The sequence below is a fragment of the Ochotona princeps genome, chromosome 20, assembly GCF_030435755.1.
Source record: "Ochotona princeps isolate mOchPri1 chromosome 20, mOchPri1.hap1, whole genome shotgun sequence".
NCBI lineage: Eukaryota > Metazoa > Chordata > Mammalia > Lagomorpha > Ochotonidae > Ochotona > Ochotona princeps.
In genome coordinates, this window is record NC_080851.1 from 1,035,851 (window position 1) to 1,180,029 (window position 144,179).

A 144,179-nucleotide genomic window follows, 5' to 3' on the forward strand; every position below is an offset into this window, starting at 1 on the left:
TTGTCTTTCTACACAGAAGTGGTGTGATCCTGTCCACTGCAGAGGGGAACGTCCAGTGGCGTTGGTGAGCAGCCTGCTTGATTTTCAGCTGTGGTTCACATTTGTGATCAGGTTACAATATCTGCCACTTACTAATCCAATCGCAGACAGCTTCCGTTACTGGCAGCCGGATGCCCTTTCTGCTGTTGCTGTCACCTTCCGTCACACACTGTCACTGTCCGTGTGGCCAGCTGAGCACGTGGACATGCCCTTTTCTTCCTACACAAGGGTTCATAATGACGTGGTGAAAGCAGTTTGCTCAATAAGCCCACCACCACGTTACCACTCATCTACACGTAGGATCAAAAGCAGAAGGCCTCTGGCAATTATTTTGGGATAAAAAGCATCATGCTAGATGATTCTGAAACAAATTCAGCATTATTTATTGAGAAAGCAGTAATGTGTTTTCAATCTTTTTAAAAAGGTGAAGCCTGCATTAGATCTTGATTTCTTTGTCTCAATAAACATCACATTTCCTTTTCTCATCAAAAGTTCTTTCACAGAGTTTTATCTGTGCTTTCATGAGCTGCATTTTCAGGGTGTATGGCAAATACTAAGGTTTAACAGAACCTCCACATTAAACCCTCATTCCTTTGGCTGCAATTGATTTCTAATAATAGTAGCCACCCAAATAAATGATAGCAAGGATTAAATGAGATATAACTCAAGCAAAGCACTGATCAGTCTTAAGGCATCCTAAGAACCTCACTGATCACGGATTTGTGTATAAAGAGTGTGATAAAACATGGACGCTACACTCGGTTTATGAGAATTCTATAGATTAACATCTTGTTGATGAATGTGTAAAACTCAATTTTTAAGACATCAATAGTTCAGATATCCAGTGTAGAGAATGCTTTTAGTGTGCCTTGAACATTAAAATAAATTTCTCAACTGTGTATTAGATTAACTTTGTTCCTACCTCAGTGGTTCCAGGTACATGAATTTATGATGGAGTTGAAATTGGTGTTGGTTATATTTTACTCATTATGTGATCCCAGAATTTATGATGCATCAAACGTACAAGAAACGTGATAATGGATTGCTTAAAGTGCTGGGCAATTCAGATAAAAATGTGATCGATTAGTTGGTAATTCCAGCTGCAATCATCATTTAGTATAAATCCTGTCAATCTCCACCTGACCTTGGAAAGTGGCTGTGCAGCCGAGAGCTTGGTGATCACTTGCTTTACTCAGTATGTCTTTGAATTTGTTAGTTCTTGCCTAGAAAGTTTTGATCATGGTACTCAGTTCCTTGTCTTTCTAGAAGCCCAGATGTTTTAATGTCTTAGCTGCTCCGATTTCCTGACTCACCACGACCAGGTCATTGCCTCACAATGCTCATCCACATGTTTTCTCCTGAAATCACGCCAGCCCTGCTTCCTCCAGGGCAAGCCCCCAGAGTCCACCTGCACTCACCCTGCGGACTCCGCTCCTCTTCCCTCCACAGAACACAGTGACCACATGGGAGCTGAGCACGACTGAGCCAGCAATGCACGGTCTGCCCCACACCTCCTGCCTTCCTCCCACATCCAGCCCAGGTCCAGCCTGCTGGGACGAGTCTGCCCCACACCTCCTGCCTTCCTCCCACATCCAGCCCAGGTCCAGCCTGCTGGGACGAGTCTGCCCCACACCTCCTGCCTTCCTCCCACATCCAACCCAGGTCCAGCCTGCTGGGACGAGTCTGCCCCACACCTCCTGCCTTCCTCCCACATCCAGCCCAGGTCCAGCATGCTGGGACGAGTCTGCCCCACACCTCCTGCCTTCCTCCCACATCCAACCCAGGTCCAGCATGCTGGGACGAGTCTGCCCTACACCTCCTGCCTTCCTCCCACATCCAGCCCAGGTCCAGCATGCTGGGACGAGTCTGCCCCACACCTCCTGCCTTCCTCCCACATCCAACCCAGGTCCAGCATGCTGGGACGAGTCTGCCCCACACCTCCTGCCTTCCTCCCACATCCAACCCAGGTCCAGCCTGCTGGGACGAGTCTGCCCCACACCTCCTGCCTTCCTCCCACATCCAGCCCAGGTCCAGCCTGCTGGGATGAGTCTGCCCCACACCTCCTGCCTTCCTCCCACATCCAACCCAGGTCCAGCCTGCTGGGACGAGTCTGCCCCACACCTCCTGCCTTCCTCCCACGTTAAGCCCAGGTCCAGCATGCTGGGAGACGCTTCCTCAGCTACTTCTACCTCTGATTCCTCCATTGCTTTTCTATGTTCAGAATTATTTCTTACAGAAACGACAGCAAAGCACAATGCTGACAGAACTGCAAGATCAAGACGGCTTAAACTGCTGTAGGTTCTAGGAATGTAAAACTTCTGCGGCATGTTTGTTGTCTTTCATGTATGAAAAAGAGGCTTCATTTTTGCATGACCAAAATTATTCAGACTGCAGGAAGTTTTCTGTGGATTTCAATGTTCTGTGTTTGGTAAATTGGTCGTGATTTCCCTGGTAGTCTAAGGAACGGCTGGGGATGATGTCTGCTTAATGGCGTCTCTGTGTCCTAGCTCCCCACAAGGAAAGGTGGTTCATCTGACAGCAGGGCAGGACTTCCCAGGGACCATCTCCAGCAGCAGGAGCAGCTTGAGCAAGCATCCTTATGCAAAACGCCTTCATGAGAGCTGAGATGACCACATGACACAATGCAATTCCTTCTAACAGAGAGAAAAGAAACTATAAAACCTGCAAAAAGGGCTGAAAGGAGATTTTGCATGAACCCAGGAAGTATGGCACGGGCACGGGCACGGGTGGGGGGCACTGCTCAGCCAGTGGAAGGAGAGGTGGAGGCCAGCTCCAGGCTGTGCCTCAGACCCAACACCTGCCTTCCCAGCAAGCCCAGTACCAGGAAGATCCCCGAGGTCCCTGTCTTCAGTCCTGTAGAGTAAACCCTGGCTCTGGTCTGTCCTACCACTGGATTGGCCTGAGTAGCCCAGGTTCTGAAATTCTCCCAGCACCCTCAGGTCAATCATGGTAGAACCAGGCCTTGGGCCCAACAGAGATCCAATCAAGACTCTACATTTTTTAAAATGTCTTGAGAGACAGGAAAAAGTGAAATATAATAAACCAAAACTGAAAAAGTGGTACTAACAGACAGTTTTGTAACAGTGAATGCTATGTCAAGCAAAATGATTCCAAGCTACCCAACATCATGCCTCAAGGAGCAGAGAAATGCTATACTATGCTCAAAGCTATTAGAACAATAAGGATTAGAGCAGAAATAAATAAAACAGAAACTACCAAAATAGCAAAAATGAACAAAGAACTGACGTTTTGAAGAGATTGACAAAATCGTCAATCCTTTATCAAGACCAGGAAAAAAAGAGAAAGCTCAAATAAACAAAATGAAAATTGAGAAAAAGACATTTCAGAAATAAAAAGAAGTATAGAAAGTGAAAGGGATTATTACTATATATTCTTTAAAATGGATAATTTAAAAGAAATAGATTACTTCCTAGACATATTCAATCTGCGAAGACTGAGTCATTAAGAAACAGAAAACCTAAATAATGGATAAGGGTATTGAATCCATAATAAAAACTCTATCATCAGCGAAAAGCCCAGGATCTGATGGTCTCCCTAATGACCTCCACATTTAAAGAACTGAATCTAATCCTACTCAAACTCTTCCAAACATTTTTGATGAGGAGGGCATATATGCATGACCCTAAGGCCAGGAATGATTTATAGCAAAAGTTTACACAAAGACTGCAGAAAAATTACAGAACTCTATTCCTGATGAACAAAGATGTAAGAATTCTGAACAAAATATGAGCAAACAGAATTCAATAGCCTAGGTACAAAGTCATTCACCAGGATCAATAATTAATCATGGGATTTATTGGAGAGATATGAGACTGTTACAGCACATGCAAATCTAAATAGATATGTCATGTTGACAGGCAAAGGCCACCTGAGCATCCCACATGCACAGGAAAAGAAACCGACGAGCTTCAGCCCTGTGTGACAACAGCAAGGCTCAACAAGCGAAGCATAGAAGGGATGAAACTGATGACGATAAAGATCTCAGACAGAAAACCCAGTGGAGAGAAGCAGTAAGCTTAGCCTCTAAGACAGGGATGCTACAATCATGGCTGATCATGACACGATCAATGTACTCAAACTTTCAAAATTAAGAGAAAACAGAACAAATGTGGGGTTTTTTTAAATATGATGTGTCACATTGTATTCTTTAAAAACTGTGCACAGGGCCCTGTGCAGTAGCCCAGAGGCTAAAGTCCTCATCTTAAATGCACCGAGATCCCATATGGGCTCCAGTTCTAATCCCAGCAGTCCTGCTTCCCATCCAGTTCCCTGCTTGTGGCCTGGGAAAGCAGTCCAGGATGGCCCAGCCTTGGGATCCTACACCCACGTGGGAGACCCGGAAGAAGCTCCAGGCTCCTAGCTTTGGATGAACTCAGCTCTGATTGTTGCGGTCACTTGGGTAGTGAATCATCGGACAGAAGATCTTCCTCTTTCTCTCCTCCTCTCTGAATATCTGACTTTCCAATAAAAACAAATAAATCTTTAAAAAAAAGCTGTGCACAGATTAAAATTTGAATTTTTTCTGAATACTCACCACACATGTGGAAAAGCCAATGGACCAGAAAATAATAACATTGATCTATAATTGCACCACCTACAGGTTGTTATTTTTTGGGTCAAAATCATTTACATAGTAAGCCAAACATAAGAAAATCGAAATGAAGAAGTCACAGGATGTGGTTAAGAACTTGCATTTTTTGTAACATATTGGTTACTCAATATTATGTCCACTAATTCCATAACATTATAAATTGTTGCTGATGTTATGTTGGGGCTTTTAATTGATCGGGATGACACTCTACCGGCTCTACCTTCAGACCAGAGATGGTCTCCCCAAGAAGCTGTTGAACTTATCTGGACAATAAGATGCTGGGCTTTATGCTTGGTATAGGCTTACAATGAAAGAATCTCAACTGAACTTGAACTGTGGCAATGCAGCAAGGTGGAGGAATCCACCATGGGGGGAGGGTTTGGGAAGGGGTGGGGGGAATCCCAGTACCTATAAAACTGTGTCACATAATGCAATGTATTAAAAAAAAAAGAAAAAAAAAGAAAAGCGAACAAAAAACCACAATGCTCTAGCCTTTTGTTCTCTCTTGTTCTCTGCTTTTTAACATGTGTGTCTTCTATTCCTGTTTCTACACTTAGAGTAACTGCTGAGGGATGCTCATTGTATCAACACATAAATTAGTCTGTGATTTACACACTTGGACCCCTCCACTCATGAAGACATAATTAGACTGCTGATGCGCTGCAGCCTTGTGTGGGAGACCTTGTGTGATTGTAGCTGTCCTCACTCAGTGCCTGACGCACCAGAGCGAACCTACATGCACTGTTGCTCTACAACCATGAAATTCTAAGTGATGACTTCATCCATCATAGTAATAGCTCAATTAAGAGCACACAGCATGCTGTGCTTCTGTGTGACCTGCCTCCTCCGGCAAACAGGTAGGCCATATATCTAGTTAGAATCCTGGTATTAAGACTATTGAGAAAACTTAAAGCTCGCCACTTCACTGTGAATAAATGCTAAATATCGTATTTGAAGTCACATGATCCTACAATTATCGTGGAGCTTCTTGTATAGGGAGTAAATCACCAAGAGGACTTCTCGGCCCATTCTCCATGCTAATTACAAACCATCCAGGAGGTGACATTTTCCAGTGTGCCCAGACCTTTAGAGAGCATTTTCATAACACCACTAGGTCATTTGATTAAAATACCACCGTTTATCTACAGGACTCTTTTTCGACATGAAGCATGTCACATTATCGGGCAGCAGGGTGGTCTTCACAAGGCCAAAGCTTAATTGTAGTAATGAGGAGAATTCATCAAAGTCCAGCAGCACCAGTCAGGCCTTGGAGACACGGCCCCTGAAAAGCTGGCTGATGAGTATCTCCAGGGGAGGGGAGGGCTTCGCTCTCAGTGCTAACAGGCTGTTCTTGGAGCCCACCGAAAGCAGGGGACCCTCCTGGAACAGCCACTGTGGTCACCCTTTGTGGTCACCTACGGTTCTCCAGCCACGTCCAGGAACTGAGCACATCTGCTTCCTGCACAAGTTCGGTGCCACTGGTGTTACGTTATAATGGAGCAAAGCCACTCTCCTGTGATCAGCAAGGAACAGAAAGGATGAAGCTACAACAAGCCCAGGACACCTTTGGCTAATGACAGCACAAGAGTGAGACATGACTGCAAGTGACCATGGCCAGACTGCAGCCTCCCTCCCACCAAGCTATTATCTTTTTTCATATTTCTGTGGTAGGTGGGACAATGGCCCCTAAAATCTATTCCCTAACTGGTTCTAGGAATCTGTGGCTGCATTACCTTACTGGGTGCATAAGATAATGATTTTAAGGTGGGAGAACAGACATGCAGGTCGGCCCAGAGGAGTCACAGCTGACCTTACAGAGGGACAAGCCTGCAAGGGGCTCCCCAGCTGACTGCCTGTGTGGCAGAAGACGCAGTGCTGCCAGAAACGTGTGCTTATCACCCAGCTGACTCTCTCACCACAATTTTAAAACCCCTCTGTCTTTTCTCAACATGCTTCCTTTATAATATTTAGAACATTGTTACCACTTCTCCTAGCTATCTTCCTGAAACGATGCTTTGGTTGACACTTGGGGCATCAGTATCTTCCTATTGCCAGAACCCAAAGTAATTTAAGAGTCCAAGGCTTATGGAAGAAGACAGATTCTTTCCTGTGGCAAGAACGGAGAGAGCTTTGTCTACAAAGGTGGTGCCTGTAATTCTCTCTGGTTGCCGCCTTTCTATTTCACTACAGACTTGGTGAGAAAAAAGCCAACACAAGGAAAAAATGCCTGTTTTGCACTCTTGGCCCTTGACAGTCCACAACCAGCTCAACAGGTCATGACATGTTACAAACTTACTGGAAACTTTCTCGAAAGTAGAAAACCATATAATCCGGTGAAGGGCTTTCCATCCAGCCCCTTTCTGTGAAACGGAGTCTATATCGGCATGAAGCTGTTGAACAGTCACAGAGCTCATTTCAAACTGTAGGGATGTGGAGAGTGCAGGAACCCTGAGTGCAACAATGCAGTCACCACCTCGAGCCCCCTCTTCTGACATCACCTGCACACAGTTGTGTGCCTCCTTCTCCAGTGAGCTGTGCACTGAACTGCACTGCCTCCCTGGGTGCCCCTGCACCACAGTGATGCTCTGGCAACTACCTCTGACTCACCAAGGGTGGGTATGAATTCAGTGAAGGATGACTTTCTCATAAAGATCAATGACCACTTTTCCACACCCTGGTGGAATTGATTAGCTATCAGGGATGGCCCTATTCAAGTCCTAATTAGATTCTTAATAACGAACTGGCCACCAATCCCACAGGAGCGCAAGGTCCTGGTCACCTTCAGTCATCACATCACCAACCCTCCACAGAAGGGGTCCCTTGTCCTTGCAACAGGGTCATTTTAGATCTTAGTAGAATCATTTTCCTAGAGTTTTACTTGAATGAAAGCTTTTTTTTCCAAAAGCTAAACTGGTCCTTCATGTCATTCTCCAAGCATTCCTTTCTGAGTTCATACTGGGATCTTGCTTCAGAAGTCCCTTGCAGTTCCACGTAGCCTTATAAGAAATGTGACCAAGATTTTGGAAACACCATCTTCAAGACAGTGCCTCTCGCATTAGGTGGGGTGGCCCTGTGAGCAGAGTCCTGGCCAACAAAAGGACACAATGTTTCAATAGCAACAAACCTGTGTTGTCTTGAATCTCTACAGTTTGGGAGTTCTTTGTCATCACAGTATATTCTGAGTCATCCTGACTCGCACAGACATTTTGCTATAGTCATTTGTTGAACAATGGCTCTTCAAGCATACAACAGTGGTCACATAATTGTAACAAACTGAAGAGTTCCACATCACAGCCATCATGGCACTGTGTAACACGTCACTTGCACGGTGGTGGCAGGACAGTGGATGTATATTTGATGATAATTACAATAAGTGTCAGTACACCATATTCACTGGTTGAGAAAGGGCACCACATATGTATTTACCACACTAGAAGTTCTGTCATTAAAGTGCCTTCTAGTTACAAAATCATTAACTGAAACGTCATGTGCTATGCTGTGCGGGCAGCAGCCTGACGTGTGTCAATGATTCCATCACTCTCTCTTGGGCTTGATTTCATAGAATGACGAGCTGCTTAATGTAGCCATGGGAGCAACATACTACAATACACAGGTGTGAGTACCTACTTACATTAAATATGAAACATACAAGGTGTATGCCGTGTACCCAGTGCACAGCAGGCTATGTCATCTGTGGTTACATATACAGCAGGGTGAAACCTCATAAAGCAGCATTTATCAGAGCATCCCTATCCTTATGAGTCACATGACTGTATTTCATGTCAATATGTACACAATGACAAAGGGAGAGTGAGGCCACACAGTTAATTATGGTCAAGGAATGGGCAGCCGGCAACTGCAAGAAAAAGCAGAGGTCTAGGCCTCACTTACCTCTGCCCTCTCCCCATGCGCTCTAGGCTGACCCTTCCCAGCCTCTTCATGTACAGAGACTTCAGCCTCAGAACACTCATTCTGGAAGACAATGCATGTAGAGTATTTCAGACCCAGCAGTCTGCCAGTGTTCCATGGCGCACCAGGAACAGCTACCTCACTGTGGTCAAAGAAAGCAGCTCAGAGCTCAGCTTGATCTGCCCGGGATTGGAAAGACTTCCTACCCCAGCTTCTGCCCTGGATGCCATTTCAGGCCAAAACCCGACATGTCTGACTCTCCACCTAACCGTAAGCATTTTGGCTACTCTCTAATTCTAAGTGGAATTGAGGATATTTCTGGAAAACAAAAAACAAACAAACAGAAACAAAAGCTAAGATTATTTTGGTGTGAAGGAAATTTGACATTCATGCAAAATGATTACCAATCATTGTCTATAAGCTTTTTAGAAGACATTTCACATTATGAATTCAAACAAATGTCTCTTTCATTTTGCATTTTCAGGTAGTTCTTTGGAAATACCCTAATCCTTCTACCAAGTCACCTGCTGATCAGTCCTTGGTTGCCAACACCAGGAGTGCAAGCGCGTCACTTCACTCGGCCCGCAGTTGGCGTCTTGCACAGGCGCTAACCCTGCAGCACAACAGGTATAGGGACTTCCTCGGGCACAACGTTCCATGTGGGCATCACCTAGAGTTCTGGCTGCTCCACTTTCTATCCAACTCCATGCTAATTCAGCTGGGAAAGCAGCAGAGGATGACTCAAGCTCTTGGACTCCCACAACTACATAGGAGACCCAAATGTAGTTCTCGGCTCTTGGCTTCAGCCTAGTACAGCCCCAGTCATCTGGGCAGGGCACCAGAGGATGGAAGCTCTCTTTCTCTGTGTGTCTGTAATTTTTCCTTTCAAACAGATCTTTTAAAAAAGAGAAGAAATGTCCTGTAGAGGCTCTCCTCAGTGACCTAAGCTAATGCGCCCACTCTGATATGATCTCATCAAATTCGGTCAATGCGTGCAAGGAGCTCCTGCTCACTGTCGGTCTTCGAGAGGAGAACCTCAGGCTCCCAACATGAGAAGCTGCAGGAGCCAAGCCCACCAGGCAGAGCTGCAGAAACAGGAGTGAGCCATTTGTCAATGTGAGCTTTGCCCATAGCAAGGGTCAGTGTGGTGATCTAAATGGCAGGGGTTTAATGCCATCACTCGTATTTCCTCAGCATGGCACACATACTGTGTTAAGTAAACAAACACCACATTTCTCAGGCTGCCAGGAAGAATGGCCAAGTCCAGACGCGTAGGACAATTGCTGTTAAGAGTACTGTAACAGCAAACAGTGCATGGTGGAGTGGGACACACAAACCACGGCTTGCTCTTTGCTTATTTGCATCTAGCTGAGAGGCTGTGTGCTCTTGTGTTAAAGTGGGAATAATAAACACCATGGGCATTTGTTGAAGTGCCAGGATCTTGGGCAGCTTGCTTATCTTCTGCAGGGTGTGTTAGCAGAGATGTGTCCCAGGATCTTGGGCAGCTTGCTTATCTTCTGCAGTGCGTGTTAGCAGAAACGTGTCCCAGGATCTTGGGCAGCTTGCTTATCTTCTGTGGTGTGTGTGTTAGCAGAGATGTGTCCCAGGATCTTGGGCAGCTTGCTTATCTTCTGCGGTGTGTGTTAGCAGAGATGTGTCCCAGGATCTTGGGCAGCTTGCTTATCTTCTGCGGTGTGTGTGTTAGCACAGATGTGCCCCCATGTGTCTTAGCAGTAGCTTCAAAAAGGGCGTTAGCTTTCTTCAGCTTTGAACCACACCCCAGATTTTACAAAGCTGAAGAAATTTCACATGACAAGTGCTGAATAGAAGTTTGCTATTTTGACATAATTTGAACTCAAAATTCAAAAAAATGTAAGCACTTGCCTGGTTTTAATTAGAATAGTCATTGAAAAGCATCATTAGGAAAACCAAATCCAGAATGTGAGAAAAGAGGCACTGTGCGCCGCAGGATTTCACCAATTAAACCACCATGCGATTTGAAGTGCTTTCTAGGGAAGGAAATAAAACTGAATGTCATCCGTGTTTTCCATGTGTTTGAGGTTTGCGAAATTGGTTTTCTTTCTGAAATCTTTTTGTACCTTGTAAGATTTTATATATTACTTTGACAAAGTAAATACTGAAAATACCCAAAGTGACATTTTGACTTACAATTTTTTGACTTTATGGTGATGCAAAATCAATACACATTTAACAGAACCCCTACATCGAATGTTGAATTTTGATCTTTGCCTGAGCTGGCTGGCAGCGGACGTTCCAACCGGTTCTTCCTGCCAACAGCAGGTGGCGACGGTGAGAGCAGGTCGCCAAGAAAGCAGCCAGCGCTTGGCAGAGCTGTGTTGCCAGGCCAGGAACAGGTGTGATGAGTCAGGTGGAACCCCGGCAGGACAGGCTCCGTACATTCCCAGTTCCATTCTTTTCCCAATGTTCAGAGTTTGTCAGGACTTGATGCCACTTTAAGAGTCACCTGTTTCCAGTAGCTTGAGCCAATGTACTTTTTCCTGACATTTACTGTGTGCGTGCTTTTCCAACAGTGACAGACATGACAGACAAAAATCCACCAGAAACGCACGCTGCTGTTGTTTTCCTTTATGGTCACACACGTTGAGCAAAATAAAAGTTGCAACACACTCTAACATTCTCAAACATCTCACAGTATTATAGGGTATTCATGCAAGTTCTCCACAGCATCACACTGCCTGTCACCATGTCACACTCACCCAAGCCCCAGTGTTTGGGCAGGTTGTTTAATTCCTCGATTTCTGTGTCTATTCAACATTGCCAAGGATTCCTGAATATGCCTCTTGCTTCCCAGCAACGAGGAAGAAGAAAGTCTCCCAGCAGGGCTGAGCTTCTGCGCACAGACAGTGAGACTGAAAGCTTTTTGGCGAAGGGACTTCTCTGAGAAGCAATGTGGTCCCGGGAGTCTGAGGTGGGGGGTGGCAGGACCTCTTCAGAGCATGTCCGCAGTGACTATGCCTTTCTGGGACCTCTCAGCTCCCTTACAACAGGGAAAGAAGAGTTGGGGGCAGGTCTTGGCCTGTCAGTGGGAAGGGGGACTTGGCAATCGATTCAAATACTCGGCTGACTTCCTACTGGTAAAAGGAGGTGCATGAGTCTCTCCCACGTCCAGAGAGAATCCTGAGAAGACCCAGAGAGAAGAAGCTGCATGTGCCCCGCACCCCCGTCAACAGTCTCAGAGGTGGTGAACACGGAGCGCAGGCACCAGCACCTCTCCACGTGGGAGTAGCAGGCCGGTGTCCAGAAGAGGAGGACCCCACCGGGGGCGTGGGCTATCAATGCAGCAGGTGCTACTGAGAATACTTGAGCTGCAATTCCTTTGTCCTGACACACTGGAGAGGCCTGGGAGTTTCTTGCTTCGCTGGAGACAGACACAGAAAGAGATGCAGCTACATAAAGCATTCATGATGATTTTGAATTTAAGAATTTGCTATTTAAGAAGTTGAGGCAAGCTCATCTCATGAAAAAAAAGAGCCAGGAATTAGGGTCTTAAATCCTGGCTATTTTCACAGTGAGTGCATTTCTCACTGAACTGTTATGATGACCAGGCATGACATGACGAGAAAGACAGTGCAAATCCTAATGTAACAAATGCCGCTGTGTGGTCTGATTTCCCACAATACTATCCAAATGGACTATTATTGGTTTAGTTTTAATTCCCTCATTTGAGATGGCAGAAAGACAGACCAAAGAACAGAGCCCTCCCATCTGTTGCTTCACTCACCAAATACATGTTTGCAATGGCGGGCTCGAACCAGGGACTGGCATGCAATCCGGAGCTCCCTCATGGGTGGAGAGGCCCAGTTCCTCCAGCCATCACTTGCATCTCCCGGAGTGTACACCAGTAGAGGGTGGGTCAGGAGTTGACCCAGGAGTCGACTCGGGGCACTCTGGCGGAGGCTGTGGGCACCTTCACCAGTGGGTCAATCCCACAGGGAAATACTGCTGTGAAGAGCAAGAAGCCTGAGGTTCAGCAAGAGGAGGCACTGCACTACTAAGACACATGGGAGTCGCTGAGGCCACAAGCCACTGTTTTCCCCTCTGCTGATCTCTTGAGATTCCTTGTTTACCACTGCATTCTGAACATTGCTTTGAGCTGCTCAGTCATCACGGTAGCAAAATCAAACTGCTCTTTCACTTCGTTTGAATACTTCGATATACAATGAGTTCATTTGTTGTTGTTCTTCTGCTCATTGGAATTGTACAGATGGCCTATTTTCATTCTAATACCACATTTTAATATTTACTTGTAACTTTTCACTTATTACTTTAAAGCTCTGAACTGTCCATTCAAAAACCAATTGTGTGCCGTTTTCCACAGCGTAATAAGCCCTTGCTTCCCCCTGTTGCTAGTACGTGCTTTGTCACATATCAAATCCATGCAGCGAGCAAAATTTTGGATGACTGCAACTTGAGCATCCTTCTGTTAATCCAGCCAGTCATCTTCAGCGTCCACATGGCTCCTACATCCCCTTAGATAAGGCACCTGCAGATGCTCAGGGCCTGACGTTGCAGCGTGTGTGTGGAATCCATGGATATCCTCCTGTGTCACATCTAGATTACACTTAATACCTAATGCAAGTGAGAAACCTCAAACCACACTGCAGAGGGGACAAGCAGAAAGCGGGTGTCTGCACACGTCCAGGGCAGATGGGAGTTCTTCTGAAAGCTCCTATCCGCATCTGATTGAATCTGAACATTCAAAACCTAACAAGGTGAAGGGTAGACTTCATTCCAGCATTATTGACCATGCTCATGTCAACTGAAGCTGTTATTATTTTATCCAGTTTTTAGATGTTTAAGTATTTATTCACTAACTTAAAAAGCAGAGTGACTAACAGACACAGGGAGAGATCTTCCATCTTAATAGACATTGTTTCACTTCCCAAAAGGCAGCAACAGCTGGAATTGCCAGGCTGAAGCCAGGAGCCACCAGCTCCATTGCGGTCTCCCACAGGGCTGATGATACTCTGTGTATGGCTGAACCAGTCTAACACACTGGACCCATCACCTGCTGCCTCTCCTGTGTGTTTGGAGGGAGTTGGAGCAGGAGTGAGGGGAAGGACAGCAGCCTAATCCACTCCAAAAAAAGGTCAGCCTCCAAAGCTTCTTATTTATTTATTTTTGAAGATATTCATTTATTCCTTTGAAAGGCTGAGTAACACAGACAGCTCTTTTATCTGCTGGTTCACAATCCAGATGGCCACCAAGGCGAGAATGGGCTGGCAGACCCGAGATCACCCAGCCAGGAGGAGAAACTGCCACGGTAAAAGTAGCTCATTTTGTCCCTGCTACTACAGCTTGAAATACTTGACATTTCAGCTTTCAGATTTCAAGTGAAAGTATGATCAGATTGTCACCAAATGCTAAAGAGTCATGACACTACAGTGTGTCAATCTGCACCAACCTACCCAAGACCATGGGGGCCACTGCAGACCATGCTGGGTTTGGGCACCCTTGCTGGAAGAAGGGGTACACATCACGGGGCGTGAATGCTGCAAGAACACAGGCACTGCACAGTATTGGGAGAGAATGAGCAGGTCAGGCAGCAGGGGCTCTTCCGCTCTGGGAGTGGGCATCTGGGAAAATCTCACCAAGGAGAAAGAAAGGTGACATTGAAGCAAGAGGGGTCCGCTGGCTCCCATTAACTGGGTAGATTCTCAGTCATTTCTTTTGATTTGGCTAATGTTTGTGCTTTGTGTTAGAAAGATTATGGCTACCCTCACTTTTGTAGTGATCTGTAGACGTCATTGAATGCCTAATGGCGATCTGTGATAGGTGTAAGAATGAATGGGCCCATGTTTCCCACACCATGGCCCAGCTGATGGTGCACTGTGTAAATGGGCCTGCCTGCTGTAAACTGTGGCCTTCCTGATGGTGCACTGTGTGACTGGGCCAGCCCATCACACCAGGGCCCGGCTGTCGGTGCACTGTGTGACTGGGCTAGCCTATCACACCATGGCCCAGCTGTTGGTGCACTGTGTGACTGGGCTAGCCTATCACAACATGGCCCAGCTGTTGGTGCACTGTGCAAATGGGCCAGCCCATCACACCATGGCCCAGCTGTTGGTGCACTGTGTGACTGGGCCAGCCTATCACACCATGGCCCAGCTTTCGGTGCACTGTGTGACTGGGCCAGCCCATCACACCATGGCCCGGCTGTCGGTGCACTGTGTGACTGGGCCAGCCTGTTGTAAACTGTCGCCTTCCTGACAGTGCCAGGACAGCTCCTGGATGTCAAACAACATTCTGTTTCTCAACTATTCCAAAATTCAGAGATGAAATTGGGAAGGTAATTCTATCTGTATTCGTTCATTCAAGGTCATTCAAGACCCCAAAAGATAACTATTAAATGTTTTAGCTGATTTGCAGTAGCTTATTACTGTGCTTGAGTTACAATCACATCTTTGGACTTGGTTACTGTTTATAGCCTTTGCCTTATTCCTGATGAACTGTGACATTTCTACTTTAAAAATAATTGAAGACAATATTAATAGCAGTCCTCATTTTGTTCATATTTTGCTATCTGAAGGGATTATATTATGCTAAGAGGACAGTATAAGGCAATGGAATATTACAACACAGAACTAATGAGTACAGAGAATATGAAACAAGGAAACCTTGCTATGACAAGTGACAACATGAAAGTCCAACAGAAAAAATTCTGGACTTGCATGCAATTAATTTTGTTGCAGGGATTTGTGGTTTGTGTTGCAAAGGACCGATGCATCCCATCTCTTTCCTGATGCTGCTGTTTCAGTTCAACAGCTAATGGGACACAGTCAGGTAGGAACTTCAGGTGCATGACAAAGCCAAAATTAACCCTTGGTACTTTCGGTGCAATCCCACATCCTGCAGATTGCACACATTGCTGTGCATGGAAAGATGCAAAGGACCAATTAAAAGCTGCTCATTATTTTCAGAAAATGTTAAACCCCTGAGGAAATGGAATCACACTTTTAAACTTTTATTACTAGCGTCGGACATTACCAACGCCTAGAACATTGCTTTCCAAATAACTAATACACTTACAGCAATGTCGTAAGGTATTAACAACTGCAAATGCCCCCAGACAATCTGTTGGCCTTCAGACAGTTTATTACCAATGATACAGTGACATTGCAACTTTAAAATCAATATTTTTAAGGCTCTGAATTGCTGTCAGAAACGTTAGCAAAGAAATTCAGTTATAGCTCTATCCCCTCAAGCAACTTTTGTTCTCATTAGAAGAGAAATGTCTTTCAGATGGAAGTCACCCCAGGAGAGATGCAGCCAGTCTAACCAGGATCATCTGCAACAGCCTGAGGGACACAGCCTGACCTTGGACCCAGGGACCCGGGGCCATGGTCCTTGGGAAGCCATAGACTGGGCAGCTTTCTCTATCACCCCTTGTCTGCATTGATTACAAATGTCCTGGAAGGACCCTGCTCTTTGAACCAGATTCTTATTATAACTTCGTGTTTTGTCCTTGCTTTTTCTCAAATGGGTTGTGGAGTTACAGGGTGATGTTTGTAAGCCCTAGCTTCACATTTGAAAATGTAAAAACGTACCATGAGCTTAATTCGTATCCAACAGTTATTGTGAATTTGATTATATTAATCCAGAAAATACTCAGCAAATGTGAGGGGTATTCAAAAAGTTCATGCAAATGCTTGTTTTGAGAAATACCATATAGAGACTTTAAATAGCTCACATTAAAAATCAACTCATATTAACTTGTTATTCAGTGTTTAGTCTGAAGCAATAATTTGGAAATAACCCTGATCAGATCTGTATGAGTTCTGCTAAAGGATCAACAACAGACCTTCAGTTGGTGGTGAAGTTTGGGTGACAGAGTGCTGCAATTGCTGATGTTTTACAGGAAATTAAAGAAGACAGAGCCCAGCTGAACAGTGTTGGAGAGGAAATTCACAAAGACAATCTACCTCAACTTGAGGAGAAAAATTAACCTTAATTGTGCCCTAACTGAAGAGGCCTGCCAGTCAGTGGCAAAACCACAGGTGATGTCATAGACATCATAACTAAATCAGCACAGAGAATTTCGAAATTGCAAAATGGTGGGCCCAGGGCAATGGCTCAATTGGCTAACCCTCCACCTCCACGTGCTGGGATCCCAAACGGGCACCAAGTCATATCCTGGCTGTTCTACTTCCCATCCAGCTGCCTGCTGACAGTCTGGGAAAGCAGTAGAAAGTGGCCCAAAGTTTAGGGACCCTGTACCCACATGGGAGACCAGGAGGAAGCTCTTGGCTCCTGGCTTTGGATTGACTTAGCTCTGGTCAGTGTAACCATTTGGGGAGTGAACCAGCAGATGGAGCATTCTTCTTTCTGTCTCTCCTTCTCTCTGTTAATCTATATTTCATTGAAAATAAATAAATCTTTTTAAAACCAAATTGCAAATGAGCAAATGTTTTGTTCATTGTGAGCAAAGCTGCTGCACCCAGACCCACTTTAGTCAGAGCAGACCTTGCTTTAAAATACCACACCCAGCAAGTGAATCTTGGATACTCACAAGATTCGCAGGATCTGGCTTTCCGCCATGACCACGCCCCCCCTCACACACACACTCCCTGATTGACTGTGAAGGCCCTTGATTGGTCTCTGTCTGTATTAGAAAGCATATTAGTTAGTGTTGCCCTGTGCCCAGAACATTCTAGTGGCCTTGTATCTCAAACATAGTGTAAGGACATTTTCACTTTATGAGAAAAATCCAACCAAAAAGTTCCCAGAGCCATCAACCCCTTGCCTCTTGGGCTTTCCCACATCTTGAGATCTTTCCCACCATCACACCCCTGAGCTCACTGTGCTGGTCTCTGCCCTCCATGGCCACACCAGGGAAATCTAACTCCATTACGGCTTTCATGGTTGGGGAACGGGATTGGCCTATGGCAGCAGCTGGCAAGAGCGAAGGGATGGGAGAACGAGAGAGGAAGACACTTCTATCTTGGCTCTTCATGACCCTGAGAGTCCTCCAGTGGCTCCAGTGACCTCAGCTCATGGTCAGCAGCTTGCCACGGTGTTGTCCTCTGGCACCTGGCATTGGCAGTGAGTCCACATCTTCTCACCTCCCCCTCTTGCAGGCACCTCCCAGGCTGCCTGCCCCCTCTCACTGCCCTCCCTTTGGGCTCCACCATGGCTCCCTGTGCTGTGTAAACAACTGTTTCAAGCTCCCTGGTTTTGCCAGTTCTGTGTCAGGCAACCCTAATACTTCAGGCGAATAGCAAAGCAATGCCCAGACTACCCCTTTGGGTGTACTGAGTTGGAAAACTCAGCAGTGAGATTAGATGAGAAAGTATGAGTCACTGTCAGCTCAGCTGTGTATCTGACACCAGTGCAACACTGGATTAGCAACAAATGGCCAACTTTTCTTTGAGATGTTCATGTTGTATAATTCTTCTTTTCTGCTAAGTGCAAGCCAACAAACTGTTTAAATTAAGACAAAAATCTTCCCTTGAGCAGACCTGTAAAAGTTATATCCCCTGAGTTCCTATATAAAGGATTTTGGAACCTGCTGGTAATATTTCCAGCTACTACACATTTCCAATTCCTCAAATGGATGTTTCTTACAAGAACATTCAATAAGAGCGGAGTTCAGAACATGGTTTTCTGGAGAAGGCCACCTCTCTGCATGTGAGAGTCAGTTTGGTCTGAAAGCATTGGATTCTGATGCTGACACAGAATACAGAAAGTCTTCCAGAAAAGCGAGTGAAGGGAAATGCCAAGCCCTCTTCATGCTGTTTCAGGAATCTTTTACAGACATAGGCACAGCAATGCAGTCAATTTGTCAGTAAAAGAACCACATATCAACTCGGCCAATTACCCATGAAAAAGCACCAATCTGGCCTCATTCTAAAAGTAGCAATGGCCACATGGGTCTTCCCAAGAGCAGAGATATAATTCTCATACAAGTCACAGATCATGAGAGAAGGAGTTTCCTTTCTTCCCCCAACTCTGCTTCTGCCTGGCCCAGCCCTCATGGGGCTCTGTAAGCATAGGGAGGTGGCCTTGCACCAGCTACTTGCCGGGGGCCCTACAGGAACCTTCCCACAACCCATTGCACTTCCCCAAGCCCCAGGATGGAAGAGAAAGTCCTCAGTTAAGATGAAGGTGGAGGGGGAACTTGCTTTTGCATTTTCTTTGGTGGAAAGCCCTATAGATCAGAAGTCTAAACCCAAGGTACGATGATGAACTGAGTGTCCTGGCCCTGAATTCCTAGTTGGAAATCCTAAGGCCCAGTGTTAGTAGGAGGTGGGGGTTTTTGAGGGTGAAGATTGGGCTATGGGGACTTACTGATGTCAGAACCAGAACCTCATCAAAGAGACTGCCCTCCACTGAGGACATGGCAGGCAGGGAGCCGACACCCCTCAGGCACCTCTGCCAGCAGCTGGACCCCACTGCCCCTGCCTCCCGTTAGCACAGGCTTGTCACTGTCACCATGACACACCTTCTTGTCCTAGCGAAGTGAGTGACGTGCCCCCGGCCCCATGAGCTGCCTTCCTACCCAGTGCACTGCAGATCTGCAGATCGTTTGATTAAGCATTCTGTGAGGAAGTGAGGTTGCAATGCTCATTATCTCTAACAATTAAAACCTACTTGCAAAGAACACTGCTTTGCAACGGAGGATTCTAAAACCTTGTGACGGTACAACACGGAAAAACAACAGCACCTGCTCTCAAAACAGCATCATCCATCCTCATAAACAGTTAGAATCTGAAAAGCCCTCCTGATGTGCCTCGGTCCCACACTGTCTCCTGGGCACAGTCCTCTCCTGTTCTCAATCCATCATATTCTTTCCCCGGCTCTTTTGTTTTTGTTAACACACAGTGTGATCTTTGAGGCCATAAAGAGACCATGGCTGAATACATACTATTGTTTATGCCAACAGGCTGCTTGACTGTGTGAGTCAACATATGTCTTGGCATTCTCCCCTGCCCCTAGACTCAATGCAATGCCATTGTTTCTTTTCACCTAACAGTAGGGTCGTTTATGAGGGTGGGGTGTTTCCTCACTCCTGAGGGCTGCTGTGTGCTGGTCTTGGAGCCTGCTTGGGCAGTATTCAGACACAGACTCCCCAGTTCCTGAGCTTGGCTCATGCAACGGCACAATTAGGGTAACAGATCCATTGGAAAAACAGTATAATGGCATGTGGCTGGCCAGATGCATTGTTCCAGTGCCAGTCAATTAGCACCAGCTGAAGGGCCAAAATCCATGGCATTATCCATCAAACAAGGGCCATGATCCAGTGGCTTCCAATAAGCTGTGTTGATACAGCAATTACACTCCTGCTCCAGGACTGTGCCACAAAGCCTGTGACATGGAGAAAAATAGCCATGTCTCCTACTTGGACATGCATTTCAATATCTGTCCTTTTACATTGAGCCTAATTAATAGTTCTAATTAAGAGCTCTAATAACCAGCTCAGATAAATCATGCTGAACAAGTCCATTTTTGCGGGGTTTTTTTAATTATTTTTTTGGTGTTTTGCCCCCAAATCATTGGTTACATATAAGCCATTTTATATCCTGGCTCTATAGACTGCTCCTCCACCAATCACTTCAAAGGTGACTGGCACTCTTAAATGGCAACCCTAGTGAGCGGGATTAGCCTCTCGAGGCCACCCGCAGCAGGCGGCTGTTCCCCTTGAGAGGAGTTGGAGATCACCTGGGCACAGCTTCATACTTCTTTAGAATCAATCTCTTAGGAGACATGGCTTGGGGCAACCCTAGTGAGCCTCCTGGACTTTCCCCATCCAGTGTTAACAACTAAGGGAAATCCCAAAATCCATTTTGGACAGAATCTCTCCTTGGAAACCCCCTGGCTTCCTACCAGCTACCCTGACAGCGCTGATCCGTCATTTCCACAGCAGTGACATCATGTGGTGGTGGTGATGTCACTCCCACAGTAATGATGTCACTCCTGCAGCTATGGCCCTTCCTGCACTGCTACCCTCCTAGCTCAAAGGAGAGCTCAATAGCACCACAGCTCCTTAAGGGCAGGCTACACTTACACAATGCTGCTCTCTCAGCAGCTCTACAGTTTGCAATTTCCTCAATAAAGATTTGCTGAAAATATATGAAAACACAACAATGTATAGTGAGAAAACACATTTCTTTGAAACGTGAGTAGTTAAAGTCCTTGCCTTGCATGCACCAGGATCCAATATGGGCACTGGTTCATCTCCCGGAGGCCCTGCCTCCCATCCAGCTCCCTGTTTGTGGCCTGGGAAAACAACAGAGAATGACCCAAAGCCTTGGGACCATGCATCCACATGAGAGACCTAGAAGAGACTCCATGCTCTTGGCTTCAGACTGGGACAGCTCCGGCCTTTGTAGTCACTTGGGGAGTGAATACACAGAAGATCTTTCTGTCTCTTCTCCTCTCTGTATATCTGACTTTGTAATAAACATAAATAAATCTTTTAATACAAGATTTGCAACAAGGGAATTTGTAAATACATTTTTGCATCCCATGGCTTAGTGTTCTTGTGTTCTCACCTTTTGCCTGCCTGAAAGATTAACTAGCAAATAAGAAAATGTGCATGAATGTCTTACTAAATTTTAGAGGGATTTTTGAAAATATATTCAAGACACTGTTTCATATCTATGTGGGCTCTTGGCTCAGCTGCTGAGTGTGCTGGTGTAGCTGCTCAGGCAATGTTGTGGTTTTCAAGGTTATGACGCTCGCAGGAGCCACAGGCAGCCCCGAGACTCTGACCTCAACAGCTCAGCTCCGGCAGGGTAGAGGAAATGCCCCTGAGCATCTTTGCCCCAGACCCTGGCACAGCCGTGCACACTCTGCTGCTAGCAGTTTCAGCTTCTGCAATGCTAAAAACCTTCCTTGTCTCAGAAATCACAGTGAGATCATCGGTTAATGACCAATTACCCATTTCAAAGAATGATGCACGGCTTGTTTAAGAGTGCAGCGCGGTTTTGGAGAACCCATCCTCCAATGCGAGCACCTTCAGTGCAGGCTTCCAATTTTGCCTTGGGACTTTATTAGCACTAACAAGTTCTGAGGCACAGAAGGTTTCATTTCTCAAGTAGGAACAGCATTAGGGTTTTCCATGAGTTGATTGTAATCACCTTTATTTTAAGCGTCGAGTATGTAATTTGAATGCAAGTGTTTTCAGCTGAAACCTTACAATTGCAGGTTACATAAATCCACAAACCTCAGCATTCCCCAGTGCTGTGGTGGATGGAGTCTGGACTCTGAGAATCTAACTTGCAATTCCTCCACAGGCAAAAGGAGTAAAATATTCATATCATTTCCATAATCCTTTTGAGGTGTAAGATTAAAGCAAGTCAAATAGACTCAAATAAAAATAAGAGTTGTTTGATATCAGTCAGCTTCCCATATTTCTAACTAAAATACTAGGAAGAGTTTTTTGAAAATATAAGATTTATTCCAGTTTACATTTTGAAAGCTCACAGCTCAGAGCTCAGACTGAAGAGGCCCCACTAGTCTGATGCCTGATGGAGGCTGACCGTTGAGGAGCAGGTACAGAGGGGCCATCACATGAGAGTCAAGTCCCAGAACCCTGCTGAGAACACACCCCCAAGGATCAAGATGTCCATGAGGCTGACAACCCAGATGTCATAACAGATCAAGTCTCCATCAGCCAGTAGCATCAAACTCAGCATTTGCGCATCCCCATGAATTCAGGGAAAAGAGTCCTGTTGGTGACAACATCGTGTAAGGAAGAAAACCACACTCACTCTCTCAGTTGCTGTGAGTCAGACACTCAAGCAAAGCCCAAGTACTCAGTATCACCCATGGTGGAAATCATGATTCCATCCTGGGACTGGGTCGTCCCCTGGAAGTGAAGAGCCAGGGCTTCTTGGAAGGCCATTCACACAAGGTTAGGCAAAGACACATCTGTGTACTTTCTTTGAAAGACCAAGGGAGAGACAGGGAGATGGGAAAGAGAGAGAGAAATCATCCATTCACTTCTTCATTCTCCAAGCACCTGAAGGATGCTGGACTAGACCAGGTCGAGGCCAGGTGTCAGGAGCCCCATCTGCCTGCTCCAAATGGTGGCAGGAACCCAAGCACTTGATCGTCCCACCTTCTGTCTTCCAGAACTGCAAGCAGCAGACTCAGAAACAGGCATCCCAGGCAGGGTGAGTGTCCCAAGCTCTACACTAACCTTTCCAGGCAAGAATATATTCTAGCTTTGCCCCTCAGGATGGCTGGCAAGGTACAGCTGACCTGTGAGTAGCAGTCCCGGAATGAGAGAAAGGAAAGGTGTCTGCAGTTAAGCCGTATCTTTCTGGCCCACCCAAACCACGGCCCCTGCTGGCAGCCTCAGTCACCGACATGTGGAGTTTCTGTTGGCTGCTTTTGCCCACCACCTCTGAATGCAAATCCAAGGCTACACTCCACAGGAGGGGGGTGGCCGTTCTCTCTCAGGAGGCCTGCAGTTAGACAGGAGCTTGTTCTCTGCAAGTACACAATGGGCTTGTGCAAGCACACGTACACACACGTGCACATCCACATGGCCGTGTCTTCCATCCTATTCATCAGAAAACATCATGTACTAAGGATGTTTTGATTACAACATGTTGTCTTCACTGTGAGGAAAAAACATACATATGCCCACAGTAAGAGAAGAAACAGAGCTTTAAGACAGCAGAGAGAGTACGTGAATCAGACTCTGTGAAGGTCTGTACTTCTCCCGAAAGGACAAACACAGAAAGGCATTGGGAGAGGAGTATGACAGGGAGAACAGAGAAACTGAAGCCAAAACCAAGCATGGAGAGTAGGAAACAGCCATGCCACAGAGCAAGGCCTCTACAGCCAGCCCTGGAGGAGGCCAGGGCCCCTTGGCTGTGACTACAGACACACCTGCCATGCCACAGAGCAAGGCCTGTGGAGTGAGCCCGGAGGAGGCCAGGGCCCCTTGGCTGTGACTACAGACACACCTGCCATGCCACAGAGCAAGGCCTGTGGAGTGAGCCCGGAGGAGGCCAGGGCCCCTTGGCTGTGACTACAGACACACCTGCCATGCCACAGAGCAAGGCCTGTGGAGTGAGCCCGGAGGAGGCCAGGGCCCCTTGGCTGTGACTACAGACACACCTGTCTTGGTGGAGCTGGGGACCCTCAGGGTTCCTGCCTTGCAGGATTGCCCCATCTTAACTCCTGGGATGGAGGACAGAGCAAACCCAGAGACGGGCTTTAGGAAAGCTAGTGTGGAGGTAACACATCCCTGATACAGCTCCTTGTAGGATGGCAACTGGGTAGGAGGACATTGGGGAACAAGCCTCACCAGTGTGAAACTGTAGACAGCTGTAACCCTTGAGGAAGCTCCAGGAACTCGGGGCCAAGGTGCTGAGGCAGGTGGAACAGAAACGCACAGGCTCAGGAACTCCCTAATCCTCAAGCTTTGATAACAGACCCGAGAGGTGCTTCTTCTGACATGTGCTTTAGTGACCTGCAAAAGAACACACTGTCCACTGACTGACGTCCCCCTTTCACGCCAGCACATAAACCACAGCCTGCCTCAGCCCCTTCTTCCTTAGGTCTACATGACCCTCAGTCTTTAAAAGTTGCCTTGGTTATTGACCATCCAGCAAAGCTGTGCAAACTCCTCCATGAAGTGATTTTGTCGTCAGCTCTCTGAGACTCCTTGCCAACAATCTTGTCCCATGCTCACGGCCCTGGGGATTTAGTAAGAATGAAATAAACATTTGCCAAGCAGTATGAGGAACCAGAGCGGTCTCATCATAGATGGATGCGGTATAGTGAGCTCCTCTGTTCCAACTCTACACTGACGGTCTCTTGGGCTGTCTGTGAGAGGAAAGGGAGTTGGGGACATGGGCAGAACAAGGGCTGCAGACCTGTAGCAAGAGCCTTTGTGTAACCAGGACAGAGGGACAGGTGAGGCTGCAGGACCACTCACCTTCTGCTGTCACTATGTGTGGTGACAACTTGGCAGGGCTGCTGCCCACATCCATGTAGAAGCTGTGTGGGGTTCGCTATGGCCCAGGCACTCAGCCCTCCCTGTACCCACAGGAAATAAGGACTAGTGACTAGTGTGGGCATCCAGAGAAAGAGCCCATAGGCATCAGAGATGCGGAAGGGAGGGAATGGGCCAAGGTGGGCAGAGGAGGAGCCAGGAAGATGTGCACTCAGCGGCAATTTGGGAGACCCACTGACCCCCGCAGGAGCAGCAGAGCAAGCACCAACTGCGGCAGAAGGACCTTTGGGGCACTCCAGGCCAGAGCACGCCCCCGTCGGTGAGCTGCGGGCTCTAAGCAGCTGCCCAATCCAGCTGCTGCTGGCCACACCCATTCTGCGTGCAGAGCTGAGCACTTCTTTCCAACACTGCAGCAGCAGCATGAGCTCCCTCTAATGGCTTCAGCCTTGCTTCCACTGAGAGCTGTGCTCCTCTGCAGCAGTTCTCCAAGGATGCTGGAGCACAGAACCTGAGATCGGACACCGGCAGTCCTTTCTCATCCTCAGTCAATCGCCACTGTAACACCTCCCAGGATGCACAAGACCTGCCAGCATGGAAACACTGAAGACATCAGCCTGCACAAGTCAGGGAGAAAAGGGCAAGCAGCACTCAAACCAGACACTGAGACCGAGAACAAAGCCACGGGAGTGACCAGTGCAAGTTGGAGAGAGCAGCATGGCCTGGTGAACGCAGGCTGCTTGAGGCGAAGGGCACGTCTCTGTGGCTGCATCCCTCCAGGCTCCTGCAAAGGGAGCTGCACAAGGAGGTCAGAGAAGCTTTTTCTCTTGAACCAGAAATGCTTGGACATATTAACCCTCGATTTTCACAAGTGGATTTTTGAGACGCATGCAACGGTTATGTTCACACAATAGTGTTTCTGGACAGGTGCTCTGTCCCCTTCTGAGACCTCTGGGAGTTTCTAAGTCCCATTTTGTGCTGTGGAATATTGTCACACAACTTAGAGATGATTTGTCAAAATCTGGACTCTCAAGCCCTTGCTTTTCATTTCACACCAGCCAGCCCAAGCAGAATTCTGAAGAACAGAAGTCCAATTTCATTACATTCATTGAATTCGAGTAAGTAGATTTTCACTGATTTTTACTCTTAGTTTTCAACAGGGAGCCAGACAACGAAGACCAGGTCCCCTGGCATCAGCTACCTTAGTCAATAACTAGGCACTCGTTTTTTGAATCTTCACTTTGAGTTTCTGATATAGATCTAACTTTCCCACTGAAGCTTTGCTAATCTGTCCTTGCTCAGAATCTAAAGTCACATGCAAACACACCTGTCCATGCCCAGGAGTCCCCTGGGCTCAGGTGGCACACGTTGGCCCCTCACCTCTTACAGACCCTGCACAGGTGTGAGCCGGGTTTGAGTGACATGGTGCTGGACACTGTGGTCATGACCAGAAACCACTAACCGCAGCAGCAAAACCTGCCTGGCAGATTCCCTTGTGTCCCAATTCTCAAAATCTTGGATCCTGGACAAGCCCACGTGCTTTATGACCAGGAACTGAGGCAAATCCATGGAGATAAATTACTGGTATGAATGGGGTTCCAAAAACGGAACCATTCAGGCGTGACTCAGGTGCACAAGTGTCCCTCTCTGAGAGTGATTCTCCAGTATCTGGGTACGCACACACAAGCTGGCAGGGTACAATCCAAGGTTACTGGCAAGGCTCCCAGCCCTCCATGCTCAGCCCCTGAGTCTTTATATCCCAGGGTTATTAGAACTCTGGAATTATCCCAAAGAGCTGTTTCCTGCCCCTGGCTCCTGGCAGCTGGATTTTTCGTCTTGAATCCCTTGCTAGACTTCCCCTCCACTCCCTATTCAGATCAGTCCCTATCAGCTGGTGCTCAAGCATTGCCTCTACTCAAACACATTCTTTGATTGGATCTGCTAGCAACACTCTGCATATGTCCTTGCAGGTTACCCAGGGTGCTTTTGTTTTGACATTTAGAGAGTGCCACTAACGCTGGAGGACAACGTCCCACCAAACCCTCGGCTATCCATGCAATGCCCTGCCCTCCCTGCCTCCCACTCCCTTTCCTGTTGCTTTTCCTACTGGCTTAAGTCCAGGTTGTTGGGTGGCTTACATTCTGTCTGTCACAAGCTTGTTTGGGGAGAGCAGTTAGTGACCATGGAAGCTGCTGACCTCCTTGCAGGGACACCTGCATGAATGGGCCTGTCTCCTGGGCCAGTTGCCTGTGCTCCCTGCTGGGTCTGACATGGGCTGCTGCTTCTCATAAAATCACTGCAGTCACTTCTGAGTCAGATCCCTCACCTTCGGGGAAGGGGGAAGGGTTGGGTTTTCTGTCTGCTTCCATCTCTATCTCCACTGAGGGAACAGCACTGCACGACTCATTCCTGACACCCTTGACCTTGAGATCTGAGTCTGCTTGGAGAGAAGTTTCTATGGGGGTGTTCAATGATCTACAAAGGGTAAACTGCCCCAGGAGGGGTCATGAGCTGCCACCCCCATGTCCAGAGACTATACTCCATAAATTCTTCAGCCAGACATGACAGTCTGGCTGGGAAAGTCATCCCAACACTCAAATCTGGAGAAAAATAATTTCATATTTAGTTTGCCTTCCCAATAATTCTATGAGAAAATATCTGACTCAACAGTCTTGAAGGGGTCCTTAACCCCAGTTTCTGGGTGAGAAATGGAGCTTTGGAGTGTGTCTGTGGAGGAGAATCACTTACTAAGAGCCTGCAGCCATTCACCTGTGGAAGTGGGTTTCTACCCAGTGTAGTAACAGCCAGGGCTCTGTCTACCCCTGTGTGAGCTGTCGGGAACACAGCAGCTCAGACCAGGGCTGCAGTCAATGAGTCTGACACCTCATTCTCAGAGGGCTCAGGGCTTGATCTGTAGCATGACATTTACGTGGCTACAAGGGTGAGGCTCAATCTCAGCATCCAGCCCCCTTCCTGGTCCTCTGACTTCTGGGCTATTGACAGATATTTTAACATACAGCTTCAGAGAGCTTTTCCTCCTTATGTTGGTCAAGTAAGACTGTGGCGTGCTGGTTTCCTGTACTCAATGGCAGTGTACTCTCTCAAAGGAAATCCACAAAACAAGACTGCACATGCAACAAATGACCAGATGTCCCTGTCAGACACTTGCAGGTGAGACATCCTCACGGCCCGGGGTGTGCAGGTGAGACGTCCTCACGGCCGAGCCCAGGGAGTGCCTGGCCTTTCCTGAATTGTCTTGCTCCCTGTACTTCTCTGGACAGTTCTTTTCCCACTGTACTTCTGCCTTCAAAACTAAATTTATAGGAAATAGTTTGCATAAGCAAATCTGATTTACCAAGAAAATCAGATCTCAAAACAGTTTCCTAAAAAAGAGGCTGCTGCAATTGCTCTATAGAATGCATGTGAATGCATGAAGACCCTCAATTCTCTCCCTGAGTCCTCGCAGGAGCAGTCAATTCTGGCAGGATCTTGGCCATAGACCACCCACCCCCCGATAATATGGTGTGGAGACAGCATTGTTAGTAGATATGCATCGGAGATAGATATGGTGACCTTGGTCCATTTATTAGCAACTAAAACAAGCTTATATAGGGAAGGACAAGTGAAAACACGCCTCAGGGTAGTAACAATATTCCTATTGGGTACAACCATCTATTACACATCCTAAGCCTAGCCAATCAGCATTATAATCACATACATTCCCTGGGTATAGCCCACCACAACTTACATAACTCACACACATCCTGGAGTTGTTTATCACAAGACTTACAAAATGGGAGTGAAAAGGGGTGTACAGGGTGAGGAGATGACCCAGTTATTGGAAAGTTCTCAAATTACCAGGAAAGGTAGAGGGGGCAGGAGATACCTGGAGGGCTCTGATCCCCTGCCAGCTGCATGGGTCCACAGGGGCCTCTAGATGCTGCTGAGACAGAAGGGTAGTTTTAGGTGCTGAGACCACGGGGGTCTCTGGGCATATGCCAAAACAAAGGCATCTCCCTCTAGGCATGCACTGAAGCTGAGGTCCCACTGCCCCTCACATAGCCTAGGTAGGCCGAGACCCATCCTGGCACTCACTTGCCCACAAGTTCTCATAGGACTGGGTGAGTCTTCACAACAGCTGGTGAATTATCACAGGAAAAGGTGAGCTATTGCAGAAGTAGATGAATTCTCACAGGAGTTGGTGAGATCTTACAGGAGTGAGTGGGGGTCTACCCAGGTGCATTATTTCTCATGGCAGTGGGTGAATTCCCACAGGAGCAGGTGAGTTCTCACAGGAGTGAGTGGGTTCTTGAAGGGATAGCTTGAAATGAATTAATTCTTACAGAAGTGTGTGAGGTCTCCCAGGAACAGGTTATTTCTCATAAGATGTTGATTTCCCAAAGAAGTGGGTAAGTTCTCACAGGTGTGAGTGAGTTTTCGCAGAACTGGGTGAGTTCTCACAGGAATGGGTAAGGTTTTGTGGGAGTGGATAAGGCCTCACAGGAGTGAGTGAATCTTCACAAGAGTGTGGGAGGGATCTCAGAGTGGATTAGTTTTCAGAGGAGTGAATGGGGGTCTCCCCAAGTGGGATTGTCTTCACATGAATGTGTGAGTTCTCATTCAAGTAGGTGAGTTCTCACAGCATTACCAGTTTCCCACAGATGTGGGAGGTTCTCATGGAGTGGGTGAGTTTTGAAAGGAGTTGGTGAGATCTCCTGGAGTCAGTTACTTCTCAAGGGAGTTGATTAGTTGATTGAGTCTCTTTGTGTGAGTTCTCACAGGCGTAAATGAGTTCTTACAAGAGTAAATGAGTTCTCTCAGGTATGGGTGAGTTCTCACTGGTTTAGGTGGATTCTGATAAGAGTGGTGAGGGGTCCCAAAGTTGGCTAGTTCTCACAGGAGCAGGTGAACTCACACCAGAGTAGGTCTGTTCTAATGCGTGTGGGTGAAGTCTCCCAGGAGTGGGTGAATTTCACATGTGTGAGTGAATTCTCACATGTGTGTAAGAATTTCACAGGTGTGGGTGAATTCTCACAGGCGTGGATGAGGTCTCCAAGAAGTGGGTGAGGCCTCACAGGTGTGGGTGAATTATCATGGGAGTGAGGTCTCCCAGGAGTGGGTAAATTCACAGGTGCGAGTGAATTCTCACAGGTGTGAGTGAAGTCTCCCAGAAGTGGGTGAATTTTCATGAGAGTGGATGAATTCTCCCTGGAGAAGGTGAGTTCCCACAATTGTGGGTGAATTCTGCTAGGAGTGGATGAATTCTCATATGTGTGAGTGAATTCTCACAGGCAAGAGTGAGGTCTCCCAGTAGTAGGTGAATTCTCACAGATGTGGGTGAAGCCTTACAGGAATATCAACTTTGATAAAGTCTCAAGTCTGCTTTCCATTCCCAAACTCACCCTCCTCTTCCATCTAGGAGAAAAGAAAGCATCACACACACTGTCTTCCATGCAGGATGAAGAAAGCCCTCACCAAGGATTGCCAGGTGCAAAGGCCACAATCTCTCGCTCAACTCTCCAAAGCTGTGAGTTAAGTGCACTCTTGGCTTTCTAAAGTATCTGATGTCAGACTTTTGCTAGAGAACCACAAAGCAGACAGGGACAGGTCCAAGGATTGGCATCATTAGGAGGAAATTCAAGCTCCAAGAACCCAGGACCAGTTCTGAGGCTCTCACTGTCACTCCTCATGGTGTGGCTCATGGGCAGGTAGCATCATTTCTTGGAAACAGTCACAAGCACACTGTTGCTGTCATTACTTACACATGCATGCACACACACACTACATCACAATATAATGGTTTTAGTAAAAACTCATTATTTTCATATGAAATTCTTGAGGGACTGAAAGGTTATAAACGTAAGATGGATACTGCATTGTATGTTGGCCAGTGTCTGATCATGTGTACACTGGCCAACACCTAGAAATAGGAGCAACTATTGACTGCCTCATCCAGTTGCATGCTCAATAATTTGTAGCAGCATTCACAGATTTATTTATCCTGTACCCTCGAACTCCTCCAGGGATCCTGGAGTAGGACATTCATTTGGATTTGTCATCTTGGGTTGAGCAGCTAAGAAAGCTTTAGCAGCACAGATCCTTCCTATCCTGATGACTTTTATGGCACAAGCCAAGAAAATTGCATGAGAATGATGAGCTCGGTAAGCCAACCACAATGGTCCTCTAGAAGGAAGTCCTGAAGCACTCAGGACTGTCAGTGTTTCAGAAGCCACTTCAACATCTCATTCCCATCAGTTCCTAGCAATCTGCAGACCACCATGGTAGCACGTGATGCTGTGACTGACAGCAACGTATATATTATTATTAGGGGCAACTTATAACACATACTGTAGAAGTTTGTACATTTTTCCTCAAGAAAATCACTCTCTGCCTTGATCAATGGACTTTGTGCCCAACAACTTACTTCAATTTGAAAACAGTTAAGTCTACAACTCTCTCAGCTCTTGCTCTCTCATTCTTTACCATTCCCCACTCAACAATTCTCCATTTTTATTCATTGCACAAAAGAAACAACATCCTGTTCAGCCAGTCCCTTGCCCTCAGCCTCAACCTTCACCACAGAGTGCCCCATTTCTGCTCCTTGATCACCATTTCTTTAATGCCTCCAACAGTTAAGCACAGCCAATTTGTGTCTGCCATTCCACTCTGCAGACCCACATCCCGGTATCCCATCTGAGCCTGAGATGGACTGTCCACTCTGAGCTGCTGTGGTCCTGAGCATGCCTTTCCCTCATTGTTTTGGGGGGAATTCCATCAGGGGACACTTGTCCTCGTGACTTGTCACTCTGCCATTGCATACCCTTGCATCACTCTGACTCCTCCTCCAGCCACCTGTGCAAATGCAATGGAGAGTATGCACCACATTTACTGCAGCCCCTTTTAGGACCATCCTGGAAGGGTCCAGAACATTTACTCCTGAGTCAACAAAGGGAATTCCCACAGTAGAAAATGTCCCCTCTCCAGTCAAAGTGTCTGGTAGCTCCTACCTCTGTCCACCCTGCCCCTAGTGTGTTCTCCAGCTGCCTCTCAGTCCTGCGCCTGTGTTGGGTCACTCTCTCCTGCTGCCTAGGCAGGAGTTCTTCCTTCCAAGAACAGGGTTTTCCTCCCTACTTACAAGCTGCCCAGAGGCATGCTCTAAACCTAAGCATCTCCTCCCATTGTAGGCGCCTCCCTCCTTGGCATCCCACAGGGTCTCCAAACAAGGAGCAGCTCTTCTCTGTAAGGTGTGACAGCTTCTTACTCATGAAGGCACAAGGGAACCTGCATGGCAGATCTCTGGTGGGCTTCCTGACATCCCCACACTGGGTTGCCATAGTGTCACAGCCGTGCTGTCACACGGGAGCTGTGCCTCTCTGGGAAGCCCAGTCTGCGCTAACAGTGAGACACTGTCTCCCTCTGAATCAATCCTGCATCTGGGTTTTAGCAGTCTCCTTCAGCTGCAGGAATGAGGCCTCCCTAAACCGAGAGGGAACTTCAGCTTTCAAAGCCCACTGGGGTGACAACTGACTGAGCCGGAACATCTCTCAAGAATCCGAAGAGCTGACAAACCCCAACAAGTCGAAGCATCCATGAGGTCACATCTTCATCCTCCCTAGAGGGATGTTCCCCTTCTGCCTGACCCATCACTGCTCAAATCCCTCACTTGCCTTCACAGGCAAATAGTTCAGACATGTGACAAGCTTGATGCTAGATGCCACAACCACCTAGTTACCACCCACTGGAATAGAAAACTATCTAGTTTATTGCTAGTTACAGAGGTAAAATGTCCCCTTGACTAAGAGTAACTTTAGCTTTTGTGATCTTGCTAGTTCATTCCCTGAAGGCCCATGACAACCATGGCAGAACCAGGAGTAACCCAGGAACCAGGATCTCCATCTAGGTCTCCCACATGGTTGGTAGGGACCCATGAACTTGAGCTGTCACCTGCTATCTTCCAGCAGGAAACACATTAAGAAAAGTAAAAAGTGGTTCTGAAACAGGAATGGGATTCAGTCTGGATAGTTCAATACAGGATGCAGGTATCCCAAGCAACACTGCAGGACAATACCAACCTAGAGATGATACCTTTTGTGTGGAATACTTATTTGGAGAGTATTGTGAAAGATCAGGGAATTCAGGAAGACGAAATGCTTTGACTGTGTGTTACCCAACTTCCCACAGTTCAGAGCAATTAGTACTCAGTATTGTGGGACTTTGAGAAGGGCTTCACGAGTTGCACCTGCTGGGAACAGCAGTCACACACTGTCCATCACCTGCTGGGTGTGTCAGAGTGGACCTTGGGCCAGGAACATGACTCAGGAGTAGCAGGGGCAAGTCCCAGCCTTTTCCTTGCTGGGGGCACATTATCAGGGGGCAGGATGTTGACTTTCTTGGTTTTGGCTTGATGGGCATTCCTTTCTGTTGCTGAAGCTCCTGTGTCATTTACCCTACACCACACCCCAACTCACATGCGCGCTCTCTCTCTCTCTCTCTCTCCTTGCTGAATGTAAACACCACACCATTTAAGCCTTAAGTTCATATGTCTCTTTTCCACCTTGAACTATGTGCTGGTTTCTCACATGGCTGGACTCTTCTACCTGTTAACCTTGACTAGGCTCATGAAATACTTTATCCTGTGGTCTTGCAGGGCCTCTCAGTGCACAATGAAGCAACACCTAACAGAGGATGATCCTATAACCCTACAGTTAAGGGGGCCCACAGAGGTTGAGTGCAGCTATGCATTCCCGAAGCAGCCCATACCCTTGCAACAAGGACTGCAAAGGGAGTAAAGGCTGGGGGCAAGGGCCCAGGTGCCTCTGTGCAAAACTGGTCTGAGTGTTCATGAACTTGACGTTGTAGCGACAGCAGAGGAAGTAGAGAATTGAAAGAACTCCACACCAAGCATGATTATTTGTGAAACAAAAATGAACGCCATGCTACGCACCATGGGGGGCAGGTTGTGATCTGCTCTTGGGGAGCTGAGGCACAATAGAAGACACCCTGCCAGGGGTGAAGCCGAGCTCTGGAGAGGGACATGGGCACTGTCCCTCAGGCTCAGCTTTGAGCCGGTGCAGGGGCTTCCACAAACTGAGCAGCATTAATAAAGAGAACAGTGTTCTCTCAGAGCACTGTAGTCAGTATTGTGAAATAGAGGCATTAGCGGGGCCAGGTCAATCCTTGCAGGCTCTGGGAAAGTCCCCTTCTCTTCCTCATAGCCGCTGTGACTGCAAGCAAGCCTTGGCATCCTGGGCTCAGGGCTGCACTGTGCCAACCCCTCTGCACAAGTTCCTGTGCCCTGTAACATCATCTGTGGGCCTTTCCATGATGGTGTGAGTTGTTGGATTTAGGGCCTGTTCATAACCACTTGCATCAGCACAGACACTTTCTTCTAGAGCTCGTGTTCTGAGGCTGCAGTGGGTGTGTGCCTGGTGGACACTGCCATGTCCAGAGCTCGTGTTCTGAGGCTGCAGTGGGTGTGTGCCTGGTGGACACTGCCATGTCCAGAGCTCACATTCTGAGGCTGCAGTGGGTGTGTGCCTGGTGGACACTGCCATGTTCTGAGGCTGCACTGGGCATGTGCCTGGTGGACACTGTCATATCCAGAGCTTGAGGCTGGTGTGGCAGGTGAGGAAGGAGGTGAGTCTTGGGATCAACAACATGTCTAAAAGAAATTGTTGTTTGTGGATTCTTCCCAGTTCTGGGGTGACTGACGTGGATGCACACTATTGAATGGCATTTAACAAGCAAAATCCCAGCTGAGTGTGTGTCCTTAGCATAAGACAATAGATGGCTTTTTCAAAGGATTTTTTTATTTGAATGGTTATAGAGAGAAGAGACAGACAGGTCTTCCATCTGCTAGTTCATTCCACAAATCGCCACAATGCCAGAGTTACACTGAACCAAGGCAAGGAACCAGAAGCTTCTTCAGGGCTTTCCACATGGGTGCAGGAGTCCAAGGACTTGGCCATCAGCAGGGGGATGGACGGGAGGAGGAGCAGCCGGAGCATGAACCAGCATCCCCATGGAATGTGGTGACCACAAGCATACTCAGACTATTATGCCATGGCACATTTTTGCAGCCCTAAATGAACACGGCACCTCCCTGCCCTCAATCCAACCTATGTTCATGCTGTTCGCATGGGGAAAAGTCACTGATGGCTTTCAAGTTATTTCACATTCCAATGATTTTAAAATAGGCTGTTTTACTTGCCATTCTCATACCTGGTATTGCCAAAGTTGAGAAAGCGAAATGCCACCATCTCCAGCCCAGAGTCAGGTGATACATCTGAATGTCGGTTCCCTGCAAGTTTGGAGCTGGTGCTTTGCACTTACCTTGCGTCTTGCAATTGCTCCGGATGTAGCACAGAGCTCTAACAGCTGAGAACCAGGTGTGGAGGAAACAAGACGAATGTCCCTACAGCCCCGTAGTTTTGCTTTGCTTGATGTGGAACAGACCACATTTTCTTTCTGCGTGACTTCCAAGCATTATTATAGTCTACAGCGAAACTCATTGTTGGAGAGGATGGGAGCTCTTTTACAGATGAGCTGGCTCCCCTGGCTGAGGGAGAAGCAGTTTTCCCCAGTCTACATTTGCATCCCCAAAAAATGACTAGAGAGGAAGGAACAAAGACATTTGTGCTTCTGGCTCCTCAGCTGCTCCGCCAAAGCCTTTGTCTGCTGCTGCTGACGCACTAAGAGTCTGCTGCTCTCCCAGCTGCATTTGCTCCAGGGAACAAAGCAGTGTAATCCTTGGACTGATTGATACGAGGATGATAATGACAATGATGACGATGGCAGCTGATAATTAAGTGAAGGTACAAGTTGTCGTGCTTGGCCCATGATGCCACATCTTCATTCAGCAATTCCAGTGTGCATATGGAATGTAGCAATAGCAGCATGCTGCAAAGGAGGAAGTATGAACAACGAAGCTCTGGGTTCTGGGAGCCGACACACTTCACCTCTGACTCCTGACATGCACGTTAGAGAACAGTATTCAGACAATGATTTTGTCAAAGATCAGAACCAGAATATCAACTAGTAATAAGACCTAAAATCATTTATTTAGGTGCTGGTATTATGGTGTAGTGACTAAATCCTCCTGCTTGCCAGACCAGCATCCCACATTGGCACAGCTTCTTGTGGGCTGCTCCACTCCAATCCAACTCCCTACCAATGTCCCTGAGAAAAGCAGTGGAAGATGGAGCAAATACATATAGGAGACCTGTGGAAAACTCCTAACTTCTGGCTTCAGCCTGGCCCCATACTGGCCACCCGGCCATTGCAGCCACCTGCGGAGTGGACGGTGGATGGGACCTCCTTCTCCCCATCTCCCCCTCTCTCCCTCCCTCTTCCCATGCCCCCTTCTTCCCCTCCCTCCCTCCTCCTCATCTCTGCCTCTCCCTCTTTCAAATAAACTGCTCCTTAGAAATTGTTGACCCTTCTTTTGGAGATCAGGAATTGGAAGCCTGAGCAGTAAAGCAGAAGTATCAGGAATAGAAGTAAAAAGTGAAGCAGAAGAATCAGCCAATCACAGCTAAGGGGCTACCCAGCACACTGCAGGTGGCTGCCCACAGCCTACAGTGACCCCATGCCCAGAGTAGATGTCTTTGCCAGGCATGCACAATCGCACAGCAATAATGCAGTATCAAAGTGTCTACTTCTAATTGAAGAACTTGAAATTCAGTCCAAAGAGCAGGTCACCACCGAGTTATCCTGATCCATTCTGGCTCCCACCACCTCGTTATTAGGAATTTTTGCCATTAACCCAAGATGCCAGACCCAGCAAGTCACACAGGAGGTCTTTATTTCAGCGGGAGTGGTGGCCACAGGAAAGGGCTTTATTCCATCAGGAGAGATAGTTGCAGGGATGGGAGAGAAAGAATAGAGAAGAATAGAGAGAGGTTTCATGCATTGTAACAGGAGGGGGCTCTGAGGGAGGCCAGTGGGAGGCCAGTGGGAGAGCAGAGGGCCAAGAGGTGAGAACCAGGAGTGGGGAGGGCCAAGGACCCAGAGAGGGGAGAGCTGAGGACCAGGGCATTTATTTCCATAGAGGGAGTGACACATGGAGAAGCAGGAGCAGAGAGCAGGAAGAGCAGAGAGCAGAGAACCAAGAAAGCAGATGGAGAAAGCAGAGGGCCAACAAATGGGGGGAAAAGGAGCATGCTTTTATAGCATAGGAGCATGTACTGGGAGTACAGGGTTGTGGGAACTGGAAAGTACAGCAGTAGGTGGGGGTCATGGATACAGGACCACAAGGAATTGATGGATAGGACTGTCAGGGAACAAAACTGGGCATGGAACTAGAACAGGAAACCAGAACCAGAGCATAAGGGAGTAAAAGCCAAAGGGAAACTGAAACCTGAAGAGACAACTATGCACAGTGGCGGTGGTCTAACACTGGGCGGAGGTGGTGTCCCCATCAATCCTGGGGCTGATGTTGGAGTCATGCCTCAACCCCGGTCCCAGCGAGCCCCCAGCTCTCCTGAGTGATGACTTTGAAGCGTGTCTTCCCTAGCCTGCTACACAGCCTGAAAGTCCAGGAAGCAAAGAATGTGCATAGTGGCACGATCCCAATAACAAGGGTGGTGCCAGTATGGAAGCTGAAGGTTAATTGGCAGAGCCCCGAGAAGCTGAAACGGCTCTTTATACACAAGATTTGATGAGCCCAAGGCAGAATTGAATAAAATAGTTTTGATGGCTTGAACATCCTCTGAAACCAGTTAGAATTCTATTCTAAAAATTTAGTTTATTTATTTGAAGCTGAGAGTTAGAAAGAAGGGAGGGAAAAAGACAGGTCTCCCACCCACAGGTTCATTCATCAAATGGCTACACAGCGGGCACTGGGCCAGGTCAAAGCCAAGTCTTGGAGCTCCATCCAGGCTTCCCACGTGGACACAGGTTACATGCCCTAATCCTCAAGTCAGATCACAATTCCCAGCACCCAACACCAGGAGCAGTGGTTGTTTTCAATTTTCTGTGCCTAGAACCCTTACCGTGTTAATCAGTGCTATGGAGTACCTGCTAATTGTAACACCAAAAGTCAGCACCTAGCTTACCTAGAATGCTGTCTATCCTACTCAATTTTTACTTTTTATGATTTAGAATCTTCCCATGGTAACCCTAAGAGTCATAATTTCCATTTTAACAGCTGTAGGAATATTAATGAAAGAAAAATCTAAAGTGAGGCTGAGGTCAGTTTTATATTACTGCATCCTGTATAGCCAAATGTACTGCATCATGCATACTGGACACATGTACACACAGACAACATATGTGTATTCCTTATTTTTTATTGACATTTCCTCATCTCATCACATTTCAAGAGAATACTACAAGGTCTAAAGCATTTGGTCAACCTGCAGTCACTGATTGATGCTTCAATGCTATTTTTGATTTAGCGTAACTGGTACAAGTGAACATTATCAGTTTTCAAAACAGAATGCCGACATTAGAGAAAGCCTTTTTTGCAGAGGGCTTTCAACGTACTGCATTTAAAATTACCAGACCTGTGATGCTGAAAAATGAAAGGAAGCTGCTGTGGTAGGCCCCAGCTTGCAGCAGAGGCTGGGCTGCCTCACACTGCACGCTTCCGTCACCCAGGACAGCAGCATCCACGTGATCTCCCACAACCACGGGAGTTCTGCTTCGGCAGGATGCTGAGGCCAGGCACGTCTGCAATTAGAGACCCGTGAAAGCACCAATTTCCCCATGTTAATTACTTGCTGCTTAAAACCTAGATTGAGGCGTGATTTGGCCCTTTGCAAATCTCCACTTTGTTTTTCCTTTCCTGATGATCACATGAATTGTAGCAGCTTTAAACACCCACCTATTAGAGATTAGGGAATGCTTCAAGTGGCTGATGTTTCAACTATTTGAAAACACAACATGAAATGACTGAAAAGAAATTTTAAAAATAGGTTTGTGAATTTGCCCAGGAGATTGGTTAAATTAAACACGGACGTGTTCCAGAAAGATTCACTCAAGGACAAAGGTGGACACAGACTGTTCTATGATTGGTGATTTCAAGACTTCCTCTCTGCAGAATATGGTCAGTTTCTTTTCTGACTCAAAGTCTCAGAAGGAATCTTTTATTATTATTATTAATTTTGACGTTTATTTCAAAGGCAGTTACAGAAGAGGAGAGACCCAGAAAGATCTTCTATCCAGCAGTTCACACCCAAATGCTGTCACCGGCTGGAGCAGTGCCAAGCTGGTGACAGCAGCCAGTTCATTCCAGTACTTGCACGTGGGTGCAGGCATTCTGCTGCTTTCCCAAGCCATAAGCAGGGAGCTGGATTACATGAGGAGCAGCCGGAATGCAAGCCAGTACCCAATGCGATGCTGGTGCCACAGGCAGAGGGCTAGCATGCCACGTCACAGTCCTAGACACAGGAACCGTTTTAAAGGAAGAGCTACAAGCAGAGGCCAATGGAAAAAAGCTATCTCTTTCCAGGGGACATGAAGGAAAATTGTGAAGAGCAAAGGAGATTTTTTTCTTAATTTTACTTTTTTATTATTTTTATCATTTTGTGATATAGTTCCATAGGTACTAGGATTTTCCTTACCCCATCCCCAAGTCCTCTGTCCCTCTCACTGAGTTCCCCTATTTTATTACTATAACATAGTTCTTCACACACAGTCACATATCTATCATTGTGGGCATGGACAATGATCCTATTGTCAAGATAAAGTGAACAGTTTCACTGACAGTCCATCTTTGTCTGGAAGTAGAGATGCATACTGCATTGTATCCTCACATCTGGATATGACAGTCTCCATCACACAGTTTCTATACATTCCCTTAAATGAAAAACCACAATACAAAATTAACAACAGGAAAAAATAGAAATTTACATCACCATGAAGTTAGGAGATTTTTAAACTTTTTTTTATGTAGACAGCTTGAGAAATGCTGAACCATTCTCTCTGCTTCTCTCTTTCTCTCTCTCACACACACACACACACACATTATCACATCACAAGATATCTGTCGCATTTTTGAAAGATTTATTACAAAATCAGATATATAGAGAGGAGGAGAGACAGAGAGGAAGATCTTCCGTCTGATGATTCACTCCCCAAGTGGCCGCAAAGGTCGGTGCTGTGCCGATCCGAAGCCAGGAGCCAGGAACCTTCTCCAGGTCTCCCACACGGATGCAGGATCCCAAAGCATTGGGCCATCCTCAACTGCTTTCCCAGGCCACAAGCAGGGAGCTGGATGGGAAGTGGAGCTGCCGGGATTAGAATTGGCGCCCATATGGGATCCTGGGGCATTCAAGGTGAGGATTTAGCCACTAGGCCACGCCACCAGGCCCATCTGTTGCATTTTTAGAAAACATGAACTTGATATCCATGTGTGACTGATGGGTGTTGCTTTGCCCTTTGTGGTACTAAGCCAGCTTAGCAGTTCTCACATGGACCATGCCCCTGAGAGCCTGTCTCACACCCCTTCACCACACAAGCTTCTTCACTGCCTCACATCTTACTGAGCATGTCCTAAAGATTCTTTCTCAGAGGAAAAACATGAGTGCTCACAGTTTCAAGTTTAAAGCAAACAAGAGTAGGCCTCGTTTGAGCTCAAGTAACCACGTAGTTGTTTGCTCCTTCAAGGACACCGACATGTCCTCTCAGGCATGGCCACTGCAAAGGCTGTTTCAGCTCAGTTGGCCAGAGCGACCCTATACTCTCCAGTTGAGCTATTCCTGTTTTCTCTTTGATACCATCCTGACTTTGCTCATTGTTGCTGAGCACATGGGACTACAGAGGTGGGGCACCTCCGCACTTCCAGGGCTTGCTCTGAGACGATCTGAAATGACAGTGATGCTCCGGAAAATTACACAAGTGTCACTCTCTTAGAGCTCCTCACAGATGACCAGGGACTGCTTCTGCTGGGCCAGTGGCAGAGCAGGAGAGATGCAAGTTCAAACAGTGACACAGTATTGAGTGATGTTTACTCATCATTCGGTCATTGGGAACACCATTGTTCTTGGTTCCTGCCCTGTTGGCACATAGGAGACACATAAAAGGAGCTTGTGAGCTGTCCACAGGAAGAGGCCATCAGTGTGGGGGACAGCAGCAGTGACAGCGAGGTTCCTGAGAGCAGTGGACACAACAGGCACCACAGGATTAGGAATGCCACTCATGGTAGACGTGTGTTAGAGCTGGGAACTCTGGGACAAGTCTCAAACTGAGACATCCAAGGTCACGGGTGGGAACACAGGGTCGTGTGGCACTTGGGAAAAGTGAATGACCGATGCAGAGTTTCAACAAGAAGGCCATCACGGTGGAACCTCAGAAATGAAGAGCACATGTCACCGGGGAGGAAACACCCAGTAACTCACTGTGAAAGCTGCCAAGGCAGGATAAGGGCAATGATGCCCAACCAATTCTGGTAAGAACCTCACAGAAGTGGCACCATGGTGGCAGACTCCACGTTATTGAGAGACAGTATGGGAAGGGCGGAAGAGTGTTACTAAGAGTTACTAAGGGCTCCTTAGTAACTACCCTCACTCACGGGAACTAACCAGATCCCATGGGAACCACCTTGGTTCCCCAAATGCAACATGCCAACATTTCTACCAGCTCCCACAGACCCCACCTCTCAACACAGCAGGGACCACATCTGTAACACAGGACCCCTTGGGAGACACGGGCATTGAGAACACATCAGCACCATAGCAGTTTCAAATGGTTTATCGCAAAATTATAAGAAGGTGCTGTGCTGGGTATGTTAATTATCTTAATTTAATATTCCACATTGGACACATATATCGTATTATCACACTGACTCTTGTAAATGTGTACAGCTGTAATCTGTTCCCTAAAAACAGTATCAAAATGTTTAAAGTGCAACACAGTTTCTCACTTTTAGGTAATATTCAATATCCACACATCCAGTATCCTGTTAGAGTAATTCTTCTATTTAAATTGTACATCTAAATGGTTGGAGATTTCCACCTAGCAAAATAGCCAAATGACTTTTTGAGAAGGGCTGCTTGGGAGAGTGTCTGATGACACTTTTTAAGAGGTTGCTGGGAGAGGTCTCATGTCACTTTTTGGGATGTGGCTTGGGAGAGGGTCTGATGTTGCTTCAAAAATCTTCTGCTTGTCTTGTCACCTGTCAGCCTGTATGAACATTGCCAAGACACCTGATTTTTCTGAGCTTCATGAGCTCACCTGATTGAGATGTCCTATAAGCATGGCAGGTCATGAAGGCAGAGTGCCTAGCATCTGCTGTGATTCATAAATCGACATAATTTAAATGTCTTTATCCTTGAGCATAAACTATTAGATTCAGCAGCATAATTAAACCCAATGATGCATGACCACACATGCATGCACTGGGACACCTCGGCCAACATAAAAGGCTCCTGTTGGCCCACCGAACGACTCTGAGGCCACAGTTCTATGGTCTCTTCTTAAACCTTCAGAACTCTAACTCACATGCATGCCTCCATGTGCTGTGGACGCCTGAATTCTGTGCTGCAGTTGCTCTCAGATGGGCACACAGAGTACAGGCAGCAGCTCACATGTGTCCCCACATGCCCACTAGCCAGTGGCACAGTCTGTTGACCATCTGTATCTATCTATCCATCCATTTATCTGTCCCTTTTATGTCTATCACCTGTGTGTCTATCATGCACCAGTTTTCTAGATCCATCATCTATGTTCTCTATTATCTACCTGTCTATCCATCATTGGTTATCTCTCTATATATCTGTCAGCTATTACTCCACTCCATCACCTATCTGTACATTTATCTATCTAGCCACCATGCATTTGCTTCCTCAATCATCTGTTCCCTCCATATGGATCCCCTTTCTTCCTCTTCATTGGCGTTTTGACTAATAGAAGTTCTTAGCTTTAATATGGTTTGATTTGTCACTTTATTTTGTAGTTAGAACTTTTGTTTGGTTTCAAAGCATCATTTCCTTTGACTCTCTTAAATATTTCTGCTGTCAGGGTGCCATCCCCAGAAAGCCAAATGAAAACCACTATCCTGTCTCCTAACAATCAGAAATTACTGTTGTCTGCCTTTATACTTGCCATATTGAGAGTTGCATAGCACATCATATGTTCTGTCTGAGTTTATTTGCTCAACATTCTGTTTGTGAGAGCCATCCAAAATTTACTCAACTTTAATTCTGGCTGCTGTACAGGATTCAGATGTGCATAGCAGACGACAGACTTCCCTGCTGATGCTCACATGCCTCCACTTTCAACATGAGGATGCAAGTCTTCTCGTGAACACAGGCTCCCGTGAGTACCTCTACAGGAGTGGGACTGAATGGGAGTATGCTTGACTGTAGTTAGTAAACACCCAGATTTGTCCAATAAGTCTGCAACAATTTACACCAGGAGAAAATCTGCGAAAGGGCTGCCTCTGTGTGTTCTGTTTTCTTACCAACATTGCATAGTTTTCACCTTCTTCCTAAAGGACATTCTGATGAGTATAAGTGATTTTTCTTTGTGGTTCCAACTTATATTTCCGGAACAAATAACAAAGTTGAATACCTTTCCAGACTTGTTTAATAGGATGACTAGTAAAGTCTGTGACCATCTGCCTCTTAAAGTCTTTTGGTTGTTTTGTTATTTTGATGTTTGTCTTTTTAAAATAGGTTTTACTAAATATGACACCTTTTCAGCTCTTTGGAGACATGTTCTTACACACCCACTACCTCTGTCCCCCTTACTGGAAGGTGGGGCATGGCTGTCTTGTGCAGATTCCCTAAATATTGTCCATGGTCCTGTCTTTTGATGAGTGACACCCTCCTCCAGAGACAGCAGGTCTGTTTCGTGGCTCCCAGGTCTACCTCCCAACAGAAATATTCTAAAATTGCATCTCTTTCTTCTTCAGTTTTCTTTAATTAGCAGACAACACAGGGCCTGGTTCATTCAGTGACTACAGAGTAATGGGAAATATGTGTAGAAGACAGGTTTAGAAAAAGGATGAGCTAACTTTGTTTTATTCATAGGCTAGATACAGAAAGTGCATATTTTGACAGGTCATTTTCTAAATTCCTGTTTTATACTAGTATCTGCTGAAAGGTGATATATACCTTTCCTTCAAGATTACCCATTTATTCAGAGTTTTCTAGAAAAATGAAACATGATCATCAGTTTCTACCCGATGCCATCATTCCCTTGGCTGTTTAGAGAGGATGCGACATGTTGATGTTAATTACTCCCTACCCACCTTCTGTTCCAGCTTAAGTGAGCCTTTAAATTACAACTTCCCACCAGGGCATTAATCCTTCAATTTCTGCCCAAGAAAGGAACAAAATTAGAATCTTACTCCCACGATGCTTATGAAATTTAGAAACACAAACTCTGCAGGCAGCGGGCTAGGAGCCAAAGGGGGCTTCAAAGCTGCAGGATAATTCAGTACACAGCAAGTTCTGCCACAGGCTTTGCAGGGAGGAGTAAGTTAGCCATGGTTGGCAACCCATTCAGATACCTCTTCTCCAGCTAAAACAATGTGCACTGTTCACATGCCCAATGGGATGAACCAGGACACTGCCAAGAATCAGAGCTGTGCAGCGGCTGACTCTGAAAAGCTTTCCCATGAGACGTTCTCACAGGAGTTAGAGGTATGAGTGAAAGCTCTAGGGAAGCAGTGATCCTGGTCCTTACGTGTCTCAGTGAGGCTGTCTCCTCCCCTGGGCTGCTCTGTGGGGGAGGGGAAGCTGGGTTCTCAAGGCTCTGATAAAGGCTGGACCCTGACAATGTTCTTGCCACTGAGGGTCTGGCCCTGCATCCGCGCGGTCTCAGGAGCATGCCAATGCTGCTGCTTTCACTCTGTGCCACAAAGAGAAAACTGACACTGAGAGAAATTTAAAATTTTGCAAAAGGTTCAAATGTTAATGTGCAGACAAAATTCAGATCGTTCATCTACTCCAAATGCTACAATTCTTCAGACTGCTTGAAGCCACAACTTAGATCTGTCTTCACCAATAGTGTCTGTCACTAGCAAGCTCCATGTCCATCCTGGCCTGACAAGGAGCCTCTGAGTTACTGGGAACACCAGCTGGAGTCCCACGGGTTCTTCATTAAGAGACACGGGATTATCATCCTCTCCCCCAGCAGGTCTGCTTCTAGGCAAGGCAGCAAGCGGCCCAAGGATGTGCACATTGTTCTGCTGGGGAAGCCAAGTAAACAGCTACTACTGACATTAAGGGCATCAAGTTTTGTTCTTTTACTTCCTTTTTGGGCCTTGCAATACCACTGAATAGCTTTACCCTTGAGAGCTTCTAGTCACCAGGCTGCGATGGGCAGGAAGACAGTGGAGATCTGGGAGATGGGATATGCTTAAAATAAGTGAATAAACTTTTCACACAGAAATCCATAAAACTTTAAGGGATGCTGAGAAGAGCAGAGGAGATGTTAACAGGTACAAGAAGGAACAGGAATGCAGAGCTTGCCTGTGAGCAAGATGGGGAAGACAGTCAAGCCAGGACCAGAGTGCACTACACAGTCTAGTGAGCATTAGTTAACATCTCTGAGACGTGGTAGGCCTTGGTCAGGCAGTCTGTATGGTCACATGCCAAATAACAACATTTTTAACTATGGACCTGAAAATCTCTGCAGTCTACTGACATCAAGACCTTCACAGCATCGTAGGACAAAGCACTGCTGATGTCTGTGGTCATGCAGTGTAACACTGCATCGCCAGCCATACGACAATACAACACATGTAGTCACAGGCAGTGACAGCTGCCTCCCACTCTGCACTTGTAGAGGTGTGCACTGTCATGCTACTCAGAGTTTACCCATTTTCCTAGTACAGATAAGCAGCCCTGTTAAATGACATGCCTGCAGCAGACGTAGACTCCCTAGTATCTCTTAATGGCATTGGGCAGCCAGGACCTGAGGCTGATGCACACCACCAAGGTCTGTGTGAGTGCCTTCTAGCATGCCTGAACAACTGTGAAATCATCCAACAAAGCACCTCTGAGTCTATCCATATGGTCAGACATCTCCTTTTACATCATCCTCCACCTCAAAGAGTGCACAGTCCAATATTGGCACTGACTTAAGCTTTCAGAAAAGAGTGAAAATGTCATCAAGTAGGTACAGATAAAATTCTATGGGGCTGCTTCCACACAGAAAAGCATGATATCCAAGATGGTGAGGGGGAGGGAGGTAACAGAGGCAGAACTACACCATGTGGGAAAACAAGGAATGGAATGTTCACCAACACGAGTCAGGGCAGAGCCGTACAAGCTCATCAGCATGGCCTGTCTTAATACTATCAACAGTTCCCTGATGGAGATGGAGGAGGCCATCCTGGACAACTGGACATCAGCACGCCCTGGGTGACCTGCAGTGCTCCAGTGCTGAGAATGGACAGCAGGTGGGTGAGTGACATAAAGAAGCACTGAGTACGCAGGCACTGGGATCAGGCTGCGCATTTGGAGTTCCTTAGATTGTTCATATATGTAAGTCCATTCTGGTGGAGGGGCTGGAAAGTGAAGCCACACTGCCAGGTGACGGCCTGTCCCCTGTCCCCTCCTGTGCCTACCCTGGTTGACTCACTGAATGAGTTTTTCCAAATCTTGGCCAATGTATTATACTTGTGCAAAAAGGCCACCATGATCGTGGTGCCCCTCCTCCAATTCTTAAGCATCACCCGGGGCCTGGCATGATAACCTAGTGGCAAAACTCCTCACCTTACATACACCAGCGTCCCATATGGGTGCCAATGTGTGTCCTCCCTGGCCAAACTCAGCTTCCTCACCTGTGAGATGGCACTGAGAGCAGGGCCTGCTGCTCATTACAAGGCTGCAGAAAACATGACATGAGCATGTCGGCGCATCTCAGACACACGTTAAAAAGCTGCAAATCTCAGTTTCAGACAAGCTGAAAACTTTTCAAACTGCCATGGAATGCCTTCAAGTGTACCAAGGCACAATCAGATCTGCACATCTGCACAAATCTCCTAAGGCCAATCCCTACACCAATTTCCCCTGTCCCCAGACTCCTACCACCAGCCCTAATGCTCCACCCCAGCGAAGAGTAAATCCCTCACCCGCCGACCTCTGCCTTCAGCTCCGCCTGTACCAGTCCAGCTGCTCCTCCGTCAAAGGTACCTCAACTGTAGTACCACTGCCTCTCAAGGCTGCTGCCTGCTTTGCGGGGTCTGTGTTGGGGCTTCCACGTCTTGTGCAGAAAGCCAGATCCCACTCAATGTTGTGATCTCCCGTGTGTGTTGACATCCCTTGGCTTTCTCCAGAACACCAGCAGGAACAGACTTTGCCCCGCCTCTGCATCTCCCGTGTCCCATGTCCACAATGGCCCAGGAACATGGTGGAGTTCTTGAGACACTGGCTTCCCTTCATGGCACCCAGGATCCCCCTCGGAGTCAGGGCCCATTTTCTGTGTGTCACACAGTGCAGCATCTTTAATCCAGACATTCAGAACTCTCTTGGTGCTAACACAGAGTCACCACAGAAAGTTCTATGCCATGAAGCTCTGGATCATCCAACAATACAGAGCATGAAGGAAAAATATCTTCAAGCTGTGAAGGACATAGATGAAATCCAAAAGAGTTCTGTGTTTAGACCTGGGTTTCTTCCTCCTAGTGCTCCCCATTTGTGTATGTAAACACTCAAGATTCTGAAATCCAAAACACTTCTGCGTTTGGCTGCTTCACATATCATCAGAGGTGATTTCCACGTTCTGGGGCCTTACTGGCCTTGGGAACCAAGACCCCTGCCCCTTTCAGCATCACCACCTGACATGGCAAGGATCTTGGTGGTGCCTTGTAGACCACAACCCCCTCAGGAGGATGGTCCTGCCCTATGACTTCCAATAAGCCCTGCACACTACTGCTTCCACTCACCAGCAAAACCTTCTCTCACAGCCATGCCTAGAAACAAGTAAGCCTGGGGAAATATGACCTTTCTTTGATACTGGAATAAAATTGGGCTGTGCCAAGGGAAGGGTGTGTGACATCTATGGGAGGTAGCCAGGTCAGTGAAGACTGGGAACCAAGTCTACCCCTTTATTCAGTTTTCTTGTCACCAGAAGCCAATGCAGCAGTTTGGATATTCAATTTGCTGAAGAAATGATTAAAAGGATGAATAAATAATGCAATCAACAAACAGATGTTTAAAATTAAAAGAAACACATCTTACAAATATACTACAGCACTCTCTAGTTGAGTGTTTTTCACTTATTAAGTCTAATCTCTATTAGCATTTAAATCTTAACAAATTGCTGAACAGGAGATCTGAGAGTATTCTGACATTTCAGGTAAGAGAGATCTTTCTCTTTGCAAACATTACAGAGCTATAAATTTTCATTAGCTAAGTTGGTCCATTCCCTAATGTGAGTGAGGTTTTCTTTTTTTTCGTTTTAAAGGTTAATTGTGTTTTTTTGAATGTCTGGTCTCTTTCTAATTCACATAGGTTAAATAGAGTGACGTCATCCTTTATCACATGTTACTAGCATTTATTCTAATTTTTCTTCTAAGAGATTTGGACATAATATTATACAAACATAACTTTATTACTTTCAAATCATAATGACATAAATTTGCTCTAAAATGCTAAAATTTTTTCAAGAAAATACTACATTGTTTTCTAATACAAATAGGTGCATTGTATTGTAATAGCTATAAATAAGATGTGAAGGCAGGCATAAATACCTCTGTCTTTAGATTAAAAAAAAATAGGCGTAAAGAGTGCCAAATTTCAAACGTATTTTGATTTGAAATTGATAGCTGATTTAGATTCCAAGGCTTTTGTCATCTGCTCATGCTTAATTAGCAATGCACTTGGAAATGTAACAAATTTGATGCATCATTAGCCACTTTAATAATTAATAGTTGATTATTTTCTGCTTCAAGATGGACCCATTTATAATTCTGATCCCGCAAAAAAAGATTGACCCTCAGGTTAAAACCAAGTTTCATTTCCATTTAGAAAATGGTCCATAATTTAGAAAGTGTAACAAATGCCACGGCCAGGCATCCTGTTACAAAGAGTGTGAATGTCTTGGCCACTGTTACACCCACATTAAACGAAGTATCATTGTTGCTATGATACAAGGTTGCAGGCTGGGCCTCGGGCACCTGACCCTTGACATTCTCTGCTGAGCCCCTGTTTTAACAGAAGACACAGGGCAGTTCTAGAGAAAGTGTACATCTCTGCACAGGGTGGAGGCAGCTGCTATGACAAAGCCAAGCCACAGAGAGGACCCTTCCACCCCATCAGCAGGAGTGCAAATGGCCTTGTTTTGTGTCTCCCTCATTTGAGAGTGGAATGGAGCCTGGTAAGCTTTGGGATTAGATTTTGCAGGAGAGGATGAGAGTCTGTGAGTGGTGAACACATGTCTCCAGGTAATGAAAAAATGCACAAGTTTGTATCCACCAGAGTCTTCAATAAAATGTCATCTAAGTGGGGTGAATATTTGGCTTAATGGTTATGATGCCAATTGGCACATCCACATTCCTTATTGTAGTACCTGTTTTGGGTTATGGCTCCACCTCTAATTCATTTTCTTACAGTGCACATTCTAGCATGCAGCAGGTGCTGACTTAAGCAACTGGGTCCATGACATTGGAGATGTAGCCTTAGTTCTGGGCTTCTGGCTTTAACCTGACCCAATCCCAGCAACTACAGAGTGAGTCACACAGATAAAAGATCCTCTACCTATCTATCCATCTATCTACCTACCTACCTACCTCTCTGCCTCTCTACCTTTCACATACTGTGAAAAAAAAATCACATCACAGAGAAAGAACAAAAAAGTAATAATTTCTAAAGCAAAACCATTATGTCAAGGAACACATTCAGCCAAGTAAGATTCCATGGAGCCCAAACCATAACACTTCTCCACAAGGTTGGTAAGATTCCATGGAGCCCAAACCATAACACTTCTCCACAAGGTTGACAGTAGCAGGGAAATGCTAACTTCATTTTAGGCTCTGTCATTTCTCCCAGTCACAAGCTCAGATGTCCAGATGTCCATCAGTATCAGCTAGGATGAAATGGTGCTCACCAGTCTGATACTGCTTATCCCTGCAGGAAATGTTCTCCAGGACTCTAATGACACCGGAAGGCATGGTGTGGGACATGTACCACTTCAGGGGAAGGGAAGCTGTCCAGGTGAATGATGACCCTGGGGCGCCCCACCGCTAGCACAGAATACACTGGCCTTCAACTGACAGCCTACATGGGCTTAGAGGAGATAAAATCTGACTTGCAAAGCTTAGGAACAATATTTTCTTAACACGGTGTCAATCTTCTTTTACTGCGAGTCATACAACAATCACTAATGAAGAAAACGTGGCCACAAAGACCTGACAAAAGGAACTGCATTTACAATAAGTTGAAGACAAAGGAAAGATGATACCCATTCCAAATTTAAAAACAACTGCATGCCTCAAAGACAATCAAATAGCACAATACCTTCGAGTGAACATGTGAGCATTCTGTCCATGACATTAACAGATTTCTTTTTTCGAAATTCAAGTAATAATTCATCCTGACCATGGTGCAATAATTTAAAATGGTTACTAATACCAGAACCTAATCATAAAATTTCTCAGAATAGTCATAAAAAGGAAGAAAAGGAACCTGATTGTTTTAAGCAATTTTGAGCAGTATGTCATAAAATTGCATTTCCATTACCAGAAAACATTGCTACTATACTAGCAAGGCATTTACAGAGCCTTAACAGGATAGAGAAAAATACCCTCTACAAACAGAAGGCATTGCAATCCACAGACCTTAGACAAGATGACCACCATCACCTAGCTCTGGACACTCATCTAGCTGGATGGCATTTGTACTGAAGAGTCAGCAGTCTCCCTTGATTGTAGACTAAGAGACGAAGTGCAAATCCTCTTAGGAATAACAGAATAGACATTAAGCCAAATGCAAAATAAATGCCACTGTAATTGTTCCTTATGATAGGAAAGAATTCTTTCCAAAAAGATTCCAGCAAAACTTACAATAAGAGCAGGCCATTAGCCAAGGTGTTAGATGTGCATTCATGTCTGAGTGCCTGAACCCGACTCCTGGTTCAGGCTGGAGACTCAAATGTCCTGCTTATGCAAACCCTAGAGGCCCTGACATGAGATCTTGCAATTGGGTCCATGTCACCCCAGTCACCGGGACCACACTCCTGCCTGCTGGATCAGCCCCAACCAAAAGCACCATTTGGAAAGTGAGCCAGCATTTGAAAGCTAGTTTGCTCTGGCCCTCTCTTTCTCTTCCCCCAGACTGTCCATATCTCTCTCTCAAAATAAACTTACACAGAAAATTCAACACAATATGTAAAATCTTATGGAATCATAATTATACAGCTTTAGTGTAACAGAAGTCGGCTGAGCGCATAGGCACTCCAGGTTTCTAGAAGGGACCATTTTTTGAAGAAATGATCTTATATCTCAGCTTAAAGTGCTATGATTATAATACAATTGAAGTCTGATCAGATCACAGCTTGAGGCATTTCTAGTTATCCAGAAGAAGGAATGGGATGGGCATGATGAGATGACTGTGTCTTAGACTGACTGGATCCAGGACAGGCACAGAAACAAAGCAGGGCAAAAAAAATTTGTTAGAGTGACAACAAAGAATGATTAAATCACATGGATCCCTTATTGGAGCTGAAAATTTATACAGATTAAACCCTGTGTATATTTGCAGTTTTATTTGTTGGGTAGCAAAATTCAGATAAAAAATTTTAAAGCACAACACATATTTCAAAAACACCCACATGTATAGGTCCACAATTGGGAGACATTGAAAATGAAGTAAAATTTTGTGTGTATGGAAAATGAGACCCTGGTATGGTTCCTGGCGTGCTTGCTGCACACACTGCCCCAGGAGAAGGCAGGGAAGGAGGCCACTTTTCTTCTCACATCAAAAAGGGCTCCCTATGCAGTTCCACAAGGAGGCAACTTGCAGAAAAGAAGCTGGGTTTCTAAAGTGCAGACACACACATCAACAGACTACAGCTCTATCAGGAAACGAGCAAATAAGTGTGAGACACAAATCACTTCTCCCTTTGGCAAAATTTCAACCAGAAAGCTACAAAATGAATTACCATTAGGCTTTGGAGCCATGTTTTATCATGAATAAGGAAGGAATTGAAATACACGCCAGCCACTAGATTAATCTTCCCATGGTGTTCTATCTTATTCCTCAACTCAAAAATCAATGAGTTCCTGCCACCTGACTAATACTATGTGAATCACTTGGGCAGATATTTAATGTCCTGATGCATTTCCTGTAACTTACTTCTCTGCTCCTGAAACTATCACATATTCTACCACAGTCATGTCCAAAAGAAATAAAATGAAGATCATACATGTTTTTTGAAACTTTCTAACATATTAAAAAAGAAACAAATGAAAAGTAATGACATTTTTTAAAGATTTATTTATTTTTATTGCAAAGTCAGATATACAGAGAGGAGGAGAGACAGAGAGGAAGATCTTCCGTCTGATGATTCACTCCCCAAGTGGCCGCAAAGGCCGGTGCTGTGCCAATCCAAAGCCGGGAACCTGGAACCTCTTCCAGGTCTCCCACACAGGTGCAGGGTCCCAAAGCTCTGAGCCGTCCTCAACTGCCTTCTCAGGCCACAAGCGGGGAACTGGATAGGAAGTGGAGCTGCCAGGACTAGAACCAGCGCCCATATGGGATCTTGGGGCATTCAAGGCGAGAACTTTAGCCACTAGGCCACGCCACCGGGCCCAAACTAATGACATTTTAAGTTATTGTAATATAAGAAATTTTCAAATCACAGGAATTGCAAAATCATGAAAAACTATGCATAAATTTTTAATTTTTGAATAAAATAATATACATAATTTAATTGCATACATTTATTTATGTGAAAGGTAGAGTGACTGAGAGAGGGAAACAGAGATCTTCTCTCTATTGGTTCACTCCCCAAGTGGCCACAATAGCCAGGGCTGAGTTAGGCGGAAGCCAAGAGCCTGGAACTGCAACTGTGTCACTCACATGAGGGACAAGAACTGCGGTCATCGGGTCATCACCCACCGGATCAGAAGCAGTCAGGTCTTGAATGAGTGATGTGAGATGCCTGTGGTGTGACTAGTAACTTAATCCACCGCTCCAGAATAGTAGCCCCCAAAACAGTCCACTCAATTTTCCCATAAACTTTCTGAAATTATTTTGTGTATCCAAAATATTAGTGCTTCAACATCTAATCACTGCAAAACACCAAGATCATATTTTTCATTGTTTCTACTGTTTCTGATGGCCAGAATATAATCTACAGTACAGCACATTTCCATTTAGACTAATCACATTTTCCCCTTTAGGAGCTGTGTGTGGGACCAGCTTGTGGCTCTTTGGGTAAAGTCACCATCTGCTTGTGTCAGCATCCCATATGGGTATCAGTCCTGGATGCTCCACTTTCCATTTAGCTCCCCACTAGAAACCAGGGAAAACCAGCTTGGGACCCTGCCACTCACATAGAGACCCAGATGAAGCTCGCGGCTGCTCACTTCAGTTCATCAGATGTGACCATCTGTGGGGAGTGAACCAGCAGATGGAAGACTTTTCTGTCTCTCCTATTCTCTGTAACTATGATGTTTAAATAAACAGCCTTTTAAGAAATAGGGACCTCTCTATCACACTGGCATAATTGGGACTGGTTACTTAAAACAAGAAAGATAGCAGCCACACACACATTGTGGTACTTATGTTGCAAGGCAACGTGGGAGCGTTCTCCCCTCACATCACCCTTGCTTTCTGCCTGGCATCCCATGTGTTCCTCAGAGCACCACCATCACTGCCATCATTGAATACATGTTTGCAAAGATTTGCCCTGTGTTGTGCAAGATGCAAATCTGGTCCAGGAGGACCTCGCCAATATTGCTGTTTGTGTTTTCTAATACACAACATGACAAGTGATGAAAGATGCAACCTACTCTGCTGGTCACTGTGCATCCGATATTACAGCAGGCATCCCACTCCAGGTCCTTGTTGGTCACTGCATGTCCCAGGATTACAGCAGGCATCCCACTCCAGGTCCTTGTTGGTCACTGCATGTCCCAGGATTACAGCAGGCATCCCACTCCAGGTCCTTGTTGGTCACTGCATGTCCCAGGATTACAGCAGGCATCCCACTCCAGGTCCTTGTTGGTCACTGCATGTCCCAGGATTACAGCAGGCATCCCACTCCAGGTCCTTGTTGGTCACTGCATGTCCCAGGATTGCAGCAGGCATCCCACTCCAGGTCCTTGTTGGTCACTGCATGTCCCAGGATTACAGCAGGCATCCCACTCCAGGTCCTTGTTGGTCACTGCATGTCCCAGGATTACAGCAGGTATCCCATTCCAGGTCCTTGTTGGTCACTGCATGTCCCAGGATTACAGCAGGCATCCCATTCCAGGTCCTTGTTGGTCACTGCATGTCCCAGGATTACAGCAGGCATCCCATTCCAGGTCCTTGTTGGTCACTGCATCCAGGATTGCAGCAGACATCCCTTTCCTTGAACAAACAGAACTACATATGTGTCATATTTGTCCTGATGGTCCCCATCTCACACTTGTTTTACATCTTCAGTAAACATTTCCCAGAAGAATATCATAATGAAAGTGAGCAGTTTCACCTCTCATGCTGTTGCAGGGCCAAGTTTGGACAGTTTTGTGAACAATGCACACATGGAATAGGCCATGAAATACTATACTCTGCAGCTGGCAGAGGCAGTGAAATTCCAGGCTGACAAAGAAAAATTCTGAGAAAAAGAAAGTCGCAGGGCTCAGTGAATGAGCAAAAACCTGGCCAACAATTTCCACTGCAAAGTGGAAAGATAATGGGAAGAAAATTTGCCCTATTTATGAATGACTCGCTCAGAGTTCTCATTTTCCAGGTGAGTAATGGAGGCAGAAATTGGCAGGCTGTTCTTTAAATTCACAGGGCCTTGGGTACCAAGTTAGCCTGAGAAAGCCAGCAAAATTGACACATAATCAGTCAGAATCATAAAAGTGCCATTCTATCGCCTGGAGATCGAACTGACAACCCAGATAGCTACACAAATGGTAGCTGCAATAGTTCAGAAGATGAGTTCTTGGTCAGGGTACCTGGCCATGGAGGAGCTTGCTGGGGTGAGGGGAGACGAGCCAGGAGGGAAAGGGAACAGACACAATGGAAGATGTTTCCCAAACACTCAGACACCACAGGACACCAGCTGCATGAAGGGTCAGAACACGGCCAGATTGACTTTCCAGCCAGCAGACCAGCAGATCTATGGCAGGCCAGGACCACCCAACTTTTCATAAGGCTGTGAGCCTGAGGGAGGCCCTGTGGTTCAATTAACCATCTAAGAATCATGTGTCATTAGATCAAGCCCAAATCTACACAAAGCACTCTAAAATGGTGCAGTCCAAAATGATGTAGGAAATTCTAGAAGAAACCCCAAATTAGGGAAATAAACAAATGCAAGTGTCAGAAGTGGTCCAGCATGGGCACTGGTGTGAAGCCATGGAAGCCTATGGCTGAGGCTCAGGTAGCAATGACACTGTGCACACAGGTTTCACCCCAGCTGGAGGCTATTGTGGATTTAGAACCCCATGGTTGATCTGGACACTACCTGAAGACGGCTACATGGACAAGCTGTGCCCACCTGCATGGATGCACAGCGAAAGAGGTCACATGCTAGTTTCTGACCATGCACGGACATGACTTTCTCATGCCACACTTTACCGCACATGAAGTTCAGCCTAAACAGTGACTTGAGCAGACAAGTTGAGTCCCGACTGTATCTGTAGCAAATACAGAGAATACATTATGTAGAAGCAAGTTTCATGTTAAAGTTACATGTACAGTTTCAGTTCCAATTCCATCATAATGGAAGACAGCAAAATAGATGATACAGCTCTAATTCAATTATCTTTTCAACTAATATAATTTTAAAAGCTATCCAAAATGAGCTAAGCTAATACCAGAAGATTTCAAAAGAACATGACCTCTTCTGTCATGAATACATATAGAGCCTGTTATTCAGAAATAATTGTTTTAAAAATTCAGCTACAACCATTTTTTTTGGCAAAACAAAAGGGGGACATCAAACCAAATAGGTAAGATTTAAATACATTTTGCATAGTAGTTAGTCATACAAATCTCCCCAGTACAAACCAAGATTATTTGACAAGCAGAAAACTAATAACCAAATTAAGATAAGTAAACTAAAAGTAGACAGATAAGAAGAACGTAAGAATAAAGCAGAGCAAACCATTTTTTGGTAAATCTGTTGTAATGAAGCTACAGGTTGGCATTGGGGAAAATATTGAAAAATGAGTCAACAGAACACAACAGAACACATAATTCCCGTGTGAAGAGACTGAACACACATATATAGGAATTGAATTCTAAAAAAGGTACAGCTCAATGCAATGGAGAGAAGTTTTCAAACAAAATTGTCTGGAGAACTGGACTTGTATGTATTAATCATTTCATTTGTAAAAACCAAATGTGAGCAGTCTTAAAACCCTGAGAGGTATGTGAATACACTACAGACTTGTCACCATCAGTAAAACTGACCCAACTATTGCTAATGCACAAAAGATGGAACGGTTCACAAAGGCACTCTGTTAAACAGAATAAGTGTTACATGGTTACATAATGTTTGATCCCATGTATTTACATTCTGGAAAAGACAAACATCCAAAGACATGGAACTGAACAATGGTTGCCTGGTGTTGGGAGCTGAGGAGAAATTATCACAAAATTCCTTAGGGAATATTTTGGATAAAGAGACTGTTCTTTATTTTATTTTGGGGTCCCATCCCTAAATCTACCCATACGTGAAAACACACAGACCTACACGCCAAAACCAAATGTCAATTTTATATATTGCAAGCATTATAAAAATCTTTGCCACAGAAGCCCCCCTGCCCTGACATGTAAGTGTATTAATTAGGTGTATAAGGTAATATCCACTCTTCCCCATGTGTAACAGGACAATATCAACAATGGGGCAGAGTGAGGCAAACTTGCTAAGGGCTCTGCAAACAGGCTTGTGATGCAAACTCAGAAATAGCACATTCCCATAGACCTGCACAGCTGTTCATGCCAGGAAAACTGTAACAGACCACCCAGAAAAGTGTCTTCCAGACCCAGTACTGCACACCAAGAGCTGGAGACTAGGTAGATTGGCCCAACAACAGATCTAGCAGAGTGGCTACAGTTGGAATCCCCGAATGAGAGCTAAACATAACACACAGGCACTCTGAGATGTGTATCTTCCTGATAAAGCTAAATGGGACACCTACGTAAAGGGATGAAAAAAGATGAACCGACAGTGCAACTTTTAAGGATTGATGTTGGCATAAATCTTTATAATTATACACAAGATGGCTCACTGTTTGCACTTCTAGTATGAATTGGAGATGACGTGTCACTGGCTTCCACCTGCTTCTTTCTACCATATCAGCATACATACTGTGGCTGAGGAAGCCAAGATTTGAGTCCAGGAGCCTCGGGTGGGGTCACAAAGTGCCTGCTTACACAAAGTGATATTGTCATTCTTCATTGGCAAGCACTATTCCTGCATACACTCTCCAGTTTCTGTATGAACTTGTGTCTTAATTACACCTGTTTCAGTATTCTCACACCAGTGTAAAAAGTGCTAGGTTTTTCTTTATTCTGAAGCCAATTGTTCATTCCCAACATGTAAGAAAGTAATTGACTTTTGTATATTAACTTCATTCCCTCAAGTCTCCCAATGATTGTAGAGGATTTTTGTCTATTTGTTAATTCTTTAGGATTCTTCCATTTAGAAAATCATGTCATCTGCAAACAAAGATGGTTCTTACTTTACCCTACTGTTTATTCTTCTTGTCTCATACTGCATTGTCCAGAACTTCAGGGGCAGAGTGAATGAGAACAGTCGATGAACAGGCAGAGTGGATGAGAACAGTCAGAGAACAGGCAGAGTGGATGAGAACAGTCAGAGAACAGGCAGAGTGGATGAGAACAGTCAGAGAACAGGCAGAGTGGATGAGAACAGTCGGTGAACAGGCAGAGTGAATGAGAACAGTCAGTGAACAGGCAGAGTGGATGACAACAGTCAGAGGACAGGCAGATGGATGACAGCAGTCAGAGAACAGGCAGAGTGGATGAGAACAGTGAGTCAATAGCCTTGCCTTACTCCTAATGGAATTGAGACAGCATCTGCCTGCTAGTTTCTGCTATGCATGGTGTTAGCTGAAGATGTTTTGTGGGTGTTCTGTGTTTGGGTTGGCAAAAAATCTCTTTTCATTCCTGATTATCTGTGATTCTTTCCTTACAAATGGATTTTAAATTTTTCAATGCTTTTCTTCATCTACTAAGGTGTTACTTCTTTAATCTGCTGGTGTGATGGATCACAAAAACTGGCCCCTGTACATTGAACCGGCCTCACATCCCATCCACAGCTGATCTGGTAACATTTCTTCTCTAGCACTGGAGCTGTGACCCTGGCAAGGAAGTTCGTATCTGGTCTGCAGTGCTCTTTCCCTGAGGATGGTCCTACATTTACAGAATGAGTCAGGGAATATTATCTCTCCTACTGCCTAGAAGATACTGTAGATACTTGGTACAATTTCTTCCTCAAACATTTGACAAATTTATTACAGAACTCATTTGGACAAGTGCCTCCTACTTTGGAGACCTGCAGTTGATCCGATTCCTTTAGCACACATAAGCCTGTTTCTCCACATCTGGCTTTCACTCAATTGTGTATTTCAAATAGGTGAATCATTTAATCTAAATTAGCAAACTTAATAATCACACAGTTTTTCATAATAGGCCTTTATTATCCTCATAAAATCAGTAGTAATAGCCTCTATACAATTCTGATGCTAGTGATTTTAATGTTCTTGTTTCTTACTTAACCTGGATAGAAATTTGTCAATTTTTGTGATTATTGCAAAGAACCAGTCTTTGTGTTCATTGGCTCTGTGCCTTGGTCTCCTATTTCTACAGTGAACCTGATTCCAGGTTTTATATTGTCTTTGTTTCTACTAGTTCGCATTTAAGTGCTCCTCTCCATAATCGTTTCTTCTTATCTATCTCCTGCTATACATTTCCTGCTAAGCACTTTTTTCTCTGCATTCCTCAAATTGTGGTAATTTTCACTGAGTGGCAAAATTTTTTTCAATTTTTCTTTGAGGATTTTTTTAAATCCACGTTAACTGGAAATTGGGTAGGAAGGCTGAAGCACGCTAAGGGTGCAAATCCCCTTTCTCCTGACTGGTTAGGCTCTCATAAAGTCCTAGTAGGTTAAGTACTGGTAAAATCATTCCTCAAATGGTCAGTCCTTTGTTATAAATCAAAATGTTCAGGGCATACTTCAAAAGAGCTACACGTCTCATGCATGCCGCAAGGAAGAGGGGACTCTCCTCTGATCTGCACCAGGAGAACCTATAGGGTTCCTAGAGGCAGAAGTCGCTGCAGGTTGGGAGTCCTCCTGAGAGAGGCCCCTCCGGCCTTAGCTTTGAACTTGTTCTCGGTGAGCCTGAAGCGACTCCTTACGCTGTGCTGGTTTCTGTGCAGCTCCTGGTTCACTGCTCCACAGAACTGACTTGGTTTTCTTTTCTTTTTTCAGATTTTGGGGTGGAAGCAGGTCCTGTGACCTCTGATCTCTGAGAGGTATAACAACAGCTAGTTTGCTGTTTGATTCTTGTTGGGTGGATTACAATGATGGCTTGCGAGTTTTTCACATATTGGGCCTGTAATTAGGAGTCTTGGTCCACTCCTTTGTATGCAAGAAAAAGACAAGAATGCATGAGGAATACAACTTCTGGGTAATACGTCAAGCCCAGTAAAATAGAATACATACGCATCTTAAAACATTTAAGCAAAATACTATTTATTTACAAATGTTGTGATAAACTATAAGCACATAGGATTTAAATATACTATCAGATGTCGTAACAACATAAATTCTCCAAAGTACCATTTTAAATAATGAAAATGTTCTCCACATCAGTTAAAGCAAATAAAAACCACACACCAAAGAATTAGGCTCAAACAGAAAGTACACAAAATTATTTACAAACTGTGCAGCTGACAAAAGATTAATATTCAGAATATTCCAGTAACTTAAGACATTCAACAACAAACCCAACAATCCAGTGTTAAACAGGTAAGAAAATGAACAGAAGAAATCCAAATGGCAAAGAAAAAAAATGACAGAATGTCTATGGTCCTGAAAACAGCTACAGACTACAGTGAGCGTCTGCCCTTGATTAGATGGCTACCAGCCAAAGTCAAAAAATGATGAATGCTAGAAACAAGGAAACTCTGATAGATTGCTGCTAAGAAGGAATATTAGTATAACCATTGGAACACGTTGTGGCACTCCCCAAGAGCTTAAACTGGACTAGCACAGGACCAAGCTGTCCCTCTTTGGGCAGTGTGGTCAGCACTCCTGTGTCCCCAGTGGCAGAGGCGTGAAGTCCATCTAGATGTCCATCGATGGATTATAGGACCACAATCCATGGCATGCATACGAAGTGGAATATGCCTCAGCTACAAAAAGAATGAATTCCTGATGTGTAATAAGCTTCAAAAGGAAAATAAATACCACATGTTTTCTCAAAAAAAGTGTGTGGATGTGACGCTATGCAATATCTACATCTTTTTTTTTTTTTTTTTTGCAAACTCAAAGGCAACCTAAACTTTATCTTTATTTTTTTTTTATTTTTTTTATTAATTTTATGTGACACAGTTACATAGATACTTGGGTTCTCCCCACCCCTCCCCAAACCCTCCCACCATGGTGGATTCCTCCACCTTGTTGAATAACCACAGCTCAAGTTCAGTTGAGATTCCCCCATTGCAAGCGTATACCAAACATAGAGTCCAGCATCTTATTGTCCAGTCAAGTTCAACGGCTTCTTAGGTATACCCTCTCTGGTCCGAAGACAGAGCCAGCAGAGTATCATCCCAGTCAATTGAAAGCTCCAACATACCATCAGCAAAAATTTGCATCATTATGGAATTAATTGACATAGTAATGAGTAACCAATGTTAAAAGTAAATGCGAGTTCCCAGCCACCTTCTGTGACCACCTCACCTATACTTCAATTTTAGTTTATACACAACATATAACATTCAAAACATAACATGTTATACATAACATCATATCATCTTAAATTAAGGCAAACATGTGGTATTTAACCTTTTGGGATTGGCTCATTTCCCTTAGCATTATGGTTTCCAGTTTGGCCCATTTGGCCACAAAGAACTGTATTTTGTTTTTTTTAATAGCTGAGTAGTATTCCGTGGAGTAGATGAACCATAGCTTTCTTATCCAATCCTCTGTTGATGGGCATTTTGGTTGCTTCCATGTTTTTGCAATTACTGATTGTGCTGCTATGAGCATAGGAGTGCATGTTGGTTTCTCATAAAACAAGTGTTCTGGATATATTCCTAGGAGTGCTATTGCTGGATCATACGGTATGTTGAATTTGAGTTGTTTGAATATTCTCCATACTGATTTCCATAGAGGCTGTACCAGCCTGCAGCCCCACCAGCAGTGGAGTAGGGATCCCTTTTCCCCGCAACCTCGCCAACAAGTGTTGTTGGTGCTTTTATTCATGTGGGCCAGTCTTACTGGCGTTAGGTGGTACCTCATTGATGTTTTAATTTGGATTTCCCTTATTGCCAGGGAACTTGAGCATTTTTTCATATGTTTATTTGCCATTTGGGTTTGTTCCTTTGTGAAGTGTTTGCCCAATTCCCGTGCCCATTTCTTGAGTGGCTTGTTTGTTTTGACATTTTGGTTGTTTTGTAGCTCTTTGTATATTCTGGAGATCAGCCCTCTATCACCTATGTCGTGTGCGAAGATCTTCTCCCATTCTGTGGGTTGCCTTTTTACTTTGTTGATTGTTTCTCTAGCTGTACAGAAGCTTCTTAGTTTGATGAGGTCCCAATTGTTTATTTTGGTCTTGATTTCTACTGCATTTGGAGTCTTTTTTAGGACGTGAGGGCCTACCCCAAGTGTTCCAGTGTGTTTCCAACATTTTCTTCCAAAAGTTTGAAGGTTTCTGGATGTAGGTTTAGATCTGTTATCCATTTAGATCTGATCTTAGTGTATGGTGAGAGATGTGGATCTACTTTTTTTGTTTCTGCAGGCTATTAACCAGTTGTCCTAAAGTCCACACAAGGAAGGGCAATTACACAGATATCAACACCCACAAAAACAAGTATGGCAGGGCAAAATCACAACCTCTCAATTTTAACTCTTAACACAAATGGCCTGAACTCACCAATCAAAAGGCATAGTTTAACAGAATGGATTATCAAACAGCACCCAACTATCTGTTGCCTACAAGAGACACATCTAACCAGAAGAGATTCGAAGAAGCTGAAAGTGAAAGGTTGGAAACAGATATTTCATGCCAATGGATGAGAAAAAAAGGCTGGGGTAGCTGTCTTAATTTCAGATGATGTGGACTTCAATCTGACACACATCAAAAAGGACAGGGAAGGACATTATATATTGGTGAAGGGACTGATCCATCAGGAAGTAATTACAATTGTGAACATATATGCACCAAATTCAAACGCACCTAGCTACGTGAAGCAATTACTCACAGACTTAAGGGGAGACATAGATATGCACACAATAATAGTGGGTGATCTTAACACCCCACTAACAACAATAGACAGATCAACAAAACAAAAACCCAACAAAAAAACAACAGAGCTCATACAAACAATAGAACAACTGGACTTGGTTGATATTTATAGAATTTTTTACCCTAAGGCCACAGATTATACATTTTTTTCAGCAGTGCATGGCACCTTCTCCAGGATCGACCACATGATAGGACACAAAGCAAACCTAAATAACTTCAAAAAGATAGGAATCATACCATGTACCCTCTCAGACCACCACGGAATGAAGCTGGAAATCAGCAATTCAAAATGCCCCAGGAAATACAGAAACTCTTGGAGGCTGAACAATATGCTATTAAACGAACAATGGATCAGAGAAGAAATTAAAGATGAGATCAAAAAATTTATGGAAACCAATGAAAACTCTGACACAACATTCCAAAATTTGTGGGACACTGCCAAAGCAGTGCTACGGGGTAAACTCATCGCAATTGGAGCTCATGTCAAGGCCCAAGAGAGGCGCCAAATACAGGAACTAAACACACACCTCCAGGAATTGGAAAAACAACAGCAGAAGAGCCCCACACACAATAGGAAACAAGAAATCATCAAAACAAGGGAGGAAATCAACCAGATAGAAATAAAAAAAACCATACACAAAATCAATGAATCAAAAAGCTGGTTTTTTGAGAAGATAAACAAGATAGACACCCCACTGGCCCGACTGACAAAGAAAAAACAAGAGAAGGCAAGAATTAACAGCATCAAAGATGAAAAAGGCAACATAACAACAGACACCGCATCCATTAAGGCCATAATTAGAAATTACTACAAAGCACTGTACTCCAACAAATCAGAAGATCACCAAGAAATGGAAAAGTTCTTAGACTTCTACCACCTGCCAAAACTTAGCCCAGAGGCAACAAACGACCTGAACAAACCCATAACTGAAGTAGAGATTGAATCAGTGATTAAAGACCTCCCAACAAAGAAAAGCCCAGGCCCAGACGGCTTCACTACAGAATTCTACAAAACATTCCGAACAGAACTGACCCCAATCCTCTACAAACTCTTCAAAACAATAGAAAAAGAGGCAACCCTTCCAAACTCATTCTATGAAGCCAACATTACCTTAATCCCAAAACCAGACAGAGAACTAACAGAGAAGGAAAACTACAGACCTATCTCTTTGATGAACATTGATGCTAAGATTCTCAACAAAATCCTAGCCAACAGAATTCAAAAACACATCAGACAGATCGTTCATCCAGATCAAGTAGGATTCATCCCTGGAATGCAGGGATGGTTCAACATTCGCAAATCCATAAATGTGATACACCACATCCAAAAACTGAAAAACAAGAATCACATGATAGTATCAATAGATGCAGAAAAAGCTTTCGACAAAATCCAACACCACTTCCTACTAAAAACCCTAACCAAGGTAGGCATAGATGGAAAAATCCACAACATAATTAAAGCCATATATGAAAAACCCAACGCCAGCATCATACTGAATGGAGAAAAGCTGGAACCCTTCACACTGAGATCTGGAATAAGACAGGGATGTCCACTTTCTCCACTACTATTCAACATAGTCCTAGAGGTACTCGCTGAGGCCATAAGACAAGAAAAAGAAATCAGAGGAATCCAAATGGGAAACGAAGAAGTCAAACTCTCACTATATGCAGATGATATGATTCTTTATGTAGAAGAGCCAAGAGACTCAATACAGAGACTGCTAGAACTTGTACGAGAGTTTGGTAGAGTGGCAGGGTACAAAATTAATGAACAAAAATCAACAGCCATAGTGTATGCGAACAGCCCCAAGATGGAAAAAGACTTAACCAGCAAGATACCATTCAAAATAACAGAGAAAAGTATGAAATATCTGGGAATAAATCTAACCAAAAATGTAGGAGACTTATCTGAAGAAAACTACAAACTACTTAAAAAAGAAATTGAACAAGACCTCAAAAGATGGAGTAACATCCCACGCTCCTGGATAGGTAAAATCAATATCATTAAAATGTCTATACTGCCAAAAGCAATATATACATTCAACGCAATCCCAATCAAATTGCCCAAAACATTCTTCATGGAACTGGAAACAATGATCCAAAGGTTCATCTGGAAGCACAAAAAACCACGGATAGCTAGAACCATCCTGAAGAACAGGAAGTTAGCAGGGGGAATCACAGTTCCAGACCTCTGGACATACTATAGGGCAGTGGTTATCAAAACAGCGTGGTACTGGCACAAAGATAGAGAGGAAGATCAATGGAGCAGAATAGAAACACCAGAAGGAAACCCACACAGATACAGCCAAATAATCTTTGACAAAAAGACAAACGACAATCCAGGCAAATGGGAAGGTCTGTTCAATAAATGCTGTTGGGACAATATCTACATCTTTAAATATTGTGTCTACTGAATTCCACCCCTTCATTTCTCCTCCTGGGGTGTTTGTCATGAACCTCATGTTATGTGATACTGTATCCTCCCCTGCTTTCAGAAAACATGCTACATTAATACAGAGGTGCATTGGTAGAAAGGAAGCAGACAAGGACAGCTGCTCACATTCAGAAATCTGCCTGTGTCTACTGAACTCTTCATTATACTTTCATATATTATTTGAAATGTTATAAGGAAGTGATCGAAAAATTTAAAAGAAAGCTTTCTACACTAAAAAGAAAATTCACAAAAATTAATTGTAGTACCAAAAAAGAAACTTTATTTATCTCTAACTTAATCTATAAACTTATAACTTAACAAAATTACATTTAAAACTCATATGGACTATTTTTCAATTAATTGATAAAATTACATAAACAAGATACCAGAAAGACTAAAGATCCACAGAAGACTAAATAAATCTTAAGACAACAGATGAGAAACTTGTCGCACAAGAATATTAAATACAATAAGTTGTAGTAATAATGTTAGAAGACAGAAATCTGCATGACCCTGTTGTAACAGTGAAAATAAAAACTCTTTTGGAACAGAATGGTAAGTTTAGAAGCAAAAATTCATACAATATGTGCACATTGGCAGGCAGCTGCCTGGGAAGCGGAGCTGGGAGTGGCAGAAGCTGTCCTCCTCTTGGGAAAGGGACTGCTGAGGACAGACGCATCCTGAGTCACTGGTCAGATTAAGTGATGTCACACCTTCCCCATGAACACTGCGCACCTGCAAAATGACCCTGTGAGGTTTCCAGCACATACCAACAAGACAGGTATTCAATCCCTGATACAATTTGTAACAGAGCCTTATCTAAAAATACTCAAAAACCGTCATATAAAATACAGTATTAGTGCCTTAAACTTTTTTCCAATTTTCTAGGTGTACAGTTGTCAAGTGGAAACAGCCCATAATATATCAGAGAAACTGGAAACCTTTCCAGTACAGTTGACTTATTTTCTCAATAAGAAAGGCCAGTGTCCTTGGAGTCTAACAACATCTGAAAGTACTCATCTAACTAGATCTTAAAATAATCCATGAGAACTCAAGGCCTCCACCAGTCGCCTGAATCCTGGCTGTGGAACTTTCAACACAGTTAAGGCTGCACAGCAAACAAGACAAAAACAAGGCCTAGTGTGAGATCCACTACTTAGAAATGACACCTGTGACTATTGCTAAGACCTATGCTATTATAATATGGGGAAAACAGTTGAGGTGGGAGAGGAATGGGAGAGTGGAAGAGGAAATCCCTGAGCCTATGGAACTGTATCATGAAAATAAGAAAGAAAAGAGAAAAGGAAATGAGCGAAAGCAGCGTGCAAGGTTCATCTGTCAGTCGCGTGAACTCAGCTCGTTGTGATCAGCAGGGTCCCTCAGTCCGGAGCCAGCACTTAAAACAAGCAAGGCAGCTTCACATATCAAGGCCCCAGCAGTTCAGGGCTTTACTTCAAGTGTTGCCCTTGCACACCTAGGCAGAGATGTGTGCCAACAGACCTCCTAGATAGGTCGGACAACCCAGGGAGGCAGGCGTTGCCAGGACACAGGGGATCTCTGCCTGCCCCCAGGCTGTGAGTGATGCCTAGAAGAGGAAGTTGGACCACATGTGCTCATCAATACAGAGAAAGGCCAGCAGGAACTGGACTCCCCAGCTGGCTCACTCCCCTGCGTCAGTGTGTGTGCACCTGTGTGAGAAGAGGTGGAGGCAAGTGGGCAGAACTGACTGCTCCCACTCTACTGTCCCTCCACAGGAGCCAGAAGGCAGCGGGTTCAGGTCCATGCTCTGCTCCTTCCCTGCAATGAGCATGGTAGAGTGAGAAGCTCTTCTTGCCTCTGCTTCCCCACCTAGACAAGGAATAGGTTAATAATGTGAAGCTCTGTGAAGCTTCTGGGGGAGCTGGATGAATTAAAGCGAAATTAGTCCAATTGTTCCTGACACATCAGGCTGCTAGATGAGACAAGTGTCATGGTAGGAAATCGAGCAGAGTTCGTAAGGGTGCAATGCAGCGGATGGGAGTGCAAGAGGCCACGTTGAGCCCAGCCTTGTAGGATGAGCTGAATGCCAGTCTGGAGGCCAGGTTTCATCAGGTTAGCAGAGGAGGGAGGGCTCAAAAGCAAAGAAACAAACAGCAGCGACCACAACAACAATAAAACACAGGAGATCTCAAAAATACTCAGTGTCTCCTAACATCATGTGGAATGTGTAAGCAAGCTCTGATCCAAGGGAATGCAGAGAGAGAATTAAGGCAGGCCAGCTCCAAGATGGCACAGATGTTAGCGTCATCAGCCAAAGGTTTACTAGCAGTCATCAAACATGTACTTAACAGGCAATAACTGATACACTTTGATATCTTTAAAATGATACCCAGAAAAGCCTCAGCAAAGAAACAAAAGTTGTAAGAAGTGAAGTATAAATTTCAGAAGTCAAAGGTGCAATAAAAAAAAGGTGTCAGGAGATAGCCTGCGCAGCAGACTAGAAGGGACAGAGGAAGGAATAACTACACTGGGAAGATGGGAGGAACAGACGAGCCCATCACTGCAGCTCAAGACCCAGCTCCTCTGCTCATAGTGAGAGCACAGCTGGACAGAAGCAAGAGAAAGGCCCAGGACCCTGCAGCTCAGCGGTCAGAGGTGGCCAGCACTCATTTGGAGACGCTCTGCCCAACACCACAGCATCGCTGGGAAAACACTTCCAAGTAGCAAGCCTGTGTGTGAGTTTGTTAGGTACTATAGCTAAATGCCCTCTACATTTTAAAATCCTCAGAATAAAAATCGAAAGAGAATAACAAATGGGAATTTCTCTGCATGACAGAACCTGTCAGGATTAATCACAGACAATGAGAAGATGCTTAACGGAGAAATGATTTCATTAATCTATACTGTGGCCAGCATCCACACTTTCAGGATGATGCACTTTGTCTAAGAAAATGTAACCTTTTATACCCAGAAACAACCCGGGTGTCACACAAAGCTCACATGAATCCCTGTCTTATGTGAAGCTAGTAACTCTATATGGAGAAGACATTGGCCCAGAGTCTTGGTATGCTTTGATCTGTTACTTGTAACTCACAGAAAACAAGAAACGATAGTGTTGAGGCCATGGACACACTTCTGTTCTTTGTAACCGGAGGGAAGCACAAAGGAGAGCGCTGGGGAGTGCGGTCTGCTGCTTGGTGATCCTGGCTTGCGAATGGCTCCCTAACCCACGGATGCACTCAGCCCCTTCAGGAACCTACACTCTGTGAACCTGGTCCATTGCTCTCAAGAACTCAAAAAAAAAAACAAAAAAAAAGACTCCTTCTTAGCTGTTCAATGTGGCAGCTTACAGGTTTTCAGGCTTTCCTTATTCCTCTTTCAAACAGCGAACCTTTATCGAGTGTCGCTTTGGACAAGGCAAATAAGATGGAGTTTTTTTCCTAAAGCAGCACATACTCAGACTGGAGAGAAAATACATGCCCAGGCATGTACAGTGCCCTGCAGCACTCGTTACACGGCCATAAAGGCTCCCACAGCACAGAACTGGCCCGGAGACGTGGAGTCAGCGGGAGGTGCGCACTGTGCTGTCTGGTCATGGCATGTGAACTAAACGTTGATGAATGTTGAGGCACGGAGTCCAATGAAAGAGAGTAGGCATTGTGCTAAGTGGTCCCCTTGGACAGACAGGCAGACAAAAGTGATTCAAAACCTGTGCTGTTGAGCAGGATAGGACTCACCGTTCAGGTTGTCTGAGACTTAGAAGTCTCTCGGCTTCCCCAGGAGGAGGAGCCTCCGCTCCACGTGCACACTGGCAGGGCCAGCTGTGTACTAGGGCATACCCAGCACAGCCATAGCAGGACAGGCCAGAGAGAATGCATCCAGTCCCGAATTCCAATGACTGCAGACATCAGCAGCCACCCCTGGAAGGCTTACAGACCTCTCTGGGTCCTGTCCCAGCCAGATGCTGCATCGAGGAGTCCTATAAGGCTGCTGCTGACTGCCAGGGAGGTCGGACCTGCACATACTCCTCTCCCATGCCTGGAACGTTTTGTGATTAGCCACAGCCCACCAGACCCCAGAGGATGAGCCTCCTGCTAATACAAACTGGAAAGTGATGCTTTACTCCTGGAAGTAATGGGAGACCACTGAACATCACAAAAGGCTATCAGAATCCAATGGTGGAATACTGCAACCATACCCGTGTAAAAGTTGGTTTGCAGTAGCTGAGACAGACGTAGTCATTGTGCTTTAAGTGATCCATGACAAAAGACTCCCCCGGTGGGTACAGGTCGCAAGAATGGCTCTGGCTGGGGTCTTGTTCTGCTTCCGATTCAACTTCCTGTCAGAGCTCACCATGTGGGAGACCCAGGTTTGCACGGTCCAGCCGCAGCTGTGGTTGGAGTGCAGGCTCCCGACAGCCTGCTCCAGCTGCAGCTGCGGTTGGGGTGCAGGCTCCCAGCGGCAGCCTGGTCCACCCACAGCTGTTGCAGGCATTTGAGGAATGAACCAGCAGATGGGAGACAGCTCTCTATCTGCCTTTCAAATATAACAAATGTAATAAAATGCAAGGCAAGCAGGCATTGCGGAAGAGCAGACAGGAACAGCAGCGCTGCAGAGAACACGTGCAGGCTCCTACAATGCACACGCACGTGACAGGAGCTGCCCAGCCCTGCTAGAGTCCAGGGTAGCCCAAGCCAAACCAGTACTAAGATGTAAAACCAACGATCTGCTGACACACTGAGAGAATTCCAGGCTGAGACATGCAACAAACCATCAGTGTGCAAAACCTAGGCTGGATTGCTGATATTCCAGAGTCTTGGGCCCCTGATGAGGGGCATGATGGGAGAAATGATGAGCCAGCTGATGACATCATAGTTCAGAGGTCAGGGCACTAAACAGTCTTCAGAGTGGACAGATATTAGAGGCACAGCAACACTGTGCAGTGTTACAGCAGCAACACCACAGAGCAGGGACATGGGAGAGCCTGGACAGGAATGCACAAGGTCTTTTCCAGGCAGCAGCCAGGACTACACTGTAAAGTGACAACCATAACCCCTGCACCGGGGACTTCCAGAAACAAAGTGCGGGTGCATCATGGCTCCCTGAAGGTGCCGCTAGGCTGGACTCCATCAGAGAACATGGCAGAAGGACCTCAAGCTGCCACGTCCGTGCTCCATGGAGCACCATGTGTTGTTACACCTCAGCATTTAACCAATTGCAACCCCAGTCACCTTCACCTTCCCAGGACTGTGGTGCGAGCTGTCAGTGCCTCCTGCAGGTTAGCTGGGATACAGGCTGTTGAGTCATCCCACCCAGCACTCTCCACTAAGGCACAGCTGTGAACAGAGGAGGCCAAGGCCCCAGGCCCCTCTCATTTGCACAACTCCATTCTTATCTGCTGTCTTCACGATTAGCAAACATCTTTTCAACATGAACACTAATGGTTATAAAATTGCAAGAAAATTATCAACACTTCCACAGATAGACGGACAATTATTATGAGTAGTACCATCACAAATTAGGAAATAGAAACAATAAAGAACAAGTGGAAAACATCCAAGCACATTTGTGATGAAAGCCTAGAAATCGAAGCCGTGATGATATTCAATTTCATACCTATTAAATTAACATAAATCTAAACGTACGTCAAAATTTAATCCAAAATGAAACAGAAACACACTAATTCCTTCCCAATACCATGACCAGCCAGAACATTGCAGGAGACATAACAGGAATACATTTCGGAGTTATGAGAAGCTTATTAAACTCTGACCATTTAATACAACTCCTAAATCTTTATTCCTAAGAAAAATTAAGTAGGAGAAACCTCCTGGTTCTTGTATAGTGTTTCACATTGTAACATTGATTCAGGTCTTGCTCTCCCAGCAGACAGCTCTCCCCAGCAGGTGGGGCAGCTCCTTCGCAGGGCAGACTGCAGGTGGGCTGGTTCCCTGGCTCTGGGACTCCAACAGAGCTGGTCTGAAATGCAGCTAAGCGGGAGGGTGTGACCCGGCCAGCACAGGCAGTCCTCGGTGATTCCTTCCTGGATGATTTAATTAATGGTCTCACCATAGAGAAATTATCTTCATTGTCAAACAGCACCCAAGGATGTAATCTGCAACGTAATTGCCCAAACCACCAAGTTTGAGAAATCAAGAAAAATGAGCTGAATAGAGTAGTTGGAAAGGCCAAGGTCACCCCATGCAGCTAAGCAAGGTAATCACAGAGGAAGGGTTTTCCTGTTCAAATGAAGACACATACACACAGGTACACTCGGCAGCCAAGACAGGAACCAAGAGATGTGAACCTACCTTTGGTTGCTTGGCAGGGTCTTGACCTAGAAAACCAGAAGCCACACCGCCCCGGCTTGCCCACGGTTCTGCTCCTGTGCCAGCACTCCTGCTCTTTGATCCAGAACCCACCAACCCAATCTCTGTAGCCTCCTCATATTCCACTTTCCAACTTGTGGTTCATTGCAGTCAAACTCTATCCTGCACTGGAAGCCGATTTTGTTCCCAAGGACCGTCAGCCACACTGTGAAGATGGCACTGCACCTCCCACAGTCTGGCAGTTTCCGTTTTCAGCATTGCATGGAACTTGGTTCCTTCTCTGAAGTGTATTCTGCACTATTCTCCTGAAAATATTCTTCCTTCCTGACATCTTCATTAGTGCATACACCTGCTGTAGCACTTACACCTGCTATAGCATCAACACGCTTGTTATATTGCCTGCCCAATAATTCTGCCTGTGTAAACGGTTCCTTCCAGAAGGCTGCCCATAGATTGATAAATTTCTGCCTAAATCACTCATTATTTCTTCCTTGCTTTAAAGATTTTTAAAATTTTTACACCACATCAACAAATTGAGAAATAAAAACCGTATGATCAACTCAATAGATGCAGAAAGGCATTTGATAAAATCCAACACCATTTCATGCCAAAAACCTTAAGCAAGACGGGCATGGGAGGAACATTCTATTACACAATCAAAGCACTATATGAAAAACCAAATGCCAGAATCATACTAAATTGGGAAAGATTGGAAGCTTTTCCACTAAGATTTGGAACTAGACAAGGATGTCCACTCTCAACATTAATCTTCAATATAGAATTGGAAGTCCTTGCTAGAACTATTAGGCAAGAAAAAGAAATTAAAGGAATTCAAATTGGAAACAAGGAAATGAAATTATCTCTATTTGCAGATGACGTGATTCTCTACTTAGGAGAACCAAAAGACTCGGTCAAGATGCTATTGTAACTCATTCGAGACTTTGCAGGGTAGCAGGATCCAAAATTAATGAACACAAATCGACGGTGCTAGTGTACATAAACAATTCCATGGCTGAGAAAGAAATTGTAAGAACAGTCCCTTCTAAAATAGCAGAGAAGAATCTTAACTACCTAGGAATTAAAGTATCTAAATATGTGGAAAACTTTTATGATGAAAACTATAAAACATTTTTTAAAAAGAAAAAGAAGATATTGAAAAAATGGAGAAACTTGCCAAGCTCCTGGTTTGGCAGGATCAACATCATCGAAATGACCATATTACTAAAAGTAATATACAGATCCAATGCAATCCCAACAAAATCCCAACAACATTCTTCTCAGAGATAGAAGATGATACAAAAGTTCATCTGGAAACACAAGAGACCACGAATAGCCAAAGCTATCCTGAAGAATAAAAATCAAGCTGGAGGAATCACAATTCCAGACCTCAAGACATACTACAAGGTGGTGGTCATCAAAACAGTCTGGTACTGGTACAGAAACAGAAGAAGATGATCAATGGAACAGAATAGAAACCCCACAACTGAGCCCACACATGGACAGCCAACTAATCTTTGACAAGAAAACTGAAAACAATCCAGGGAAAAATGCCTGTTTCTTCAATAAATGCTGTTGGGACAACTGGAAAGCAGCTTACAGAATAAATAAGCAAGACCCGCACCTGTCACATTATACAAAAATCAGCTCTAAATGGATCAAGGACCTAAATCTGCAGCCAAAAAACATCAAACTATTGGAGGAAAACGTACGAAGTACTCTCCACGATACAGGAATATGAAAAGATTTCTTGGAAAAAACACCAAAAACACAGGCAGTTAAAACCAAAATAAACAAATGGGACTACATCAAACTAAAAAGTTCTGTACAGCAAAGGAAATGATAAAGTGAACAAGCAACCTACAGAATGGGAGAAAAATCTTTACACACTATACAACCGATAGGGGACAAGTATTCAGGGTTTACAAAGAGCTTCAGAAATCCAGGGACAATATAAATAAATAAATAAATAAATAAATAAATAAATAAATAAACAAACAAACAAACAAACAGACAGACAGACAGACAGACAAACCCTGTGGAAAATGGGTGAAGGAAATGAACACACATTTTCAAAAGAACAGATTCAAATGGCTGACATATGAAAAGATGCTCAGGCTCCCTAGTCGACAGGGAGATACAAATGAAAACCACATTAAGGTTCCACCTAACTCCAATGAGGTTGGCCTACATTCATAATTCTACTAACAACACCTGCTGACATGGATGTGGGAAGAAAGGTACCCTCCTCCACTGCTGGTGGGAGTGTAGGCTAGTAGAGCCACTACGGAAATCAGTGTGGAGAGTGCTTAGAGAACTGCAAATAATCCTGCCATAAGACCCACTCCTAGGAATATGTCCAAAGGAAATGAAAACCAAATATGAGAAGGGGATCTGTAATCCTATATTTATCATAGCACAATCTGCAATAACGAAGACATGGAAATAACCCAGATGCCCGTCCAAAGAGGAGTGGTTAAAGGAACTGTGGTGCTTCTACTCTGTGGAATATTACTCCGCCATTAAAAAAATGAAGTTATATCATTTGCAACTAGATGGTCCCAACTAGAGACCATTATGCTCAGTGAAATAAGTCAATCCCAAAAGAACAAATACCACACGTTCTCTTTGATATAAGGCAGCCTACATGCAAATTGTAAGATCAATAACTTTTTCCATACTGTTTTTGCTGCATCCCATGTGTTCTGATGGTTTTGTTTTTATTTTCATTTCTTCCAAATAGCTTCTTTTCTCTTGTCAAATTCATCGCTGGCTCATGGATCACACAGTGACATCATTTTACCCAAGGCTTTTGTGTTTTCTCTTTCATTTCTTTATTCATGCATTAATTATTCAGTGACACATCTTTTCAACTCCATGGTGCCATAAACTTTTTGTTTTAACTTCAGACCTGTTCTTGACTTTGCTTCGTTCCTTCCCATTTAAGGGAATGTATAGTGACAGCGTAATAGAGACTATCACATCCTGATGTGAAGATACAATGTGGTATGCATCTCTACTTTCAAATCAAAGATGGACTCCTAATGAAAGTGTTGGATGTATCCAAACAATAGCATGCTAACATTTACTTTACCAGCAATGTCAGGACACAAACTGCTTATGAAGGACTATACTATTGTAATAATATGGGGAAAATCGGTTGGGGTGGGAATTTGGGGAGGGGTAAGTAAACCCCAGATGGTATGGAATTGTACCATAAAATTCAATATATAGAGATACTTGAAAAGCAGTGCTACAGAAGGAAAAGGACAATAAGGAAAAGTTCATCTATCTGCTGGTTCACCCCCAGATGGCCACCGTGGCCAGTGTTTTTGGGTGGCTGGGCCATCTTCTGATGCTTGCCCAGGTGCTCTGGCAAGGAGCTGGATCAGAAACAATTAGAACTTGAACCAGCACAGACAATGACCTGTCTCACTGTGCCACAGCACCAGCTCTCTTTTCTGCTTTAAATGAAGTTTTGGGATTTGTTCTCCATCTTCTGAAATGATCGTGACCACCAAGCCAGATGGCAGGTGCCACAATGTGTGCACAATGCAAACCAGAATCTGACGAGTCCATCGGTTCCCGGGTTAGGTCTTCCAGGAGGGGATTGGTTGATGAGTTGTTTCATAATATGCCAAAACAAAAAGACAAAACCCAAACCATTAATTCTGCTCCTGCCCTCAACTAATGCTGATTTTTTGACAGCTTTGAGACTGAAGCATAATTTTGAAATGCCATATTGAAACAAATTATGTTATTCAAGATCACAGTTGCTAAAATGAATGATTCACTGTCTAAAACTAGCTTGAGGTTATTGATATTTTGAATTTTCCCATGTAATTGTCCGCAAATCTCTGACTTCTCATCAACAATTCCTGTACTTCCTGACAGCCCCAGTTTTTCAGCTAACTCTTCTCCACTTCCTCACCACTCATTTGTCACCACCAGCAGGGCCCTGCTTCCAGGGCACGACAGCTTTGACAGATCCTGTGACACACCCAGAGGAGGTCCTGTCTTGGCCTGCTCCCCAGCTGCTGTCACCTAGCACCTGCACAGAAAGATCACTTCTCCTACCTAGTTCTGAGGGTGGCAGTGTCCGATGCAGCATGGAGCCAGCCCAGAAGAGCAGGGAGCAGCATGGAGCCAGCCAGCCCAGAAAGAACTGAGAGGAGCAGCATGGAGCCAGCCAGCCCAGAGAGAGCAGGGAACAGCATGGAGCCAGCCCAGAGAGAGCAGGGAGCAGCATGGAGCCAGCCAGCCCAGAGAGAGCAGGGAGCAGCATGGAGCCAGCCAGCCCAGAGAGAACTGAGAGGAACAGCATGGAGCCAGCCAGCCCAGAGAGAGCAGGGAACAGCATGGAGCCAGCCAGCCCAGAGAGAGCAGGGAACAGCATGGAGCCAGCCCAGAGACAGCAGGGAGCAGCATGGAGCCAGCCAGCCCAGAGAGAGCAGGGAGCAGCATGGAGCCAGCCAGCCCAGAGAGAACTGAGAGGAACAGCATGGAGCCAGCCAGCCCAGAGAGAGCAGGGAACAGCATGGAGCCAGCCAGCCCAAAGAGAGCAGGGAACAGCATGGAGCCAGCCAGCCCAGAGACAGCAGGGAGCAGCATGGAGCCAGCCAGCCCAGAGAGAGCAGGGAGCAGCATGGAGCCAGCCAGCCCAGAGAGAACAGGGAGAAATCAGGTCTTGTGGAATGCCAGGCAGGTGCACTAGCTGCACTGTAAGCACAACAGTAAGGGCAGGTCCACCCACCACAGACCTGGAGTAGGAAAGGAATGCTCCTGGTTCTGACCCTTACGGATCAAACGAGACATGGCAGGAACCCGACCTGGAGCTTCGCACGCTGATTGACCCTGATTCCACACCTAGGAGGATCCCTGCACCCCCACACCCTCGTCTGATAACCAGCATGCTGAGCAGAGCAGTTCTCTTGTGGGAAAGATGATGGAGTAGACGGGGAACAGAGGCAGTGTGCTATGCAGACAGAAGGAACAGCATTCTGGAGGCAAACTGGAGCATCCCTCACGTGACACACTCACCACCCCAGACACTCAAAGCATCAGCAAGTCCACACTCTGACCAGAGATGGAAAGTAAGCAGTGGGATACCCCAGAGCAGTCACACAAAGACCCCAACCAGAGGCTGTTAAAGGGGAAAGGAGGAAGCAGAGATGAAAAGCAGTCGAGGGTCTCATGTGACCCCACGTGATCCGTGGTTGCTGCTTGCTGCTCTTTCCATGTGTACTCAGCTGCATCCACAAACAGTTCCCAAAGATGTTTTAGAGACAACTTGGCTTGTTTAAATATTCATTTACTTATTTTTGAGAAATTTGAAAGCATGACAGAGATAGGCCTTCCATGCACTGGTCACTCTGCAAATGCCCACAGCGGGCAGCGATGGGCTGGGCTGAAGCCAGGACTCTGAAACTGTTTCAACTAGATGATCAATGCAGGATAGAAGCACAGGTGTGCGTCAGCGGTCAGTACCGGGTGGGGACACAGGTGTGAGCCAGTGGTCAGTGTGGGGTGGGGACACAGGTGTGAGCTTGTGGTCAGTACTGAGTGGGGACACAGGTGTGAGCCAGTGGTCAGTATGGGGTAGGGACACAGGTGTGGAGAAAAGAAGATTTCCTGTGTCCACATCAGCTGAGATACCCACGAGGAGAAACTGCATGTGTATGTAGTTCATCTGTGAGTCTATGAGAGCTGAGAGTTTTTAAGGTCCAGTGTTCAGGAAACTCGCAAGCCTGAGGAACCCCGTGGTAAACAATGTCAAGTTGGAGGTCCACTGGTTGTGTGCCTCCATATTCTTATGACCCAATTTGACCAAGAGTGTGCATCCAGGGCCCAGTGTATGGGGCGTGGAGACTGGGCCTGTGAAGTAGCAAGTCAAGAATCCAGAAATACAGGATTAAACCGGCAACTCTGTGATTGCACAAGGCATGGCGTGGAAATGCTAGAAAATTCAGGGGTGCTTGTTCTGATGCAGGAGTGAGTTTAATCAGTGGCTCCCCCAAAGGCAGAAAATGCCCGCACAGAGTCCTCAGCAAGCCAAGAGAGAACCCCCACAGCTCCAAGGAGAGGATTCTGGCTGTGCAGACTCTCCTGCATGCTCTGAAGTTTAAGGACCTGGAGCAAGGGTGAAGTTGCCCAAGGGGAAGGAGACAGGAAGAGAGTGTCCAGGCAGACTGGATTGAGCAGAGCCCCAGGGAAGTCTTGGAGAACCTCTACTTGTAGCAGCTGGGAAGGGGTCACCAAATACTAGCAGGCAAACATGGCTGTGGGTACAGCAGGCAGGATGTGCTAGGCAGGCGGGCATCAGAAATCCCCACATGGGTGTAGGGTCTAGCTGGCTGTGCCTGTGGAACCAAGCCCCTGCTGCTTGTCTTTGGAGAAGAGCTTTCACGGCTCAGACTCTGAGACCTAGACAGACAGGGAAGGTGTTAAAGGAGGCAGGAGCCTGGCACCCTGGCCTTGCCCATCTGCTTCAGTGGGGGCCTCATAAATGCTGGCAGATTCTTCCAGCCCAGGCAGTCACAACAGAGGCTAGACCACACATCATGGAACACAGAAGGCAGTGGCTGCAGGAAGCCGGGTGCTGGCTCTGCTTTGGATGGGGGCTCAGCCCTGGGTGTGAGGATAGAGTTCCCAGCTGCTGCTCTGTCTCTTCTGCTTTCTGCACTGACCCCAGGCCTGCACTGGGCCCAGGCCCTGCACTGACCCCAAATCTTGTACTGACCCAAGGCCCTGCACTGACCCTATGTTCTGCACTGACCCCAGGCCTTGTACTAACCCCAAAGCCTGCACGGACCCCAGGCCTGCACTGATCCTGGACCAACCCTCTATGCAGACTATCTGTGCTTCTCCAAAAATGTATGATCCACAGGGAGACCCTCCCTTCTTCCAGATACCTATGTTCCCTGCATGCTTATGGGCCACAGTTCTGCAGGAGAGAACCACCAAATATGGCTAGGACAAATGACAGCCCAGGCCCACTTGTGGCACAGATTCTCATGGCAACCTGGCCACACCTGTGGGCTCAGCATCCCCTATGTTTGACTATGTAATAGTGGCAGCAGTGCAAAGCTCAAGCCAGGCCACACAGCCTCAGAGCTGTAGGCGCCAGGTCCACAGCTGGTGGAAGAAGGCAGTGCACCTGAAGCCACCCAGCAAGTCACAGCTCTCCTGCAGTGCCATCCTGCAGACCTGAGCCTGGCCAAGGGCAGGCCAATGGGAGCTGGGTCCTGCTGTGAGGGGCTCAGCAGCATGACCCAGAGCCCCATCCCTTTAGGAGGAAGTGAGCAGCGCGCCCCCAGATGACAGTCAGTGAGGGGCTCAGCCAGTGTCAACCCTCACTTTCACTCCAGGAGGAACACACAACATCTTGCATGCTCAAGAAGCTGAACAAATTAAGAACTGATGGTGGGGCCAGCTCAATGGCTCAACTGGCTGACCCTCCTCCTGCAAGTGCCAGGATTCCACGTGCCAGTTCATGTCCCAGCTGGTCCACTTCCCACCCAGTTCCCCACTTATGGCCTAGAAAAGCAGCAGAGGATGGCCCACAAGGGCAGCGAGGTTTTCATGATGGCATTACCATAGTCTTTTGGCACAGCCATGGCTGCCATGGGCATCTGGGAAGTGGCCCATCACACAGAAGATAGAAGGTCTGCCTGTCTCTGTGTGTACTACAGAGAGGAAAGGGCACATAACTGCTTTCCATTATAACCAAAGAGAAGAAAGTTTTCATGTTTTTAAAAGGCTGAATTGTAACCTCATGTGTGTATGTGGTTCCCTGTATCTGTCTAATAAATACGTACAGAAAATGGACAAACTGAAATGGTTACTGTAAATAATGCCAGGGTGTAAAGCTTCAGGAAGATGCACAGCAAGACCTGACACTGAAAATCTGTCAGTTTTTTTACTGCCCTGAAACTCTAAATTATGGAGGGGGCTATGTGGTCACCTAGCAGCCATGGATACTGCCTCAGGATGGGCCTCAGGAGACCAACAGTGCCCAATGTCAAGCTCAGAAGTGCACACGTTTCCACAGGACAGGACAGGGAACTGGCCAGCTGTGCCCACTGGAAAGAAGCTGAAGGTCTGGCAACTCACAAATCACAACTATACAAGGGGCACCACTCAGATCCACCTTCCCCTGGAGGCGGGAATGGCAGGTGCCGGGCAGGCTATCCGTGTGTCCTGGTTAGCACGGTTCTCCTGTGGCCTCTGCCCCAACGAGAGCTGCTGTCTGCTTTGCATCAGCGTGGGGCTCAGCAGCCAGCTTGTCTGTAGGGGATGATGGTGCAGAAGTGCACAGCAGGAAACAGGCAGCCTTCCAGCGGCTCTGCACAATGCAATGGTGATGCTCTTTCCCAGGTGTCGAGGTTGGTCAGCAGATGTGTAACCTGAAATCTGCATGTGCCCGGTGCTGTCAGACCTGCAGTCTGACTTCACTGTGTCTGCTCCCGGCCAGGGGTGCAGGGCCGGGGTTGGGTGCGTTACCTGAGGTTGAGCAAGTAGCCCCTGACCAGGTGCACACTCCGGCGATATATGCTGAGTGAAAGTCAAAACACCACTCAGGATCGCAGACAATGGAGCCCTTTGAAAACCAGGCAGAGCTCATTGCTCTGGGAGCTACGCCTGGGCGAGACAGGATGCAGACTCTGGCTTGGCGACCCCCACACCAAGCTGGTCTTATCAGAGCTCCCCACGTGTGCTAGACACACTAGCTCGCATCTTCAGAGACAGAGTACTTGGCTCCTCCACCTTCAGAGCTCCCCTACTAAGCTTGCTATGAGCCTGTGCCAAGTCTTTCTATAGAGACTGGCCCTGAGATACACACACACAGGATCTGGCTCCATGGCCTCATCAACACCTTCAAGCTCCTGGCTGAGACAGCACTCCTATCCTGGAGGGCGGGTCCTGCAGAAAGGAGAAGCAGTGCCATTGGGAAGACCTGAAGTGGCTCCCTTGGCCCTATCTGTTCCCCTAGAGAAGGGGCCATGCCAGCAACAGCGTAAGGGCAGCCATTCTAGCTCTTGCCACAGTTCTCTTTCCTGCCTTACCTCATTTGTGCCTTGGCCACAGTCAGGCCTCCCACTGACCCTCATCTTGCAACTGACAGTCCTGGACACTCAACCCCTAGAGGTTCCACCCAAGCAGAGCCTGGAAGCTGCAAGTGTTTCCCTCCCTACCACCCCTCCTTCTGCCAATCTTCTTGCCAAAGAACCAGACTGTGGGTAGAGATGGAGTCTACGGGGAGCTTACCGCCTTCTTGTCTGTTTCCTTGGCTGTCTCCTGAGTAAAGGCAATCCCCATGCCTCCTGGAGATAATACGACTGAGGTTTCTATCCCCTGCTCAGAAAAAGCCTTCTTCTGAGGGGCAGGACATGGGCAGGAGAGGGGGGTTGGACAACACCACAGTGAGCAAGACCTGGGTCAGATCCACTGAGCAACACACGGGCACGGATGAGCAGAGGTGAGAGTGGGGAGTGTCTGACACCCCCACCCAGGGACCCCCACACCACAGATGTGCAGAGGTGAGGTTGGGGAGTGCCTGACACCCCCACCAGGGACCCCCACACCACAGATGTGCAGAGGTGAGGGCGGAGAGTGTCTGACACCCCCACCAGGGACCCCCACATCACAGATGTGCAGAGGTGAGGGTGGGGAGTGCCTGACACCCCCTCCCAGGGACCCCCACATCACATTTTCATCTAGCAAATGTCCTGGCTACCATTCCCAGGCTTTTGTGTGCAACCAAGACTTGTTTCAATTGCCACATGATACAATAAATGGGCATACAGAAAGTTGAAATAAACCTTTTTGGAACTTATAGCTGTACAAAGCCATTTTACAAGAAAAGTACAGAGAAAAACAATTGGAATCATTTCAGGCTTTGAAAACTTATAATTATAGGTGAGTGGCTATTATGTTATTGGAACAGCCATTATAACTGAAAGGTACAATTTGAGATAATATATGTGAGGACATTAATACACCATCGGATTTTTACAGAATGAGCATCACAATGCATCCAATTTCAAATTAAAGGTTACCTTTCTGGTTTTTCTCTCAATTCTCTGCCTCTAATTTTAAGTAGAGCATTCATGCAAAATAATGGAATCATTTCTCAAAAAAAAAAAAATCACAGTAATTTTTGGGTGTGCATTTTTCACTATCACTTAAAAGCCGCTCGGTCTTTAACATTGTGGGAGAACAACAAGAATAAGTCACCCAGCAGTGCGTTCTCCACAGGCTGCCAACCCCAGCTTCCTTGTGATAACTGGCCAGGGCTGTGTCAGGGCTCAGTCTAGAGGAAGCAAAGTCTGGAGATGGTCTGATGACACTTGAACCCTACATTGAAATGTGAGTGCATTCGACACCTTGTCTTTCTCCGAATTCTGGACTAAACATGCCAGCAAGAACTGCTCAAAGTGAGGAAATGAACAATGGCTGGAAGAGCCAAACTCTGTCCTCGACCCTCACCTTGTCGCCAGGTGGCATCCTAAACCTAATGCCTTTGCTTCACTGGATATTCATTGTCCATAGTATCTCCACAGTGCAGTGAGACAATGAGAATACTGTTGACTCAACACAAACCCTATCTTGGACACCTTCCTCAACTGAGTTCAGCAAGTGGTGGTAAAAGACCATGTCAAATTTTATAATTCAGTGCCACAAACAGTATGTCCCAGGTACATAGTCCATCTAGTACTGGCGTGGGGTATCAAAAGAGACTAGCAAGTACAAACACATCTAATCTTCACAGCACAATGTGATGCCCACACAGGAAACTCTGGAGAACAGGAGGAAACTCCAATCTGATCCTGCCAAATTGCAAAATGTCTTTCCTGAGGAAGAGACTTTTGCAGTACCAGCCTCAAGGAAGTCATATGACAAATGGAACAGATTAGGGAGCCCAGAAATAAACTCTCTCAAGGAGAATACCAAGATCATTAAATCAGGAAGCAACATTCGATGTCTTTTCCAAAAATGGTGCCAAGAAAACTGGATTTCCATATGCAAAAAAATGAAGTGTTGAATTCTACAAACTGCTACATAAAAATCAACTCAAGATGGACAAAATATCTAAATGTAAAGGCTAGCTAACTCTTCAAGAGTCTTTAAAGAAAACAAAGAACAGGATCTCCATGACCTTGATTTGGCGATGACTTCCCAGACTTCCACTAGACACAGACAATGAAAGCAAAAAGAAACCAAACTGGACTTAAATAAAAATTCAAAAATTGTGTACAGAGAAAGGACCTATTAATAGCAAAATGGTAGTAAACCATGCAATGGGGGAAATATTGGCAAATAATGTACTTGATGAGGAATTAGTATTTAAAATATTTAGAGAATTCCTGTGTCTCTCTCCTTTTCAAATAAACTTTTTAAAAATAAGATTTAAAAATTATCCGATGGGAGAATGGTTATGAAAGTAGGAGTGCCATAAAATGAATGTGTGTGTACATTCACAAATTAGAGGAATACGACGGTGTGAAAGAACAAAATGTTTGGAAGTGACAGATACGCCAATTGCCCTGATTCAGTCATTATCCCTTGTATATCTGTGTCAAAACATCACATTGTCTGTACACTTACTGTGTGAAATTTTTAATTTAAAAGCTAAAAATCATATCATGTAACTTCTCTGACAAGTATGGTATTAAAACTACAGGTAAATAGTAAAGGAACTGTCCAAATTATGGAAACACATGGAGAATGAACAGTTTACTCATGAACTAACAAGAAACCACTGAAGGAATCAAAAGTGAAGTGTAAAAGCTCCTTGAACCCTATTACAATGGAAATTCAACTTTCCCAAACCTGACAGATACACAGTCACACCACCAGGGGGAAGGTTCTATCAGTAAGCAACTATGTCAACCAAGCTGACTGCGTTGGAGGAACCCAGAAAATCACACACAAAGCAGATGCAGCAGAAGCAGGGGAAGAGCCAAGATCATCGCAGAAACAGCTGGAACAAAGCTAGAAAAGCAGCTGAAAGCACCAACAAAATGAAGAGTTCTTCTCTGAAAAGAGAAACAAAATCAATAAAGCTTCAGCTAGACAAAGGGAAAAAGAAGGCTCAAGTACGTGAATCAGAGATGAAAAGGGAATATTACAACTGATACTAAAGAGACATGAAGGATGATTAAGGGCTATTATCAATATCTATATATGAAGGCATCCGACAATCTAGACCTGGGTAAATTTCTGAATACATGTAACTTACCACACTTGAACCATGGTGACATAGCAGCCCCATGATGAGTAACAGGAAATCAGAAGGCTCCCAGCAAAGGAAATACAGCTAGTGGAATCCACAGACACATTCTACAGAACACTTAAGAAGTAACTAACACCAATTCTTCCCAAATTACTCTAAACAACTAAAGAAATACTTCCAAACCCATTCTACAATGCCATCTTTACCTTAATTCTAAAGCCACACAGCAGCACCACAAAACTAGAAAATTAGGGAACAGTGTCTCTGATGAATATGGCTGCAAAAAATTTCAACAGAATACCATCCAATCAAGTCCAACAGTACAAGATCATTCACTCTGTCCAAGAGAAATTTATCTCATGGATTCAGCAACGACTCAGCATCCACAAATCAATGAACATAATACAGCATATTAACAGAAGAAGAGTGAAAATCACATGGTTTTCTCAATAGAGGTAGAAAAGCATTTGATAAAATTAAACATCCATTCATAACAAAAACCTTGACCAGAGTAGGTAAAAAAGGAGCATGCTTCAACAGAATAAACACTTCACACTGAATGGAGCGAACCTGAAAGCATCTCCTTTGAGATCTGAAGCCAGGCAGTTTTCCAGTCTCACAGCTGTGTTCCAACTACTGCCAGAAGCTCCAGCCAGTGCAAATGGGCAAGAGAAGAACACAAAAGGCCACAAACAAGAGAAAGTCAAATTACTGTTGCTTGCAGATGACAATAATCTTAAAATGTTTTACTTATAAATGTTGAACATGCTTTATGTATTTCATATATGCAGACGTAGGAGCCTTGTAATCCCTCTTGGGGAGACTATAACTGGGAAATATCCTCAGAAAAGTTACAGGATGCAAAATCAATGCCACAATGTTTGAACCATTATTGTATACCAGATACGAATTTACTGAAATAGACATCATAATGACAAGACATCATAATGACATCATAATGACTGAAATAGACCATAATGACATTGCCCACAGGGAAAAAAATCTTCGAATAAATTTAATTAACAATTTGGCTATGCAAAATACCAATAAAAATTAAATATGATGCAAAATGTAAAAGCATTGGAAGAATTAATATTGTTAAATGTTCATTTTATACAATGTAGCTTACAAATTCAATGTAATCCACACCAAAATGCTAATGGAATTTTTCACAAAATTGGAAAAACACGCACATTAATGCACAAAACCTATGACTAGACAAAAAACTCTTAAATGAAACATCCAGGCATTACGATACCAGATTTCAAGACACACTACAGATCCACTGTAACCACAGCATGGTCCTGTCATAAAAAACAGGTATCCTACCAATGGAACTGAACAAAATCTCAGAAATGAATCCATGTGTCTACAACTAGCTGATTGCTGACCAAAGCACCAAAAACACACTGAAGACAATCCTTTCCATAAATGCTGCTTGAAAAACTGGGTGCCCACAGAAAGAAGACTTACCTGACCCTCCGCGCACCCTAGGCAAAGATCAGTTCAGATTCAACCAAAGATTCACTAAGACCTGAAATTCTGGTGCTGGTAGAAGCACAGAGGAGACTCTTCAAGATCTTGGCATAGTAACGACTTTTATGGCACCCAAAAAACACAAGCACAAAGGCAAAAACAGACAGATGGGTTGTATGAAGCTAAGAGGATTCCACAAGTGAAGATACTGGGGAAAACATTTGCAAACTATGTATCTGGCAAGGCACTAATATCCAGAATATGTAAGGAACTCAAAAAAGTTGACAACAAAACAACCCAGCTAAGTGGTGGACAAAGCACAAACATTTCTCAGCAGAAATGAAAACTGCCATAAAATATGCAAGGACATGGTCAGTATCACTAATCATGAGGAGGATGCAAATCTCAACACAAAACCTTACCTCCTCAGTTAACATGAATGACCACTATCAAAAGGGCAAATGGCAAAAATGCTGGCGAGGGTGTGGAGAGAATAAAACCGGTATGTATGGACCACTAGGATACCAATCAGTAAGGTCCTATGGAGAACAGTACAGGCGTATAGCATGTCTGGTGTGTAATGAGAAGGTGGCCAGGTGGTGTGCATGTTTCATGTGTGTGTGTGTGATGATAGGCCATGTGGCTCGCATGTCTCGTGTGTGAAATGAAGAGGCGGTGTGTGGTGTGCATTTCTTATGAGGGGAGAATGCAATAAAAAGTTAGCTGTCTAGAAGCCACAGCTGCACACCTGCCCACACCTCCACGTTGGACTTTCAGTCTCCAGAACTGTGAGAAGCAGGTGGTTGGTAGTCAGGTTGATATAACTGATGTAACAGTCCCAGCTGACCAGAGGTTTTCTCACGTAGAAACGTCTGCCTTGAGAGATGTGGGAATCAAGAGACTAAGACACTGAATCTGTGAATGTCAGAGACACGGTCTTGTGTGTATGTAATAAAAGGTGGCTGTGTGGCGTGCATGTCTCGTGTGTGTAATACGAAGGTGGCCATGTGACCACCCTCAAAGCCCTGCTGTCTCCTCCTCAGTCCACATTCCTCCATATCAACTGAGTTAGATATCCACCCTCATGATATGGTCATCATGTTCCCAGGAACTGTCATTTTAACCTGCAAGTCACAACAGGATGTACAAGCAAGCTTTGGAAAGGCCAATGCTGTAACCTCAATTTTACAAAGAAAATGTTCTATTAACCTCCACATTATTTAAAGTTTGGCAGTAGCTCACTAATCTCACAGTGTGTATTCACGGGAAGCACAGAGCTGGGTCCTTTTCCTGCCTGATCCCAAGCTTAACAGTTGTAACATTCATTTACTGGAGACACATAACTCTGTTAGAAGAATGGAACTGGTAGAATCTTCGCTTAGGCCCCTGGAGGCACAGTTACGACAGACTCTGTTTCCCATCCTAATGAAATGTTGGATTCCCTGATCTCAGAGCCTCGTCCAGCAGGAATGATCATGCAGTAAGCAGTCAGCAAATGCTGGTGGGTGATGTTGGTGCAGGGGATCCTATTGCTTAACGCAGCGGGGACGTGTAGGTGTTCTTGCCTGAGTAGGAGATGATGTTAGAGGAGCCATAAGAGAGTCTCTGAGTCAGTCTGCAGGAGGGAAGAAACCCAAACGGGGCATGCACACCACAGCAAGGTGAGCTCCAGCCGTCGCAGCTGACGGGAGACAATGGCCGCAGAGGAGGGCGTCCGCTCTGAGCCTCTGCATATGCCACTGGCAGGTCCTGGGGTGAGAGACTCACATCTCACACTGCCAGCCAGGTAGGGATGCTGCACAGCTCTCTGGCAGGACGTCCATAGCAGGCGTTTCCACAGGTGCCACTGAAAGGGAAAGGGGAGCACCCTCCATTGATCCGGAGGCAGAGGTCAGAGACCAAGCCCTCCCGTCAGGACTACTCAAGGTGCAGGTAAGCACCTCCACGTGGCCGAGGTCGCTGTTGACCGCTCACTCCTCACACCCTTGCCCACCACCATCTTCATATGCAGAGTGCATGAACAGGTGATTGTGCTCTGCTCTTAGATGTTCCGTTCAGAACTCCAACCAATACTTACTTAACATCGAGTCCATGTTTGCTGGAGCAGGGTGGAGATTTGGTGATTGCAATCAGTACAATTTTAAAGTCATAAATTTTGTTGTTTCGTTTTAAACCTCAAATCTCCTACACTCCTGAGAACGATAAAAGCACACTTTGAGAAATTTTTTTTTTTTATGATCCTGATGCCTAAACTCCAATTGCTGCTCAGCCTCTGACCTACATGACCTAAAGCACAGGCCACTTAGTATTCTAGTATTTTAAAGCTGACAGCTTTACAAGTAAGAAGCACTGTTCTACAGAGTAGGAGAGAACACAGTAACGGCCACAGGCCCCACTTGCCTGAAAGCACGTGCTTTAAACGAGCCAGCACAGCATCACACGTGGAGACTACGACCATGGGACTCCAGAGCATGAGAGGAGCATCCAAATAGGTGAACTAATTCAGATCCCACTGTATCACAACTCACTAAAGAATGACAAACTACACAAGATCTCAGCAAAAACATGAAAAATGTTTGGTCCATACTGGTTACTCAAAACTATGTCAATTCCATAATATTGCAAATTGCTGTTGATGTTATATTGGGACTCTTAATTGACTGTGATGATATTATACCAGCTCTGACTTCGGACCAGAAATGGTCTCCCCAAGAAACTGTTCAACCCATCTGGACAATAAGTAGCTGGACTCCATGCTTAATATATGTTTGCAAGGAAAGAATCTTGATTGAATTTGAACTGTAATGCTGCATCAAGGTGGAGGAATCCACCAGGGGGGAGGGGAGGGGGAGGGGGAGGGGGATTCCCAAAGCCTATGAAACTGTCACATAATGCTAAATATTAATTAAAAATAAATTAAAAAAAATAAACTGAAGATCCAGATTAAAAAAAAAAAAGAAAGAAAAATGTTTGGTCACTTTAACAAAGATTGGAACTTTTAGGTAACATAACGCAGCCTGGATGCATCCAGATGCAGGGTGTTTAGCCAGAAGCCATGAGCTGTCCTAGAATTTTACAAATTAGACTGAGTCTGGAAGCAAAAGTAAGTGACCCATGGTTGGCAGTTAGCAGCCCAGAAAAGGAGGCACCATTCCTGCAAGCTCCTGGTACACCACAAACCACAGGGCAGTGATGTGGGAGAACGCAGCCTCAACGTACAAGAGGAACCAAGGAGGGTGGTGGTGAGAGAGAACTCAGACTCAGAGTCCAAGAGGAACCAAGGAGGGTGGTGGTGGGAGAGAACTCAGGCCTCAGAGTCCAAGAGGAACCAAGGAGGGTGGTGGGTGGGGGGAGAACTCAGACTCAGAGTCCAAGAGCAGAACCAAGGAGGGTGGTGGGTGGGGGGAGAACTCAGGCTCAGAGTGCAAGAGGAGCCAAGGAGACACTGTTGATGGTCCCCCTCCAACAGGCCACAAGCCGGCAGCATGTGCAGATTCCAGGGAGACCCTGGAGGGGTGCAGAACCTAATAACAGAGAGACAGTGAGGAGGAAAGGCCAGAGCGCCAGCAATTGCATTCCTTGGGACAAAGTAAAATCAGCTCAAAATTAAGCACTTAGAATTCTATGCCAATTGGCCAAAAGTTTTCCAAGCACGTCGTTCTTTGGGTATCACTTTTTATATCTTTCAATTTGAATGTTTGGACTTACATACATTTATTGTGAATTTTAAAACTGCATTTCTGGTTCTAACACTACATGAGGTGTTTGGCTGTGAGGTCTTGTATGTTTCACTGCTCCTAGGTTTCAGAGAAGATGAATTTCAGGCACCAAGCTCCTGGAGGTTTCTAATTTCCAAGGGTTTTGCCCCAATGCCCAGCCTACTTTTTGAAGGATCATAAACTCCTACAGCTACATCTCTTTAAAACCAGTTTCACTTTGTGCCTTCAAGTAGTCATTTACTCAACAACACCTCTTCAGACTGGCCACTGAAGCAGGAGGCACACAGGCACTCTCTCACCTTCCCCAACACTTCAAGGAAGGAGGTGACTTTCTAAGCATGGAATCAAAACTGGAACATGACAGCATGACAAGCTCTATTATGTTAAAGACAATCACGTCCTCCAGGGGCTCACACAGAGAGGCAGAGTAGAACCAAGCATTCAGGAGTAACAGCTCGTTTGCCTGCTAGAAATAAGTCAACTCAGCAGAGGCCAGGAGGGCGACTCCTCCACCCCACCAGCAACTGCCAGGCCTTGGCCAATCCTGCTCTGAGTCCTGAGCTACCAGCACCGCTAAAAACCCAGGCCTAAGGCGAACATGAAGAGGGCTATGTGCTAGGAAGCCTGGCAATCTGTGAGTAAAAATGGTGCCCATTGGAAGTGTGTGGAGGGCGGCCTGAGAGATGCAGGCCTGCAGGAACATGAGCCAGGCAGGAAAGGGTCTGCACGAGTCAACAGACATGCCACGAAGGGGAGCAGTGAAGGGTACTTCTGAGCAGGCAGCTTCAAGGAAGGTCGGGGCACGTGCAAGCTGGAAATTATTTTAGAGATTTAGAGATTATGATCACGATGCAGGTTATTCACTGCAGTAATTGTGAAAATTTGTGATGACTGTGTTAACTGGGGTTCTCCAGAGAAGCAGAGACAATGGGCAGGAGGGTTGGGGACCTGCTCTAAGGAACTGGCTCAGAGGACATGGGGCCGACTCCTCCCCACATGTGCTGGACACGGCAGCAGCTGCAGGCTGGAGCCTGGGAAGGAGAGACATGCCTATGCCGCATGACCACATGGTGCAGGGCCCTGTGAGGAAGGACTCCCCTCCCATGCCGAGAGGGTCCACCTTTCTGTCCTATTCAGTCCTCAGTGGAGCCAGCTGCAGCTACCAAGGTAACCCTGATGTCACCCACAAACACCCCCACAGTACTCCAAGAGAGGCTCCACCTGCCAGCTGGCAACTTAACACAGATGTCAGCCAATAAGCAAAGGCAAACTTCCAAGGAAGATGGCTGCAAGAGGGTTGAGCCTGGCACTGTCCTGTGCCTTAGCAGTCTTCCTGTGGCTTCACAGGAGCTGAACGCCAGTACCTTCATCGTAAGTGAAGGCAGGGCCAATGCCCTTCCCCACCCACAGTCCCATGCGCTATGCAAAGAGTGTACCTAAGGCAGAGTCATCTAGGTGGGGAAGATGTTTTGTTTTTTAAAAGATTTATTTATTTTATCGGAAAGGCAGATGTACAGAGAGCAGGAGAGACAGAGAGGAAGATCTTCTGTCCGATGACTCACTCCCCAAGTGGCCGCAAAGGCCGGTGCTGCGCCAATCTGAAGCCAGGATCCAGGAACTTCTTTCCGGGTCTCCCACGCAGGTGCAGAATCCCAATGCATTGGGCCATCCTGGACTGCTTTTCCCAGGCCACAAGCAGGGAGCTGGATGGGAAGTGGAGCTGCCGGGATTAGAATTGGCGCCCATATGGGATCCCGGCGCATTCAAGGCGAGGACCTTAACAATTATGCTATCGCGCTGGGCCCTGGAAGATGTTTTCCATCATGACATCAGCCACATGAATTAATATCAAGCAACTGAGAATACCCTCAAACACTCCTGTGATGTTTCAGCAAAACGTGCTCAGGCTCTGTTGAGGAGGCTGGGTTTGGAAATGGGGGCTGGCTACACCGTTCCAACAGAGATCCAGAACATAGGATGAAAGTCCCAGCAGGTGGCTGCTCCTGTGTGATACACAAAGACCACTGCGGTGTCTGGCAATGAGGAAGCTGTAACACACCAGCCACGTGGCTTTGCCCACACTGCAGGCTTGGCAGACAGTACTCCCTCACAGACAGCTCTTGAGATGTGACCATGACCTGTCCAACTCCCACCCTTACAGACAGCTCCTTGGATGCCACCATGGTGTGGCCAATTCCCTCACAGCATTTCTGCCTCCATAAGAAGCCTCCCAACACATAAAACAGAAACCATCCAGTGTCACTTTCTTGAGGTCAAATATGCACTTATTCATAGGCCAAAAACAGTAAACAGTTATTTTCAAATTTATATTTGCATCACTTCTGTATCAAAACGCAATGAGAATAAAGATGTAAAAATACACATCTAAAGACCAGTCAAGTTCCTCTCTCTAGTAAATGAAGTTCCAGGTCGGGTGACCAACTTCAACACCATTGCTACAGTCAGGAAAAGTAACCACAGCAACATAATCATCAACTTACCTGGTTCCTCGCCCCTCCACTTTGATTCTGAAGAGGCAATTTTACAGAATTACTTATTTATGTAGTGTTTACAACCTGGCCTTCTATTTAGCCCAGATTCTTATTCAAGGCATAGACATTTTTCCCCAACTACATGTATTCCAAAGACAAATCTAAACGCTGTGTGCTTCCCGACTTGTCTCCGACAGCTCTGACATCTCTGAGAGCTCTGACATCTCTGACAGCTCTGACATCTCTACGACAGCTCTGACATCTCTCCGACAGCTCTGACATCTCCCTGACAGCTCTGACATCTCTCCGACAGCTCTGACATCTCTGACAGCTCTGACATCTCCCTGACAGCTCTGACATCTCTCCGACAGTTCTGACATCTCTCCGACAGTTCTGACATCTCTCCGACAGCTCTGACATCTCTGACAGCTCTGACATCTCTCCGACAGCTCTGACATCTCCCTGACAGCTCTGACATCTCTCCGACAGCTCTGACATCTCTCCGACAGCTCTGACATCTCCGACAGCTCTGACATCTCTCCGACAGTTCTGACATCTCTCCGACAGTTCTGACATCTCTCCGACAGTTCTGACATCTCTCCGACAGCTCTGACATCTCCGACAGCTCTGACATCTCCGACAGCTCTGACATCTCCGACAGTTCTGACATCTCTCCGACAGTTCTGACATCTCTCCGACAGCTCTGACATCTCTGACAGCTCTGACATCTCTGACAGCTCTGACATCTCTCCGACAGCTCTGACATCTCTGACAGCTCTGACATCTCTGACATCTCTGACATCTCTCTGACAGCTCTGACATCTCTGACATCTCTGACATCTCTGAGAGCTCTGACATCTCCCTGACAGCTCTGACATCTCCCTGACAGCTCTGACATCTCTCTGACAGCTCTGACATCTCCGACAGCTCTGACATCTCTCTGACAGCTCTGACATCTCCGACAGCTCTGACATCTCTCCGACAGTTCTGACATCTCTGACAGCTCTGACATCTCCGACAGCTCTGACATCTCTGACAGCTCTGACATCTCTGACAGCTCTGACATCTCCGACAGCTCTGACATCTCTGACAGCTCTGACATCTCTGACAGCTCTGACATCTCTCCAACAGCTCTGACATCTCTGACAGCTCTGACATCTCTCCGACAGCTCTGACTACCTGGCCTCAATGAAAAGTGCTGCCTCTCCACCTGTCAATGTGGGACAAGAGCACATCGATACAAAGTTTTGGGGAAATACTCTCACTTTGCTTTTCTTCAGGGTTTCCTATGGCCCTGACTCCTACCTAGCGGCTAGTCTTTGAGGAACCCTCCAGCTCAAGGCAAGGCACTACAGGATGAACAGTAACCAGTTAAATCAAAGAAGCCCATATGGACTGCAGTGTCTTTAAACAGCAGGCCATGCACAAGACACGGGAATACAGCCATGCAAAAAGAGGACAGCGATGTCAGCCCCGGGACACAGCCTCTGCTCAAAGACTGGTGGAGCTGGGATCAAGCTGTCATCCAAGTAACTGAAATTCCATCTGCAGTGCTCACAGACAGGGATTCAAAGTGTTCTGAGCGGGGCCAACATGGTGGCATATTAAGCTCATGCTCCCCCTGCAGTTCCAACATCCCATGTGAGCATCAGTCCAAGTCCAGCTGCTCCAAGCTCCTGGGTTCGGACCACCTCAGCCCCAGACATTGCAGCCACTTGGGGAGTGAACCTGCAGATGGAAGATCATTCTCCCTGTATCTCCTTTTCTGTAAGTCTGCCTTTCCAACAAAAATAAATCTAAAAAAGAAAATTAAATTCTTTTAAAAATTAGTTCCTTTGGACAGATTCCAAAATTCTGGCTTCCATGCTGGTACTGGTCTTCAGACTTCCCACTCTCCTAACAACAGTGGAGTCCCATCTCTAAAATGCACTGACCTTACCACTCTCTTCCTTGAAACTGCCAAGGGAAGATGCTGCATCCCTAGCCTGCTCCATTTCCTGCCACCTGTCCTTGCATGAAGCATTCACTGACACTAAAGTTCTCCCTTTGTAACCCATACAGAAGTGCCTGCTTTGATGGAGGCTTTTCTCCCCCAGGACCCTGCCTCTCCACCCCACCACAAAAGCCCGTTCTCTAACGGACAGCTCTCATCTGTGTCTTGGCAGCTCTCTCAAATACCGTCCCTGAGCCTGAGATTTAATGAAGCAGACCCCTTCCTCTGGGATGGATGGCAGGCAGCCTCTCTCCACCACTTTAGGACCAGGGCTGATAAGCTCCCAGCATGCTATGCTGTTACTGCTTCTCTATTTTACCTTAATGATCCCTTCACTACATTACAAGTTCAGTAGGCTGATGCCCCATGTTTCCTTAAACCAGCACAATGGCAGATGTACAACATGTTTGCAGACAAAATCATTTCTAAAATCAATTTTATTTAGATATATTAAATGAAACATTTTAAATGCTAGATTTTTTTGAATGAAGTAGATGAGGAGAGGCATCCTCAGTTGACTTCAGTCATACATATTTTTTAAGATTTATTTTATTTTTACTGGAAAGTCAGATATACAGAGAGGAGGAGAGATAGAGAGGAAGATCTTCTGTCTGATGGTTCGCTCCCCAAGTGGCCACAACAACCAGAGCTGTGTTACCCAAAGCCAGGAGCCCGGAGTCTCCCCTGGGTCTCCAATGCGGGTGCAGGGTCCCAAGGCTTTAGGCCATCCTGGACTGTTTTCCCAGGCCACAGGCAGGGAGCTGGATAGGAAGAGGGGCTGCCAGGATTAGAACCAGTGCACATATGGGATCCCAGTGCTTGCAAGGCAAGGACTTTAGCTGCTTGGCCACTGCACCGGGCCCAACTTAACTTACATATTTAGTAATCAAGGTATTATATACATTACCATGAATTCCTAATGTCACTTGAAGTGAGCTCCAGTGACAAAAGAATTGTGAATTCAATGTGCTCCATCAAAAACACAAATGAAGCTACTCCAATTGACCAGTTATTTCCCTACAGAAAAGCTTTCTTTTTGGCAGCACTGTTGACTTGTACAAAAGTGATGCCTCTTACGAGAATGAAGGAAATGAAAATTATATATTGTATTAGCAAACATAATTGGCACTGAAGATGCATATATTGCAACATTGTTTTGGCCTTGTTTTCCAGTGAGAGCCTTTTCTGCTTTGGGCGCGGTGGGTGTGCCGATTCTGGCCAGGATGTGTCAGGATTTTATTGCTATGACTTTCTAAGCACAACCAAGTTACCATTTTCCCAACCCATAACTTCCCACTGACTTCTCTGGAAATTCTCTTTGCACTGCAGTCCTTGTAAGTTCTATTATATAAAGACATGGTATGAGGAGGAGGGCATAAGAGGATTCAATGAAAGAATAACATTACTGTGTTTGTTTCAATCCAAATGCAAAGCTCTCACCCTGCCCCCACCATTCAATCATTCAGTAGCAGAAAAGATCTGGGAATGACAGATTGTGAAAGACATAGATGGAGAAAGGTGGATGGATGAATAGACAGAAGGTGACAGATGACAGATGGATGACTGACCGATGAATGACTCCCAGTGATGGATAACACTTTGAAATGGACATATGGATGCTTAGTCTGACACCAAACAGATCGTGATAAAGGACCTAACACAGAATTACAAACAAGTGATAAAATTCAAGAAGATAAAGAATCATTTCAACAAGCAGGTTGAAGTGGAAAGATTCTAAGATGTGTATTACATTCAGACTAACACTATTTCTGAATATTAGAAGTCCAATGGGCCAACAGTCAGTTAGGGTCTCTGGTCCCTGGTGAAATCACGTTTTGAAAATGGAAAACTCTGCTGCCCTCTGTTTTTGCCTTCCTTGGAAAGAGGAGTTCCTCCAGGCGTCTGGTCTGACCATAAGAACAGCAACTGGGCTGCTAGGAGAGCCCCCATTGGGATGGGAATTCCACCTCTGAGTTCCAGACTTCCCTGAAATCTAAGAAGGGTCGGAACCTCCATTGATCTTCTACCAGGTCAAGTGTCACCTTGCCTGTCTTTCAGTTTTTCTCCTGAAGAAGCAAAGAGATGGTGCCTGAGATTTCAGCTTATCCTGAGCACGCGCGGAGGGGCCAACCTGTCACACCTTCTGACCAGGAACCAGACTGCTCTGTGTGAGTCCCCCTTTCTCCCCTTGGACCCATTTGTCCCCGTCCCTGAGGCGGTGCATACAAGACAGCACTGCCACCATTTCCTCGGGTCTTTCCTCCCTTGGAGCCCCTCCGTCACTGTGGCAGGAGACCGCCCTCCTCTATCTGAAATAAACCTTGCTTTGCACACTGAAATTGTCCACATGGAAATTCTTCTGTGTGAGACAAGAAACGAGGCTGCTGTCATCTACAACAAAAATACTATTACCACAAATGAGGTAATCCTGAGTAGAAGTCTTGGTTCTGAAGATTTAGAATTCTCTTGCATTTTTAACTATTCGCAGAACAAATCTTTCTCAGGCCACAACCCTCTTTTAACTGCAGAATTACCAAAGATTTCATAACACATTTAAAGGAAAACCAAATGTCATTCTCTTTAACACTACAATGCAATTACCAGAAACAAGGAGAAAAAGGGAGGCTTTTTGTCAAGTTTTTCTGTACTTCATGTTCCAATAGTGGTATGCAAATTAAAACAGCATAAAAGAAACATGCCAAATCCCCAGGACCTGTGGAACACAGTTCTGAACCTCACAATTCCAGACACTCAGCATGGAACTCTGAGGTGGAGGTGGGTCTAGTTGGATGGACTCCCATCTGCCCAGCTCCGTCCCTAGAACAACCAGACTCTGGGACGATGCAACACACCTCAGGAAGATTCAAGAGAACTCAATCACAGTCGGAGGCCAAGGCCACCTCACTGGCTGGCTCATTCTTCACAAAAGCCTTTGAACAGCGCAAAGCAGGAAGCTGGACTGCTCTGAGAGCCAGCTGCCAAGATGTCTAGCAGAGGGATGACAAAGACAGGCAAAGCATCATTTGCAGAAAAAAAGCAGAAAGGCGGCCAGAGACTGTGGGGTTTCCTTGTTGGTGTTGTCCATTGGGTTCCAACTCCCATTCCTGAAGCCTTCAAGGAAACATTGATTAGAGCCATGTTCCCCTTGGGAAGCTCTGAAGACCAGAGGACTCCACTGATGTGTGCAAGTAAGAGATTTTCAAAAGTTCATGGAAAATGCTTATTATCAGAAACTTTGCCTTTGACCCCATTTTTTTGCAAACTTCTTGATGTACTCTTGCATGCACACACAGATTTACACACATTTTATTTATCACATTAAGATGTGACTATACCTTCAGATAAATATTTCCATTTAAAAATATCAAAATTGCTATAGTATAATGAGCATGGTGGCAGAAATAAAGGCAAAACTCTGTTCCAACCTCTAGGAAAATGAGAGGCATATCAGCACCTGCACCCCCTGGTTTTCTGAATAAATGAGTTGACGTGTCTGAAGTGCTTAGACCATCGCTTGGCCCATTGTACTTGTAAATCGGCATCAGTTGCTGCTGGTGCCATTACTGCTTTGATATGCTATGTAGAAATCAGGTTTTCTGCTTCATCTTCTCTTTTTTATTATTACTATTTGCTTGTTTATACTTAGTCTTCAATGAATTGCCAACAGAATTTTTAAGGTTTCTTTCTTGAAAGAAGGGAGAGAGCAAGTGGCAGAGGGAGGGGGTAAAAAGGAAATAGAATTATATTCATGGGATTACATTTTTAGGCCGTAATAACTAAATAAGACAAAAAACAAAAACAATATTCCATTTAAAAAGATTTCTCTTTTTCTTCCTCTCCAAGGCAAGGCAACAGGGGGAAGAAACCGAGGCAGAGCTTCCATCCTGTGGCTCAGTCTCTAAATGGCTGCATCGGCCAGTTTGGGACCAGGCTGAAGGATCCAGGAACTCCATCAGAGTCTCCCACTCTGGCATCAGGGACCAAATCCCCTGGGCCATCTCCCACGGGCCTCCCAGGAGCATTAGCAGGGAGCTGGATCTCACGCCTGAGCAGCTGGATTGCAATTAACCCCTAATATGGAGTACTTGCAGCTTAACCCACTGCACCACAAGGCTGGCTCTTATCCAAACAAATTTATCTGAAACAGTAAAAGATTAAACTCTATGCCAGTACAGGAATAGCTACAGTATCGTCTCTTCCCAGTTGGAATGCCTGGACAGTGAGGCGGGGTGGCCTGCCTGGGATGAATGTCCACTCAGCCAACAATCGGTGGGGCTGCAGGAGAAGGTGCTGTCCATGCTCCGTACATGCTGGCTATCTCAGCATACACGCTCAGGGTCCCAGCTGACCATGGCATCTGTGGACCATTGAACTGAGTGTGAACAATATAAACCTCTCATGTGTAGCTGCAGGATCCAACTCATAAGGCCATGCCAAACCTATTTTCTACTCTGTTAACTATTTACTATTTGCACCTTCCCAATAATTCGGTGCATTTCTGCAACCTAGTCAGGATATATTCCCACCTGAGCAAACATTTGGACCACACGCAATCTGAGAAGGATTTACTGAAAACTCACAATAAATCGATTCTGGCTTTTCCACCTGAAATAATAAACCTGGGTAGCCAGTATAAAACCTATATAAACAGAAGTTAAGTTCTGTGATTTTCAGAATGAAAACTGTCATTATACAAAGCTTCAGATCCAGCCATTGAGCAGAGGACCACAAAACTGACACTGTGACATAGGCAGCTCCCTAAGACACAGCAGGTGGTCCCTAAGGTCCAGCAGGTTCCACCACCCACGCCTGCAGGAAAGGAGACCCGGAATTCTCTACACAATACCACCTGAACAGGTGCTGGATGTTCACGCAGAAGTACAGCTAACACACACAGCCTGCACACATCAAGGCATGCACCTGCAAACACACACAGGAGGGAAAGACAGTGCAGCACGCCTTGCGTTCGCACAGTGACACCCCAGAATGGGCTCTTCATAGCTAGTGCATTGTTCCTCGAGGCTACCTCCTCATCCTGTTCCACCTTCCCCGTGGCACTTGTAGAAAAACTCTCAAAGGCAATTTTCCCATCTTTATTGGGAATCAACTTATTAGTGGGTTATCATATGAATTGTTATTTTTAGAACACATTTTGTGTTCCATATCATATTAGAGAGAGTGTAGTTCACAATTTATGTTTCTCAAGCATCTAGAAGAGAATTTAGAGTTTTCAATAAAAAGAAAGAATAATGGTTTAAGGCGATAGAAATGCTGTGTGCCCTTAAGTGGTCATTCCATCTTATATTTATGCATCAAACCATCATGGGCACTCCAACTCTGACACTGTGCACCACATCAGAGATTATCCAAAAGGAAACCAAATGTCTGGGAGAATCACAGACAACGTAAAACAGAGACCTGTTATAAACCAGTGTTATTTATTTTTTAATAAAACTATTTTTGTACCTAAAATGTTGAAAACAGCAATTTAACAAGTTCAGCTACTGCATGGGGTATTTCATTTACTCAGGTATAATTTGCATATAGTAAAATGCACAGTTCCTAAGCAGTTTGGTGAATTTAACATAAATTCTCTCTGTGCTGCTAGGACACAAACTAAGGAACTCAGCAAACACCTGCCCCTCCCACAACACCACCACTGTGGCAAGCAGACTATGTCTGTTCTAGAACTTCACACAAGTACAATCACATGGACATCTCCTGTATGTCTCCTTTCGCTCAGCACAGTGCCTGAGTCTCCCTGACATGGCCATGCGGGTCAGCAACCATTCCTGCACCATCCAAGCGACCGAATACTCCAGGCTGCGCACGCTGCTCTCTGGGGCAGGAGCACTGCTCAGTGTGAGGCTGTAACACGCTTCTGTGAATCTTTGTGCAGACACATGCAGTCCTTGTTCTGGGCATGGACTCCCAGTGAAACTGTTGGATGTGTTTTGACACTGGGATGCTGGACTCTCTGCCATTGTCCATGCCCGCAATGACTGTCTATGAGGAACTATGCAGTTGTAACGATATGGGAGAACTCAGTGCGGGAGGTGGGGCAGAATTAGGGGAGGAGGTAGGGGAAATCCCAGGGCCTATGGAAGTGTATCATAGAATGCTAATAATATGATAACAATAATTCTAAAAAGAAAGACAAAAGTCCATTTAAATAGACTGACATGACTTGTAGTAATTAGACAGTTCTGTGATTCTGGCTACGTGCGGGTCCTATGTTTATCTTTCTCTTCCGGTATGCATGTGCTGAAGCTGAGTTTGGTTTTCTTCATGTAGACACCACACTCACTGCTTCTCAGGCATCCTTTTAATGCTTTGAAATGTGCACGACAGTCTCCTCTAATGTCCAGTGCCTACATAGGTCTCACCCTATTTCACAAGGTAGTTTTTAGAAATAGTATCTCTTTGAAAGCTGTTTATAATAAGAAAACCAATAATGTGCAGTTTTAAAAGTTTATTTAATTTCATTTATTTGAAAAGCATACACACTCAGAAAGAATAATTGTTTTTTCTGTTTTATTCACTGGTTCACTCCCTAAATGGCCACCAGTGTTGGGCCAGGTCAGAGCTGCGAGCCAGCCAGGGACTGGCATCTCCATCTTGGCAGATGAATTGGAGGCCTCTTCACCTTTATGTAAATGACAGCTGGCCTTATATTGCTCCATCCTCTTAGATAGTCTGCACATGTCATTATGTTGAAACTGAGTTTCCTGTTGACAATATTTACTTAGGTATTATTTTCACCCACTATAATGATCTCTGATTTGAACTGGGGTTTTAGACCACTGGTGTATAAAATTATTGATGATATAATCAAATTAATAGCTCCCATATATGTAGCTTTCTTTACAATGCTTTTTTTTTCTATTTGTGTTACACTCATTTTCTGTTTTCTCTGTTGTTTTCCTGTGCATTCTGTATGATTCCATTTTATTTCCTGTTTTAGCCTAAAAATTACATAGCTTTTTGAACATTTCCTGGTGGCATCCTACAGCTTTCAATATATACTTGGGGCTAACACAAGTCCACTTTCAAATAAACCTACACACTGCCTCAAAGGCAAAGCAAGTACCTTGTAAGATATTTCAAAATCCCCCTTCCTGTGCCTGACCACATTTGGTAATTCATCCCGTTCGTCCATACAGTCACCAAAGGCATTGGTGTCATCATTGTGAACAAGGGAATGCTCAATTAAGAATAAGAAAAATTAAATATTTCCCTGTAGCCCCAAGGCTCTTCCTTTCTACACACATACTCATATATATTTCTGTATTTCCAGCCTGTATCACTTTATTGCTCTCTGAAGAATTTTAGCTTTTCTTGCAGGACAAGCTACTAGTGATGAACTTCCTCAAATTCTGTTGGCTGAACAAGTGTTTGTTAAAGAATAATTTTTTGGGTAGAGAATTTTCGGTGGCTTTACTATGTTTTGACCTCAAAATGTCAAGAAGGGGCAAGAAAAAATAATAAAAGATAATCTTAGTGGGTAGGCAACTTTGGATGGCCTTGGTCTGTTTTTACCTCTACATGTCCTGCTGTGTTTCCCTCCCCTCTCTGCCCATTCACACCATCTATGCAGGTGTACCTGCTGTGTTTCCCTCCCTGCCTGTTCACACCGTCTATGCAGGTGTACCTGCTGTGTTTCCCTCCCCTCTCTGCCCATTCACACCATCTATGCAGGTGTACCTGCTGTGTTTCCCTCCCCTCCCTGCCTGTTCACACCGTCTATGCAGGTGTACCTGCTGTGTTTCCCTCCCCTCCCTACCTGTTCACACTGTCTATGCAGGTGTACCTGCTGTGTTTCCCTCCCCTCCCTACCTGTTCACACTGTCTATGCAGGTGTACCTGCTGTGTTTCCCTCCCTGCCTGTTCACACCGTCTATGCAGGTGTACCTGCTGTGTTTCCCTCCCTGCCTGTTCACACCGTCTATGCAGGTGTACCTGCTGTGTTTCCCTCCCCTCCCTACCTGTTCACACCGTCTACGCAGGTGTACCTGCTGTGTTTCCCTCTCCTCCCTACCTGTTCACACCGTCTCTACAGAGGTGTTCAGCATAGTTTTTCCTCTGTGTTTTCAGAGCGTGACTTCTTCCCTTCAGCCTCCTTGGCAACCCCCTTGTCAGGCAACCTGCCATCTGAATGAGACACAGAAGGCCCAGACCTTCCTGGTGTTCTCTGCCCCTCCTGCACCTGGGGCTTAACTGTTCGCATTAAGGTTTTGAACATTTCTACTGACACACATCTATGCTCACCGACTCACCTCCTGTTTGTTCTCCACTCTTCCTGCTGGAATCCTTAGCTTATAATCAGTTGATGTTTTTGTTAGGAAATTCCGAACTATCAGCCTTATCTGAATTTGGGCTTGGTGTTTAGTTTGACATTTTTCTACACCTTTCTTTTGTTCTTTGAGCGAGTCTTTTATGATAGATTGATACATAGATAGCTATGTATGATGTGCTGGGTAATACGCATGTTGACGCTGATCTCAGCAGGGATTCAGCCATGTGTGCTGTTTGTCACAGCAGTGTTCTCACAGGCTAACGTTCCCTGCGCAGTATCTTCCCTGAGGAGCCAGACAGACTCCTTCAGTGGGCTCTGAGGCTAACGCTCCCTGCGCAGTATCTTCCCTGAGGAGCCAGACAGACTCCTTCAGTGGGCTCTGAGGCTAACGCTCCCTGCGCAGTATCTTCCCTGAGGAGCCAGACAGACTCCTTCAGTGGGCTCTGAGGCTAACACTCTCTGCGCAGTATCTTCCCTGAGGAGCCAGGCAGACTCCTTCGGTGGGCTCTGAGGCTTGTCCATCTTCACTTGCAGCACTGACTTGTATGTATGTATGAGTGCTCAGAAAGGAAGACGAGGATCCTGTGGTTCTGTTAGGTCTCAGCCATTCCAGTGAACCCCGATTTCCTGGCTCAGTGCACAACCTGTGACATTCCTCAGAGACCTGCTCATTCTAGGAGTTCCTGGGGAGCTCAGTGACCCAGGGGCCCACGTGTTAGCTCCAGGAGGATGTTTTGCTGGAAGAACTACAGTGCTTATGAATGACTGAGATGACACCATGATGGGGAAAAGAATGAACAGCAGGAACACATTTCCAGTCCACAAGGACAGTGTCATCCACACTGGGACAGGCAGGGCAAGGCACCGACGTGCTCCACGAGTGGGGAGGAGGGTTAGACAGGATGTCACACGTGGGGAGGAGGGTGAGCAGACAAGATCACCAGCATAGGATGTCTTCCAGGACTCAATCTACTATGCTTCAATGCTTCACCAGCATTCATGTGTATAACAGCAAAATCCTGGATGTTTCCATTTGCCTTAGATGTACAGTACATATCTAATCCACTGAATTATCACCAGTGAATCACTGTCATGAAACATCTGCACCACATTCACAAGTGGCCGTGTTGGCACTTTCACCCTAGCTGCTCAGGGCTGTGACAGGTGGGCAGGAATTTCAAAATGCGTTGCATTGAAACAAACTTTTCATTCCATTTCCCGTGGACAGTCAGTCTCCTCGCCCATAGTCCATGACCTGAGTGATTTCTCCCCTCTCCCTTCGCAACATTCACACTCTCCTCCACACTTTGTTGGGACAAGTAAAGGCCAGAGCTCTGACCCCTCGGCTAAGAACAGTCAGATACAGTGGACGCTAAATGCAGTTTTTGCGGTGCCAAGGGAGATGTATTTCAGCATCAGCTAGAGGTGGAACATCCCCGCACAGGGAAGGTCAGCAGCTTCCCTGGCCGAGGCAGCCAAACACCGGCTCACTAATTGGGCCATTTACCTCCCAGGACTGTGACAAGGGGTGGGTCGTGTGCTTCCCTGACCTTTAAATAGAAAAGCCTGTTAATTGGAGCTAATTGATTCCACCTAACAGGACCAAGTGTTTAACCAGGGACAGATGCCACCCTCTTGGGAAGTCAGGAGCGCTTGCAGACTCGACGGGTGGCATAAACGCCAGCATTAATTAGGGGGATAGTACAGAATTTCAGCCCTTGGGTTTTCTGTCTCTGTGACTCCCTGAACTTCACAGTCGCACGTCCCTTGGGACAGTTCCTTCACAGGCGACCCTGAGAGACTGACGTGCATGTTTGTGGAGGAGCAGGTTGACCCCGTGCAGAAGCTGCTGCCACCACAGCATTATTTCTCAGGCGCTGGTGCTTCCTGGGAGAGCAGACTGCCTTGCGTGTAACTTCCCTGGAACACATTTCGAGCACATTCCCAGCTTCTTCCTGTGCGCCGCCGGAGGCACGAGCAGCACACGCTGCTGTCTGTGCTCCGATTCTCACTCCCAGTAACAGCACCGTGGACCCTGACCCCCAAGTGCTTCACATGAAGGTGTGAACTTTGTGCATCGGGCAGGTGCAGTTCCCTGGAGTGAACAGGAATGCAGAGCATCATAGGCGACCGATGTGTGCAGGACAACCTAGAAAAATCATTAAAGAACAAAGTCCCTGTGCCTAGAGTCATTCAGCAGCTGGTAAACCTGGAAGCCATCCGGATCCAGCTCCTCCCGAGCAATGTGTGTTGACGCCACTGTCCTCGGTGCTGACCGTGGGACCTCGGGTGCAGGAGGGGCTGTGATTCAGGAGGTTGGAATCCCGCCTTCCTGGCAATCAGCGGAGTCCATGCCTGGCAGCATCCCAAGGCACCTTGGTGAGCTCTGGCTTGGGGCTTTGGATTGCTGTAACCAGGGGCCATTTTTACCAAGTTACAAGAAACAGCGCCTGCAAAGCATTTACAGGGCTGGTTCATGTCACATGGAATTCCACATCAACACATCAAGCTGCCTTCTTCTGACACCTGCCTCTGCTTCCTGATGCCAGCGTCCCATCAGCGAGCCGCCGGGAGGTGGCAGGAAATGGCTCCAGCTGCCACATCCCTGGCTCCTACACAGGAGTCTCAGACTAAGTCCCAACCACTAGCTTTGGTCTTGTCTAGCTCTGGTTGCTGCAAGCATTTAAGAAAAGAACCATTAGAAACTCCTGCCTCCCTCATTCTCTCTGTTCTTTACCATTCTGATAAAATGAATAAATAATAATAGTTTAAAGTGTTGTAGGAAGTATGAATGAATACTTCTCAAGCAAGGAAACTGACAGTAAAATTTACATAACTGTGTATAACCCATACATATATCATATGCACACATGTGTCTATCTGCTGACTTGATAAAGTCACTTTTGGGGAATTTTTTCCACAGAGATAATTGGACAAACAATTCCATTGTGCCTATCTTATAACTGCAAATAAGTGAGAACCACTTTCGACAATGGGGTAAATGATGGAAGTATGTAAATTCACGGCCTGTCTGTCTGCAGGACTGAGCTTCCTCTGTGCAGGATCGAGCAGAGAGGTAAGACAGGTGCTGTGCATGCTAGGAGACACAGTGCCAGGTAAGAGCCATGCTACAGCATCAGCCACCTGGTGGGGATTGCTATGACCCCTTCTCATATCTACCATTTTGAATTTCACTTATGCTCTTCAGTAAAACATTAAGCCTATTTTTGTCTTGAGGAGGTAAAGTCCACATAAAGAAGTTTCCACCACTAAAATTAGCAAATGAAAGGACACAGTGAATGTGATATGCTCCCTGTGCCTGGAGACTATATCCTCTCGCACAGGCAGAGCTGTGTCAGCCTTCACCAGGCACCAGCCTGCTCAAGGAAACAAGCCAATCTGTGGCCTCCGGTGCAGGTGGCATGCACCACAGAGAGAAGAACACAGGTGTCAGGGAAGACCATGAGCATCCCAGTCTGGGGGAGACAGAAGCTGGAGGGAAGGGGCAGGATGCGCGTGGCACACAAGACCCCTGCCTGGGCCACCTGTGAGGCCCCAGAGCAGTGGCAGCCACACTGTGCTCACGAGGCATTCAGAGACAAGACTTAGGAGAGGTTAGGGAACACGTATCCCCTAACTTTGTAGAAATCAACCCAAAGACCAGAGAATTCACAGAAATGGAGATTCCGCATTTAAAAATTAAAGTTTAGTAAATTTAGCCTTTTCTTTATTAATGGATAAATTAATGGATAGAAATTAATGGATAGAATCCATCTCTGTCCCTGTTTGGACAGCATCTCCCAGGGAAAAAAGAGAGAAAGAAACATTTAAAAAGCACTTGCTGTGAAATAAGGGAAACTTTGGGAAAATCAATTTGGAGATCTATATGGATTTTCTTTGATAGAGGTAGGAAGCAATGTGACCAATTCCCTGAACTATGTCGTCCCTGGTGTTCCGGTGCCCGCAGCACACGCAGATCAAAGAGACCACGATGATGAAGCAGCTGAGGTCACGCAGCAGGAACAAGATAAGTCTGAGCTGCTGAGCCTCAAGCTGCAGTGGAGCACAGAACTGGACCCTGGATGCTCACAGGCTGAACATGAAAGCATAGAGGAGCCCCAAAGGCATAACATACAAGTAAACCAATAAAATAGAGCCAAATTTCCCTCTGCTTTCGACAGAGACCCAAGGAGGAAAATCTCCAGAAGGACAGTGCAGCCCTCCTGCCCCAAGGCATCACAAGACTTCCTTTGCCACCTAGAGTGAAATCAAAGTCCACCTAGCCATTTGTAATGTGGCCACTGTCTCCCCTCCTCCAAGTGGCTGATGCCTGGGCCCAGCTGCCATGTACACTTCCTGGAGCTCTGAAAGCAGCCACCCTGCTCAGAGCCTTGCTGCACCTCCCAACAGGAGCCCTCCCTGCCCTCATTCTCTCCTGCCATGATTGGCTGCTCACATTTCCCTGTCATCAGGTGGCCCTGTCCTACCTGCAGTGCCACACCACAGTATCCTCCAGGGACACACAATGGATTCCTGCCCTTGCTGATTTTTATCTTTGCTCAATTTCCCCAAGAGAGCAGGCACATTTTTTGCTGTTCATTTCAACATAAAGGGCATCTCACGAGGCCAAAATTCTGTCCTTTAAGAATATTGAGCAATGTCTAGAAACATCTTGGGTTCAATTGGAGAACAGAGACAGTGCTACTGATGTCTGAAAGGCAGAGTGCCAGACCTTCTGAACATCTTCCAAGGTACAGGACAGACCCCTGTAACCATGGGAATTATCTACTCTAAAATGTTTGTGATGTTGAGGTTGACCAATCTTAACCTATGGCATCTCCAATCATCTAAATAAATGGGTGGCCGAGGGGTGACATGGTGGCATATCATGCTAAGACTTCACCTGTCATGTTGGCATCCCAGACAGATGCCCTTTCAAGTCCCAGCTGCACCACTTTTGATCCAGCTCTCTAATTATGGGCTGGGAAGACAGTGGAGGCTGGCCCAAGTCCTTGGGCCCCTGCAGCCATGTGGAAAACCAGAAGTTCCTGGTTTCTGGGTTCAGATCAACTCAGGTTTGACCACTGCACCTATTTAGAGGAAAAGCCAAAGGATGGAAGGTGTGTATGTGTGTGTGCGTCTCCTTCTCTCTCTTTAACTCCGCCTTTCCAATAAAAAGATGAATATTCAAAAATGATAAATTGGTCGATAAATGTATGTATGTATGCATGGTGGACAGATGGATAAATGGGTGGATGGCAGGATGGGTGGATGATATATACACGGATATATGAATGGATGAAGTGGATATATAGATGGATGCGGGAATACATGGATGGATGCACACATGAATGGATGGATGGATGGTTGGATGATGCATGCAGGGATGGATGGATGGGCGAATGGGTGGATGGTGCATGCAGGGATGGATGGATGGATGGATGCATGCATGAATGGGTGGATACATGAATGGATAGATGGATGCATTCATAGATAGCTAAGTGGGTGGATGGATGCAGTCAATGGACGGATGAATGATAGATATATAATGAAGAGGTGGAAGGCTGGATGAGTAGATGTGTGGACTAATGGATAAATTCATGAATAGAAGCGTAAATAAATTGCAGATAACTCCTGAGCTGAATGTAGCATATGAAGAATTAAAGAGAAAAGTGACAATTCATTGAATAAAGGAGAGCAAATACACTTCCAAGCTGTAAAAAGTCATAAACATGAAAGTAACAATAGCAACAAACAAGCAAATAAATGTAGGGAGTCTCGGTCTCCCCCAAAATTGACAGAGACAATCCATCGGCATCTGCAGTTGTGTAGGAAATAACAGGAAAGACACACTCGGCACCCAGTTAAATGTTGCCACGTACAGCCATATGGCAGTGATAAAATTTGTCAGCTTTCAGAAAGAGTAATTATTCAGATGTACTTCAGTTAAATGAGAAATAAATCAAATCGAGTAACTTGAGATTGAGAGGTATTGGCACAGTGGATTAGCCTGGAGCAGTGTCTGTTAAGATGGAGTTGTATAACTAAGAGTTATTAATATGTAAATGAAATTTAAGGCAAATGTACAAGGTAACCTTGAACAAAATCTAAAATAAAATTTGCATATTGGGAGCTTCAAAAGGCTCATTAAAAATCACATTACTTTATAATTGCACTTTTCCATGAACTTCTTATATTGTATGTGATCAGAGCGCAAACCCAAAAGTTAAATACAGAATAAAAGCAAAAGCAAAGAAGGAAGCATAGTCAATATTTAACTGACTTAAGGAAGGAAACAGCTTCCTTGGTGTCAATTCAAACAAAAAAAAAGAAAAAGTTACGAGCTCAACTAGCACATTTTTAGGACCAATATGAAAGTGAACCTTGTGAAAACAAGAAACAAATAACAAACTAAAACATGTAACAGTCACATAATGGGGTGTATGCATGTGTGCACAGATTCTATTAACTCTGAATGTATTGTGTGTATTTTTCTCCCTCAAGCTCTAGAAACGAAATTCTTAAATATAAGAAAGTAAAAGGTAAGGTAAGTGTCTCAGAAGAAACCTGAACAAAGGAGATAAACGACACACAAATCAAAATGACCAGTAAGGAGTCTTAAACTATTCACTAGCTACTAGAAATAATTACACTACTTCCTGTAGTGCACTATTTTTTCTCATAAGTAGAAACTTTTGCAACAATTGCAGTGACTGGTCTTCTTTCCAGAGTGCACAAAAACAGGCACTCCTGTATTTTTTTCTTTGGAAGTATAACTTAGCACAAACTGCCTGAAGGGCAATTAGGAAACAGGAAGAGAGAGCCTCAAAAAATAGCACACACTTTTGATGAAGGAGTTTTATTTCTAGCAATTTTTCCTAAGGAATCAATCACAGATGTTTAAAAAGATGCATGTGCATTGCAGCACAACTTATAATGTTGAAAAATTGGAAACAATCTAAACGGCTGCCAATAAGAAATTGGTTTTTAAAATATGGAACACATAAACTATGATGAAATTCAAGAGAGTGATTAGCAAACACGTGCAAGAATATCGATGAAATGGAGAGGATGATAAGTGAGAGAAATGGACTCAAAATAACAGAGAGGCACAGACATTGAGCTTAAGGGTGACGGCGCCTGCCTCTCACGTTGCAGTACTTGGGGTCGGTTCCAATCTGCTCCTTGATTCCATCTTCCTGCTTATCCAGACTCCAGGAAGCACCAGGCAAGTGCTCAATAGTTGGGTTCCTGGCATCCCCGTGGGAGACCCAGCCTGGGTTTCAAGTTCCTGGCTCCTAGTGGCCCAGCGCCAGTCACTGTGGATGAGAACTCTGTCTCACTTAACAATAATTTTAGGAAGTTTTTCTTCAGTGTACAGTGTGACATAAATTTGGATTAGATATGTAAAAAACATCATGCTACTTTTAATAAGGGTAAAATATATGCAAAAAGAGCTGAAATTCAATAAAAACTGTGGTTTTGGAGGCTCTCTAAGTCAACATAGCAAACCTAGTGCAAAGTGGAAGGACTCGCCCTGGCCAGAGGCAATACACTTTCCAAAGGCTCAGTAAGAGACACATGGTGGCATCTCAAGAGCCTCCAACAGCAGAGCTCAGACAGGGCACCGCACAGGCGGATATCACACGTGATAGCACACCTCCAGATTGAAGGGAGAAATGGTAGGTAGTTTGAGGAAACTGATTCATTAATCTCAGAAAAAAAAAACAGATGCCTATGCAACGCCATATATAAAACCAAATGCTGGCTAAATTAAATACTAAAAATACACCTTCAGAGTTAATAGAACATATTATAGAGGACAAGTTTCTGACAAAGAGGAAGAATACTCATTAAACAAAACTTCATAAGTTCACACAATAACCAAAATAATGATGGATTTGAACATATAAAATGCAATGAGGCCCTTCCACCTTTAACAATTTTGACATATAAAGAGCTACACCTGTCTAGCAGACGTGATTGGGTAGGGCTGGATATGTGCCAGGACCTGCAACAGTACCGCCACGTGAAGGCACAGACATGTCCAACACCTCTCCTTTTGTTTGCTTGTCTGTTTTTGTGGGTAAGGATGTTTACAAATGCTGAAACCTGCAATATTGTATTTTTCAGTGTCATACCACAGTCTCTAGAACTTATTCACATGTCAAAACCAAAGCTTCATAATCACTAGACCTGGTTTATAGAAAAATGGAGGAGAGTGTAATGCTCAAATGAAGGAGATTAACATCTGGAATAGACTGCAAGATATTGTGAACAATGACAAAACATAATTACTGCAAGTTAAAATTGGATAGAGGATATAAAGATGCTTCATAGACAAGGAAATCTGAAAGTCAAGTGAGGTACAAAAAGATGCTCCAATTGATTAGGTCAGCCCATCCTCCACTGATACTACCACCACAAGACGAAAAACATTCAGGAAAAAGATATCACTGCTGACCTAGTTGATTTTTTTCTCTTCAATATTCCCTGGACAACCCAATAAAATCACTATTTATGTGGCATTTCCATTATACCAGGTTTTATAGGCTCAACATGATTTAGAATAATTCATAACACATTGTTTCCATTTATACAAAAAAGAGAGGTCTTCAGAAAGTTCATGGAGACTTGTATTATCAAAACACTAAGCATGGATTTCAAAAAGCAAATTTTGGGCCAAAATAAATTTGTCTTCAATTTTATTTTCCCACAAATATTTTGAAGCATATATGTGGAGAAAGGATAATGACTTGTGTAATGAGTTGTGTGTGGGGGGGGTGTATATGTGTGTGCGTGTACACCTATATGTATGATGAAAGGCAAGATCTTTTAAGGTTGTCTTAAGAAGTATTATGTATTATTACTATTAATATAGAAAAGTAGAATAATTCACACATTTGAGTAATTTATTGCATCTCTCAGAAACAACTCAGATGATCAGAAATAATTACATAAACAATATCCTCATTTCACTATTATGGATTTGCTTTGAAAACTGGGAAAAAAACCCTTAAATAATCAATAATAAAAATGAATGGCTTATAAAGGAAGGTTGTTCACGGAATAGAAATTAAAATGAGTATTGTAAATACTATACCATTTGGGAAAAACTGGCCTCATAGGCAATATAAAAACCTGGCAATGCAGAAACGATTGACATGACTGGTACTGTGTTTAAAATTTTCTTTTTTAAAGATTGGGTGTTTTTTTTTTTTTTTTTCAGAAAAGCAGATTTACAGATGGAGAGAGAGAGATCCACTGGTTCACTCCCCAAGTGGCTACAACAGCTGAAGCTGAGCTGATCTGAAGCCAGGAGCTTCTTCCAGGTCTCCCACATGGGTGCAGGGTCCCAAGGCTTTGCGCCATCCTCGACTGCTTTCCCAAGCTAAAGGCAGGGAGCTAGATGGGAAGTGGAGCAGCCGGGATATGAGCCAGCACCCAAATGGGATCCTGGTACATGCAAGGGGAGGATTTAGACACCAGGCTATCATGCCAGGCCCCCCAAACAATCTTAAATGAGTTAGAATGAAATTGAAGGTGCGCAACTCCAATAAAGAAAGGATGCCTGCTAATGTGTTTCATGCTTTTCTTCCTTAATGTATCCAGTGATGTTTCTACAAGTGAGATAGAAACACATGGCTTTCAAAATGAAAAATAATTACTAGCTTAAAAAAAAACTAAAACCCACACTGTGCTTAAATGTTCTCATGTTCTCAGCGTGGTGTCTCATGATCCCCACGACAGCACAGAACATGGAAACCCTGTGCTCGTCAGGAAACAAAAAGACCAGGCAATGATTTTCAAGTTCTGCATGGTCAAGACCACACGCACGACACGCAAGCGTGGGTGTGGGAACTCCACAGCACTGGCAGTGAGCTGCCCCACGGCCTTCTCCCTTGCAGCCAGCTCTCTGGTTCCAACCCCAGTGGAAACCTGCTGTAAAACTGTCAGGATGTGTCTCCCCTCTATGAATCAAATTGACTTAGAAGACTAACTTTCTAGGTAAAGGAAGAGAGCTTATCGGTTTACTTACAGTAAAAACTCAAGACATAATGGAGCTCAGAATGCAAGGAGAGGATGAAACAGAAAGAAACAGAAGACAACAGTCAACCAACCCAACATTGCATCCATCATTCTTAAATCACCGGCAACCTCTGAAGTGGCCCTCGATTAACAGTGATTCCCCTGAACGTAAACAGCACCCGTAGAAAGTATGACATGAATTCAAGCACGTAGGTCTTGAAATCAGTACAGAGGAAAACAGCCAGATGATTCCTGCTCAACCTGCAGCTCCAGGTGCACTCTGATGTGTGGTGAGAATCACTGTATGAAATGCCAGTTTCAACACGGAACAGAAGCATGAGCCACTGGGTCCATGTCCTAGCAGTGGCTTCCCGGAACCAGCCTCTCCCATTTCCCCACGACAAAGACTAGGGCAACAAGTAAAACGCAAGTGTCTTCAAGGAGACTTGCATCCGATTTTTTTTTTTATTATTGAAGAAAACTAAACTTGTTCTAATGAGCACAGAACACCACTGTCTGGTACGTAGAGAACCCCAGAGCAGCAGCCAGTGATGGTCAGGGTATGGCTGCAGTGTCCTGCTAAGGACCACATCTTGAAAACGTGCTTCCCAGCTGGGGATGTGGAGAGTGTGGCCTGGGAAAGGTGGTCAGGGCATCAAGGCCACAGGCCTCAAAGGGACACATGCTGCTGTCACCCAGGGAGTAAGCTCTCAGGAAGATAGGCTGCTGTGGAAGCGTGAGCCTGGTTGCCTCCTCATGGGCTCCTTGCTCTCGCACAGCCCCTGCACGATACAACCAACACGCCTTCACCACAGGCTGAGCTCGGGCACTGCTCCAACCTGGGTTTTCTGCCTCCAGAGCTGGGAGCTCAGTACAACCTTCCTGTTTCCAAAATAGCCAACCCAGGTGTCTCCATGTTAACAGACAGTGAAATGCAACAGGATGGTATGTGATATTGGGGGTTGTTCCCGTGCCCACCTAACATAAACGGGAAGGAACTGCTTCTGGTCACCAAGAAGGACATACCTTAGCATCACCCAGGAACAAGGCCAGCGTCTCCGGGAGTCTTAAGAATAAATTTACTAGGGCCCAGCGGCATGGCCTAGCGGCTAAATTCCTTGCCTTGAACGCGCTGGGATGCACATGGGCGCCAATTCTAATCCCGGCAGCTCCACTTCCTATCCAGCTCCCTGCTTGTGGCCAGGGACAGCAGTCCAGGATGGCCCAATGCATTGGGACCCTGCACCCGTGTGGGAGACCTGGAAGAGGTTCCAGGTTCCCGGCTTCGGATCGGCGCGCACCAGCCGTTGCGGCTCACTTGGGGAGTGAATCATCAGAAGGAAGATCTTCCTCTCTGTCTCTCCTCCTCTCTGTATATCTGACTTTGTAATAAAACAAATAAACCTTTAAAAAAAAAGAATAAATTTACTAGTGGCAATAATAGCAGCAATAGTAGCACAGTGAGCACAGCGTTTATCTACGGGGAGGACACTACACAGCAGACATGGCTGCACAGGGGGACTCCAAATGGGTCATTGGAAAACAGCACTGAATATAAATTTTAATTTGGTGCAAAAATGAAATCCATGTATAGCTTTTTCATAACATTTTTTATGAAATTTTAAACAGCACTCATACTCCTAAATTTTGAGATTTAGGAGGAAAAAAAATTGTTAAAGACAGAGGGGAAGAAAGGGTTCATACCTCAAATTCCCACAATAGCTAAAGCTTGGCTGGCCAAAGCCAGGAGCTGGAAGGTCTACCCAGGTTTCCCATGTGAGTGGCAAGGATCAAGTACTTCAGTCACGACCTCCTGGCACCTTGTCTACAAACCGGTGATTCCCCAAGCATCTTGTCTACCAAGCCTTGAGTCTCCAACTACCTCATCTACCAAGTCCTGACTCCCCAGGCACCTTGTCTACCAAGCACTGAGTCTCTTATGGCTTTGCAGCCTTCTGGGTTCTATTTAAATTTATCTCTTCCTTCTACCTGTGACAATGTTTCTAGAGCGCAGGGTGTTGACAGAGACATAGACTCAGAATCAAAATCAAAGAAAACGCATATGTAAATGTTTCTATATCAGAGATGTCACCCGAGGAAGGAGGAAATTGTGCGCTGTGAAGATCTGGGTGGCAGGGTTAATCCAGCTGCCTGCAGGGAGACCTCTGAATGGGAGGTAGCTGCCCCTGACTTGGCTCATGAGGGCTCTGTGGATGCCAGATGCCATGCTGAGACCTGTGGACTTCAAGTCCTGGAGGGAAAAGCTGGCAACAGAACATTGGAAACCGTAGGAATGAGCATCCAAAGTGAGCTGATAAACTAAACTGTGTTAGGTCTAAAGCGAATCTTCCGTTCAATCTCACTCTCTTCCCCCTGGCATTTCAGCTTTGCTCCTTACATTTACCCATAAGTAGATATTTCTGCTGTGTCTTTCTAGAATCCAATTTTTCCACGGTTCCTTAGAGCTCCTAGCAAAAAACATGGTTCACAGTGGATTTCAAAGTGAACACTTCGTTTTGGCCTTCCCACATTCTGATCCGAGGCTCTGCCAGGTGATGTAGAAATGGCCCATGCAGTGTGGGCACATTGGAAGGCACGCCCAGTGCAGTGCCAGGTGGCACACCACCATTTCTTGTCCCACCACCCACCGACTGGTTCCATACAATTCGCAGGACTCCAGCCTTTGGCTTTGATGAATATAGTTGTGCTGAAAAAAAGTGCAGATCTTTCCTTAAGAGATTGGCCTTATTTTCTTTGATTGTATTCCCAGCAAAAGGATTGCCAGATCTTATTACAAAAAGGGTTATTCATCATTAAGTTTTTGAGGACACTCTCCACCACCTTCTACAATAGTTGGACTAGGTTCTGATTTCCCCAGCAGTGTAGAGGACTCCCTTTCTCCATACCTCACCAACACTGGTTAACTCTTGTCTCTGTGGTAACAGCCTTCCTGACAAACACCAGTGAAATTTCCTCATAGCATTGATTCGCATTGTTCTGGTTATAAGTAATGTCCAGTGCATTCCCATGTCCCCATTGTCTACTTGTATGTCTTCTTTGGTTTGTTTTCTAATCAGGTTCTGTTATCTGCGTGAGTTCTTGGTGCAATATGTCTCAGGCACATGTCCTCCCAATGCAAACATGGCCTTCCCACAGGCACACGGCTTGCACACATGTCCTCCCAATGTAAACAGGGCCTTCCCACTTGATTGTTGCCTTCACTTTGAAGTTTGCAGTCTCACCTCTTCCTTTTTGCTTTGTTACTTGAGTTTATGATGTCTTCAACATTTACAAACTTATTGCCAAGAATGTGATGAGAGCTGGCTGCCAGGATTTCCTCTAAGAGCTGTATTGTTTCTAATCTTACACGTAAGCCTCTAATCTATTCTCAGTTGATCCCTATCTATGTTGTAAGATAAAGGCCTGATTTCCTGCCTCCCCATGTGGATATTCAGTTTTCCCAACACAATAATGAAACAAACTACTCATTCTCCATTGCATATGCTTCGTACCCTTGTCAAAAATTAATACTGAGATTGGTTTTGGCACTCTGTTCTGGTCCATCGGTCTATGTGTCACCTGCACATGAGTGCCATAATGTTTATTTGATTGCTAGAGATATGTGATATATTTTGACATTGGTTAAGTGTAATATCTCCAATGGTATTCTTGATCTGTAAATTTATATTAATTTTATTTGAAAGTCAGAGAAGTATAAGATTTCCACATTCTTGTTTTTTTTTTTTTTTTTTTTTTTCCCAAATGCCTGCAACAGCTGTAACTGGGCCAGGCTGAAGCCAGGAGCCCAGGACTCACTTCAGGTCTCCCATGAGAATCCATGTATCAATAGGTCCCAAGAACTTGAACCATCATAGCAGTGAACTTGCTAGCGTGCACATTAGCAGGAAGCTGGAATCAGAAGTGGAGCTGGAACTCAAAGCCAGGCGCCATAATATCGGTTCCTGGCAACCCAAGCAGCAGTTCAAGAACTGCATCAATGCCCATCACCTGAACACTTTTTCTCAGAATCCCTCCAACTACTTAAGGTCTTGTATAGTTACATTCAAATTTTACAATTGTCTTTTCAGTTTCTGTGGAAAGTGTTTGAGATTTTGCCAGAGGTCGCATTGAAAAGGTTTACATCTGGAGGAAGTATGAACATATAAATGGCATAAATTCTCCAGTCCACAGACATGGGATACTCTTACATTTACTTGTATCGTCTTCAATTTCTTTCACCAATGCCCTGCCTTCTTCAAATGTACACATCTTTCACCTTCCTGGTTAAGTTTACTCCTATAAATCTTGTTTCATGTTATTATAAACAAAATTGGTTTTCTGCCTTCCCTTCAGCTGATCTGTGTATGTTGATGCTGTGTCCTGAAGCCATCGTGCATGGATTAGCACAGTTAATCTAGGGAACAGGTGTGGGCTTCCTCCACATGGGATCACGGCACCTGCAGACAGCTTCACTTCTCCAGCTGCAGTGTGCTTTTATTTCCTTTTCTGGTTTATTTTGTCATTAGTACTTTCAATATTATTCCTGAATGGAAATTATGGGAGTGGTGTTCAGGCGTTGCACAAGTCTTGGAGGAAACGCGTTAGTTTCGCCCCAGTGGCTGTGGTAGCAGGGAGTGGGTCTCTCAGCAACAGCAGTGATTGTGTGGATGACACTTCCTCCTATGTTGTTGAGGACTTTGATCATAAATGGATGTCGAGCTGGAACAGATTCTTCTACTGTTTTCCATCTTTAATTCAATTATATAATGTATCTCATTGATTGGCTTTCATGTTAAAGCCAGCCTTACATCTGAGGGATCAATTCCACTTGGTCCTGCCATACAATCTTTTTGATGTGTTGTTGAACTTTGCTAACATTTCATCAACGAATTTTGTACCTATGTTTGTCAGGATTATTGTCCTGGAATGGTGAAAATTTTCCTGTGTGGTTTCTTGCAGAAGTTTCATGGTTCCGGGCCCTTTCTGTTGACGTCTTGGTATGACTTCGATATCAGAACGATGCAAGTCTCACAAACGGAGCTTGAAAGCATTTCTCTAGAAGCGTTTAGAAAGAATTGCTATTAATTCCATGAATGTTTAGGGGAATTCAGCCTTGAAGCCATCTGGTCCTGGGCGTTTCTTTGCTGGGAAGTTTTTAATTACTACTTCTATTTCTATACTTGTTTTTAGTCTATTCAAAATCTCCATATCTTCTTGATTTGATCTTGGGATTCTAATCATTTATCTATTTTTCTATATTAACCATTTTTGCCGTATAACTACTACTCACAACAACCTGTGTTGACCATTTCTATTTCCAAATTATCTGGAAATATCTTCTTTCCTGGCTGAATTTATCTGATGCAACTCACATAATTTAAAGGGTTCTCCAGAAGTTCACAACAGCCAATGGGCTTCTCCTCAGTCCTAGCTGAGCGTTCCTGGCCCCCAAGCCCGACCTGACGCTGGGCACAAATGGTAGAGCTCAAGGACAGCTCTGGAATAAATCAAGTGGGTGAGTGACTGAATGGATGGGATTTCGGGATAAGACTTCTGTAGGAAGTTCTCAGGGACAAACAGCTCCATGGTAAACAGCTCCTTGCTGTGCTATTCAGGGATGATGCACACTTCTGGCTAACAAGGCTGGGGTGATTCAGGTCCGTATGAGTCCCATCAGTGAGCTGCCAGGCTGCAATGGGCAACAATGGCGGCTGGCGTGTTCACAAGGCGCCTGGGCGATCCCCAATGCTGCTGCTATAATACAAAAGGTGAGACTGACACCTTCCCTCCCCAGGAATGTCCTTCCCTCTCTAGAGCCCACAGAGATGCCACGTCACCTCTTGGTGGACCTGCCTGACCTCAACCCATGGACAGACAATCCATGGTCCATAACGGCTGTGCTCCCATCCTTGCCTTCAGCCCCCAAAGAGGCAGCTGGGACAAAAGCCACATGCACACTGGCAAGGCCTAGATATACTTTTTTCTCCTTCACAGAAATAAGCGATCCGTGTGCATGGTGCATGCATCACATGGAACAAGATGTTGTGCACACGTGTAGCACATACATGAATGTGTAATGTGCAGTACCTGTGCTGCCACACAAACACAACTCTTTCTTAACAAACAGGATCTTTGATTGGCTCTCTCACCAGTCCATGTCTGTGTCTAAGATCTGTCAGTCCTTCTGATGCCAGCAGGAGTCCTAATAGATGCTATTTTAAAAGAAGTTGAAAGCAGGAAAATCCGATTTTCTTACCCTATGATTTGAATCTTTCCAGACAAAGGTTCTATTGATTTTACCCTATGCAGTGAGATGATGATAGTGAATGAACTGAAGAAACGCACTGTGAACGTGCCAGAAACTGGTCCGCGTGCAGCACAGCCAGGTGGACAGTGAGCTAGCTCCCTTTCCCCCAGGAAACAGATTGGGCAAGCATGGCCTTTTAACTCAGCTTATGAATTAGAATATAAATTATTTTGATCCTCTCTGCTATAATCTGCAATTACGACCTAAATGTTATAGTACCAGCTATGTGAGCAGACAGCAATCAGGGCTGCGGGGAAAGCACAGGCAGAAGGGAGGAAGCCAAGGGTGGGAAACAGAGAGGAGAAGCTCCTGGCAAAAGGAAGTCGGATTTTCCATTTGACAAAAAGATAAATATTAAGTCTGAGCAAATAAAGACCAGGGTGAGCCAGTCAACACAAAACACTCCAAACAATATGATGTGTGGCTGTGTGCTGTGAGTTGTTTTTTGTTTGTTTGTTTTTGTTTTGCATGGTTTTATGCTTAAGCTGTGATTTCATTCTTTCAGTTAGCTGATCTGAATGGCAGTGGTGGATAACTAATGAGCTGAAGATGTGTCCACCTCCAAACCTGCCGGCGAGGAAGCACAGCTGATCCTTTCTTTTCTGGAAAAAGTAGCTGGTGCCCCGCTTTCTCCCAGCTCTCAGCTCTTCGTGAGATGCCTCTGGCCCCCTCTTCAGAGCAGGAGGCTGCAAGCAGCGCTGGGAGCAACAGGAGAGCAGTGCCAGCAGCAGGGTGATTAGCACCTACTCTGCCTGCAGCCTCCCCAGGGCTCAGGAACCCAGCACCCACCGCGCCAGTGTCCCAAGAAGGCACAGACACTTAGACACGCACACAGGCCCTACCGTTCTCAATGCTGAAACTTTTCTTGCAAGCTATAATGTATTCATTTCCAAGACAAAAACATAAGGTAGTTGGGAAGAAGCCATATCTGGTGTGAGCACTCTGGACAGTAGGCATGTCCTCACAGCTCCCTGAAGTGTGTCAGGAGAAAATGCAGGTTGCAGGGTAGAAGAGTGCACAGTGAAATCAGAGAAGGCTGATAAAACGAAGCGTTGTTACTAACCAGCCTTTAAGGTCAGAGGCCGAGCAGCCTGGATACCTGACTCCGAACTGCAAAGCTCTATTCCTGCAACCAAACACACACTCAGCAGCTGAGTGGCCTGCCAGTACACACGTAGAAAACTCAGGGGCTGGCATCCTGCACGGCGGTCACTCCTGGGGCAGGCTGGCGTCCTGCACGGCGGTCACTCCTGGGGCAGGCTGGCGTCCTGCACGGCGGTCACTCCTGGGGCAGGCTGGCGTGCTGCACGGCGGTCACTCCTGGGGCAGGCTGGCGTCCTGCACGGCGGTCACTCCTGGGGCAGGCTGGCGTCCGGCACGGCGGTCACTCCTGGGGCAGGCTGGCGTCCTGCACGGCGGTCACTCCTGGGGCAGGCTGGTGTGCTGCACGGCGGTCACTCCTGGGGCAGGCTGGCGTCCTGCACGGCGGTCACTCCTGGGGCAGGCTGGCGTCCTGCACGGCGGTCACTCCTGGGGCAGGCTGGCGTGCTGCACGGCGGTCACTCCTGGGCAGGCTGGCGTGCTGCACGGCGGTCACTCCTGGGGCAGGCTGGCGTCCTGCACGGCGGTCACTCCTGGGGCAGGCTGGCGTCCTGCACGGTGGTCACTCCTGGGGCAGGCTGGCGTCCTGCACGGCAGTCACTCCTGGGGCAGGCTGGCGTGCTGCACGGTGGTCACTCCTGGGGCAGGCTGGCGTCCTGCATGGCAGTCACTCCTGGGGCAGGCTGGCGTGCTGCACGGCGGTCACTCCTGGGGCAGCTGAGCTGAGATCTCGGTGTGCAATGTGATTGAGCTCTCTTAAAGAACACGGTGGGTCTCACCCCTAAGAAGCGTGGGTTTTGAGATAACAGGTAGGTTATTGTTCAAAGCAGAGAGGGGAATGGAAGCCTGGATTTTCTTTTCCCTACATGACACTAACAGCACAAGATTAAAACTGAAAGTCACACGTCCTGAAGTGATGCCTTGATGGTAGACCAAGGGACTTTTATAGGATCTCTAAAGCCATCCCACACTGATGCACCAGGCATGTGCAGGCAATAATGAAACCGCCTCCTGTCTCCAACAATCACAAGTCCAAGAGAGTCAATGCCTACACTATTTACACTTTTCAATAAAAGCTAATTAAAGCTACTTAAGTGGGTAGTGATGGATAGGAGGACGTAATTGAGCAGCTTCAGGCCCAGCTGGCCACTGGCGGAGTTCTGGATAAGGATCTGATGAGGAGTCAGTCGCTCTGGGTTTGCGCCCACTCCAGGCAGGGGAGCTCACGCCAGGAAAGGACGCTCATGCCAGGTAGGGGCACTCATGCCAGGCAAGGGCACTCACGCCAGGCAGGGGCACTCACGCCAGGCAAGGGCACTCACGCCAGGCAGGGGAGCTCACGCCAGGCAGGAGCAGGGCAGGGTCTGTCTTCTCTCTGTCTTCTAATCTCTCAAGCCCTAAAAACCCCTCCGCAAGTCTTGTCAGAGAGTCTGAGATGGCCCGTGATATTAGGCTTACTGTACACTTTTCAGCTGGGTCGTTATTTCTTGAGAATGTCAATGGTGGCAGAACACGCAGAAAGGGCAGAACTAGTGTCATGAAGCTTGGGTCACTTTTAGCTGCACCTTTTCTCTAAAGCTGCCTAGAAAATGCACCCTTTCGGGCCCGGCGGCGTGGCCTAGTGGCTGAAGTCCTTGCCTTGAACGCCCCGGGATCCCATATGGACGCCGGTTCTAATCTCAGCAGCCCCACTTCCCATCCAGCTCCCTGCTTGTGGCCTGGGAAAGCAGTCGAGGACAGCCCAAAGCTTCTGGACCCTGCACCCGTGCGGGAGACCCGGAAGAGGTTCCTGGTTCCTGGTTCCTGGTTCCTGGTTCCTGGTTCCTGGTTCCCAGCTTTGGATCGGCGCAGCACCGGCCGTTGCACTCACTTGGGGAGTGAATCATCGGACGGAAGATCTTCCTCTCTGTCTCTCCTCCTCTGTATATCTGACTTTGTAATAAAAATAAATAAATCTTAAAAAAAAAAAGAAAATGCACCCTTTCTATTTTAAAGACACCTCCACATTTGCAAAAGGTGGTGCCACACACTTGCTGATGCCTGCTGGGAAGGGAAGCTCGGATTCTGACAAATGCCTCCTTTTATCTGGTGCCAGAACAAAGGAGCTGTTCTGAAATTCTGATGGCATCTGGAGAAAAACGAGACCTACCCCCAAATTTAGAAAATAAATTTAGCCTATTGCCCGTGTTCTGCATGTTCAGACAAACACCCCCAGGGGCAGGCAGAGCTGTGCAATCAGCGCCACACTCCGGCGTGAAGATGAAGCGTGAGCGAGCATGTTGCCTCCCCAGCAAGCAGCTCCTGGGCTCAGGCAGCCTTGCTGGGACGCACCAGATGTCTCCAGCTCTCACCACCATGAACAATGGCAGGGCCTGCAGCTCCCAATCACATTCCACAGCTGCCCAGCAGTGAACTTCAACAACTTCACAGTGTAATTCAAAGATTGCCTTTGGTGCAAAAACAATTGAAATCAATGCTTTTTCTAAAATGCCTTTTCACATCTGCCATGACCTTCTTGAAGATTATCCAGATGGAAATGTTTTGCATCCATAACAACTTCTGTTTATCCCATTTACCATGGATTTCCGAAGCATCTTGTGTTACCTCTGAGAGTTGTTCCTTTACCTAACCCAGTTTCTCTACATGAAGTACGCACTTACGCTCAGGTCAGAATTAGCATTCCTCCTTGACTGTCCATGTCCAGAGGACCCATCTCTGCTCCGGCCTGTAAGCCATTCACTGTAAGTCGTTCACCTGGAGCAACGAGGGATGACCATGGTGCTGTCGACACAGCCTCTGCTGGTTGTCAATAGCTCTCCCCTACACACCTGTAAGTCCACACCTAAAGACCACCTGTCCCTGGATAGAAATATAACATCGCAGGGCACAACGCACAGCCAGTGTGCCGCCTTAGCCTGCTGCAGAGAAGGAAGGAGTACTGGCTCGATTTCTAGAGGAGAAAATCATGAAGTTAGGCTTTGCTTCTGTGATGAGGTCATGACACCCTCCAGATTGGTGGCACTATATACTGTTGTGTGCCTCATTCAATTCTGTACTATTTTGCAGTACTGTGTGTCCAGAAAGTGATTTTCTTTATCTGGTTAACTGAAATTACCTCTCCCAAGAGGTTCTGCGGGATGTTACACAATGGTTGCTCAAACACAGTGGTTTCTGGTGTATTAAATCTGCCAATCACCTGTGGACTTGCAGCAGGAAAGGCGGTGGAATCACAAACTTTCTCTTGGTCGAAACACTAAAGGCCCCGGTGGTTGCATCTCCATGGGGCTCTGTTTTCTTATTCAAGAAGGGCCCTCATCAGATCATCACAGCAAACGCTGAGAACAGCAGCAATGGGAGCTGGCGAGTTTGCTCTTCAGGGTCTGAGAAAGTCTAGGCTTCGTTCGTTTGTCTCAGACATCATAAACTGCAAAACGTACAAAGCCCAGTTTTCGGAGTGTGGCTGCCTGCAACCCTTCTCCATCTGAGATGCTGCACATTCACACTGCTCTTTATAAGGAATAAAAGCATTTGATTGTTGGAAAATGAAAAATATAGTTGCCGTGTCCTTTGGCCAGTGGTTTATGTCCCCCGGGCAAAGCATTGTGGGTGGTCTCATCCCAGGCAGAAAGCATCATGGAGGGAATTCTATTATTTCTTAATGCACTGGCATGGGCATTAGTTAATTTTGTCAGAAAATCATTGTGCAAAATGTCTCAGAAATGAGGCTGAGCTTTGCTTCCTAGCAGTACTTTCTTGTCATGCTAAGAAAGTCAGCAAATATTCTCACGTTCAAGGATAAACTCTAGCATGCGGACTCCTCATTGTTGAGTTCTGGGGTTTCACACGCTCACTGGCATCAGTGGTGTTTTCAAACTTTGACAGTCTCGGCTTCTGGTGGGAGGGGAAGTCAGTGCTGGGGAGAGGCGGCCAGAAGTCCTGGTGGTGGTCAGCACTTGGGGGAGGTGGCCGGAAGGCCCGGTGTCAACTCCCTGTGACATTTTTTGGTCTTCATGTAATTTAACTCCCAATGAACACAAGTATACTGGATCAATCTGTGTCTTTCCCTCAAAATTTCACATGATGAAATCTGACAACCCAAACCTGATAATGTTACTTTGTCTAGAAATAGAATGCCTACAGGTGTCTCTGTTAGGGGATGATCCTGGAGCAAGAAAGGCCTCCTGTTGCCCCTGCAGGGGCCCTGACAGGCAGCCTAGGTGACCACAGTCACTCCCCACTCCCTGAGTCCCGGCTGCCTGCTCCCGCCCACACTGCTGGCTAAGGGAGAGCCGCTGCTGAGCCATTGTGATTCCTTCTGTGTTGACTGTGGGGGGCTGCGAGCCGGCAAGGAGACCCCAAAGCCAAGGGCACCAGAGGCTGCAAATACAAGCACCGTGTTCCTCTTTTCCTCCCAAGACCCCGGGGAGGACACAGCAGCCCTGCGCGTGTGCAGTTGGAGAGACCCTTGCAGCCTCCGCCCTGTTCTTCTGGCCTTCCTTCAGGCCTTCACTTCCCTTATTTGCTGCACAGAATCAAGCCACAGCAGAGCATGGTGTTGGTGCAGACCCCACAGCAGGCACATGGCTGAACTGTCCCAGTGGGCAGGAGCCGCAGAGATGCCCCTCACTTGTCTGAGAAAAGTGACCCTATAAAATATCATCTTAGTTAGCATCAATGTAAATATGATTAATGTGATATGGCTGACGTGCCACTGACACAATGAAGCTGGAGTTCCCAGCTGAGCCACCCTCTGCTGATGGTTGACAGCGCAGCGTGTGGGCTGCCTGCCTCTCAGGACAAACCCAGCAGGAAAAGACAGCAGGACAATGAGAAAAAACAGCCCCCAGCATGTCACACCCTGGCATCTGCAGCAGACTTCCCAAAGCAAAGGCAGGGCTCCCAGCGAGCCCTGAGAGTGGGAGCCAGGACCACACGGGGCAGAGAAAACCCCAACTGCTTCACACCAATCCTACTGATGCGTGAGGACTGGGTCCGCGGGAAGAATCAGTAAAATACAAAAATCCTGAGGTTGCCTAGCTCAAGGGAGCGGGGAGGGTGGATCATGATCCAGGGAGAGACCAGAGATGATGATGAGCTGTGGAGCGAGCCCAGAGATGCAGTCAACACCCACATGACAGGCTTCGCACCTGTATCATGGAGGGGCCTGGCAAGCCGGTGAGGGAGATCTTGGGAACCATCTCTAGGCATCATTAGCAGGGTGCATGAGGGAAGGAGCCCTGTGGGACCATCAATGAGCACTGGTGAAAATACATGGTGTGTAGAGCTCACACTGACTCCTGCATTTTAGGCTTAGCACCCAGAGCCCAACAGGAGCCTTCTCCATCTCCCACTCGAGCAAGAGCAGAACAAGGCACGGGGAATCTGGGTATTTTTACTGTCATTCTCAGCTCACCCAGGGACTGCCCTCTCCAGACTGGGCAGATGGTGGAGCAGACAGTTTGGTCTGAAGATCTAATTAGTTCTCAGCACCTCATTATCACCTCACAATGGAATCCAGAATAAGAGCTTAAAAGTGTAGCATGCTTAAAGGGCTTGTCTGAATGCAGTAGAGTTCTGTGAGTTGGATTCTTTCGTTAGAAATGGGTTTTATCTTCACAGGAGGAATGCACAGAGAATGGAGACCCAGGAGCGAAGTGTTCATAAGACAGCATGTCTCTGACCCCGAGATACTGAAGCAAAGCACACTGTGTGTTGCAGTCAAACCAAGCCGGATGGCCACAGGACTGAGTTCTGGGTCATCTTTGTCACTGACTGGCTGACAGGAGGAAGTCAGTCTCTTGCACCTGACCCAAAAAGAAAGCTGGGACATCCAAACAGCCTTCCACGGCGTGCATACAAGACGCAACACATGCAGATAATGGATTCCAAAACTGTGACGCATTAAGAAGTTCACAAAAAGCAGACCCAGCTGCATGCAGCCACTGCAGGTGAAGCATGCTTGGCCAGATGCCCTGGAAGAGCCTGCAAAGGACTGAGGCTGAGCCACAGACGGTCAGGACTCAACAGGCCTAAATGAGAGCCCTGCTTGAGGCTCTTCCTGGGAACAGTTGCTGCCTGGGCACTCCCAGGGCAGTGTAGCAAGCTGCCTAAGCTGGGGACAATACAGGGGACCTGCATTCCACCCTGGCAAAGGGTGACTTCATCTGCAGATGACATGCTCCATCACTGTACCCGAGATGCAGCACACCGCCCAGCAGCCTCAGACCCCCTGTGACGCCACCAGAAGCTGCTAACACTCTACACAGACATCTCCTACACTCACCTCAAGCCTACTAAACTTAGTTTACACACTCATCAGTATAAGTGACATCTGAAATCCAGTTCTGCACCTGATTCAGCCACATTCCAAGTATCCCATGCAATTTGGTCTTGCAGCCATGCCACATGGATTACAGTCCCACAACCATGTCAAGTGGGGCGACTGTGTTGCACCATGTGGGGCTAGGACATGAAACCAAGACCATTTCCAGCAGTTCTACTGGACAGTGCTACCCCTGAATCACTTTTTGAGTTTTGATTCAGGCTACACAACCAACCTTGAGACATTATGTGGCTGTACACACCATGATAAGTGGTAAGGTCAGTGAGGGCGGGGAAGCTGTTATGTAATTGCTAGTGTGTCCTCAGTCCAAGCACTTCCCCGGCCTGCTACCTTGCAGATCGGTGAACCTTGCCTGGGAGCAGATCTCAACAAACTCTGCTTTTGCCATCACTCTGGTCTCGGGAGCTCCACTGTTTTGGTGCGGTTTTTTATCTGACAGCTAGCAGTTTAGTTTCTCTCAGTGATCTTAGGGGTACACTAAGGGCTCTCATCAAGCAAGATCTGTGATTAAGTAAAATTGGCCACTTAGAATGAAGGTAGATTCGTCATGAGAAGAAAATCTAGCAAACGATTTGTACCTTCCTCTGTATTTCATGGATTGGAAATGGAACTTACTTTTTTTTTTTTTTTTTTTTAATTTTATTTTAAATTCATTAATTACATTGTATTATGTGACACAGTTTCATAGGTACTGGGATTCTCCCCACCCCTCCCTAAACCCTCCCACCATGGTGGATTCCTCCACCTTGTTGCATAACCACAGTTCAAGTTCAGTTGAGATTCCCCCATTGCAAGCATATACCAAACATAGAGTCCAGCATCTTATTGTCTAGTCAAGTTCAACGGCTTCTTAGGTATACCCTCTCTGGTCTGAAGACAGAGCCAGCAGAGTATCATCCCGATCAATTAAAAGCTCCAACATACCATCAGCAAAAATTTACATCATTATGGAATTAATTGACATAGTAATGAGTAACCAATATGGTAAAAGTAAATGCGATTTCTTATCCACCTTCTGTGACCACCTCATTGACATTTCAATTTTGGTTTATACACAACATATAACATTCATAACATAACTTGTTATACATAACATCATATCAAATTAAGGCAAACATGTGGTATTTAACCTTTTGGGATTGGCTCATTTCCCTTAGCATTATGGTTTCCAGTTTGGCCCATTTGGCCACAAAGAACTGCATTTTGTTTTTTTTAATAGCTGAGTAGTATTCCATGGAGTAGATGAACCATAGCTTTCTTATCCAATCCTCTGTTGATGGGCATTTTGGCTGCTTCCATGTTTTTGCAATTACTGATTGTGCTGCTATGAACATAGGAGTGCATGTTGGTTTCTCATAAAACAAGTGTTCTGGATATATTCCTAGGAGTGCTATTGCTGGGTCATACGGTATGTTGTATTTGAGTTGTTTGAATGTTCTCCATACTGATTTCCATAGAGGCTGTACCAGCCTGCAGCCCCACCAGCAGTGGAGTAGGGTTCCCTTTTCCCCGCAACCTCGCCAACAAGTGTTGTTGGTGCTCTTATTCATGTGGGCCAGTCTTACTGGCATCAGGTGGTACCTCATTGATGTTTTAATTTGGATTTCCCTTATTGCCAGGGAACTTGAGCATTTTTTCATATGTTTATTTGCCATTTGGGTTTGTTCCTTTGTGAAGTGTTTGCCCATTTCCCGTGCCCATTTCTTGAGTGGCTTGTTTGTTTTGACATTTTGGTTGTTTTGTAGCTCTTTGTATATTCTGGAGATCAGCCCTCTATCACCTAACAAAACAAGGGAGGAAATCAACCAGATAGAAATAAAAAAAACCATACACAAAATCAACAAATCAAAAAGCTGGTTTTTTGAAAAGATAAACAAAATAGACACCCCGCTGGCCCGACTGACAAAGAAAAAACAAGAGAAAGCAAGAATTAACAACATCAAAGATGAAAAAGGCAACATAACAACAGACATTACAACCATTAAGAACATAATCAGAAATTACTACAAAGCACTGTACTCCAACAAATCAGAAGACCACCAAGAAATGGAAAAGTTCTTAGACTCACACAACCTGCCAAAACTTAGCCCAGAGGCAACAATCAACCTGAACAAACCCATAACTGAAGCAGAGATTGAATCAGTGATTAAAGACCTCCCAACAAAGAAAAGCCCAGGCCCAGACGGCTTCACTCCAGAATTCTACAAAACATTCCGAACAGAACTAACCCCAATCCTCTACAAACTCTTCAAAACAATAGAAAAGGAAGCAACCCTTCCAAACTCATTCTATGAAGCCAACATTACCTTAATCCCAAAACCGGGCAGAGATCCTACAGAGAAGGAAAACTACAGACCTATCTCTTTGATGAACATTGATGCTAAGATTCTCAACAAAATCCTAGCCAACAGAATTCAAAAACACATCAGACAGATCATTCATCCAGATCAAGTAGGATTCATCCCTGGAATGCAGGGATGGTTCAACATTCGCAAATCCATAAATGTGATACACCACATCCAAAAACTGAAAAACAAGAATCACATGATAGTATCAATAGATGCAGAAAAAGCTTTCGACAAAATCCAGCACAACTTCCTGCTAAAGACCCTAACCAAGGTAGGCATAGATGGAAAAATCCACAACATAATCAAAGCAATATATGAAAAACCCAATCCCAGCATCATACTGAATGGAGAAAAACTGGAACCCTTCCCACTGAGATCTGGAACAAGACAAGGATGTCCGCTTTCTCCGCTGCTATTCAACATAGTTCTAGAGGTACTCGCTGAGGCCATAAGACAAGAAAAAGAAATCAAAGGAATCCAAATGGGAAATGAAGAAGTCAAGCTTTCACTATATGCAGATGACATGATTCTTTATATGGAAGAGCCAAAAGGCTCAACACAGAGACTACTAGAACTTATACGAGAGTTCGGTAGAGTGGCAGGGTACAAAATTAATGAACAAAAATCAACAGCCATAGTGTATGCTAACAGCCCCAAGTTGGAAAAAGATCTAACCAGCAAGATACCATTCAAAGTAACAAAGGAAAGCATGAAGTATCTGGGAATTAACCTAACCAAAAATGTTGGAGACCTATTTGAGGAAAACTACAAACTACTTAAAAAAGAAATTGAACAAGATCTAGAAAGATGGAGTAACATCCCATGCTCCTGGATAGGTAAAATCAATATCATTAAAATGTCTATACTGCCAAAGGCAATATATACATTCAACGCAATCCCAATCAAATTGCCCAAAACATTCTTCACAGATCTGGAAACAATGATTCAAAGGTTCATCTGGAAACACAAAAAACCACGAATAGCTAGAACCATTCTCAAGAACAGGAAGTTAGCAGGGGGAATCACAGTCCCAGACCTCTGGACATACTATAGGGCAGTGGTTATCAAAACAGCCTGGTACTGGCAAAAAAATAGAGAAGAAGATCAATGGAGCAGAATAGAAACACCAGATGGGAACCCACACAAATACAGCCAAATAATCTTTGACAAAAAGACAAACGACAACCCAGGCAAATGGGAAGGTCTGTTCAATAAATGCTGTTGGGACAACTGGTTGATAGCCTGCAGAAACAAAAAGATAGACCCACATCTCTCACCATATACTAAGATCAAATCCAAATGGATAAAAGATTTAAACCTACATCCAGAAACCTTCAAACTTTTGGAAGAAAATGTTGGAAACACACTGGAACACTTAGGGGTAGGGCCTCACTTCCTAAAAAAGACTCCAGATGCAGTAGAAATCAAGACCAAAATAAACAAGTGGGACCTCATCAAACTAAGAAGCTTCTGTACAGCTAGAGAAACAATCAACAAAGTAAAAAGGCAACCCACAGAATGGGAGAAGGAACTTACTTTTCTACTTCACATAAGATGCATCAACTTTATAATCAACTTTATAATGGTGGAAAACACATTCAAGTTCAGTAAATATCTTACTTCGAGTTTTAAAGTAACATTTTTCTCCAGTTAGTGATACACAACGCAGTTTTTTTTTTTTTTTGAGGTGTTGGCCAGCAGTGAGCACAGCTCCCAGTCAACCATGAGACCCCTGGGGAAGCCCTGGGGATGGACTGTGTCAGTCAGGAGTGCTCAGCACATCTTTGATGTTGGGTATTTTAAGCCTTCATGGAATGTACAAGGTCTTAACTCCACTCATAGGAGGCTCTGTATTTACATTGGCATGCTTTACACTGCTACCAGTAGGTCCCTGACTTGTGCTAAACTGTTGGCTCAAAAGGGAACACTACCGACCATTTTTCATAACTATGGATACCAAAAGCAGCTTACTTACAAAGAGAAAGTGCTTCTTACTCTCAAGTTTTAGAGCATTAAAGTCCAAGCAGCAGGGTGTAGGTCCATGGTAGGTGGTAGGACACATGTGGAGCAAGGACTCATGGACACCAGGAAGCAGGTGTGCCAAGCAGACAGAGAGGTGACCCAGGGGAAGCAGAGCGGAGCAAGGCTGATCCAGGAAGCAGAGAGGGTTACAGATGACCCAGGAAGCAGAGAGGGTTACAGATGACCCAGGAAGCAGAGAAGGAAGACAGCTGAACTCAAGTCACCCAGTGCTCTGAGCATACTCCTGCCCCATGCTCTCAGGACCTCCTGCCAGGCCCCTCCTCAGGGTGCCCACCTGAACCTCACAGTGACATTCAGGAAGCTCCCATCTGTTAGACGAAGGTGTCCAGGAAGGTGAGGGTAAGAGTCTGCCGCTCAGCGCCAGCTCCCTTCTGCTCCAGCTCTGCACAAGAGGGGTTCCAAGTGCGTTCTCTCCGGGACCATGAATGCGATGTGGATCCTCGAGGCTGCAGCACACAGGGGACGCCTGCTGCCTAGCCCACTCTCAAAAGGACTCTAGTGGACCTGAGAACTGGCCGGTGCCCTGCCCTCCCCAACAGCCCCAACAGGCTCCAGTGCAGACTTGCGGCCCAGGAAAGAAGCTGTGCACAGGGTTTGGGGAAGACCAGGGGCCCAGCCCCCAAGAGGACCCACCTCACAGGTCACAGGCCAAAGGGCTGCAAAGGTCAAAGCCTTAAGCCCAGCTGGCAGCATGTTAATGGTAAAATTATATATGTAATAAGAGTCTTGTCTCAATAATCATAATACAATCTAATTTTAAATTCAGCGAATTATTTGAATACATTTCCCTAAAGAAGATTATATATACAAATGGCCAAAATGGTTAATATATGCTCAAAATGACCATATCTCCAGGTCTTTTACTCCATTCAATGCCCACTGGAAAGTAAGATAGTCTCCACCCTCACTTCATCCAGAATCTCAGTTGAGTGACCGTCTCTCTAGGTAGGCTGACCTGTGTTCATTTCACTGAAACAAACTTTAGCTGAGGAAGCTTTTCTCTGAGAGGCTAGAGACACAAACGAGGGAGAGGGCCTCACTGCCCATGTGCTGCCATGGCAAGGCTGGCTGGGCTGCATCCAAGAGCCAGGAACAGTTCCAGCCTCTCTGAGGTGTGGGAAGAATGCAATCTGGTGCTGAAGCTGGAGCCAGAGCCGGTCCCCAAGCCCGGGGACTCTGCCACGGAGTGTGGGCATCTTACCACTCCCCCCAAGCAGCAGGCACATCCAACTGATGAGATGCCACTACACACTCTCAGACAGCCAAAGCAAACAGGGTGACAAGTGCCGGGGAGCACCTGACACTGGCAGTGCTGGTTAGTAGTGCAGCAACCTTGGTAAATGTGCTGCCAAAGTGAGCACACAACAGGATTCCACACTCCTCCAAATGTGAAATGCGGGTTTCCCTTTCACTGAGCAATTTCTTCAACTTGGTGTGCAGCCAAGAGTATTCAAAACATGTTCCCAGAAGCTAGCATGTCAACATTCAAAGCAACAGTAGGCACACAAAGTTAGCAACCCAAGTGTACACCAGCTGGTAAATGGGGAAGCATTGTGCGCCACTCTCCAAACAGTGGCTCTCACTCTGTCACAGAAAGAAGTGAAGCACAGAGAGGAACTATAGCACGAATGACCCTTGAAGCCTTCACGGTGAGTGAAAGAAGCAGGACAATAGGCCACATACTTGAAGATTTCGTTATGGGCAGTGTCCGCAATGGACAAGTTCACAGGGACAGGGAGGCTGGTGGAGAACTGAGAACAGGGATTCTCCAGCTGCAGAGTTTTCTAGGATGACTAGCGACAGTTGCACAACCCTATCAATACGCTTAAACTATATGATTACCTAAGTTAAGAAAGTTACTTTATGTAGATTAAAGGAGTGAGTCTTACAGTAGGACACATATCTCGACCAACTTGTGTTAAAGATGGAATCTGACAGCGAATGAATGCAGGCTGGCCCAAAGTCCACAGTATCCCTGTCATGGGGCTCCCACCTCTGCTCCTCAATCACATTGCATATCCATCTCTTCCCAGGACTTCTCTCACTTGCAGGGAGTTCCATATTCCTCACTGCAGGCTCGGCTGCCTAGTGGCTCCCAGTGAGATGGCTCCACGTGAGATGTGCCATTATCTTCCAGGCCAAGCCAACGTTTGCACAGTGGAGCTCCCTGAACACACACAGGTCTGTGTGTTGCATGTAGATGAGTTCAACTGTGCGACTTGAGCCAAAGCCTGGGCTGCGGCTGTCTCATGATACAGGAGTACTCAGATTTGGTGTTTCAAGCAAGGCCATGTCCCTTTTCCTTAGTGTTAACATTCGAACGATGACCCATCCTATTTCTCCCTCAGAGGCGTGCAGCTAGGAACAAATGGCATCGCCTCTTCAGTTATGCAGGCAATTGTGGATGACAGAAATACGGCAGAGGCGCTCTGTTCTATTCATCGCATTAGACTTGGCAGGTGCTCTGGCCTGAGAATGAGGCCATTATGTTACTTGAAAAGGCATGCGTTTACCCAGCAATTCATGTAATACAGAATGAACCAGAAGCTGCAAACGAGTAAACAGAGCAGTGCTTTCTGCAAAGACTCTGGCAGCATGGTAAAATCTAAATATAGAAATGTCATGTGGGACACAAGAGCCTGTGACAGCCAGACGGAAGCGTCTTTAAGATCCTGCTCTGCTCCCACCTGCTATAGCCAGAGCTGAACCCTGGGACCTGCCCGTGATAGCCTCCTGACCACATGGGAAGCCCCTCAGGCTGCCTCTGTGCACAACCTCCAGAAATGTGAGTGTGTGATGCTCAGGGCTGCAGGACCCGGGATGCAAAGCTTGTTCTCTCAACATCTGCCTGTCATCCCCAACGGCACCTTCAGGAATTCACCTGCAGCGCTGGCTTAGCACTTAGGTTGCCATGTTGAGGGGTTCATCCTTCACATGCTCCAACATCCCAGGAGAAAGGCTCCTACACAAAGATGTGGAGTGGGGGACAGGGCAGTTCTGGCCCCAGTAGCGTGTGTTGGGTCCACCCCAGGCAGTGTCACTCTCAGTTCCCTGCGCTCTCCGGGACCTGCCTCTTCCCTGCTGGAAAACCCAAGGCTCCATCAAGCGTCAGCTCTCAGCGGCAGCCGAGCTTCCCCTCCGTGTTGCCTGGACCATCCCTTCCCAGCCCATGGTCTCACAGCCCACGAGACACAGGCTGCCACCAACACAGTGGAATGTGGAGTAGAACCTCAACCATTTCTGCTTTGTCTCCTACACATTTCTTTCCCATTTTTGTTGCTGCAAGTACACACACAGTCAGTGGGCATTTCAGTCCTGTAGCTGCATCCATAAGGTGTCCACTTGCACACTCACCTGCCCACAGCCAGCAGGGCCACTCCCACGGCTCAACAACAGCAAATCACGCTGCCGTGAACAGGTGCAAACATCTTCAAAACCTTTGGGCCCATGCCTGGTCCCTGGGAACATGAGTGCCCATGAATACCACACCACTGTGGGCTCCCAGCTGCAACGTGCAGGTTCCAGGTCTCTGTACCCTCACTAATGCTTGTCAGTGTCTGATTTTTGGCACCCAGTGGGTGTGAAGGGGTTCTGATCCATATTCAGCACATGACGAGTGAGACGGGCATGCTTACTGGTCAGTGTGTGCCTGCAGACATCTGTCCAGGTCCTGTGCCCATGCTGACCGGGGCTGCTTGGTGCTCTGCGGTTGAGTTTTAGGAGTCCTCTGTATATTCTGAATGCTAATCTCTCAGCAGCTCTGTGACTTGGGTTGACACCGTCTTTGGGTGCACAGCAAGTTTCTGTTTTCACGAAGAATGGTGTGTCAGTGGTCAGTGCTGACAGTGACATACGTATGAACGGATGACATACTGCCCACCTGTGCACTCTGCACAGCTCTGCCCTTGTCTGTGGGCTCCTTGGAGACTGCTGAGTAAGGAGGACGCAGAAGTACAGCTCTCCTGAGTCTCACCGCAGACTCTCCTGCTGCAGAGTGAGCAGGACCCAGCGTGGCAGTCCCAGGCCTGGGCACAGCCTGACCAGCTGTGACCTCACAGGCATGAGCCAAAGCCTGGTACTCTTGAAGGCGATTGGAGAGACATGAGGGCCAGCAAATCGCAGCTTAAATTTGCATTTCTTGAGAGCAGAAGAGTACAGTTTCAGCATCTTTGGAGAATACAGAAAGTTTTTTTAAAAAGGACGATTTTAAGACCCACCACCTGAAAGTGACCTGTATTAAGTCCTAATATTTTGTCTTGCATTTGTGTTTCTTTCTCCCAACAGGATATCTCAGGAGGAGATTCTGTTCTCTGGAGACACTGTCATCCACCAGAAACACTTGTGGTTATCAAGGACACTACTGACATCTAGTGGGGGAAACTGAGAGATGCTGCTAACACTCCATAACTCCAGGACAGTCACACACACAACCCGTCACATACACGACACGACATACACACACACGACATCACATACACAGATACACGCCATGTCCATACTCACAGCAGACACGTGTATTCACGGGCCCATGGATGCACATACAGACTCACAGACACAGTGATCCACTGCGAAATGCCAACAGTGTTAAGGGCTGAGAACCCTGCTCTGCCTCTGTCACCTGCCAGGTTCCAGCCTCTCCCCCTGACCCCTGGGTCGGTGTCTGGGAGGCAAAGCAGAAACTGCATTTCCAACAGGTCCCACATGACACCCACACCTGCAGCACTGAGCAACAGACCAGGAGGGTTGCAACTTCACACTCATCAGCTCCCTCCTTCACTCTCCCTGCAGAGGGGAGAATGGAACTGTCCAGTGAGGGCGTTCTCCCGATGTCCACCACCCTGTACGGTGTTCAGTACATCCTCGGGGATGGACATCTGGTGCAGTGGGAGGCCACATCCCACTGAGGTTCAACTCCCATATCTGCTTCCAGTTCCACATTTCTGCATACATACTGGGAGGCTGCAGCTGACAGCTCAAAAAGTTGGGTTCTCAAATTGCTCTCTCTCTCTAAGTACATGCTGCACCCACTGTCCTCCTGTGTGCAGCACCCCCAGGTGTGACACATCAGCTCTGTGAGGTCACACTGTAGAACCAGCCCCAACCCTGCACACACGGTCCCTTCCCTCAGAGCACATTGTGGAACCAACCCCAACTCTCCACGCATGGTCCCTCCCCTTGATGCAATCCCTGGTGTCCATTTCCACCTGTTACAGGCACAGCTGGGGACCCACGGCCATAGTGGGCTGCCTGAATCCTAACCAGGAGAGGAAGACCTGGCATCCCCAGGGGCTGTACCTCTGTGGCCACAAGAGACGCCATCATCCTTACACGTAACTCTGGTGTCGGCTCCTAGTCCTGCTGGCCACAGTGCCTGCTCGCTTCTAAGATTTTGGTCAAAGTTCCTTTCAGGGAAGCTGAAAGGCACCCGTATGCCATGCTCTCTTCCTTGCTAAATTCAGACATGAGTGGGAAACCAGCTGGTGTTAAAAGGGGGTGGCAAAAGCCCCCTGCTGTAGTGCAGGGCTGACTGGGGTGTGTGCAAGGTCCTGAGACCATGTAGGCTTCCTTCTGGTCTTACTCAGGCAGGTGGCTGGCTTTCTTCTCTTCTGTCCAGCTCTGGCTGGGTACTCTAAGCCATACCCGTCTCGGAGGGGAGCCAGGTGCCTGGGCACATGCAGTGCCCTCGTTAATACACAGACACTGTACCTGAAAGGACTCTCGGGTCTGTTTACGTCCCCGTGCCCAAGGCCTCTGCTGCCTTTCTTCAGCCTCATTCTACACACAAACGGGTTTCGTGCCTCCTGCTAGCTTCACGGAATGTTCAGTCCCAGAGCAGCCTCTCAACTAAAATAACAACAAGCAGGTGTGTGAGCCAGGCCTGGCATTAGGTGGAGCTGTGTTGGAGTCAGAGTGGTGCCTTCTCGGCCCTAGTGGGGCCAGGGCTTCCTGCAGGCCAGGACACAGCATGGTGAACACAAGATGGCAATGGAGTTGGGCCAGTTAGGTTGGCATACCTGTTCACCTGGAAACCATCACTTGATGTCAACTTCGGCTCCCTACAGACACTAGCGATTCACATTTAGCCTGGCTGCTGCAACGCCCACATCCCTTGTTGCAGTACGCAGTGCACACACTGGGAGACAGTGATGACAGCTCAAAGTGTCCAGTGCCTGCCACTCTTGTGGAGATCAGGATGAGGGTCTAACTCGAGGCCCTGGCCCCAGCCCCATCCTGGCTCTTTGGTGCTTAGCAAATGGGAGCCCTTTTTCTTGTGGTCCTTCCTCTCACATAAGTAAGAAGGAATAAAATAGTTCCTATTTTTAAAAAAAGCTCATACAAAATGCTTACTGTGAAAAACCTATGTATGACTTTCAATGACTGCATCAAACCCTGTCTTCCCTGTAGATGTGGTCTCCACCTGCTTTCAGCTCATCTTCCTCTGTCTGCATTGTGTCCAAGTTCCCCTCGAATGGTCACCAGCCATGTTGACTTAAGGTCCACAGTAACTGTTCTCAGTTGATTATCTCTGTAAAAAGACCGTCTCCAGCCACAGGCAGGTTCTGGGGGGCAACACAAGTCAGCCCTTGGCACTCCCTCACTCTGCTGCGAGCAGGCTGCGTGTTTGAGGAAGAGACCCCACCTGCGCTCCACAGCCTAGCTCCAAGCTGCCGATGACTTGTCCAGCCCGGTGGGGGCAGCCAGCAGGAAGGCATTCTCCTCCAGTCTCCAGGCTCCTGCTACTGCCAGCCACTGGGGGGACCTTCAAGATGCAAGTCAGAGCTGCTGAGCGATGTGCGTGCCCTGGTTTGGGCTGCAATGGGAGTCTGCAATGCCCTGGTTTGGGCTGCAATGGGAATCTGCAATGTCCTTTCCTACGTTGTTATCAGTCTTCTAAATGCACACCCAGAGGTTATTCAAGGGCAGCCACCTACGAAATTGATTACAAGTGTGTTTCTGTAGCACTGCAGTTATTCAAACATAAGAGAAAAGATGTACTTTCCCAAAAGATTAAATTTTGAAGTCGATCTTTTCATTTTGACTCTTACTATTTAAAATTCACCACTGAGCGGTCACAAAAGATGTGCCGGCTTCCTCGATGTCCACAGGAGTGAGAAACACTTCCATGGCCTCTGTGCCGTGGGGGCCACGCAGGCCTTCTCATGGACATGAGTGGCGGTGGCCACCAGCTCTAGTGCCTTCACAGCGGATGTGCCGCACAGCAGGCTGAGATTCAACTGCGAGTGAGCTGTGCTCTGATGAGACAATCTCTGGGAAAACAAGGCACCAGGACTTCAACAAAGCTCTTGGAAAAATACCACTAAAAAGGTTTCTTTCAGTGCAAAAGGTTTGAAATCTGTGCACATTTTGTTCAAAATGGGCATATTCATGAGATTTTTAAGGACTCCCTTATAGATATGAATTTCAAAATTTTTGCAACAAAATAAACTTGAGTTTTGCTTCTATTTTCCATTAACTTGTTGAAACTGCCTGGTAAACTTCAGTTTGAATGAGAAAGCAGTCACAGGTGAGGGCCTCTAGATTATTCCGGTTGGGTATCTGAACTTGAGAGTGAGATCACAGGTCTTTAGGTCTGCGGTCTCCCTCCTCTGAAGTGTGCTATCTCATTTGCATATGGCAGGCATGGGGAAGAAAAGCAAAGAAAACCAAGGACAGGCATATTCCTTCCAGGCATTCAGATATCAGAGAGCGAAGCGCAAGAAGCACTGCTGATCACGCACTGCTGATCACTGGGTGCCTCATGGAACTGAAGGCCATTGTGGCGTTCCCAAAGACAATGCCGGGCGCACCATGCTGAAAGTTACACAAGAGCAAAGGATGAGCTCACTCTTGTAGCAGCCCAGGAAACAGTGTTCAGGGTCAGGAGATGGGGAGCCCTGTTTCTACCTCTCGGAACTTAGGCTGTAGCTGGGAAGACAATTGCTGAACAAACAACTGTGAGAGGAGTTAGGCTGGGTAGTGGGCAGTTAGGGCATTCCGGGTCCCGAGCTGTTTTTTTTCTCAAATATAAAAGGTTAGTTTCCCCATCATGCCTTAGATTTACCAGAGCTTCCAAGGGACAAGGGCGATATTAGCCTATCAATTCCCCACCTGAAGCATCGGCCACTATCTCCTGCCACTGTGTGGGAAGGCTTCAGTCTGATCTCCTTATCATTAAAAAAGAGGGCAGGAGGAAGTAGTACTCATATGCCCAAAGCCAGGAACCCTGACACCTGTCTGGCCTTTTGCCCCAAAGCCAGGTACCAGGGCACCAGGAATTTCCTTTTGTCCTTGGAAAACCCCCTTTGAAGTAAAGCTTTCAAAGATGCTTTCCCTACCATTAACATGGGTCTTCACTTTTGCTCCTGCCACCACGGCAGGGGTGAGGGTCCTTTCCATCTCAGAGCCCCCTCCCGTCACTAGGACAGGAGTCTCCTTTCTCAACTTCTCTAATAAATCTTGCTTTAAAACTAAACCGTGTCCGCATGAAAATTCTTTCCTGCGAGACAAGAATTGAGGTTGCTGCCGTACTCGGGGTCAAAAACCCTACAACACAACTAAATCAAAGTGTTAGTCACACTTAACTTTTCATGGAAGAAGTCATGATTTTGGCAATTAAATTACACGGTAAAATACTGACTGGGCAGTCGCAACGGCTCGCTGTTTCTCGAGCTGAGCCGCTTCCCACAATAGCGATTCCAGGAAGGTCGGCACGGGCAACATCCACGGATTGGCTGACCTTGAGTCAAGCACAGGAGCTCTGGAGGCTTCTGCTTATCTGGCCCACACCAATTTTTCTCTCCTAATTTCACTAAGAGAGCTCATTAGGAGAGTTACCTGATCAGACTTTCCCTAATCTGTCTCATTACACAGCCAGCACCCTTGGTACTGGCCCAAACATTTGCATTTCACAGCACCATTAATGTAAACAGAGACTCATTACGGCCTAGATCCCTGGGAGGCCAGGATTGCATGGCTGCTTGGAATACACAAAACAGCAGCGTCCCTCAGACAGCTCCTCTGCTCAGAGGTGAGATAAGGGGTGAATGCATTTCAGACTCCCTGAAGGGATCAGATCCTTTGCTGAGCTCCAGGCCCTTAGGAAAAGCTTATCACCCAGTGAAGCAGACAACACTGAATGTGGAGACAGTGAGAAGAGGAGAAAGTCAGGAGGGAGGAGGGTCCTAACCAGGTGCAGACCCAGTGAAGGTTCAGATGTGGATCTGAATTCTCATTGCTTCCCAGCTCCGAGGATTTGGATCTGCTAACCTGTCCTGGCTCCTGCTCCTTGTCCACCTGCCAAGCACAGCCATTCCTCCCCGCAAGCTACGGGGAGCCAGCACAGCACACGGATGCTCCCCTCCGAGAAGTGGATAAAGAGCGGGAGACCAGAGCTGCCACAGAGATCACATTTTTGTGAGAATACGTGAAAGACTGCACTTTAGTTTTATAACAATGTGAATGAAGCCAGGTAAAATCAGTTAATAATTATTTAGAATTTGAAATAATAATCAGAAGTCTACATGTTTGAGCAATCAAGAAAGAGCTTTTTTCTTTCTTAAGCAAATTAAAACAAGAGATTTTAAAAAGTCTGCACAAAAGTCCAACTCATTAACAGACTGCAACGAGCTTGACACTAGAACTGGAGGGACATAACCTGCATTCAATTCCATTAGGGACAAATAAACAAATCTCACAAATACAAACAAGTGACATCTCCCAAAGACCAAGTGGGACTGCTACAAGAACACAGAGACACTTCAACTTCAAAAACCCACCTCTACAAAGAAGAAAAATCTGTGATCATTTCAAACGACGCACAACATGCTAAAACGGAATGTCTGCTCAGGATCAAAATGCACTTAGCAAGCTGAAAACAAAAGGACTTTTTTCACAGCAAACACCAAGGCTAACAGCAGAATACTACAGCATTGTGCTTAGAAACAAAATAAGAATGAGATGCAAATCCTCACACCTATGCAACATTGTTCTAGGGACCCTGGCCAAAATGCAGAAAAAGAGTCAGAAATAAATCAAACTCAATGAAAACAGTATGTCCAGACTTGCAAATAACATGACCTAGCAATGAATATATTAAAATTATATATAACCTATGTGAACATGTATATATATAAGAAAACACTGCAAGACACTTGAGTATAATATCAACATGCAAATATAATATACCACACAAAAATTACAACACAAAACATCACTCAAAACACAGGTCTTTTAACAAGCATGAGGCATTAGAATGAACCCTTTATAAAACGCTTAGGATGTCATTTAAAAATCACAAATCATTTGTCAATGAAGAAATGCAAATCGGCAGAAATGTGGCTGCATCTCTACAGGTCTTCAGTCGGTCAGAGAGCTGGAAACAGACAACACAGGATGGGCAGGAGCAAGTGACGTGGGATGCAAGGCAGGTGCAGACCACTCAAAAGACACACGCGATGAGGGCACTCGAAGCAGGGCCTTTGCCCCTGTCCGCATGCAAACTGATGGCCGTTGTGGTCAGGATCTTTGGGACCTCACTCAACTTGAGCCCAGGAGGTACAGAGAGCCAGGATGGCTCCAGCGTCCTAGAAAAGCAGGGCTCTCCTGAGGAGTTGCTGTGGTTCCCACACGTGCAGTGAGAAGAAGGCTCCAGTGGGTAACTCAGCCACCACAAGGTCTGGGATCTGGAAGTGAGCTTGGAACGCGATGACTGAACGCTAACTCGCGCGCAAGGCGCGAGGCGTGGATGGGCAGACGGGCCAGCTCCTCCCTCCACTGCATCCTCTCCCACACAGGAAGGAATCACAGAAGGGCGGGCAGGAGTCAAAAAGAAACCATTCACTGGGTAGACCTGCTGTGGGCTATTCAGTCAATAAAACACCACATAGCAACTAAGCTGAATGAAATAGAGCAATGTACACCAACATGCAAAGTCACCAAAAAAAAAAATGAACAAGGAAGTCAGTCGAATAGCATTGTGCAATGGAAAGGTCTTATCTAGAACATGTGCAAACCCAAGGTGTGCACATATAAAAAGGACTTTATATTCGTATAGAGCAGTTCCACTTCTGAAAGGCCGATTAACTCCCAATGGAGAACACTGCTGAAAACAGCTGGGTGAAATTTGAAATAAATACTTTCAAAGACCAACTAATCAAAGAGGCTAGATATTAAATTTAGCCAGGTAGAAGCGAAAGAGAAGTTGACACCTGAAGGGGCAGGGGTGTGGAGGAGAAAGTGCTGACTTTTCTGTTCTTGGAATTTTTATTGAAATAATCCCAAATCCCTGAAAGGAAGGTGTGTGAAATTACAGTGATAGCAAAGCCATGACCCTGACACAAGCCACAGCTGATCAGGAAACAGGTACACAAACTGCACCAGAGTCCGGCCCAAGCCTCAGCCATCCGGGGCGGACTCCAGGACCCGGCCCAAGCCTCAGCCATCTGGGACAGACTTGTAGGGAAGATGCTAACAAGGCCAACGAAAGAAAATAACTAAAACTTGAGTTTTCACCACTGCAGGGAAAACAAAACTCATAAAAAAGATTTTGCTTAAAGAGACTAATCAGTTATTCTGATAACTATAACACAAAACAAACTTTCTACAGCATTCCAATGGATAATAAGTGAAGAACCTAGATGTTTTCTGCTTAAATGATTTCTGCGTTACTTGGCTGGGGGCTGTGTGAACTCCAGGCCTGACAGTCTACGTGACACCCGGCAGGGTGCTAGATGATGACCACCGACCGCCCGCCAGCTGGTGGAATAATAGTTGTAACGGAAGCTTTATTGGAAAATCTGCTCTTGGGTTCCCTTCACAGAGAGCAGAAGGAAGATGGAGACAAAAAGGGCCTCTGAGATACGTGTTGAGGAGGAAATACTGAAGACGTGGGGGCATCACCACCAATGTGGCCTGCTGCCCAGGGCCCCTCATGCGGGGACAAAGGCTTCTGTCATCCCTGCTGGTCTATAGTCTTGACTTTGAGCCACCTGCCTCATTTGTTTTGCTTCTGATTATGCTGCCCATGACTCCTTTTTCTCACTTGTACTTGGGCTCATACTGTTTATCACAGATATGTGAGACAGTCACTATTCTAAAACGGCCCAGGATACTCAGTCACTGTTGTGGATGTCTCCTGACAATCTCCCAGAGCAAGACTACCCTTGGAGGCCTAACAGGAAGTCTCATGGGATACCCAGAAGCAGCAGGTCCTCCCCGGTTTGCATGGGCAGGTGCTCCGCGTCACGAGATATCCACAAGCCACACGAAGAAGAGGGGACCAGTTCAGATCACTGATCACTAACATTCCCAGGTGCCACTTCAGACCTCCCTCTGGTCAAGCTGACCCTACTGCTCGCCGTGGAGACTTCTGACCAGCCAAGGTTCCAATGCTGGAGTCCGGGGTGGGAGGGGGAATGCCGTATCACCTCGTGTACAACAGCGGCTCCCACAGGGAGTGCCCACATGTGTGCTTTGGCACTTGGGGGCACGATAAGGTGCTTGTATTATTGTCCTGCTCATCTTCGGTGTCACCTGAGACTCAAGGGACTGATGCCAGCACGTGGCTAGGAAGTCAGGCAGGTCCCATTTGACTCTTGTAACAAAGGAACTCATTCTGACTTTAGAAAATTTTCAGAATTCATGCTAGTCTGTTTACCTGTCTATAAAACTGGAATAATATCTACTTTGCACAAGTCTAACAGCTGGAGTATCATTTATAGTAGTAACTCTTGGCTAGGGATCTTATTGGAACAATCTTCAGAAATCACTCATGAGCACTGTTTTTGTGAAACGGCATTTTAAACAGCATCTGCTTGTGACTGTCGGTCAGCACTCTCGTGGCTGCAATGGATTTCAGTGTACCTCCAACACCTGCTTGAAAACCCCACCAAATGGCTCACTGTTACTCGGCCCACAGCCAGATGCACAAGTGAGCCAGGCAGCAGGTGGTGGAGCCATGGCTGGCCATCCCTGTGTGCAGGGCCACATGGGATTGTGCCTATGACTGTGCTACATGTCTCAGAGCACAGCACCTATAGGTCAGGAGAAAGGAAAGCAGAAACAGAAGAACCTGCAGAGAAGCAGTTGGAAGCGCTATGCCCGCTGCACCTGGGGACGGTCAGCGTTGTGGCAATAGATGCTTCTACCTAAACCCACCGAGTGGGCAGTTCCATCTCAAAGTCAACACATTTGGCTCGCCACCCACGTGTGCAATCAGAAAGGCGGAAATTAGACCACAAAGATGGAGTATAAATTGTGATGTTGCTGCGGGTGTCACATCCATCAGCCGCAATGCATCTGTGGAAACCTGAACGTGGACGCCATAGCTGCAGCTGCAGCTGCAGCAAGGCGCCCCGGGAAGAAGAAACAGAGCTGAAGAGCGGTAGCTTCTGGCCTGGCATGCTACCATGAGTTGAGAGCATGGACTCACTTTCTAGCTCAGAGCCTTGTGGCTCTCTGCACAGAGCAAGCAGCTGTTTCCAGCCTACAGACAACCAGGGCCTCTGGCAGAACCAATGGCTTCTCCACAACCATGAGAATCAGGGAGTGGAAAATACAGGCCTGCAACAGACAACGCTGCTGCTTAAAACAACGGTGGATCAAGGCCAAATGGTGAAACGAAAAGGGGCAAATGTTGATGGGGCTCTTTGCAGTTGAAGCTGAGTTCAGCAGCCTCACTCTGTGCAGGCATTAGCTGCGTGTGGGAAACCTCCCAGGTGGCTCTGGCACTGGTCCAGAGTGGGAGCCTATCCCACAGAAGCCCAACCAGGCATAGCCAGGACCCTGGGGACAAAACGCCCTCCACCACACTCAGCTCCTGCCTTGGATAGGAAAGCAGGATGGGAAATTGCACTGTCCTTCCAACAATCTCAATAATGAGCTGTCCTAGTAACCATTTTAGAAATGAGTGCATTAATTGGGCTTAATCACCCTCTAGGTTATCTGCAGATGGGAGAAGCAGCTTTCCTCAAGGTCAGAGGGCATCAGCTGGAGAGTTTGCCAAGAGAAAAAATTTTCAGTATTTCTTCCTAATTACTGAAATTACTGTAATTCACTGACTAAGCTGAAGCAGCTGGTCATCTGTGCAGGAGACAATTTCACATCATCACAGGAGAAGTGCCTTTGCACACTCCTGCCGCATTAACTCACAGTGGGAACAAATGGTACCGGGACACACTGCTGTCGACACAAGAGCCAGGCCTCCCTTGCCGTTGCACTTGCTTTATAGTATGAACTGCTCACGAACTCCTGGTCAGTACAGGAGAAGACATTTCAGGACCTTCCCAGTGAAAATACCCACCTCTGGGGCTCAGCATGACAGCTCAGGGATTGAATCCCTGCCTTACACACACCAGGACCCACTTGAGCTCCACTCGATGCCTGCCCCAGCTGCTTTCCATCCAGCACCCTGCTTGTGGTCTGGGAAAGCAATGGAGGATGGCCAGGGACCTTGGGACCCTGTACCCACATGGGAGACCTGGGAAAAGGCTCCTGGCTTTGAACTAGCTCAGCTTCACCTGTTGTGGCCACTTGGGGAGTGGGCCAGTGGACAGAGGATCTTTCTATAAATCTGCCTTTCCAGCACCTGAGAGAGAAGGTGCCTGGGGTCTCTACTGCTTCACAGCCAGCCATGGATGATTTCAAGATCCTAGACAGGGACTATGGACTTCTGGCCAATGACCCAAGTCTTGAATCTCGGAGGCTCTCAGCTACCTCCCACACCTGGGCATGTGCATGACTGGGATGCCACGTGCCAGGGGGTACACAGGACACTGCATCTGGTGGGCTCTACAGCAACCAGAGCCAGGCAGGAAAAGCTAAGGACACACGTGGAAAAGCACAGGCAGTGACTGGAGCTGCCAATAGAAAGGAATGTGTTTGGCTTGACTAAGTCAAGGAGCCAAGGTGATCCCGTTA